Source organism: Amblyomma mixtum, chromosome 2 (genome assembly GCF_055824585.1).
Source record: "Amblyomma mixtum isolate Tamu chromosome 2, ASM5582458v1, whole genome shotgun sequence".
In the NCBI taxonomy this organism is placed as follows: Eukaryota; Metazoa; Arthropoda; class Arachnida; order Ixodida; family Ixodidae; genus Amblyomma; species Amblyomma mixtum.
This window is the reverse complement of record NC_143013.1, coordinates 119623038-119767216: the sequence shown is the minus strand read 5'-3', so window position 1 is coordinate 119767216 and position 144179 is coordinate 119623038. Positions and strand designations below refer to the sequence as shown.

General features: G+C 45.6%; 1 protein-coding gene and 1 non-coding gene across 4 annotated transcripts; one reads left to right on the top strand and one right to left on the bottom strand.

Annotated features, from left to right (window-relative positions):
* Positions 1-24309: 24309 nt before the first annotated feature.
* Positions 24310-24381, bottom strand: TRNAT-CGU (transfer RNA threonine (anticodon CGU)). The gene has a single exon. It is a non-coding gene; the product is annotated as a tRNA-Thr (tRNA).
* Positions 24382-24880: 499 nt separating this feature from the next.
* Positions 24881-141635, top strand: LOC149360726 (glutamate receptor ionotropic, kainate 2-like). Of its 3 annotated transcripts, none has more exons than XM_089572499.1 (15): positions 24881-25017; positions 75706-75824; positions 92057-92308; positions 97077-97255; positions 98028-98081; positions 102811-102984; positions 104277-104432; positions 112404-112508; positions 115560-115676; positions 120055-120258; positions 124209-124570; positions 127311-127509; positions 133952-134177; positions 138614-138876; positions 140645-141635. In XM_089572499.1, the coding sequence occupies exons 3-15, from the start codon at positions 92128-92130 to the stop codon at positions 140855-140857; spliced, it is 2433 nt and encodes an 810-aa protein (XP_089428625.1). In that variant the 5' UTR covers positions 24881-25017; positions 75706-75824; positions 92057-92127; the 3' UTR covers positions 140858-141635. The 3 variants fall into 3 exon arrangements, with proteins under 3 accessions (XP_089428625.1, XP_089428624.1, XP_089428623.1); XM_089572498.1 differs by having other exon boundaries at positions 75706-75861; XM_089572497.1 differs by lacking the exon at positions 24881-25017 and adding an exon at positions 52962-53657 and having other exon boundaries at positions 75706-75861.
* The last annotated feature ends 2544 nt before the right edge of the window (positions 141636-144179 follow it).

Here is a 144179-nt window from a genome sequence, read left to right as displayed (position 1 = left end):
TAGGCCCATGCAGAACTATGATTCTTTTGGCATATTCCGCATCAAGCAGCACTGTGTGTAAGGTTCTCTAGCATCTCGTATTTATGGTTTCTAGACCCTTCTAATGGCAAGCACCATTTGATAGTCGCGTGGCTCCAGACACTTGAAGCCACAAACTATAAAACACTGTTTAGATAAATGACAACATATTGACGCCAGGTGTCCCCGGGCGGCGCCGAAAGGACGAAGAAGTGAGGAACTCGCGTGCTCTCTGAGCTGGAACTCTGCTTCTCTGTTGGCGGCTTGCGTCTAGCCTGTGTGATTAAGGACCCATCTGTGACATTTGTGGTGGAGTGCGCTGGGTACATCGCCCTGGAATATGTCGCACACTCCTCCTAACACCGAGGACCCCAGACCTCTCCCTATCGACACGCCAGTGCATCGGGTCTGTCGCGGCAATCTAGGACTGCCCCCTGAGCATAGGCTGTTGGAGACTACCTCGGCACCTGGCCGGCTGCCTCCTGAGCTCAGGCCATTTGACACTACCTCGGCGCCTGCCCCTCAACCAGTCATGCAAGGCGCCGCGTACTACACCCTCCAAAACCCACGGCTACCAAAATCCTTTCACGGGACTCAGCTGGAGGACGTGGAAGATTGGCTCCTCCAGTTTGAACGGGTCGCCGCATTTAACCAGTGGGATGACGCCGCCAAACTGAGGAACGTTTTCTTCAGCTTGGAGGACGGTGCTCGGACGTGGTACGAAAACCGTGAGGACGCTCTTTTATCATGGCATGAGTTCCGACGTCAATTGCTCGCCACGTATGTCAGCGCTGATCGTCGGGAGCGAGCTGAACGTGCCCTACAGTCCCGCATGCAGATGCCCAATGAAACGGTTACCATGTACGTCGAAGACATGACGCGTCTCTTCCGGCGGGCTGACCCAGCCATGTCGGAAGCCAAAAAGCTGCGCCACCTAGTGCGTGGTGTGAAAGAACAGCGTTTCACCGGCCTCGTGCGCAGCTCCCCAAGCACTGTTGCCGAGTTTCTAGCAGAGGCTGTCACGATGGAGCAGGTTCTCCGGCAGCGTTCCACCGCGTACGACCGGCCAGTCCTTGCTGCTTCTATTACGGAGCCTTTCCCGGCGTTCAACACCAATACCGACTTCCTCCGTGACATGATCCGCACTGTCGTTCGTGAGGAGCTGCAGAAGATCTGTGGTACGTCGCAGACCACGGCCAGCTCTTTTATGGGCGTTATCCGCGACGAGGTGCAGCAGGCTGTCAGGCCACAGTTACTACGCGGCGAACCACAGCCAGTACAGCCAGATTACTACCGCCCGACGTACGCTGAAGCTCTGCGACGCCCTGCCCCGACTCCAGCGGCATTTACACAGCCTATCCAGACGGACTACTGCCGCCCGACGTATGCTGACGCTTTACGACGCCCTCCCCCAAATGCAACGGCGTTTGTTCAAGCCCATCACGACGTCCCGCTACCCTCCGTGCAGCCAGTGCAGCACATCCCGAGTGACCGACGATCCCTGCGCAGAGCGGACGTCTGGCGTGGCCCAGACCGACGACGTTTGTGTTTCCATTGTGGGGAGCCCGGTCACCTGTTCCGGCGGTGCCCATATCGTGAACTTGGCCTGCAGGGTTTTTCCCCCGATGCGCCAAGACCCCGATTTGGTCAACGGCCCCCTGCGATTGAAGAGTACGTGACGCAGCAACCCCTGTGGTCCACGGCGCGCCGTCAGTCCCGATCGCCGTCCCCTCGCCGGTCATCATTTTCACCGAATCCGCAGAACTATTCGCGAGCGACAGCGGACCGCTCGCCCAGTCCTCGCCAGGAAAACTGAAGACAGCGACCTCCGGGGGCGTGGTCGCTGGATATCGATGCTGTAAGGACCCCCTGACGACGCCGACATTCGATGATAGAGCTTTGTCGACGTCGACGACAGCAGGTGACCTAAAGGAGCGATTCTCACTCGACATACCCGTGCTTCTCGACGGTCACAGCATTAGCGCGTTGGTGGACACAGGAGCAGAGTTTTCAATTATTAGTGGCAAATTGGCAGCGCTTCTGATTTCATTTGCAACCAGTCAGCACTTAAACATTGTCCTTGGTGGTGACCTAAACATTAATATGTTATCGGTTGATGCATCCCAAATGAGTTTAGATTTATTGCTTAGAACACATGGACTTCTGAATGCAATCAAAATGCCAACGCGTGTTACGGTCACGTCTTCATCGCTGATAGATTTGTTTATCACTAACCATGACCCTAGTATGATCACATCTGGAGTAATAATTTCTGACATCAGCGATCACTTGCCAATATTTATGTGTGTTAAAAACATGTCTAAAAAGAAACGTAGTTCAACATATTCTTTCCAACTTATATCTGAAAAAACACTGTCCACATTTAGAAACTCAGTAGAAAAGAACAACTGGAGGCCTGTCCTTTTAGAAAATGACGCCAATAATGCTTACGAGGCATTCTTAAGCATTCTGAAGCCGATTTACGAGGCCTGTTTCCCAATATTAACAAAAAAACAAAGGCGTCACAGTCGCAAACCATGGGTCACACCGGAGTTGGTGGCAAAGATAAACACAAAGAACATCCTATACCATAAGTTTATTAAATCGAGAGCTGAATGTGATCTGACAGCGTTTAAAAAATATCGAAACCGCTTGAATACTGAGCTCAAGAAAGCCAGAAACGCCTATTACACAAATCAATTCACGTCAACTTGTGGTCGTGTCGACATTATGTGGACGCGGCTAAACGCAATTTTGGGGAGAAATAGCAAATCAGGTGAATTCAATATGCTAAATATTAATACTGTCAGTATAACTGGAAAAGAATTAGCAGATACGTTTAATACGCACTTGGTTTGTGCTTCTAGAAATCAAGTACCCCATAACAATCTCAGTGATGTTGTTCATATAAGCGACACTGTGTTTCTCAAACCGGTTGAAGAAGCAGATGTAACGGCAGCCTTCCACGAAGTAAACAATAGCACATCCATTGATATTAATGGCCTCCAGATAAAACCTATACGGTATATTTTTGACCCTATTTTACCATACATCACGCATATCTTAAACCTTTGTGTCAGTACCGCTGTATTTCCTCGTAAAATGCGGATTGCACGTGTAACAGTTATCTTTAAAAAGGGTGATAAAAACCAGCTCGGAAATTACAGGCCAATATCCATCTTACCCGTGTTTTCTAAGCTATTAGAAAAAGTAATACTTAGAAACTTTTTGCAGTTTGAAGAAAAACACAAATTATAACAGCGGCTCAGTATGGCTTCCGTAAGCACCGCTCTACTGAACTTGCACTATTAGATCAACGAGAATATATATTGAACGAACTCGAACATAATAGGATAGTCATTGGTATTTTTCTTGATTTTTCGAAGGCATTCGACTTATTGAACCATACAATACTTCTTCGTAAACCTGAGCGTTGTGGCTTCCGCGGCCATGCACTATCGCTTGTGCAGTCATACCTCATGGATCGCAAACAGGCAGTAGCAATAAATGGTCTCCTCTCAGATATGCAATCTGTAGGCTGTGGCGTTCCACAAGGTAGCATTTTGGGTCCATTTCTGTTTAATCTCTACATCAATAACATTGTACATGCAACTCCATTCGTTAAATTTATCATCTATGCTGATGACACCAGTATTTTTCTTGCCGGAGATAATGCAGCTGAACTCACAGATACTGCAAACAATGCACTGAAGCAAATAGAAAACTGGAGTAGCAGAAATGCGTTGCTGATTAACACAGCAAAGACTAAAGTCGTCGTTTTCAGAGGTAGAAACAAGAAGGTCTAACATTATGTATAGCGCGAAAAACTAAGACAGGGGAAGAAACACGCAAACAAACAAGCGCTGACTATCAACTGAAAATTTTATTAGGAAACTCGTGGTTATAAAGCCTTCAACCCTGCACGCGCAGGCGCACAAAGCCTGAAACAACAAAACAACAAAAAAAAAACAGCAAAACCGAAACAGCAAACCAAACCACACGTGTGCATTAGCCTCATTGCACTGCCGCAGTACTATCAATATATTCCAGTTCTACCTGGTGTAACGCCACCGAAGGTTTAGCAACGCATGGAATGCGCGATGTGGCGATCAGATACGCCTCTACTATTTCCCGGCACTTCTGATCCCTGTGCCTGAAGACAATGTCAGCACTCCCCAAGTCCGGAGTACACACGCTGTCATTTTTCTTACTGCAGTCACGGCAGTGCAGAGCGAGATTAGAAGAAGCGGCAGACGCCCCCAGCGACCTCTCGTGTCCTCTCAGGCGAACGTTGAGGCACCTTCCAGTCTGCCCATAATAAATTTTTCCACATAATACGGGTATTCTGTACACAACGCCCATGTTGCACGGCACGTATCTGTTGGCGTGTCTGACAGCGCATGCTCCTGCAATGGGCCTCGACTCTTCCATCCTTCTCCTGACCGCGGCACAAATCTTGCCAACCTTATTTTCAGCAGTAAAAACCACTTGAATGCCAAACCTGCCTGCGACTTTCTTCAGACGATGGGAGACCCCATGCAGATATGGAATGGGAACAACCTTTCTGTGGTCGGAACTTTCCTGGGCTTTTTGGCAACCCCCTTTGATCTTCACCAAGAGCCTCTCCGCCAGACGCGCGAGGCTCTGTACCGGAAAGCCAGCCTCTTTGAGCCTAGAAACCTGTGCGCAGAAGCTTTCCTCTACCAAGTGTGGGCAGGACTTCTTCAACGATGACCCAAGGCATGACATTGCTATGCCATCTTTAACAAGCCTCGATTGACCAGACTCGTGGCTGAGAAGGGGTTTCTGCGATCGTGGTGCATATTTCCAACACACGTGATCTTCCGTAAAGAACATATTGATGTCTAGAAACTGTATATGTCGACTATCTGGCAACTCAGAGGTAAATTTCAAGCCTTGTCCCTTTTCCTTAAAAAGTTTTAACACGTCTACCGAGGTTCTCATGTCACTCCCTTCTCTAATGAACACCAGGTAGTCGTCCACATACCGGAACACTTTGGTTGCTAGAAGCTTGATATCTTCTTCGAGGGCCCTGTCCACCATCCCAAGGAATATGTCGCTGAGGATTGGGGCAACTCTGGAACCTATACACACCCCCGACCGTTGAACGAAGCACCGATCGTCCCACTTCACGAAGGTCGAAGCCAGATAAAAGGAAAGCAGTTCAAGAAAACTGTCAACAGCGACACCACTGGCATTCACAAACGCAACCTCATCGTTGTCCTCAGTTATGCACTGTTTCACTGCCTTCAACAGGCTGTCATGAGGAAGCGAGTAGAAGAAGTCCTCCACGTCAATGCTCAGCGCAGAGGAGGTCCCTGGATTCTGCTGCGCAAGGAACTCAATAACGCTACTAGAACCTGGGATTAGGAACGGGTCCACAATCTTCAGAGACCTCAGTTGCTTCTGTAAAAATCCCGACACCTCATACTGCCATGTTGACTTTTCGGAGACGATAGCGCGGAACGGAATGCTTGGCTTGTGCGACTTAGCAGTGAAAAACAAGTCCAGCTGACATCCCTCGGCTGCCTTGACTCTTGCGCACAACCCCTTTAAATTGCATTCATTCAGAAGAGCGAGTGCTTGCCTTTTGACCGTAGCCTTGTTCACCTTTACTTCTCTGAAGTTCTTTTCCACCGCCTCGGAAGCTTTCTGGTTGAACAAGCCTTGTGGAACTACAACGAAAAAACCTTCCTTGTCGGAGACCAAAGGAATCAATCCACTGGCGGCCAGATAATCAACGAGAGGCCTCAGAGTGGCCTGGCCCCGTCTGCGTTGCTTCTGGCCTATCACAACCTTTGAACACTCTAGAGCACAGCGGGCCCTGTCACCCTCTGGAGCGAGGCGAGAGATGTGGTGAGCAATCGCCAACCGGTCTAGAGGCTTAGTCGTTGGTTCAAGGCAAAACTTCGGCCCCAACTCCAGTGTTCTTCGGTGCTTCGGATCTAACTCCGTTTCTCCGAGAACTAGCAGCTTCCCCGTAGGAGGTACCCTTCTTGCTGGTTTCGGCAACGTTGGGAGGACAGTCTTCCAGAGGAATTCAGTCAGCGAATCGGCAGTCTTAGTCCACTCGGTCAACACACGACGATGGCGTAGACCCTCGTGGGATTCACAGTAGGTCCGCAGGTGCTCTTTCCACAAGCGGGTGTGCCTCCACCACTCAGACGCCAAAATTCGGCAGAACCTTGTCGTATGTCCAGGAGATGGTTGGAGCCACCCACACAAAGCTTGTACATCCGCAGGACAGCTGCGGTGCCTGGCATGCCAGGAGGCAGTTCTTGCTCGACACACGGAAACCGCAATTAGTGCGGTTAACATTGCTGGAAAGCTTCTGCGCACAGGTTTCTAGGCTCAAAGAGGCTGGCTTTCCGGTACAGAGCCTCGCGCGTCTGGCGGAGAGGCTCTTGGTGAAGATCAAAGGGGGTTGCCAAAAAGCCCAGGAAAGTTCCGACCACAGAAAGGTTGTTCCCATTCCATATCTGCATGGGGTCTCCCATCGTCTGAAGAAAGTCGCAGGCAGGTTTGGCATTCAAGTGGTTTTTACTGCTGAAAATAAGGTTGGCAAGATTTGTGCCGCGGTCAGGAGAAGGATGGAAGAGTCGAGGCCCATTGCAGGAGCATGCGCTGTCAGACACGCCAACAGATACGTGCCGTGCAACATGGGCGTTGTGTACAGAATACCCGTATCATGTGGGAAAATTTATTATGGGCAGACTGGAAGGTGCCTCAACGTTCGCCTGAGAGAACACGAGAGGTCGCTGGGGGCGTCTGCCGCTTCTTCTAATCTCGCTCTGCACTGCCGTGACTGCAGTAAGAAAAATGACAGCGTGTGTACTCCGGACTTGGGGAGTGCTGACGTTGTCTTCAGGCACAGGGATCAGAAGTGCCGGGAAATAGTAGAGGCGTATCTGATCGCCACATCGCGCATTCCATGCGTTGCTAAACCTTCGGTGGCGTTACACCAGGTAGAACTGGAATATATTGATAGTACTGCGGCAGTGCAATGAGGCTAATGCACACGTGTGGTTTGGTTTGCTGTTTCGGTTTTGCTGTTTTTGTTGTTTTGTTGTTTCAGGCTTTGTGCGCCTGCGCGTGCAGGGTTGAAGCCTTTATAACCACGAGTTTCCTAATAAAATTTTCAGTTGATAGTCAGCGCTTGTTTGTTTGCGTGTTTCTTCCCCTGTCTTAGTTTTTCGCGCTATACATAATGTTGAACCTTCACCAACTCGCCCAGTTTTCTGTTCTACTTAAGAAGGTCTGTCTCACTGAGGATATATTCCTTCAGTCCGTACCCTTAGAAGTTGTGCCTTCATTTAAAACATTAGGTATAATATTTAATGAAAGAATGTCATGGGATGATCATGTTAGCTTTGTAATAAATAAATGTTCACGTGTTATTGGTCTTCTTTACAAGAACCGTGAGATACTGCCGCGAAATGTAATGCTAATGCTATATAATTCATTGATACAATCTCATTTCAGCTATTGCCATTTAACCTGGGGTGCAACAACAGCAGGCAATCTTCAGAAACTACACTTGTTACAGAAAAAATTTCTAAGAATTGTTGAAAATGTTTCGCATACCTACCATACGGCCGCACTTTTCTTAAAGTATTACTTACTTCCAATTACTAAGCTTTATGACTATCGTCTGAGCAAGTGTGTGAAAAACGAGGTGTTGAAGAATATATCTTTTCTATCCAAATTAGCTGGTTTAGAAAAACGAGATGCAATGTACAACACAAGAAATATAGCAAAATGGAACGTAAAAACATACAGAACTTTCTATGGTAATCAAACATTAGAAAATAAACTACCACGACTTCTTAACAAACTCGCACAAAACGATACTGATCTCCAAAACACAACACGCCACAAACTGTTCGAGTATTTTTTACACTACACCTAACCTTTTTTTTTCTGTGATTTGTTTACCTAATTCTTTCTTTCACCATCATTGTAAGTTTTCTTTCCAGCCAGGACAATGCTGTTGATTTTATGCTGACTACTGTAACCTGATAACAGCTCTGCTATATGTATTTTTTTTCCTTTGTTATCTGTATTTCTTGTATTTTCTTTTTTTGTGTGTGTGTGTGTGTGAAAAAAAAACACTGCATTGCTGTCAAAGTGGGGGCCCGTGGCCTTGTCAAGCTGTCAAACGGCAGCTTTTACTACGGGTTCCCGCCATCATCTGTACCATGGTGGCAAAATAAAATTTGAATTTGAATTTGAAAGTCACGACTCCCTGCTCTGGCATGCAGATCCGGACGGCGGGGGGCCATATCATTACTCCGCTTGGACAGTGCACGGCTAGGGTCCAGATCATCGATTCGACGTTCGTAGTGAGCTGCCTGGTGCTCCGCGACTGTTCTCGTGACCTGATTTTGGGCGTAGATTTTCTCCGTGAGAATGGTGCCGTTATCGACCTGCGGAACAGAACCGTTACGTTTTCTAGAGCGAAAGCCGACGACACCTCCGATGTTCGTCAACGCAGCTCCGCCCTTCGTATTTCCACTGAGAGTGTTTTGATCCCGCCGCGCGCCAGTGTTTTTGCAAGAGTTGAATGCGATGATAGGCTACGTGATGGACCTGCAGTCGCCGAGGGCAACCTTTCCTTGCTACTGACACACGGCATTTGCTCGGCCCGAAGCCTTGTCCACCTCCATAACGGTCGGTCGGAGCTCCTGATTACTAATTTTACCAACGAACCTCGTCGCCTTTTCCGAGCTACTGCCATAGCGTGGGCCGACCAATTGGCAGATGTTACTGAGTGTTTTGCGTCCGAGGGCATGGTACAACCGGAGACGTCCCTGGATCGCATCGATATTAGCTCCGGGCTATCAGCGACTCAACAGCGCGACCTACGCGCCCTACTGCTTCAATACCAAACCTGCTTCGCATCCTCCTCGAAAGTGCGGCAAACGGCGGTCACAAAGCATCGAATCATCACTTCCGATGATGCTCGCCCCATACGACAGCAGCCGTACCGCATTTCCCCGAAGGAACGCGACGCCATCCAAACGCAGGTGAAGGAGATGCTTACAGACGGCATAATTCAGCCTTCTAAGAGCCCGTGGTCGTCGCCTGTTGTCCTGGTAAAGAAGAAGGATGGGACTTTGCGCTTTTGCGTCGATTACCGTAAGCTGAACGCCATAACGAAAAAGGACGTCTACCCGCTGCCTCGCATCGACGACTCACTCGACAGACTTCGCCGCGCCAAGTATTTTTCATCGATCGACCTAAAGAGCGGATATTGGCAGATTGAGGTTGATGAACGTGACCGCGAAAAAACTGCCTTCATCACACCCGACGGCCTATATGAATTTAAGGTGTTGCCCTTCGGCCTTTGTTCAGCGCTTGCGACGTTTCAGCGCATGATGGACACTGTCCTGGCTGGCCTCAAATGGCAAACCTGTTTAGTTTATTTAGATGACGTGGTGGTGTTTTCAGAAACCTTCGACCAACACCTTGAACGACTGCGGACCGTGCTGGATGTCCTGCGGTTGGCCGACTTGACACTTAAACCCGAGAAGTGCCACTTTGGCTACAAAGAGCTCAAGTTTCTTGGCCATGTTGTGAGCGCCGACGGTGTAAAACCCGACCCCGAGAAAACTGCCGCCGTAGATGAGTTTCCCCGTCCTACTACAAAGAAAGCGCACAAGCGCTTCTTGGGTTTGTGCGCCTACTACCGCCGTTTTATCGCAGACTTCTCCAACATCGCTGAACCTTTGACCCGCTTAATGCGTGAAGATACACCGTTCGTCTGGACTGCCGCGCAAGAGGCTGCTTTCACAGAGCTGCGACGACGGCTGCACACTATCCCTGTGCTTGCTCACTTTGATGAGGAGGCTGCTACCGAGATACACACCGACGCTAGCAATATTGGGCTTGGTGCCGTCCTCGTTCAGCATCAAGAAGGCGTGGAACGTGTGATCGCGTATGCGAGTCGCACACTCTCGCGCACCGAAATCAACTATTCCACCTCAGAAAAGGAGTGCGTCGCCGTCATCTGGGCCACGATGAAATTTCGGCCCTATATCTACGGTCGCCCTTTCAAAGTCGTCACAGACCACCATAACTTGTGCTGGCTGACCAATCTCCGGGACCCATCAGGCCGCCTGGCACTCTGGAGCCTTCGCCTTCAGGAATTTGATTATACAATTGTCTATAAGTCCGCACGTAAACACGAAGATGCCGACACACTCTCGCGCGCACCCGTTGAGCAAGCTGATGACAGCGCAGAGGACGACCATCGTTTCCTAGGTGTGGTCAGCAGTTCGGACTTGGTGGCAAGGCAGCGTGCTGACGCTGACCTGCGGTCTGTCACGGATAACCTAGAGGGCCATGCTTCCAACGTACCTCGACCCTTTTCCCGCCACCTGTGCTCTTTTTGTATTCGCAATGGCGTACTCTACAAGAAAAACTCACGTAACGGTGACCGGACCTACCTCCTAGTCGTGCCATCAGACCTCCGCGACGACATCCTTTCAGCGTGTCATGATGAGCCCACATCTGGCCACTTGGGATTTGCACGCACGCTCGCCCGAGTGCGTCAGGCCTATTATTGGTCTAAACTTGCAGCGACCATCCATCGCTACGTCAGAGGTTGCCGTGAGTGCCAGCGTCGTAAGTCGCCACCGCTAAAGCCTGCAGGTTTGCTCCATCCAATTGAACAACCTCGCACACCTTTTGACCAAGTCGGCATTGATCTTCTGGGCCCATTTCCTGTATCAGCATCTGGCAATAAGTGGATTATAGTTGCGACTGATTATTTGACGCGCTATGCAGAAATCAAGGCGGTGCCGCGCAGTACATCCTCGGAAATCGCGCATTTCTTCATACACCACATCGTTTTACGACACGGCGCCCCATCTTCCGTAATCACCGACAGAGGCACTGCGTTTACTGCACAGCTCTTGCACGAGGTGTTCCAGCTGAGTCACACGACCCACCGCAAGACTACTGCATACCACCCGCAGTCAAACGGGCTCACGGAGCGCCTCAACAAAACCTTAGCGGACATGCTCGCCATGTACGTCGATGTACAGCACAAGACCTGGGACGAGATCCTCCCATACGTGACGTTTGCCTATAACACGGAGCTTCAGGAAACGACTCGCTTTACGCCGTTTCGCCTCGTCTACGGGCGTGACGTACAGACAATGCTCGACGCCATGCTTCCGTGCGCCCCTGACGACCAGGAGCTCACGTCGGACGCTGACGAGTTTACCCGGCACGCAGAGGAAGCCCGGCAACTGGCCCGTATGCACATCCGACGGCAGCAGGCCACGGATGCACAACGCTACAACCAACGACATCGACACGTAGAGTACCACCCCGACGACAAAGTGTGGGTATGGACCCCAGTACGTCGCCCAGGCCTGTCGGAGAAGCTCCTGAGCCGCTACTTTGGACCGTACACAGTGTTGCGCCGTATCACGGATGTGACGTATGAAGTCCTCCCCGATGGCACTCTACCGAGTTCGCGCCGTCGACCTCAGCCTGAGGTCGTGCACGTACTGCGCATGAAGCCTTACTGTACACAGTAAGGGACGTAGCCTCTTCCGCGTGTTCTTTTTATTAGTGCCTGCAGCCGTTGAGCGGCATGTGACCGTTTGTTCACTTGCTTACTTCCTCCCGTGCACTCAATGTGCGCCCACGTTTTTGCTTTCTTTTTTGGGGAGGGGGAATAATGCCGCCAGGTGTCCCCGGACGGCGCCGAAAGGACGAAGAAGGGAGGAACTCGCGTGCTCTCGGAGCTGGGACTCTGCTTCTCTGTTGGCGGCTTGCGCCTAGCCTGTGTGATTAAGGACCCATCTGTGACAATATTTATTAATGTTGAAGCATCGTGTATGCCTGCAATAAATAAGTTCAATTCCTTCACTTCACGACCAGCTTCGGGCTGTCCAGGAGGTCCGCGCGGCGGCGGAGAGCTTCGGGCTCTCTGTGCCTACGTGGGAGCTGCCCTCTACACCCGGCGCCTAGCCGAGTGTCCTTCAGCACCCTACTATGGGAAATAAAGTTTTACCACCACCATTCCTGTGTGAGTGAAGACTGAACTCATTTGTCAGATGCTTTGAATTGACAATGTTTCTATCAATTTCTAAATACATGGCCTCCTGTTAAGGCGTTCTTTGTTTCTACTTTTGTACGCGACAAGCGAATTGTTTGCTTCGAGGTAGACCAAAGTGTTTTCAAAGGGTTGGTAACCGTTCCCTTTGCTCTGCTAAAGCATGTGTATTGTACAAAAAGTTGCGCGACAGCCTTAAAAAAAACGGCTTCTAATGTTCGCACCTTGCTTAAGGTCCGAAATCATTTCTGCTGTGTTTTTGTTTTATTTTACAGCAGATATTGCGCTCGGAAGTTTGGAACTGTGTGCCCTTTTGATAAAGTTTATAGTGCCTATTTCTCTCCGTTAGGTGCCTAAAATTCAATTTTAGCCGCCTATTTATGGCGCCTAAAACGTGCTTTTTAGTGCCTAAAAATCCGGCCTCTAGTCATCACCTAGCCCAGTCTTCGTAGTTGAACAGCCCGAAGCGTTGAAACGCACTCTGGCATATAGGTTTCAGGCGGGATGCGTGCTATTTCCTTCATTTCGGCCGTTGTATGAAGCTGGCTTCGAATAGCATCCGAGATATCTGTGAATAATGTTTTGGTTGGGCTTGCTAGATATTGGCGGAGATTACTGCATTGTATAAAGAATGCCGCCAAGCATTGACCCTTTCATCAATGGTCAACGCCAGGTAAAACTTTGCGTCTTTGCGTAACGACACATTTAAGCACCTGTTGAGCAAATCAAACACATTTTTTTTTTTGCAAATGACTTCAGGGTGCGTTATGAAAATATCTAAAGCATAGAAAAACAGTTTCGCATGTTGATAATGCCATTGAGCACGGCATCCAATAGTAGAGAGAATGAGAAATCTGTTATGGGAGTGAGCGTAAGGTGTTGATTTCCGGTGTATACAGTTGTGCAAGCTATCTCATTTATACTAGCTAATATATGCTTGGAATGGCAAATATTATTTTAGATACGTTGGCCCCGGCACCGGCCATGGGCGCTGCGAGCGGCGGGTTTCATTTTTCTTCTGAACTGGTGCTTTACAGTAACGGCAGAGTTGTCAGATAAGTGTCGTCTTGAGTTTGTAGGAGGAATTTCCGCAAGCGTGTGAACTTCATGAGTCACGTTTCTAACGAAAAGAGATGACGAATGAAGGGGATGCTCAACCAAATGGGTGAGGTGCGTTTCCAGATTCAGCGCAGCCGCTCATAGGAAAGTCGTCTGCTACCGCTACTTCCGATTCCAAGTTTCTCTGCCTGCTCTTTTGCTTCACGGCAGTCGCTGTGCAAATTCGCTTCTTACACTAATTTATTTCCACTGCAACACCGCTGATTGTATTGCACCATCGCAAGACCAACTCGACGCCGACTCTGTTCTGCTTCGTAAGGTTTTTTCGCATGTTGTACGGCCAAAATAATCTAATCAGTAGGAGGCTTTCTATGCGTATGCAGTGCAATGTGTGTGTTGAGACGCGCTGTGCGCACAGTTGCATGTATGGACAGTCTGTTATAGCCCACTGGCAGCTTTTACATGCTGTGAAGAAAATACATCCATCGTTCGCTAAACTGCGCAAGCTCAGCCCTTCGTTGCCTTCGTAGTGCAGCGAAAAACATAATATATATAATGACCACGTGGTCAACTGCACACACAACCAACTGCCATGCATACGCAGAACAGCCAGCCTGCGCTGGCATATTATAACCACGAAAAAACATTCGTACCTTTTGTTATTGTCAGTTTCTGAGCTCAGGACGCGCTCATACGCAGCACGCGCTGATCTTACGGTGATGCTGTGCAATACGCAATGTCGAAGCACAAATAGGTTTGCGAACAAACGATGCAAGAATGCACGGCAATTGCTTTGCAGAAAGCAGTGCGTGGGAGAAATTTGGAACCGGAAGTAGCTGGCAGGCAATTTTCCCATGGTTCTTTGAGTTCACTTCGGAAACGCACCTAACCTATGAGTGTTTGTCAGGAACGGTTGCGAATAGCTTAAAGTGTGGTGCTCGAGTCCAACAGTATACCAGAAGATGGACATTATACGTGCATAATGTGAATATACGTCTTGTAGAGCTTTCTCAAACGATTTTAACCTCTGGTCTCCGGTGAATGTTCGGCTTTGGCGTGTTCATGCTTCTGAGGTTTTTGTAGAGTGGTTGCCTAGTTGAATAATCTGATGCTGAAAAACACGGGCCATTACAAGGCCCTTAAGTATTTATCAAATGTGGCATGCCTTCGAAGGTGCCTCCGCAACTTTGTCGTCAGTCTTTAGCTACGTGGGAAACCATATATTAAAGAAGAGCAAAATTCGCTCGTCAGTGAATATAAAAAGAAAGATAACACACTTGTACAGATTTCGGCCAGTGCTTTGAAACAAAAGGGATTCCTTTGGAGCCTTGTATTTTCGTATCTACAAAACACCACGAGCTCTGAATCCCTATAGGAGAAGTTATAAATGTGCGGGAGACTTTTGTCTTCATCTCTTTGCATCTTTACTATATAAAATGTGTTGCAAGTGCCCTACTGTTGTTCTTGAAGTGCACCTTTTTCACCTGTACAAGTTTTCTAAAAGCTCATTCGACATTAAATCAGTCAGCCTTTCCGGGTAACCTTCCTTCATTGGATTAAAATAATCGCACATGGTGTCACTGTGGTGAACATTCTCCCAGCTTATTCTTGGTGAAAAACGTTTTGCTGCTGTGGCTGCTATCAATGTTAGCAATATAAAATCACAACATAAGAAAAATTTCAAAAAGTAAAATTCTTCACGCATGGCTGTGCAATTTTTTAATGAATCAAATTCAGTGAGAACTTATGTATAATTACTGCAAAATAACTGATTTTGCTCAATTATGCCGCACCGAAAAAGTTTAAAGGCCTAGTATTCTTCCCATTCTTTTTACCTTTTTTTATGTGGACATTTCAGCTATTTCCTCACATTATGCAAAACGCAATGCAGCCAACAAAAATGTTTCTAAACATAACATATCAAATGAGCATGAGAAAAAAAATTCTAACCTCAGGAAAAGTTCCTCTTTGTTGCTTCATCAGCAATTATTTCTATACTGAGGGAGTTCACGTAAATGTATTCAAAGCAGTAGATTGCACAGTGCCCTTAAATACCGTTTATTTCATCAAGTTCAGACTGAATATTTTTAGTTATAAACTTAGAAATAATTTTCCAACTTAAGCACTCACGCCATCTCCGGCGATCCTACGTGCTTCACGTTCACTACTACGCACGCAGTCGCTGGAGCTGGAAAACTCTTTGTGTGAAATTGAACATGGTCGAGCGCAGTGCATGAGTCATTCGGCGCGGAGTGACCGTCTGGTTAGAACTGCTTTATACAAAATTTTTGCAATGTACCGTCATAAATTGTCGTCATAAAGCTGATGATGCTTGCGTCAGTTTGAATTTCTTGATGTACACAGAGACCGAAGTCTATGGGCGCAGAGACCTGTGACAGATCGTCGAGCAGCAAGGTCCTTCATTTTCTAATAAAGCAATATTTTTCTAACACGGCTAAAAACGCAAATGATTCACTGAGGACTTCATTTACTCCACGTTGGTTGGATTTATGATGTGATTATCCCGTTTAAGAGGGGCAGCAGGGGCTGGCTTCAGTCGTCTCCTTATAGTCGTTTAATTTTTTTCTTCTCAAAATGCCAGGATATGGGTACCCTGAAGCCGAATTTTCTTACTTTCTTAAATAAAGGAAGGAAAATTGGCTTGCCCATAAATAAGTGACTCCCTGGCTTTTACGCTAGCAATCCTGCAAGCACTTCTTACCTCGTTTTGCCGTAGATAGGTTCGGCGTTTTGTTTGCTACCCTTTTATTCCATGCCCCGGCGAAGGGTAATGGGGCCGCTTAATTGGGTTCGCTTCTGTACCTGGCTCAACACGGCGAGATTCCAATCAAATATCCTCGCTTTTCCACCTGCTATCAATAAATTATCCTCCTCTGATGATTGCGTACCCTGAGTTGGCATTCAGTGAAGGTTTAATCTAGCTCAAAGGAGTAGAGCACTGTCTTCTCAGTTAATATTAATCACTCTAGATCCAATTTCATGCTTACTTTTTTGCTCAGTTTTTATAAGAAGCTTTCTTCGGATGGTATTTTTCCAGAAATCTCTCCGCGTCTCGGACGCTTAGCTACCGCCATTGTAGACATCCCCTTAAATAGTGTTCGTGTCATATGCACTTGTTTATTTTCTAGTTTGTTTTCTACAGTACAATGAAGAGATTTTGTTCGCATCATTCATAAACTCTTACTGCCGGTCTTGTGCGTCCAAAACCCCCACACCATTCTCGGAACTAGTTTGGCTCTATGCTGCCCTTGCTTCAAATGAGGTCGAACTTATATCCTCTTTACTGCGCAATTTTGCACACTCTAGCAAATAATAAAAAAAGCATGGCAAGAAGCAGCGCCCACAGGGTATCGTCTTCACATCTTTGACTTCGCGTGAATGGCTTCGTAGATTACCGAAAGGCGTTGTTATAACCCAAGAAGGACTGTTATATGAGAAAGAATGAGAGCATTTTTCGCTTGTCAGCACCATCACAAAACTACTCAAAATATTACTGAAATGAAGAGAGATAAGTTGAGAGAGCCAGGCATTAAATTTCACATCGTCGGAAGCAAGCGCTAAGCAGTTGTGCCGCTGCAAAAGCATATATTTCTTATTCTTCTAATCTTCTTTATTGAGATTAACAGTTAGTTAATGTGCGCGAAGAAAAGTGATTAAGACATCTAGCCTGCTGTAGCGGTACTAATTTTGAAGAATTAAATAAATAAACACGAGTTGTTATCTTGGACGCTGTTATGGACAAATTCAGTAATACTGAATTGAATGTTGGAAGGGAGAAATAATACAATAATATATTTCTCATCAGCGTGCCTCACGCGTACAGTCTCCTGGCATGAAAACTGGCGAAGGCTTTATGCAAGTAAGTTTCGTATCGACTCACATAGATGTTTACCTTGTCCAAGTGGTTCTCAAAAGTCGTACTCATAAGAATCGGGGAATAGATGCAAAATCTAAGTGCAAATAAATGCAGGCTTTGTCGATTTTGATCTCCTTCCTGCATGTCTGGTTTGCAGTTTATAATTTAGCGGCCAAGTTTTGAAGTTCTCTATTAAAAAAAAATTGGACTTTATAGGAGCCAATTTACTCCTATTGAAAAACTGAGTTCAACGCAGGCTCTGTCTTTTCAATTCTAGAAATTGGCACGTCTAGAATTCGTGACCCTTGACACTTCGTTCATTTTGTAGTTGTAGCCCAATTTGTGTGATGACCAGCTCAAAAACCAGTATTCGTGCAGAAAATTATGCGCGCTGTTGTTCCTTTTCAGACGGAGGTACACGCATTGCAACATGGAATTATATTTGGTCAAAATAGTTCTCTCTTATTTCCGTTGCTTGATAGTGTGTCGTTTTCAGGGGTTGTCCTTATCCATTCAATATGTTGCTTTTTGCTCTAACGGCGAAGCAACTAAAACTTATTTAGATTTTTGCCACCCTGTCCTCCTCACGATTGTTGTTTTACGAATGTAAAACGACCGCCCTCCCTTCCAAAAAAAGATGTATGCTCTGCTTCACTATCGACGCTGTCAGAATTGCAGCAACATATGCTCGACGGAAGATAGTAAAGGTTTCGGCGAAAGACTTGCCTTCGTTTCGTTCAGTGCGGTCACCCTTGGTCAGAATATTATAGAGGCCCACGGCTCCAGCCGAGAAGGCCTGGCTTCGATGAGAGAAAGCCGTGGGTTTCATGTGGTTACTGGTTTAGAGAGGAGCATATGTGCTGTTTTAAAAAACTCTTTAGGTACGGGTGTTCCATATGCGGTGCAGTGAGGCGCCTACGCTTGGTCAACCTGGTTCAAGTATTTCATTCGTGGAGCAGTTGTCTTCATATATTCGACAACACATTTACCGCTAACCGAACTGACTCCTAACAGCACCAGGCACACATTGCGAGCATGAAAAACTGCGGAAATCGTCCAGCAGATGGAGTCAATACATTCCTTTGGCAGATAGAAAGCACCGCAAAGCTGCTGTGTAAAAATCTGCGTCCAACTGAAATGCACAATTTATCCACCAAAAACAATACTACCCTAAACATTCACGAGGTTTCCAGGAAGTGTAAAGTAATTTTCATAAAATAAATATTTTTTACCTACCTAACATAAATCTCAATGCAAAAATTCAGGGGGCACTTTGACTCTATAAAGTGCGTAGAGGTGGAAGCGTTTTCCGCACCACTTTTACTGCCTCTGTGACACTGGTGACGTCACCACTGGAAGACGTCACACATAATTAATGACAAAATATAATGAATGGCAAATTATTGATGAATCAATAAATACTAATTAACTGCAAAGCATGTTTCTCGAAAGCTGCATTTAAGCTTCTTGTGGGAACGTAGGAGGCGTCCATTTGCTACCTAGCTAGTTCGCTGCAGTGAGTGTTAACAGGCAAACGAGCTAAAGACAGAGACATACAAAGGTTTCATCTTAAAAATCTAGGCTGGAAAACTGAAGTCACGAAAATGGACCATTTCGAATAAAAACATCTTTTTTTTATTTACAGTAATGGGCAGCTACTGGGCAACTTTAATGAACATACAGTACTGTCATATGCAGAGGAACGTTCAGCGCTATAATAAAAACAGTGCTTCATCCACATGGCAATAAGCTACTTACATCAATCAGAATTTCTCATCAACAACAAAAACATTCATCACAAAAGCCCAACCATTTAAAACATTTCGTACACGCCGTATTGGCGTTGCGCAGCAACTCGCAGCGTTCACGGAAAAGGGACTTCTTCTTCTGTGACGGCGGTCCACAGTGATATATTATTAGTGTGTTCTACTACAAGAGCCCATTTGAAACTAGCTAGAGAAAGCGGAACTGAAGTGTTTACTTTTTCTGTGCAAGTAAATTTATTCCGCGTTGTCTGAGTCGATATCTTATCTTCGAGTTCGCTACAGCCTTTGAACAACTCGTAATTGCGGCGCCAAGTAATGATCAACACCATTCAGACAATTACGTTAGCGGCAGATTACTGACCATGTCAGGAAGGTTTTCTCAACATTTAGCAAAATTTTGAACATAAGCTCTTCGTATGCAGGCTAAAACCGAATTCGCTCCGTGGAGACTAAATCCGCCAAATGAGAAAAAATTGTCTGTGACTTAGCTAAGGTTAAGACTGGATATCTCGAAGCGAAAAGTTGGGGCGATGCTCGTGGTTTAGCTTAAGTTTATACTTACGGTTGCACTGAGGGTACAGCTTTCTGGCTTTTCCGTAATGTATTGTCTTAGGTATACAAAGTTTGTACAGAGGCGGAAGAGGAGACGCGCGTGTAGTGACACGGTGCTGTCTAAAAGGTTGCTTTAGAGACATGTATACTGTGGTGTGCATTCCTTTCTGGTGTACACCAAGATATGAGAGACAGGCATTTGCTTTCCTTAAAAGCAATTTTCATTTCATTTCATTTTCCTTAAAGGGACAATAAGGAGAGCTCTATTAATATTTTTTTGTAGCAAAATCTGATAGTTCGGCATTTCATGGCTGTGTTGCCACTTGGCCGGCAGTGAAAGATACATTTATTTCTCAGAAATTTGGATTTGAAGTTGAAAAACTTTTCCCGCCGCTGATTCAAACTTGGGAATCTCTTATGACGGCACAGGACTAAGTGACGTGAAACATGACGTGCACATGACGTAACGCAGACTCCGTTATTTTTGTGGCTAGCGGTGCGGCCCAGCAGCAGCCGAAATGAAAGCAACCGCCGGCCGCATGTTGAAGGCATCTATCGGCTATTGCAGCCGTTGCTACCGTCGCTTCGTTTACGTTTGCATTGGCGTTTTGCCAGCGTTACGATGGATCCCGTTATCGAAGCCGTCAACGATGTTCTCGAAAATAGACACATTTAGCATACCGTGTACCTTGGTACCGTTAGCGGCATACCGGGAGCCCGCCTACCCCCGGTGAGCAGGCGCTGATTGGTCCCGATGCTGCAGGCGCACGCGTAGCTGCAGGGTACGTGGCGCCATCTGGCGACGTCAAGCAGATTTTGCGCATGGATTAGCTGCGCGCGGGCTCCCGGAACTCAGGTACCGGTGACGGGAACACGGTGCACGGTATGCTAAAACTGTCTAATACCTTCGACCTCCACTTCAGCGACCTCAGCCCCAGAGAGCGTCAAGTAGTTGGAAGTTGACTGGTACAACCCGGAACGTTTCGCCGGGCGAGCGTACGAAGACTCAAGATGCTCTTTACACTGCGAACTGGCTTGTACGATCACCGAAAATCGTGCCATCATAGTTTTTCATCGACCGTGGCGATCATCTGACCAACCTTAACAGGCTCCTTCAAAAGTTAACTAGCATTTGGAGCGGCACTTGGAGTTCATCTGCTCTCCCGCGCTTATAAATCGAGGCGCGTCAAAAACGAAACCACGCGGGCATGCAGAGCGCATGACGCAAAGCGCCATGATATACCGAAACTCATCTGGCCGCCTGTGGTGCCGCTAAGTATTGATTTTCTTCGCTTACAACATTCAGGTTGTCTTTTGTCGGTCTTTTTTGTACGATAAAAGCGCACTATTGGTTTCAGAACAAAGTTACTTCAGTATTCAACATGTATTCACCCGCGCAACCTTCGTTTGTCAGCCTCAGTGATTCGTGACTTCTCGTGTCCCATTGTTGCTAGAACCATTGGCTCTAGTAACACGGTTTTGTCCTATGACATCATCACGCTTGTACTTGCGAGTCTGGCCTGTGGCGGCGATACCTGTATTTTGGTTCTTGTTCTTTTCTACGTTACAAGAGTTTTGTACCCCGCCGCGGTGGCTGAGCGGTTATAGTGCTCGGCTGCTGGCCCGAAAGACGCGGGTTCGATCCGGGCCGCGGCGGCTGAATTTCTTTGGAGGAGAAATTCTAGAGGCGCGTGTACTGTGCGATGTCAGTGCACGTTAAAGAACCCCAGGTGGTCGAAATTTCCGGAGCCCTCCACTACGGCGTCTCTCATAGCCTTAGTCGCTTTGGGACGTTAAACCCCATAAACCAAACCAAACCAAACCAAGAGTTTTGTTGTCAGTATGAGTGATGTTTTTATAATCAGGAGCGGGTAATTTTTCGATACAAGCCAACTTCAATTTCTCCTCTGTGTCCCTTTAAGGCCCTTACGGCGCGGTTCGGGTATCCACCGAGATATGAGAGAGACAGGCGTCGTTTTCTTTCCTTAAAACCAATTTTCTTTTCATTTTCCCTCCTTTAGGGCTCTGTTCAGGTGTCCACCGAGAAATGAGAGTTTCCTGGCGCACTATTTGTCTTTCATTTATTTTTTATTTGTGACATTTTATTTCTGTCAGGTCTTTTTTATATTTGTTTGTGTCAGCGGCGGCGACAGCGGCCACCTGCGTCGTGCGTGACGTCACTCGGTTTCCAGCATGCGCAGAAGTGGCAAATCTGGGCTCCGGCTCACGCGAAGCGCGGTGTTGACTAGCCTAGGCAGGCTTTTCACTTCAATATTGTAGACAATGACGGTATCCCGCAAACCTTATTACGGCTAGTTACACATGTATGCTAGCAGACAAGGAAGGGCTGCTGTCTTCGGTCATGGTCCGTGTGATAAAAACGTGGTTCTGAAAAGCAGGTCAATTAGAATTGTTGTCTTTTACTATTATAATGGCCTACATCTTGCTTGACTTAGGAACCATTTTGTGGCTGTGCATGCTTACCGTAAGAAAACGTTTGAAAAAGAAGCAACCACAATGAAGTTAACATATCCTCGGATTCATTATATTTTATCTTTGTCCTTCCCCAAGGGATGGCATTCCTAGCAATTCAGTTTATTAGGAAAACACATCTAAAGTGATTTTGTGAGCCTGTGCAGAAATATTTCTTCAGCATTGAAAACATCGATGGCTGTGATAATGGTAAATTTCATATTGGGACAGGGTGAAAGCCAGCAAATATGGATTTTTCAAGAAAATTGAAGCAGTGCTCAAGTTCTCTGGAATGATGAGCGCTAGAACCCCACATGGAAACAACTGAGAAATTCAACTACAGAACAAAATTACAATATTGTCAATAAATGAACCAAATATTATGAAAGGAATGAAGTTGAAGCCAATAACTCGTTCGAATTTTCATCTCCAGTTTACATTTTTTTGGCTATTCTTCCTGTTATCTAAGGTAAATCTCGCAGCGCAGCAAAATCACAGCTATGACGGCGCTTAGGAAAAAATGTGATGAAAGTTGGGCGTAGTAGTCTGTCGCTCAAGGTACAGTGAAGTGCAAACGCAGCAATGCCTGAGTGGTGTGACATCGCTGCGCGTAAAATAACAACCTCGGTCGTCGAAAATAAGTCGAAGCCCTCCTCTGCCGCATACCTCACAGCCCACATGTGAAAGCGAGTTGTGAACTGCGTTACACAAATATATACAATGGTTAATATTCTGATGTGCTTGGGGGGCTGAAATGTTTTTGTATGTCCTGTGATCAGTTCGAATCATACAGGATGCATCGGTAAGCTTACTACACAGTACTTGTCTTGCGTAATTTTATTTGCGGACCAATAAGTAGGTAACGGAAAAGAAAGTTGTGTGCGTGCAAGAGCTGTGTAGATGCCAATAACGGTTGCATAGTTGTGCAATCCCGCCATGCGTGAGATTAATAATTAAGGGCAGATACCAGTTCAGAGCTTTTCGCGAAGCAGTTAGTTTTATTTTAGTCAAACCTATACCGATAACACGCTGTAGCACGCTAGAATAAAGCAACCTGCAACGTTAGCTGCCAACGTTCGCACTTTCTAGAAGACTCTAAGTTGCAGTTTTCCTGGTGACAACTCGAATACATAAAGAAGTGCTGAAGCGATTGTCTGCATCCCGCTTAGGAAACTAACGAACTCGAGTCGGCCATCATTCTAAGACAGTTCGACTCTGAAATACCAGTTTGGTGTGAGAAGCCAGCCAGAATTAGCTTGTAAGTAGTCAGTCAGTTTATGTATTATACACAGGAAACCAAAGATAAATAAAAACCCTCCCATGTGGCGCCAATAATGAACCATGCCACCTCTCTAACTTAGACTAGATATGCTGGAATTCCCAAGCCTACTGATTTCCGGCAACAATGAGTGCAAAAACCGTTACGAAAATTGATTCATGCACAACTTGCCGAACAACAAACTGAATATCCCCGAATGTTGTGCCTTAAAGTTTTTGAGTTCTGTGACCAATGATCTTGCACACTGAGTGACAGACCCATATGCAAAACCTAAAATACCGGTTTGTTCCCCGAAAACATTAAGCCTAAGAGCGCGCAGCAGAAAGGGTATGGCGCCTCGGTTAAAAAGTTACCGTGCTCATACAAGCACATTGCCCTGATTTGATCGTTATGAGGAAACCAAATGCGCAGCAACTGTCGTACTTGCAGAGCAAAGCTGCGCCGAGCGTGCAGAGAAATTATTATAGATGAGGTGAAAGGAGACAGAGTCACCAATGTGGACGACTCCGTATTAATTTCCACCAACTAATGCCCTTTAACGATCATTGTGAAAGAAGCCAACAGCCGCAGAAACCAAGGGGCACAGGGGATTTTTTTTTAAATTACTTTATTTATTTTGTGGTGTTGATCAATTTAGAATATTACTGAACATGTCATCGCTTAAAGCTAATTTATTAGAAAAGCAGAAGAAAAAACAACCACTGCCGCCAGTGGGATCCGAACCCACGACCTCCGAATTACGCGTCCGGTGCTTTACCTCTGAGCTACGGCGACGGCTGTCAAATCTTCAGCTTTCGGGGGTATTTATGTTTACAAGTAACCTAACCTTGAGAGTGTTCATCAGCGCCACCCACGTTCATAAGCGGCGGACGTAGAACGTCCTGAGTTACCGCAGGTGTGACGTAGAACGTCGTCGAACGGAGAGGGTGGAAGCTGCGTGAGAACCCTCTTATGCTTCCTATGGCGTCAAGGCTGCCAGAACCGAGGCCCTCGCTAAGCAATTAAGCAAACAAGGGAAGGGGAATGTGGGGCTCGTTATAAATATGAAAGAAGCCAACAGCCACAGAAACCAAGGGGCACAGGGGATTTTTTAATTAATTTATTTATTTTGTGTTGTTGATCCCTTTAGAATATTACTGAATATGTTATCGCTTAAAGCTAATTGATTAGAAAAGCAGAAGAAAGAACAACCACATGTCGCCGGTGGGATCCGAACCCACGACCTCCGAATTACGCGTCCGGTGCTCTACCACTGAGCTACGGCGGCGGCTGTCAAATCTTCTGCTTTCGGGGGTATTTATGTTTACAAGTAACCTAACCTTGAGAGTGTTCATCAGCGCCACCCACGTTCATAAGCGGTGGCCGTAGAACCTCCTGAGTTACTGAGTTACCGCAGGTGTGACGTAGAACGTCATCGAACGGAGAGGGTGTAAGCTGCGTGAGAACCGTATTATGCTTCCTATGGCGTCAAGGCTGCCAGAACCGAGGCCCTCGCTAAGCAATTAAGCAAAGCAATGAAGCAAGCAAACCACAAGAGTAATTTCGCAATGTGCCCCCTGCGATTCGGCCGCCACTCGCAACGCTGGCGCAATCATTAACCTCAGGCTTAAACGAATCAACTCACAAAAAAAAAAAGTGAAACCCGTCGCTCCTCCAACAAGACAATGCGGCGCTAATTTGAGCTCAGCGTGATACAAATGACGAGGCCCAGGGCAGCCCAGCCACTCAAGCCAAGTACCACTTGTGTCTTCGTCTCGGAGTCTGCTGCCAGTTCGCAGTCGTTGCAGAGCCGAGAATGACGCCGCTCCCCGCAGGCACCGGCCCCAAATGCCTCGGCGTCTCAACCTGGCCGCTGCAAGTACTGTGTTCAACGCCACTATAGCCGCGCCCTAGCAGTGCTTCTGTGAGTCTCCTTTTCCTCACTCCTCTCAGGAGCTTATGTGATCCTTACAAAGTATCAACTCACGAAGAACCCCCGTGACAAGCAAAGCAGCGTTGCAGTAGGCTTGCGCTGCGGAAGTGGTGCAGTACTGAACGGCATTCTGCACAGAGCCATACAGGTCTAATAGGGAAGCACACCGTAAGCACCACAGTACTGAACGGCATTCTGCACATAGCCATACAGGTCTAATAGGGAAGCACACCGTAAGCACCACCTTGTTAAAAATATTGTGGATGTACTGGGGCGCTGCGAAAGATGATTAGTCGCTCCCTATAGTCACGGTCTTGTTTTAAAATCAGAGCAAACCAGGGAGTGGTGCCAACTGGTCCCATCGACACCATGTCGCCTCTCTCAGCTCTAGAACACAAGTGCGTTTGATCCCGTGCTGACCTCGCCTGCGAATGTACAAAGAGATCACAAACTTCAAAAACGGCACCAGGGCCATCGAATCACTCGACATACACGCCGTTTCGCTCGTAATTCGAATGCAAGAGAAAGAAAATCGTGCAAGTCAAAGGTAGGTGTAAGCAGCTAAAGCAGACTTTGCATTTATAGCGTGCCATTGAGGTCCGGCCGCAGATGACGACGACAGCACCAGCACGCCTGCCAAGCACGCGCAGACTGGATTTCATGGCTTCTCTGCTGAATGCCGACGGTGTGCTTTCCCGTTCCCGCCCGGCTGAGCGGGTCCTGCCAAGTATATTTGTGGAGACCCGACAACGATTTGCGTCTGCGATTCATCTCCCCAGAGTCATTGTGAAGCTTGCAGCACTGAAGATATAAGAAAGAATTTCCGTAACGCATATCGGGGAAATTCGCATCTCTGTGTCCACTCGCTTCGAGGATGGCGTACTTATATAAAGCAAAAAGTGACACCAGAAACGCCAGAACAGAAGGCAAGTCAAACAAGCTCGTCACGGCAGTGTACATAAGGGTTTGTTCATGCAGGGCTCATTCATATTCAGGAAGGGTCTTGGGACAGTTAATGCTGCATCTTTGCTGTGTGAATAAAACTGGCGCTAAATAAAATGCGAACCCAGCAAAAAAAAAGTGGCTGCTAATATCATATATGCTTGCTTCTGGAATCGTCGCCGCAAATTCCTCACGAGAAAATAGCTACGGGATTCTCCCCAAATTATCTTTTCTCGAACCACTGAGAAACAGTTGCCATTTCTGACATTTAACTTTATCTATTCGCAAAAGTCCCTCTGCCTGCTGCACCGGCTTGTGCCAGGCAGGTATATCAAGCAATCCGCAATTCCTATTCAAATTTTCAATAAAAATATATCTGGACTTGAAGTCTAATAAGCCTGCGGGATAGCACAGCAGGAAACGAAACCTTGCAGCATAGGTCTGGGCGCTACTTTGTGAAGGCACAATGAAGATCGCTCCTGTTTTGAAGACAAACTGCAATGCGCGCAAAAATTTCGCGACGAAAGTTAGGGTATAAAGGGAACGATGAGGGAGACTCCCATGCCCACCCAAAGCTTTTTTACTAGGTAACTTCGAGAAAACATTGCGAGAGAAAAACAATTATAGAAAAACCGACGAATAACCAGTTAACTGTTCACTTTCCCGTGCCAACTCGCGCGTCACGACGTAAATCGCTGCCTTTCCCGTTTCCACAGCACGACACAGTTGAAATTAAGTGTCACGGAATTTTACCTTTGGTCAGTTCACGATCACTGACTCCAATGTGGGGCGTTAGACGCACCAAGCAGCGCCTGTAGTCCTTTTCTCTTTCGAACTTGTAGCTTAACAAAACTCGCTGTGCGGCTTCCGCATTTAAGCACATTACGGAGGCGAAGCTGGCACATGAAAACCGCAACGCCGTTCGTGTAGTGTTCATGGCAGCCTCGAGGGAAATTACCGCAAAACTTGCCCGCTACCGTCCTCCCTCCCCCTCTTTCGTGCTTTCCTTGTCTACCGCTCACCAGTCTCGCTTCCCTTTCTCCCGATCCCTTTTCCTTCCTTCCAGTCTACATGCCAGGGCCGCAACAACTGGCGCGCTGCAAGAGCAAGCGCGAGCCAAAGCGGTGGCAGGCGAGCCAGTTGCAGTCAGCGCCGTCGGAGATGTATAGACCTGCTATCCTTAAGGGAAACGCGCTTGGGCGGCCAACCGCGTGTGGGGTCTGCCTCATTTGCACTGAATGAGTCTGGCCGCCGCGGTAGCTGGTGCTGCTGCTAGTGGCGCCACCATAAATGCAGCGCTACTGGAACCTTCTTCCGTACTTGCTTCCTTTGTTTCAAGCCCGCACACTTTTCCCTCTCACCCGCTTCGACTTCTCCCCCCCCCCCCCCGCCCCCCCGCTCTGTCAGGGAGCAGTTTTCCGCCATTTCTTCTTCCCTTCCTTCTTTCTTACTGCCAGAAAGAGTTCGTTGTCCAGAGCAAAGCACTTCCTACCGAACACTTCCCTCTCTTAGTCAATAGTCTTCTCTCTCTCTCGAAAATTCACTTGTTCACTGTTGTTTGCCGAGGAAAGCGAAGGGCAGAAAAGGAAGGAGGATTCATTTGTTTGCCTGTCCGTGCTGCGAACCCCGACCGTTAAACGGAAACATTCCGGAGAACGGAGAACACGCAGAGAGATTTGGATCTGGCTAGTTGCTTCTTTGCGGGTTCTTCGTATAGCGAAACTGGAATATACGAGCAGATGCTCGCGCCGTTGGGTCTGCCGCGTGGAATTTCTGGCGCGTAAAGTTCGTGCATGAGAGCGCTCTGTAACTTAACCGCAGTGTTCGCTAACAAGAGAAGCACTTCAGTAGAATTTGCGGAATGAGGAAAAGAAGAGGAAAACAAAACTGGGGTCATTTAATTAACTAAGGACGACACACGTAAGAGTAATTTCTGTGAAGGTCTCCGTTAACTTTGTGGATGTTAGACAATGCAAACCTGAGTAAAGTAAATCAGTGAAAAGCTTTCTGCACAGCAGACACACACGAAGATATTTTTCATATAATATCAATGAAGGAACCCGGAAACAAATACTAGCGCAACAAGCTATGTATTGCATCATGCTTTCTTCTTATGACGAATTGAGATTTATTCCGCACATACGTGACTTCACTTACACAAGCAGTTAGAAACGTTGAGCATCACTGCTTACGTCAGTGTTAAAAATTCTCCAGCCTTGGCTTCTGAGCCATCTTCGAAAGCTTCGCAAAATTTCTCTCTGTGTTATGAACGCTGGAAGAGCAATCACTTCTTTACATACGCCCTACCTAATCCTTGTACGTTCAACGCGATATTTCTTCTTTACTGATGGAAGCAACAAAAAAGGGAGGACGTTCTATCCCTTCGCCCCTGATTTACTTAAATGAGTACAAAGATTGTTTCTTTAAAGTCTCATTTCCATGAAACACAAGATGAAATTATAAATAGCGACAATAAGGTCCACTTGCTAATATGCGGTGGCATTTTTCACACTTGCGGCCCGTCTGTGATGATTGAAAACGACAAAAACGATGGCGCGCAAAAGATATCAAGGACGCCATTGAATGTTGTTGTTGTTGACCTCAGTAGACATGGAACATACCCATGCGGGGGATTGACCATTGTTGTGCATGTTGCAACCTGATCTTGCTTTAACTCCTCGCTTGAGCGACCTGTAAATTTTGTAAATTATTCAGCTCTACTCGATACTATATTTCAAATAAAATTTTGGTGCGGTCTATATTATATTATGGCAGAGTTTGTTATATATCGTGAGTTGACGACGTCAGGTTAGCAGTAATAGAGGGTAAGGATAACTTACGCATTACTGTTGTTGCTTGTGAAAATTGGAGGGGGCACTGAAGCACCACCTTAATGGTATTAAGCGATAGCCTTAATGAGCTAACGATCATATATACGGTATTTGTCATCCTGTACGTGAGATTCATAGATCCCTGGGAATCCTCATAGAGATCATGGCGCAGTGGAGCAACGGTTAAGCGATGCGCCACTCCCCTGTGATTGCAGGTTCCGCCATCGGTGCGTCTTGTGCGGCCCAGGTTGCTTGCTATTCCTGAGCGACCAATCATTCATTCAACTGCTACATGCCGTGGTGGGCAGTTTGCGCACTGTCCGATGGGCAGGTTGTGATGACGCCACAATGTCGCGTCATCTAGGTGGCCCACCTATGTTGCTTCTTTGAGATTTTTCGCTCAAAACGCCGACGACGACGATGCCGGATTTCCCGCGAAATAGGAGCCTTAACGCGCGTTAATATTTGTCCGCCGAACGACAAGGATAGAAGATCATTAGATGATTTTGATGCAGCGAGTCGGCACTCAGGACAGACTTCCTCATATAATGACTCGCTACCACTGTTGTGTAACCCTGCACGCGCCCGATGTCATTAAAGTTTTGGTTAAGAAAGAAGTTGCAAAGGCAAAAAAAAATTGTGCAAACATACAGATAGATTCAACGTTAAAAGAACCTGCGGTCACTAGAAGCGTTCGAAGTGCCAATGACAAGCATGTATTTATTATGCGATTTCCGTCTTTTCTTGATGTAAAATATACCGAAAAAAAAACACTAAAGACGGACAGAAGGACACAGAGAAGGGCTAACTCGCAACTGAGGTTTATTGCTGACTGCACGCAATTTATGCATGGCACCATGAAAAATATGAAACAAACAGGTCCCCTCGGAGGACGAGTCAAAGGTTCGAAACATATGCAGTACGTATCACCCATCGCTTGCGGAAGAGAAATTACGTAAAGACACTTTATCAATAGCCTTGCGTGGCGGAGACAAAAATTTAAAATCGCAATCTGCCATGGGAACAAAGGGCTGGCTGATACACTTAGTTGGACAGATACGTATGTGGTGAGATTCCATAATTTCATGGTCTAGCTGCTCGCGGCGTCTAAAAAGGATCGTTGTTCTAGCAAATAAAGCTGTGCACTTTTTCTTTTTTTCCCTTCTTTTCTTCTTCTTGGTTTCTACATGCGCGCTCAGAGAGATTGCCCTCTCTGTCGTCGAGTGAATTTCGATGTTCTGTTAGCCTCACATTCAGGCAGCGCCACGTTTGCCCTATATACACCGCTCCGCATGACAGCGGCTAGGCAAACATCGAAATCCAGATCAGTGTATCTGCCAGCCCTCTGTTACCATGGCAGATTGGGAATTTAATTTTTAAGTCTCCGCCACACGAAGTTATTTATGAAGTGACTTTACGCTAATTTATCTTCTTCAAGCGATGAGTGACATGTGTTGCATGTGTTTCTTTTTAACCTTCGACTCAGCCCCCGAGGGGACCCGTTTGTTTCATGTTTTTTACGGTCTCACGCATAAATTGCGTGCAGTCAGCAGTAAACCTCAGTTCGGAGTTAGTGCTTGACTGCGTCGTCCAGCCCTTCTTTCGTGTTCCTTTTGCGCTATATTTTACATCATGACGGTTCACCAACTCGCCCGGCTCTCGGCTGTACTTCGTCTCATTTCCATCTGCATGCATGACTTCTTTTGCGTTTTCGATTTTAACGCAGGCGCATGATTTCATCTCGGGAGCAGCCAAAACGTTTTGTTGTCTATGGCTCCATCTATCTGAACAGGCGCTATCACCTACAGTGCCAAAACACATTGCCGGAGATGAAGAGCCGAAGATGAAGTGGCGCCGGCATGTACTAATGGGCAAATTTCGAGGCGAAAGCCTTCAATGGCTCATACTGTCGTCCGGTAACAAAGCGTGTCACACGCGTTTAACTCGGGAACTAAAAAAGATAAGAGAAACCCAATTATTGCTTCAGATAGAGGAGGAAAAAGTGAACCTAGAAGCGAAGATTGGTGACTGTAGGTTAATTAGTTAATTAAATATATGCAAAAAGGACGAAATTGCGTCGAATTAGCGCGGACGTCGATATACCCACGGGAAATGTGTGGCGTCACATCCACCGGAAGCCATCCCGGCATAGTGACAATTGGCACGCAATGGTCGGAAAGACGTCGGATTTGTGTCAAATTAGATGGAGAAATGTGTAATTAAGCGTAATTAACACTAAAGATCCCCGAAAGATGTACGATTTGGGTATCGATACAGCCACGGGAATGGTGTGACGTCACATTCACCGGAAGTCGTCACGGCATAGTGTCCTCGGCTTACGCCTCTCAACACTTTAGTTGTCAAAGTGTCCGCGCAGTTTTTTGAGCTCTATTATGACAACGCTCTCCGTCGAATACCATGGCGACGCTAGTAAATTAATATGGTAGCGGTCGTATGTTTTTCACCAGCTCCACATTCATGTGGAGCAGGAAGGTGGATGCCAAAGAAATGCTTGTACATTAACAGAGTGCAGCGAGCTGTACTACGGAAAATCATAGTTGTCACATGAAGACTCAATAAGTGAGCAGATTAAGTCACGCACCGACCTCGAGTTGATAATATTTTTGATTATCTTATTTTTTATTAATACGGCGGTCTGTCACAAGTCATTAGCAAGGTGGGCATACAATATGCAAGTAAACACACGATGGAAACAACAAACACGCTCTTGAGATGTTAAAATAAAATTGTAAATCAATTATACAAAAGAATAAATCAAGAAACAGGAATGCAAAATACGCGATACAAACGCAACAACAATATAATGTGGTGGAAAAGATGTAACGAAACCAAAGGAGAGCTTCAAACATTTTAGTGACGGTTGCGATACTGCATCATTACTGAGGTTATTCCAGTGTGTCAGCGTTCTGGGGAAATAGGAATATTTATAGCAGTTAATTCTTGCGTTTAATGGTGCCTCTGAAAAATCGCACCGTTGCCTTGTGTTATATCCAGCTGAGTTCGATAAAATGTTGGAGGTGTTAATACTGTATTCGCCTTTGATCAACTGAAAAAGAATTTCAAACTGCAGATGCGGTTTCTACGAGAAACTGGAAGCAAACCACTTTGATTAAGTAGATTACTGATAGATGTTAGACTATATGAGTTGTAAATAGACCGTGCTGCTGTCTTCTGAACTCGCTCTAATTTAGCAGTGTTGGTGTTAGTGAAGGAATACTAGATTATATGACATATTCTAACTTTGGTCGAATAATGGTGTTGTATCGGGGCAAACGTACACTGGGGGGGGGGGGGGGGGGGAGGCAGTTGCGGTGACGTTATGAACGTGTTGCGTCAAGGATGGGTTATTGGAAATACGAAGCCCTAGGTATTTGTTGCTATTTACTTCAGAAAATAATTATTATTAGAAGTCAGCTAAATAGGAGAGGCTGCGTTTTCTGCGTATGCGCATGAACACTGTTTTGATGTAATTAACACACATTTGCCATCTGTCACACCAAAATAATACCTTCGGAAAATCCTTATTTATGTTGACTTGATCCCCGGTAGTAGTTATTCTTTCATACAACACAGAATTGTCAGCGTACAGTATGATTTAAACCGAGACATTGGATACTATGTCATTGGTAAAAATCAAGAAAGGAGCGGCCCAAGAACGAACTCCTGGGGAATGTCAGAATCAACAGAAACGATAGAAGAATTATTTGATGCCGCAAACCGGGCAGTTTTTGAGGTAAGCTGAAATACTTGCAAGTAGTGTGTCATTTTTATAAGATTACCTAGTTTGCAAAGAATTTTATGATAGGAAACTTTGTCGAATGATTTTTAAAATCCATAAATATAGCATCAGTCTGCATTCCTTCGTTTATTGCCTCTGCCAAATCACGTAGGGTTTCAACTAGCTTAGTGTTAGTAGAATATTCTCATCTAAAGCCATGCTGTTCATTAGTTAGAAAGTTATTTCGCTCAAGAACATCAGCATTAGGCTTATGAATAATATGTTCTAAATTTTGCATGCTGTTGAGGTTACTCATATCGAACGGTAATTTAGAATAGATGTTCTATCTCCACTTTTATGAATTGGCTTGATTCTGGCTATTTTGCAGTAAATCCTGTAATGAGCGCTCACGTAATGCCCAGCTGGACAAAAGGCATAAATAATTGGAACACCGGTCTGAATAACGCTTCAGGAAAGCGTTGTGAATATCATCTGGCCCATGAGATTTCTCGACATTAATCTTGAATAATAAATTGAGAACACCGGCTTCGGAAAACACAACATCTAAAAGTGAAGGTAAATTTGTGGTATTTTAGAAAGGGAGCCGTCGTCCTGCGCGAATACCGGCTTGAGATAATCGTTACAAGCCGTGCACACCAAAGAATCGTCACGCTCACACATGCCATTCACTGTAGTTGTATCGTTCGAACGTGGTCTAGGTGTTATTTGCCTACAGAATCTCCCTGGGGAGGTTTTGATGTATGAGGGTAGTCACGTAGAATAGCATATTTCCTTGTCGCGGACAATCTGTTCATTTAATTTTTTTCTGGTTGTTGATGAATGCTTGTTCGAGAACAGTTTCCCACACTTAATCTTCTTTTCATTCGTTTTAGTTTTCCTTGTGAGCGCAACGCCTCTCGTGTGATCCACGGGTTACATCTTGAAGTCTTTTTAGCAATTTTCGGAGCAAAACGTTCAATGCACTCAAAAGCGATATTTTTGCAAAAGAGCCATAAGTCATTCGCATTGCAGTTAGAATTTCTGAAGTTGTCATAATGAAAGTCTAGCATATCAATAATTGATTCATCATGAGCGCGGGCGAAGTTATGAGAGAAATGAACAGTGCCTTCGTGGTCGAAATTTCCACTAAACAAGGTCAGTATGACAGCTTGGTGATCAGAAATTCCAGTCGTTATATTGCATTCCACTCTTTCTTTAATAATACCCTTTAGAAAAAATAAATCGAGAAGTGACCCTGCGCCATTGTGAACTCCTGTTAAGTCTAAGTACTTGTAATAGACAAATGCAATGGACATATCAAGCATTGATTGTTCAAAAATATTAGTAGAATAGGAGAAGGTAGTCGAATCTATGCTTGGTAGGGTAAAATCTCCGGGGAGTATTAGCCTATCATTCAGTCTCACACAGCACTGCAAGTACTCTTTAAAGTTTCTTAGGATCTCAACGGAGGAGTTAGCTGGCCACTAAACAACTTCGAGAATATAAACAACATTATAATAATAAAATTTTAAAAAATATGCCCTCTACACCATCTGTATCAGGCATTTTGAAGATCTTTAATGAAGACTTGAATGATGTTGCTACTCCACCGCCTGTTCCATCTCGGTCTTTACAATGCACTCGGTAGTTTTCTGGGAGATATTCGCTATAAAATATGTTGCAACTTTCCCAAGTTCTGGTAGGCAGCTAATTTTATGTCATGAGCAAGAAGAAAACCCTCAAGTTGAGCAGTTTTGTTTACAATGTTTCAACAGTTGGCATTTATTAGTGTGAGCACTTCCTTCGCAACTGTACTAGGTCATTCACTCTTCTTAGCAATAGTATAGCCCTCATCCTTCTCTTTATCCTATCCAAACATTGCACCATCAAAAACTAGTTTATCATTTACCAGTTTTACTTCAGCGCTGTTAGCCTCCTCGTCGAATAGATTTCCCACAGCTTTTCTCTAATGTCATGAATTTGGCTGGAAAAGCCTTCTGTCACTGAAAAATCGGTACATTTCAGCTTTGAGCATGCCTGTAGTACTTTAAGTTTATCTCTGTAGTTCTGAAATTTCGGTATTACAGGCCAGCTCTAGTCCTTTCATGTTCCTTCTCACTCTGTGGCACCTTTCCACACTATTATTTTTTACGTCTAATTTCTCTTCAAACAGTCCTTTCTTAACCATATTCTGTCGGCTAACGCTATTTATTTGTCCTTCTCCTCAATACCGTAAACACGAAAGTGATTTCTACGGCTTCTGTTTTCTAAGTCATCAACCGTTTGGAGCATGTATGACTTCTCTTTTTCAATTTCAGTTACAGTTGATTTTAGGTTACTGATCACAGTGTTCAATATGGCAAGTCAAAATAACTTCCCTTCTAGGTCGGTAACACGCTCAGTTAGACCGCCAAATTTACTTTCGAGAACAGTCTGCTGCGTTCTTAATCTCTGAATAGAGGCAGTCCTAATAGACTGGCCAGAAAGAAGCTGAAGCAGCATTTCTTCCTGTGTGGGGCCTAGATTAGGTTCAATATGAACGCATACTAATAAATTCCTTGGAAGTGCACAGACATCAGAACAAAAGTTCTCAATGCACAGTGGGCAAGGCAGCAAAACCAAAAAGCGGTTATCGCTGCGAAAGCATTTAGTATTCATGCTTGCAAAAACCTCGACAACAAAACAGAACGGGTTGGCGAACATCCCGTGAAGGTGATAGCAATAACAACTGGACAAGAGATGTTATGTGAAGGCAAGATAAACGATGGTCCTTTAGGGGGACCGAGGAACCGAGGAACGCCAAGCCTAGCAGTGGACGGGAAAGAGTGGTGGGGCATGGGGCTGGAACGTTTGTTGGATAAGAGCTTTTTCTACATTGCTTTCGTCATTGCTTTGTTGAAAACGTCGGTGCCTTCCTTCTTCAATTTTTCTTTCTACATCTTTGACGTTGACAATTCCTGGCATGTGGCCATTCCCCTCTCTCGATTTTTCTGGTCCTCCCCATGTGCATCTAATCACCAGCGTTTCTCATTTTAACCCTGCCGGCTCGAACAGAAAGCGTTCAAGAGAGAAAATGTTTAATTCAACTTTTTTGACAAATTTGCGAAACAAAAACATGGTCGAAGAGGTAACCATATGTATAGCTTTTTATTAACAACCACGGTTACAAGTGGTAAAAAATAAACGAGCAAAGAAACGTGGCACTGCTCGTGAAGTCGTCAAACAAGGAGTCATCGCGTATTCGTGCATATTTTTTGTTCAGTAACAAACAACAGGAATATGCAAACCACTGAATACGTTAATCACGACAAACGAGTCAAACTTTATATAGCGAGCGAATTTTGCGTTTCATCACAATTCCTTTCCACCTTATTCTCGAGTCGTACAGCAGAGCACCTTAGGCTTTAAAAAAGAGGCTAGGGTAAGCATTCATGGTTATTAAGCTGCAGATTCATGAGGTTTGCCCTGGAAAGAAAGGTACCGAAAATGATAAAAGTTCTCTGTATTGTGGACGAGACCACTTCACCCACCTGAGGTTCATTGCTATGCGTAGACGGCCGTCTTGGGATTCCGCCTTCATATAAAACGCGTGGTTCAATTTGCCCCTCCGCTGCAGGCCTCCGGAAGCCAGCTCAGCTATTACAGTGTATGAACTCGTGCAGGAAGGAGCGCGTTGGTTCAAGCATGGCATAAAATTACTCGTACCTTTTTCTCTCTTTTGCGGTATAAAATGGCAAGTTAAGGCCCGTCCGTGTGTTGCCCAACTGAACTGAAAATGAAATGATCTTAGCGTACTCCTATGTTTTCCAGAATAAACTGCATACGCCCTTTCCGGCCTTTCTTCCAGCTCTATATTCTTTAATATTATGTGAAACGCACAACTGAAGCAGTCATCTGATTACACTGGCGCACAAACATGATGATATGCATTCAAGTACGACTAGTGCAGCATGCCACAGGATAACACCATTAGTTAATTCTTATCACCGAATGACATAACAATGGCCTTTTTTTCGTAATATTTTGTGGACTTTATTACAATAAGAAAATTATTCACGACGTGATTAACTCCACTCACTGTGAAAAAATCATAAGCACGGCTTTGGTAAAAGTTTTCAAACCACGCGGTTTTCATTTGAGCCGTCCACTCTGGGGCTTTCAGCATTTTCGGTGTTTGAACATATACCCTTATAATTAAGGGCTCGAGATTTCTGCCCCCCTGCGGTCAGGCAGAGCATCTAGAGACCCTGAACTTCCCAACACTATCGTTATAAATCTGTTTCTGGCATAACATTCGTGATTTTTACGATAAAGGGGAGCCGCTACAATCGATCAAACATGGCGGTGCTACAGAGGACAGCTTCTGGTCTTAACCAAGGTAGAAGCACTCGTGCTGTAGAATTTCACGATAAACCCGCGCTGGTCAGTCGATACTGGAAGGCTCGCGTGAGCCGAATTGCTTGTTTTCTTGACTTTTTAAACGAATAGACTACATATAAGGGAGAAATCGCTGTGTGACAATTCAAACAGTCTCGTTGAGAAAGCGGGGAGCTAGACAAACGATATGCTATAAATATTGTTTCAAATCTACGACATCGCCGATGAAGAATGCTGCATAACAGGAAAGTAAGAAAATCACGAGCGCAATTTTTAACAATAAGCATTAAAAGTACGCAAGGTGGAGTGAATGTAAGTTTTACCTCATAAAGCTTGACCCTTTTTCCTTTTAATATGACAGTACTACTTCAGGAGCTCTAACCGGCTCATCGAGTTTGTTTGAAGCTTGAACTTGTGTGTGACCTTGGCCATACCATAATAAATGTAATAAATAAATAAATACTGCCGTGACTGGCATTCGAGACCTCGGAGCGCGCTCGCACGCGAACATATCAACTTCGCTGGCCACTGCACGAGTGTGCTATCCTATTTCCGCAGACGGTCACGCCTCTTGTTAAGCTGCAACACACTCTCGCGCTGTGCATTGAACATCATTGTCGTCTTCAACTTATACAACTATCGAACTAATATACACTCTTGCGCTGTGCATTGCACATCATCGTCTTCATTAGTAATAATCGAAGCAAAATCGTCCCCAGACATGCCGACCAACCCGTAAAGCGAAAACAACAATGCTAAACACATGCATTCACACACCTCCCCTGTTTAACTACGTTAAAACCCTGCCACTTTTTTTTTGCTCTCCAATCTTTTTATGCACGTGCTAATTATAAATATAAATTTCTAATCATTGGCACAAGTGGAAAGCGAGACAACATAGGTCGCCTTTTCCGGTGTGCACTTTTCAGTGTCCAATTTGCCGCGCCTTGTGCTCCTAGTTTTTTGGAACGCATTGAATGAATGACGGGATTGCGGGTATAATTTCACACATAGGTGTAAAACAGACAGCACAAACAGCAGACGCTGATCAGCCCTCGCCACGCAAGGGCGAGGGCTGATCAGCGTTCTAGGTTTTCCTTTGTTTTCGTTTCTAGGTTATTATATTTTTTTGCGGAAACAGCTCATAAACTTACCACGTTTAAAAAGAAACCTTGATATTTTGTTGCCTGATTAGCGACGAAAGAACAAACGGCACAATGATGCATGGGGCACCATAGAACATTGAGTAGAAGCTGCTTGTTTATTTATTCGAAAACAGTACAAACTAATTGAGAAACCAATAAGCGCGGGCCCCGCGTAAATAGCGATTCTGTGATGAAGTGAGCAAGGTTGAGCTGTTAGAAGGCAGCAACTTTTTGCTTGCGTAGGAAACATAGCGTAAGGGGAGCCACGCTTTTGTGGAAACTGAAACATGAAGCATGTCGGACAAGCTTCTGTAAAGTGCGCCGATACTAATCAAGATGTACACATTGCGCATTGAACGGCGAGGGCTGCCGGTCCCACTTATGTACCCCGCAGAAGTTCGCGCCATTCAATGTGAGGTGCCATTACCAACCAAATGCCCATCGGTGCAGGACCCCCCTCCCTTTTCCTCCATGCGTATGTTTCTTGCTGTAGCGTAAAGAAGTTTTTCGTTGGCATTATCAGCTAATTACGTTTAGTTCTGAGCACTGGCATATTGTCTCGAGCTGAAGCTTATTTATGACAGGCTTTTCAATGGTCAGTGCTTGGCGGCAAGAAACCTTGAAACGAAGTAGAAAACAAACAAAAGCACATTATCCAACTTAATGTAGAAAGAATTTATCAGAATAAAATTCAATTAGCAGTGCCTTTACACGCACAATAAGTTAATTTCGAATCTATTAAGTTATGTGGCATAGATTCTTTTAAATTGCGAGCGACTTTAGCGTTACCCTTCATTTAGCAGTGCCTTTACATGCGTAAGAAGTTCATTTTGAATCTATTAAGTGATGTGGCATAGACTTTGTTAACTTGCTTGCTACTTTAGCCTTGCTGTCCTTTATTTTGGCTGACAGTGGAACTATTCAGCTAACCGCTTATATGAACAAAAAATATTGACTGACAATCAGTTTCATCAGTTGCCGGAAGCGGGAAAAGGATAGTGAGCCAGTTGAACTCGGAGTCCAATACTTTATTGATTAGCACCATCACTTCCTTATTAAGGCTCCTAGGAAAGGTACTTAGGCTAGAGTGGTAAAAGACAAGAACCATTTGTTTAATACAAAGTGAAAGCAAGAAAATATTCTTGCCGGTGCTTTCCATGTATTGGGTGCTCAATAAAGAACGCCTGCAAGGGATATGTCAATTTTGAATAGCTAAATTAGTCATCGGCACATAGAACGTGTTCCGCGCCGTCACAGCAGAGTATTTTGAAATTGTCACTGGAAATTAATAATCAGTTTGATTATCCATCTTCATAAAGAATCGAAACTCTCACACTGTAACCAAATTTGTGGGACTTGTTCATTGTAACGACATGCGCTTATTTTTTTGTAATGCCTGTTATTGAAAAAAACTAAATTCTACAACCAGTGTCGTACTGCTAGCCCCTGTACCGTTCAGGCGCAAATTTTTCCTTCTCTCCAGGTATTAATATTTCAGCGCAATTTTAACTCCGCTGTAGCCTAATTTGCAAGGTTTTGTGTGTATGATCGTGCAACATCTCTGAACATTTTGAAAAAGAAGCATGTTTTCCGTGATTTCTCGCAAATCACGAAGGCGAAGCCAACTTGCAACTTCCTGGACTTGTAACTGCCTTTCAGCGGGCACCCGCCGTGATGGCTCAGTGGTTAAGGCGCTCGTCTACCGAACAGGAGCACCTGGGTTCGAAATCGTCCACGGCGACCGCGTTTCAATGGAGGCGGAACGCAATATTAGGAGAAAACCCCATGGTTGAGAAAATTTGTTTTGAAGGTATAGTTACAGGTAAGCTTCCACCCTAGCGCAGCCATACGGTTACAAAGTAAGGCTATACAGCTTCCTCAACAACTTCGTAAAATTCGTCCTGACCCAGTATTCCAACCGGAGTCCACTGCCTAACCGGAACAGGCAGTTTTTCTTTCTAATAATATTTTAGTTGCGAGACAGCACTGCAACTTCTTTTTCTTCTCCCTCAGTAAAAATAGGCAGCGCTTGTGTTGTGCACTTCTTCGTCCATCTTCTCTGTTCACGCTGTGTATTTGTTTTAAAAAGGATTGTTGTTGATCGAATGTTTTTTTAGGGGAATCCACCCAACGTAGAGTACATAAGTTGTGAGGGAGCAGATCCACGTCACCACACACCGGTGCGCTTTCATTCGGCTTCTCCGTAGGTAGAGCGACTGCTCCACTTAGGCGGTGGTCTTTAGTTTGAACACCGGAGCAGGTCGATTTTGTCAACTACAAATATCTTCAAAATAGCTTTCTTTCGCAGCTGCATGGCAGCGCTTGGGGGTTAGCGAGTACATGCCGATCGGACTCCTCCTGTACTGTTGCGGTGAACATGTAACAGTACAAACAAAGTAGGTACTGTAGATGCGGAAGATGAGAGCTTAGGTTTGCCTAGCCCAGCTTTAAGTAGTTAGGACAGTCGACGTAAAAGCTTAGGCAGCATTTTCTCGCACAAACACTTCCTTGGTATTCAGCACCTTACCTTGGCCAATCCCCCTGCGTGGGTATGTGCCTTGTTTACTGACGAGAACAGGAAATGACGACCTCGAGGAAAAAATGGAAGCGAGTCGAAATTGCGAAACAGAACTGAGGTGGGTAACGACGCCTTTATAAAAGGATTCGATGAAACCTTCTTAACTATGGTTTCATTGCAAGGCCAGCAAAGAGAACTAAATTCACTCTCATTGCTCATTATCCAAATGTGTAATGCCTTTTTGCGACCGTCCTGAGCGCGCCATGTTTCTTGATTTAGCCCTTTAGGACGGAGGAGTGCGGCGCTTCGCCTATTTTCTTTAAGCAATGAACAGTGCCATTTAACGTTTTCCACTTCGTCGCCCAACGTTTCCAAGAGCGCGCATCCAAGGTTACCTGGCTATCACACTCTTAATGACGCAGTTTAAATTGGATTCGTTTAAAAATAAACAATGTAAGCAGTCTCCGATTTGCTCAAAACATAGTAACTGGCTAGCGGGCTCTGCATACTCGAAAATTGCAGCGCAGCATTAACAAGCACGAGACGAGGACGCAAACACAAGAGCTGAATAACAACTGTGTTTTATTGCTCTGAGCCAGCCTATATAAGAACTAGGTACAAAACAACAAAACAGAACCAACACATCACCTCACGCATTCGTGGCACGATTATCGGAATTTTCTCCCGTTCCTCCAATCTTTCGTCCTATCATTGGCGTTCAGAAATTACATTTCTATTTCACTAAGGCGCACAGAGGGGTTGCTGACACACTTATCTGCGCATTTTGATATCGCCAGAGTCTCTGCTATCAACCTTGTGGTGGTGTCCCGACACTTGCGAAGAATAACTGTTCTTCCAAGGGCAGGGGTGCAGCCCTCGCACTGGCTACAGTGTAAGGCGAGTTCCACCGAGTTTGGGTCCCTTAGATTCCTTTTGTGCTCTTGTAGCCTTGTGTTCAGGCATCTCCCTGTTTGGCCTATATAGATGTTGCCGCACGACAGAGGAATTGAATATACGACATCTTTTTCGCAAACGACGAGACGCGGACGATGCCTCGTCACGCAGTCGGGCTAACGTTCGCTGTCAGAATTTACTCCTTTGCACAGCTGATGCAGTTTCTTCGGGGCCGAGAAGAAAATATCAACCCCCGCTCTGTTTCCTATCCTTTTCAGTTTGCCAAACAGGGAGATGCCTGAACACAAGGCTACAAGAGCACAAAAGGATCCTAAGGGACCCAAACTCAGGGGAACTCGCCTTACACTGTAGCCAGTGCGAGGGCTGCACCCCTGCCCTTGAAAGAACGGTTATTCTTCGCAAGTGTCCGGACACCACCACAAGGTTGATAGCAGAGACTCTGGCGATATCAAAATGCGCAGATAAGTGTGTCAGCAACCCCTCTGTGCGCCTTAGTGAAATAGAAATGTAATTTCTGAACGCCAATGATAGGACGAAAGATTGGAGGAACGGGAGACAATTCCGATAATCGTGCCACGAATGCGTGAGGTGATGTGTTGGTTCTGTTTTGTTGTTTTGTACGTAGTTCTTATATAGGCTGGCTCAGAGCAATAAAACACAGTTATTAGTCAGCGCTTGTGTTTGCGTCCTCGTCTCGTACTTGTTACTGCTGCGCTGCAATTTTCCAGTCTCTGATTCACGCGAAGGAAGTGTTCTATTATGAGAATTTCAATACCTGTACTATTTCGTCTCTACAAACGCTCCGACCAAAAAGCAAAAAAAACTACCGAAACCAATCTTCGCAGTTTTACTCGTTTGAGAAAACCCCAGCTATAGCAGACACGCAACCCAAAACATAAATAAATATTCATGACTTTGTTTCTTCAGACGCACCATGGATACTGCTTTTAAAACATCTGAAGTATACTCCATCCTACAATAAAGATTTAAAAGAACAACACAGCCCCGTCTAGGTACGCCGAAAGAGTGCACAAGACAGAACAGCGTAAGCTACACAGGGACAAGAATATAGATGAGACACACACAGCGCTGTGTGTGTCTCGTCTACTTTCTTGTCCCTGTGTAGCTTGCGCTCTTCTGCCTTGTGAGGAACCAGCTAGCCCGAGATATGTTATTCACGAAAGAGTGCAATAATGGCTCGGACCCCAGAAGGGGCCCGGCCTGGGCTTTAAGGTAGGCCCGAGTCTGTGCAGTGTTCTAGCTTTAGCTACCCGCAAACAATATTGTATGGTTCATTTCAATACAAGCGCACAAAGGGAGTTTGAATTAATCGCAATAGACCATAAAAGAGGTGAAGGATAGAGGACAATATATATAGTAGATTTCACCAGGGAGGCAAGCACTTTACAACAAAGGATGATATTATAACCAAACTCTGTTACACTTGTGGTAGCCCGTTAGAACAGTTGCATCATAATTTGTGCGACAAGGCTTCAAATATAAACTTATCGGGCACTCATGTCATTCGGTAATTTAAGCAACATACGACAAATGATCACTGAACTTTTACTAGTTCATGAGTGACATGACAGTGGATCTAAGAGCAAAATTGAGACCTGGGGTTCCTTTTAGTTGATCTCCAGCGAAAATAGAACCAAGTGGACACAATTAACGCGATTCAGTGTGCACTCTTTTCAATGAAGAAGAAGGTCCTAAAGTGGGCTTAGAGCCCGTAATTAAAAGCATGCTGAGAACTGCTGCTCAAAATTTCAGTTTCTAGTAAATTTCGATCGTTAAGCGTTTCAGCTTTCTTTAGACGATCACTCGGCATCAAAAGAAGAATTTATTACCAAGAAATTTGCAGTTAAAAGAGGAAAGTTTTCCCGCAGCCAAATCCAATCTCATTACATTGGTGATGACTTAGAGTGCAATAAAGACTCTGTTCTGCGATAGAACGTAGATGACAGTGTGTTCTAGGCTTACAGATCAGCTTTCCAAAAACACTTCGCATCTTCGCAGTAGACTTGTGAAAACGGTTTGCGGCGCCTATATCTGTAATCTGTTTTTGTGCTTTAAAACCTTATCATTTCATTTTTAGTGTGAGAGTGGCCTGTGTGGCCTTCAAACAGGGTAGAAATCGACATAAGCCAATATCAATTTGTGCTCAGTGTAACTTTAAAGATGCTCGATAAACAATCAGGGGGGCACATCAGTTCAAAGCTGTCCTCTTTATCGGCCCCTTTCATTGAAACGACGAACTTTTAAATACATTTAGCAGCATCCTCCGGGGCAATTATAATGGCTCTGTCCGTTCGGAAAATTTTCATCTTCTATTTCCGAGTGATATTAACGATAACGTCCGCCTGTTATGGATTACATTTGAAGTGACGACTTGCTTTCGTCGGCCACTTATTAATCTGTTCTGCCTACAAATTCACAGGCTCCAAACAAAATTCATGTTTATTGTTCACTTCTTGAAGGTGGGCTTGCTATTACCGGTTTTTCCGTCAACGGTGTTAGGCCTTCTCCACACAATGCACTGATCCAGGTTGAAATGCGTCAGCAAGCAGCGAATTTCTGCCAACTCCGGCCTCTTTGTTTCGATCGCGGTAGAAAACAAAGCATCTCCGTCTGCTTCCTTTCTTCCAAAATCTGTAAACATCGGCAGCGCAGCGCGAATTGGCCCGGCGGCAATTTCGCAGAATGCCGTTGAAAAGCAGCCCCAAGTCTGAATCGGGTCGCCGACAGTGCGAAGCACTACGTGCCTACAACCCTGCGCATAGTTGGGTGGAGCAGCTACATGCTTTTTACGAGCGCGTCAAAGCGGAAAATTGGCGGCGCTGCTGTCGACAAATCAAGCAACTTTGTTTTTATCCTTGAGAACAAAAGAAACGCCATAATCAGCACGAAGTCACAAAGGGCTGAAATGCAGGTGCAAAACAAAGGGAAGCAAGGAGGAGAGGGAATCGCTACAAAACCTGAGCGGTTCAGGGAAAAACAAATAGAAGAAAGCCCTTTCTTGCCCTCTCTCCTTCCACGTCGTTGTTTTCGCGCTAACCTCCTTGTTTTGATTGCCTCGCCCTTCCCATCTATCTCTACCCCGCTTCCCTGCCTTGAGCGTCCTTTCAATCTGTCGTCTGAGCAGCTATTTGCGTGCGAAGGGAAAACACTGTGGCGGGAAGATGGGCGGTATGGAGGAAGCTGCTCGGTCGTATAGGAACGAGCGGCGGCTCTTTATGGGTGGTGCTTATTTTTGGCGCGGACGCCATCCCAGGGAAAAGGCCAGTGAGAAGGAAACAAAAATCGAAAAAGGAACAACAGGACGAAAACACAAGAGACGCAGAGCCCGTCACTGAGTCTTCTGCTGAAGCCACTGAAGTCCCCCTGCATTTTCCTCTCCCTCTCTTTCTAACTTCCCCCTTCCTAAGCCGGCGTCTGCTGCTTTCATTCCAGTCCCAAGGAAGCTCTTTAAAAGGCAGCGCGACTCTGTTGTTTTATAAGATCTAAGTGGATTGCCTGCCTCATGCAGCCATCTAAAAGCACGCTGCACTTTTCTCTTGTCCATATAAAAAAAGAGAAAAGGTGAAAATGTATCGCGCTATTCAAATTTTTTGTTGAAAATGCCGCGCAAGGCGCTCCAACGGCGAAAAAAGGGATAGTTTCGGCCGCTCAACCAGTATAAATTGTTTCTTCCCGGCGATGCCTTTCTAATGCAAATGGCCGGACTTAAACACCGCGGTCATTATTCCTGCTGTTTTGCTTTGAGTACGCGAGCACTGATTTCGGTCTCAAGAGCGCTGAGAATTAGCCGTGTTTATCGGCATCCACTTCCGCTTTTCTCGTTTTTTTTCTGAGACCACGCGAGCGTAGAGTGGCTGAAATCAACACTCTCGGAAGAATACAGGAAATGACCCATTGTTGTTGGGGGATGTCACTAGAGTGGGTGGACGAAAAGGGCTTCCAAGCATAAAACTAGTTTAGTTCGAGCCTATTCCTCCCGACGGCCTCCCTTTTTAATCAAAGCTGCCGCTGATAACATCCCCGTCTACTTCTTGACATAGCAACGTTAAAGATATGAGCGAATTATAAACACCGTGGGAGAACAGTGAACAAGCCATGCCCAATATTTGCAATGCACAGCACGCGACATAATGTAATATGCTTTACAACACACAAAGTCAGTAAAAATAAAGATAAAATAAGAAAAAGCCCTGCGTAAACGAGATCGATGTTCTTAACAGGCAGGCTGGGTCCTCAAAAACTGCCGTGCAGGGTGACGGGTTGCGTGGCTCACACATTAGTGCAAAGCGCCCTGAAATATGTGGATCGCATAAAAGGCGCTGCAGAGTGCTGAGATGCAGTTATCAGGTACTAGGCTTAACTAAACGCAGTGAACGCTAATAATGCTGCTAGCTTTTATTTTGAGGTCAGCTTGAACATAGAACGACACGTGTGGGACCATACACAAGGCATTCGTGGTGTACTGCTTGATTCCAGATTGATTTTCGATTAAATTATTCCGTATTTTTGAGCGGCACGTGTTCACAGGGACCCGATTGGTGTCTGAAAAAGAAAAACAATTCCTTTATAGGTGCGTTTAAATAACGCAAAAGTCAGCGGCATGAAGTATTGCGTACTGCAAATTTGTGTAGTGGGCGGTGAACGCTGTCAACAGTTAAACCGCAAATACACAGCGGATTATATGCGCTGCAAGTTCCGCGTGGAACGCACACCGTGTAAGCGATTTTCAATCGCGAAATGTGGACCAGAATTTCAAGATTTCTATGCAGAAACACTTAGATTTAACGCTCATGGAAAGGAGGATGACGTGCTCTCAGCTTTTATAACTGGGCTCAAACCGGAGTCATAGGCTCGCAAAATTTCAAATGTGTTTTAGGAGAGAGCTTATTGTTTGCCACAAAACAGGAACACCGTACGGCCGTAGACAAAGTTACCTGAAATAACAAGTCGATTATCAAAAGCTACCGACGGCGCAGGGCGGCTACGAGATCAACCAAAAACGGCGTGAACTCAAGCACCAGAGACCATGCAAGCCCATGTGGATCAGCTATGTAGTTGAGAAGAGGCAAGGGGAGCGCCTCCCTTTCACTTTGTTGTGTCATCCCCACGATCCGTGTCTGCGCTCGTGTCCTGTCTTTACCTTTTCTGTGTCTCGTTTTTTCGCGTTACCTTTTTCAAAGATGCAACTGCTCCTACTAGCCTAGTTTAGCTTACTTGTACAATCGCAGTTTTTTCTACTACGCTTCCTTGGTGACTCAGGGTCATAAAATTCGAAGGGAGGCGCTCTCTGTCGTCGTTAAGTTGAGTTCTAGTCAACGTGCCATCATATCAGACCGCCTACTCATTTGTGTTGTGATTTGGCCAGCCACTGCATGGGTGTCACATTGTAGGCTTAAAGCGCTAAATTTTAAACTTCTGATGTGTGGAACAAGAATGCCTATTTCAAAAATCGCGCGTTCCATGGGAAATGTCCCCGACCTTTAAAGCGACCACCCCAAATTCTTCTGAAAAAAAAAATGAACTAGTTGGCGATTGGATGAATGGGATTTCAACGAATTTTGCTCACGTCAGCTCTCTTTCATGTTGCTGTGGGGGAAAAATTGGGTGGAGTTACACATTTTAAACCAATTATGAAACTGCATTAAATCACAATATTATGTAAGAATAATTCACCTGCATTGTTCTTTCATCTGACATCATTAACTTTTAACTTGTCACTGCTCCAAAACTGAAACTAATGAATCAAATTTTTATTTCCCTTCTAAATTCACCTTTCTTCACAATTTTTGTTCTCGCATACAGTATGATGAATGCGGAAAACATTACAACTATAATATTTACTATCCACTAATTTACTGACCTTGAGCAGTATGCGTCGTTAACGACCAGGCACATCTCTCTTGTAGACACTTTACAGGGTGTTTTTTTAATCGTTCACAGGTTTTCAAAAAGAAGACGCTGATAGTATCGTGAATTCCGCCTTCACGAAATGTATATTCGGCTCGGTGGACACAAGATACGAAAATAGCGGTCAGAGTTAATTGTTATTTACCAAATCTCGGCTATTATTTCTAACTCTTCATTTTACGCTGCATATTGAAACCGCAGTTTTGGAGACTGTAATGATTCAATGTAAATACCATTTGCAGCATGTCCCTAAGTGCAACAGTTCTTGAAATATTCCAGATCTTAGGATCTGATTCGGCAACTGAACGCTCATAGTGCACCAGAAATCCCGCCCACGATACTACGTAAGAGATTGACGAAATGATGATGACAACCGACGGCACCAAGGCTATACCTGCGACTGTGGCAGGCAGGCGCTCGTGAAGAGCGCATAGTCACTGATTCCACGAGCAGCACGCGCTCTTATTTCCTCATTGGCATTGAACTTGGAGGCAGGTTTCCTGTCATCGGCGGCTTCGAAAAAGCAGCACGGCGATAACGCGCAAAATTTCCCTTTCCGCTTTGGCTCGGCCAAGAAAGGAACGGTGTGCAAGTTGCTTGCTAGTGCTTTATGCTTTTTCATCCAAATTTCAAAGGAAATGAACTGATGACTGTTGCCCCGTCATATATCGGTGGTTAGGTTTTATGCATCAGTAATGCTCAAAGGGCTTGCCTTCAACCGCCACGCATGCCATGAATCTCTCCATCATGGACTGCAGCGCTCGTTTCACTACCTTCGGTGTTATATTCGCACATGCCTTGATGATTCTTTGTTTGAACTCTCCCACGTCTTCGGGTTAAGGTGCGTAGACTTCGTTCTTGACGTAATCCCGAAGAAAGAAGTCTAATGGGGGGTTAAGTCAGGTGACCTAGGTGGCCAGAACACGATTCCACCGCGCCCTGTCCACTGACCGGGAAAGTTGCTGTTGAGCCAATGCCTTGCACGCGACGAGAAGTGCGCAGGCGCCTCGCCGTGCTGAAACCACGAGCCGAGGACTTAATGTGATCTCTGATATGAAATCACTGACAGCAACACTTGAATGCAGATGTCTGCGCTGTATGTGTGTACGTGTTTTCTGTCTCTGCCCGTGTTTTTTTTTTTCGCGCAGTTTAATCATGAACGACAAGCACCAACTAGCCCGCCAGAAAACCCTTTTTGAACACTTGAATGCTCGCTGTGTATGACTTCGCCGTTAGATTTTCTTCCAGAAAGTGCGGCCCCACTGCTCGATTTGAGTAAATGCCACACAAGACATTCACTGACTACTGGACATGGTGGTGGTGTTCCCGGAGCCAGTGCGGGTTCTGATCAGACTAGTAGTGGGCGTTGTGTACATGGTCTTCCTCATTGCAGACGCAGCGGTGGCTCAGTGGTTATGGCGCTCGGCTGCTGACCCGAAAGACGTGGGTTAGATCCCGGCCGCGGCGGTTGAATTTCTTTGGAGGAGAAATTCTAGAGGCCCGTGTGCTGTGCGATGTCAGTGCACGTTAAAGAACCCCAGGTGGTCGAAATTTCCGGAGCCCTCCACTACGGCGTCTCTCATAGCCTTAGTCGCTGTGGGAAGTTAAACCCCGTAAACCAAAACCAAAATTCCTCATTGCGGCAAAAGTGGGCCTCGTCCGTCTACGGAAATTTCCTAGAAAATTTCCTCGAATCTCTGTCACATTTGGTCACGGCCCAGTTGCTAAATTCATACCGCTTTTTATAATCGTCTTCACTGAGATCCTGATGCAGCGATATGTGGTGAGGATAAAACCTATGCTTCTGGAGCACTCTCTTTACTGAATAGCGGAAAGGTCCAACGACCTCGACGATTTGACGGATGCTGACTTCGGGGTATGCAGGAACGTAGGGGAGAATATTCATCCGTAATTCTTCGCTCCCGATAACTCCCTTTGCCTTCCTTGGAGATCCTGTGGTCCGGAACAGTTGGTGCATTCTAGCGAACATCTTATCTAACGCAACCGGACGGCCAGGTTTCTCGGAGGCGTAGAGTCTTGAGGCAAGGCGAGCGTTGCCATTCGTTTTTACACAGCTAACAACCATCTGCACCTTGTCGGTCAACGAGTATCGCGGTTGCAGCTGCCCTGCCAATCCAACGCTCATTCGGAGTTCGTGCTATCAGGGACTAAAGTGGTATACTCCACGCGGCGGGAGCCGAGGCAACGGAAAACTGCGTTGCAACGCCATCTACAGGCGCCATCGCGGACCCAGATAGCCAATCTGTGACCTTTATTATCAGCAGACATGTCGCTTGGCTCGTTTGAATGTTTCCAATATACGCTGCTTTTACGACAAGTTAGCCACACGCGCGCGGGCATTTGATCGCATCATGACGGTGCGAGCGCCGGCTCTCAAGCCATACCTCGAACATGCGTTGAAGGAAGGAAGGGAAAACTTTATTTACACTAATGGTTTTCCTGCGGTTTGGGGGCATCTTCAGAGACGTCTTGGTTCTGCCCCCAGGAGCCATCTCTGTCGAAGTCGTCCGCCTCTAATCAGTGGTCGGTTGCCCTCAGTCCAGGGCTCCGCTGGCCACATGTGTTGAAAAAAAAGACACAAAATGATAAATAATGGCCACCAGATTGCTACTGCTGCCCCTCCGCTCGGCATTTTGGCGAGCAAAAGCACTAAACATTGAAACGAGTCAAACAAGATGCCTGCTAATCATAAAGGTAACAGATTGGCTGTCTGGGTCCGACATGCCGCCTGCAGATGGCGTTGAAAGGCAGTTTTTCGTTGCTCCGGCTGCGGTCACGTGGAGTATACCACTTTTCTCCCCGACAGTAAGTATAGTGTTGCAGCAGCTTTGTTTGTTCTGTTAACAGAATCGACAGCCTGCAGAGGACCAGTCGAAATTCCGGTGAAACATAATAAATCGCACGGCGATAACCCGCCGGGCTTTAATTGACCGAGCCAGAGCAAATAGGGAAAGCTTTTGCGTTTTCGCCGAGCTGCTTTTTCGAAGCCGCTGATGGCAGGAAACGCGCCTCCAAGTTCAATGCCAATGACGAAAAAAAGAGCGCGTGCTGCTCACGGAAGCAGTAACTATACGCTATTCTCGAGCGCCTGTCTGCCGCAGCCATGGGGCCGTCGGTCGTCGTCATCATCATTTTGTCAATCTTTTACGTAGTATCATGGGCGGGATTTCTGGCGCACTCTAAGAGTTCAGTTCCGAAATCAAATCCGAAAAGGCTGTAAATTTAATCGCGAATATCTGAATATCGGTTGCACTTAGGGACATGCTGCAAAATGTATTAGCTTTGAATCTTCACAGTCTTCAATACTCTATTGCAATGTGCAGCGTAAAGTGTAGAGTTAAAAATAATTAACAAAATTTGGCTAATGCATCAATTAACTTTGACCGCTATTTCTTTATTTTGCGTCCGCCGAGCCGAATATACTCCTGTGAAGGCAGTAATCACGATACTACAAGCGCCTTCTTTTTGCAAATATGTAAACGGTTAAAAAACTCCCTGTAAATGCTCTTCTTTTGCATTACGGCGTGTAAACGAAGATGGAAATGTACAGCGCAGATACAGACGGGGACACACGGAAGACACATAGAACACACGAGCGCTGACTTGCAATGGTTTATTTTGAACCTCGGACCACTATATATAGCTGAAAAACCGGGCAAACATCAAGCATGAGCAGTAGGTGACACAGTCATATGTTGACGCAAGTATAACAGCTCCTTACCTGTAAGAGCAATAGATTGTTTGGCAACGCTGGACCCACCGACCCGGTCTATCATTTCAGCCCCTATTTCTCACGAGTCAGCTGGCAACGGCTGTTGGCAATAACGCAGCTATCTTGGTAAGCGGGCTTGCACAGGACCGCTTTATGTGAACCGCTATCATTTTCGTCTTCACCGGTTTCTTTCATTTCCTAAAGTGTGCCCCCAGAAACCCTCCTCGCTGTTCAGACACATTGTTGCAATATTCTCGGAGGCGGTCGTTAAAACACCTGCCGCTGTGTCCTACATAGCTCTTCCCACATTTCAAAGGGATGCTGTAGAGAATAGAACGTGTATATTCTACGAACTTTGTTCGGTGCTTATTCTTGCAGTTCGGATTCTTTGAATCACTGGGCCTGAACAGTATGCACAATTTTTGCAGCTTATCGGGGGCAGCAAAAGCAACTTTCACTTTCCCCCATTCGCCGATCTTTTTTAGGCGATGAGACAGGCCATCAATGTACGGGATCGCAGCAATCTGTTTTGTTAAAGGCAGTAGTGACGTAGTACGTGCCTCTTTTGAGCACAGGTACTTAACAAGAGTTTCAGCGACACTGATCAAGACATGAGTAGGATTCCCCGCGCCTCTCAGGCGAAGGATCTGTTCACTGAAGCTAGCAGCCATTAGGTGAGGTCTAGATTTACAAAGCGCATTTTACAAGCATAACCGCACAATGCCCCTGTTCACCAGTTTGGAATGCGCGGAGCCAAATGGAAGCAGTGGCTTGTTAGCACGCGGCTCGTACTTCCAGGAGATCTCGCTACTGCGCTAAATAAAATTCAAAGTTCTGCGGCTCTCTACGCAGATATAAGCATTTCTGAAAGTGCGCGGAAATCTGTTCTGTAAGCAGTGAAAACACTTCTGGCGCACACAAGAGGAAGGGGGGAGTGGGTACACACATTGTGAAATGCGGGCAAATTTCGCAACTATATAAGGTGCAAAGCACTTTGCCTTATATGTACGCTGTACCACGGCTTGCCAGTACCTTTGGAGCTTTGCTCACCGTTTTTCAGATGAGCGGGAAAATAGAGAGGGTATCTATGTGTGCTTCATGTACTACTGTCGCGTACAGATTGCAGACGACGTTTTCGCGTTCCAGATTCTGGCTAGCGTTGTGTGACGTAAATGGAAATTCTTGCTGACCTTAGCCTCATGCCCATAAGCCGCATTTATTTGAGTATAATGCTCCCTATATTCTCTTTTCTAAATAAGTCGTCATAATAGCAACTGTTAAAGCACAGTTGACGTTACTGTCCGCGACTGTACATTGTTTTGAAAGAGTCTGAACGTACGAGTAACCTTGAAAATGACAGCCAACAGTATTTCAACGTAGTAATTGTTTTGTCTTGCTACTAGATATTTGATGCAGGAACAACAGATCATAAAGTTGAAGATAATAAGAACGCACTTGGGATATTACTGATCACCACGACAGTGCAGTGCCCGCCCCTAAAGGTGACAACTAAAAGCGTTTCTGCTGCATCACCTTAAGTTTTCTTCTGAGCTATCCCGTTTAAGCAGCCCCGTCCGCACTTCGTTTCACCACGCGGTACGGAAAGCCAAAGTGAGAGAAAGCCGGACACAAAGCGTTGCGTTGGATCGCGACCGTGCCGAGCCAGATGGGTGAAGAAGCCGCAGCGTCGCCCGCTCAAAATAGACGCGAGTGCGAGCACGAGCTGACGGCACCGTGCCGCTCCGCACGCACTCTCGACACCGTGGCAAGCTTCGCGCGCTTTTTATCCCTCCGCTGCCTCTCGACTCGCTGTCATTTTGGCAGTGCGTCCCTTGCATCACGCTTCCGGCCGGCGCGCGTCCCAGCCGCGACCAGAGAGAGGGAGAGAAGAGAGACATCCGCAGTTTCCTTACCGCCCGGAGCCGAAAACGCAACCCTCAGGGGCCTCCTCTGCCTGTGGGCGAAATAGCAACACAGAGCCGCTGTCCCGCATGCCGCCTCGCTGAGACGGCCACTGGCAGTACGCGTTAGGCCTAGCGTCGCCGTGGTCTGCACGCATCGTTCGCGGTAGCTGTTCCACCGCACATCAGGCAAGCTCCGGCATCTGCTAAATCGGCTAGCTGTAATCATATTCTTCGAAGCACGTCACACCAGCGGCCACAAGGTTGCGGAACTCTCTTTTGGGAGGCAGTGCAGGTCTTCTCGACTTGGTGGACAAGAAGACGAAGAAAGCATTGTGTTTCAAACGAAAGACGCAACGTGGCACCCTCGAGAGCACGAAAGTTGTACTCCATGCAGCGCAGAGTGACTGGACCGGCTGTGCGGTGACGGCCAAGCTCCTCTAGTGCAAGCCAGCCTTTCGAGTGGAGTGTATGTGTGATGGTTGGCTGATGACCGTATGATATGGCGACCGTCCGCTCGCAACGTGCCTGCTTAGTGATTGCCCTGGCCCTTTTGTGGGTAGCGGCTCTTGTTCGTGGTCTGCCAGATGTCGTTCGAATAGGTAAGACGTAGAAAAATACATTTTCTCTCAAATCCGGAAGTTGGTAGCAACCATGACGCTTATGTATGTGTCAGCGATTATGTCATGTTCACGCCTTTATGCCAGCCACAAAAAATACATATATTCCCTTGAAAATGACAGAAAAATAGCAGGCTTCCTGTGCCTGCCCACAGTTCTTATCGTACGTTTGGCTGGGCATATAAACGACATAGTATTACACTAGCTGCGGCGTCTCTAATCTCGCATATTGACGTTTTATATTTCTCCGAGCGGATTACTAGTCTAAAAATGCATTCATGTTGCAGTTGGCAATTTTTTATTTCTATGCGCTCCACCTAAGCAATCTCTTAACTCTAGCTTTATTTAATGGCGAAAAAATGTGCAACCTTCAGCAGTAAAGAACAGAAACAACGCTAACGCTTTTAGGAAACGCCTGCTGTTTGTTTTTTAAAGAAGCGTTCAAAGTTTGTTTCTTCAGCGCTAGCGCCGTCTGTCTCTGCAAGACTGTTTCCGAGAAGCGAATGGTGGCCACCCCGACACATTTATGGCCTGGCACCAATTGTTAACTTTAAATGCGTGTCGAAATGCTATTATGTCGAAGCGCTCGACGTGGGCCGCCAAAAAACGAAACTACTTGATCATATTCCTGCTCATAAGCTTACAACTTAAATCAGGTTAGCTTTTCAACATGAACTCTTGTTGCTATGCAAAGAGTGATGAATTCCTCGCCTCCTGTACCGAGAAATAAAACTGTGCTTCAAGTACTTCAGCAGAGAAACCGGAACCAGAATCTTATTGCTCCTTAATTCAGTTCACAGGGTGATATACTTTGTCTTCGTGCAAAAATCTCTTTACCTTGGTCCGTGGCATATAGCATGAGGTCCACTAGTAGCGTTATCTTCCCGAACATATCTGCACTTATTATAGCGTACTCGGAGATGTTGCGTGCAGGTTATTTGAGATAATATGCACTCACTTCAATTACCAATACGTCGGGGAGGCGCGGTTTGAAGTATTCCGAAGAAATATTTTCACGTGGCCAAGTGGGCGCGTGATTCAAAATGGCGGAGATGTCAGCAGTCTAGGAAAGGGAGCTGCATAGAGGCACCCTATTTTTTCTTTTTACCGGATGGCACATTGCGGCAAAAACATCTCGCACAGGCATAAGGAAGGTCGTCTGAAATCGACAATTACTTGTTTATTCAGGGAAAATAGCCGAATGTTTACTTCTTTTATGTTATCGTTTTTTGCCATGCTGTGATTAAATCAAAGCAGATAGCAGTCAAAAAGTATTTATTGAATGCGTTGCGCGTTCTCATTTTTGACTCACTCTTTTAGTCTTGATGCCCTTCACTACCTGTCCTAATTTGCTTTGGTTTTCTGTATATTAATTTTTAGGCACGCCGTTGTGCTCTGGCAGTCTGAGTCAGTAACCATACTTAGCAGTTAATCCCCAGAGTTACTAAGCAAAGCAATCTAATCAGTAAATCGCAGATTACGAAGGTATTGTCCATTAACTCTTGTACCAAACCGTTCCCAATGCAGTCCACTGAATACGTCAAGCAAAAATTCTATCAATAGCATTGGCGAGATCGCGTCCTCCTGCCTGCCACCATCCCGTATCAGAATTACAGTGCTGATTTTATGGACCACTGTGGTGGTTGTGTAGTTGTTATAGATATTTTGCAGTATTTTTACACAAGGTTCATCTGCACCCAGATTCCATAATGCCTTCATTCTTTCTTCAGTTTCGATTGAGTCAAATGCCTTATCGCAATTTATGAAGCGTGTATATAAGGTTTGTTTATATTCTTGGCATTTCTCTGTCATCTGATTAACATTGTGAATATCGTCTATAGTACAGTAGCCGTTACGAAAGCCTGCCTGATCACTTCGTTGTTTTTGAAGTCCAGGTTTGTTCGGACACGATTAGAGATTACCGTACTAAATACCTCCTAGATAATGGACAGTAAGCTGATTGTTTTGAAATTATTCAAGTAATTGACATGCACGTTCTAATGAATGAATGTGATATTAGCGTTCCTGGAGCTTCTGGTACCCTTGAGTTTTTAAGGCATTGGGCATACAGGGCGGCTACTTCTTGTAGGACTACCTACCCCCGCCTATCAACGGATGCGCTGGTACCATATCCGCACCAGCTGCTTTCCTCTTTTGCATTGTCCCTCGTTATAATATACGTATGTAAAGAAAATACAAAGAGAACTTACGTTTTGTGAGACAAAGTTAAAGCCCCTGCACAAAAATAAGAGGATATCCTTTACTTAGTTCTAGAGGAGTATTGCTTCAACGGGTGGTCTTAAACCTCTTTCAGCTCTTAGTATTCATGCCGTAACTCAGTTTGAGGATGTGTTTTTAACAGTACCTTTAGAATCGAGAGTACAGAACACGCTACTCAGCATGCATTTACTCGACATCATGCATTAGGCGCTATCCACGCTGACGATGCCCTGATCCAGGCCTCTTTCCGGTTTTAAATTGCTTCCGTAATGTTTAAGCTGGTGGAGACCAAATGATAAGAACGTATTCAAAGGGTATGATTCGTTTGATTCGATATGATTCGATATGGACTTAAGGAGATTCCTTAAGGCAAGTTGAATATACTGCACTATGACATGATGTCTGAGGAGCCATTCGACGTTTTCATCAACATAGAGTGTCTTGAATGTCCGCTTGTCCCCATTATTGTGACGTCACCAAAAAAAGCGGTTGTTCCCAGGAAGAACCACAGTTTGCCGGCGATGCCGACCTCACCAAAATGTGGTAGCCCAGGTTGGCAGGTCGATTCGATGACAAGCTGTAGTGCACAGCGTACACTGACCGAAACCGAAAATTCTTGTACAAGATCATTCCTTGTCAATTGCTGAAGTTGCTACCTGGTTATTTTCATGATTACTAGGCCCGTAGGTCTAGTATAAGGCAAAAAAAAAACAGACACCCAAAAACTTTCTGTCTGTCCCTCTTTAATGACCTTTTTCGCAGTGTACAAGGCACGCAGGTCTTACATGGACGCGAAGTGCCGCATAAAGATTTACAGTTTTTCCGCCGAAGTAATTGTAACAGACGAGAAGAAAATATAATTTTCGAACAGTTTTCTTTCTGCTCAGGCAGCCAGTTCAAATTTGATTATATACCATTAAAAAAAAATCGGCAGTTTGTGACCCGGAAAAAAAGAAGCGCTTATAGTAATTCGTTATTTTTTGCGGCAACAAAGGACCCAAAAAAACCAGAAATATGGACATTTTTGCTCAGTAACCTGATTTGTACCCGTGTTTCAACTAAAATAAATCGCCTGATTTTTACCCCTAATTCTGAAAAAAAAAACAAAGCCCGAAAGCGAAGGCCCATAAATAAGATTTGTCTGGAGGTAGTCTGTCGCCTAAACAATAATCTTTAAGCAAAGTTTAATTATTCTGTTTGCTCAGCATTGAATTTAAGTGATTCTGTAGACATCGAAAAACAAAGGAATTTAAGTGTATGGCGAATTTTCCTCCCACGACATCTTTTTTCGCTGAATTGAGGGAAATGATCACAGCTCTGCAGCGCTCGGGCTGCAACACAACGTGCATGAAAACTTGAGGCCAGTACTACACCCACATGCCTACGTGTTTTTTTTTTTTTTCAATACCGAAGGCTATAGTTGGGCACTGGTAGGAAATAACACGGTTCTCACAATCGACGGCTAAAGAGTGCGCATAAGAATGACCTCTGATGTTCACTTTAAGCCAACAGGTCCCATTAGAAAGCAAACAGCTTACAAAGCATGCTTGGTGTGCTCTCTTTCTTTTCTGTCTGACAATCTTGGCTGTCTGACAGCGAAGTTCATTTTGCTAAACTGATTTTATGCGAATTTTCTCGGTGTGCTGAATAGAGGCGATTGTAGTTGTCTGAAAAATTGTATTGTGAAATACCATGCAGTCGACCCTCATATTAGTAATGCTTCATTTACGCCTTTGTGACGAATATAATTCAGTCGAAAGCTTTGTAGTCAAGGGCGCAAAGTTGCGCCGAAGAAAAGCCGATTTCTTCCGCTGTTTCGCCGATCACCTTCAGAAAGAAGCGTGGGAGGAATAGCATTACGCGGTGTCTTGCTGCTGCTTAGGCGCGACAGAAAGCGGCTGTCCCAATCTCCGTTCAGTAATGGCAGCGTTACCAAGACTGACGAAATATCCACAGCCGTAGAATCCCTGCTTTAGTGTTCTAGTGACTACGAAGTAAGAAATGGCCAAGTGTTCCACGATACGAGTTCGACTGCGAAAGAGAGCAAGAGACGTCTGTCTTTCTTTGACGCTTTATTGTTCGCCAAACAATGGACGGCAACGAGCACGATATAACGACCTCCTTCAGCAGCTCAGGAACGGGGTAACGACTTCATTTCCTGATTGTCTTGGCGAAACGTGTCCACTACGACGAGGACTTCAGAACTAACAAAGGTTTTCTTTATATGCTTTGAGGGAAATCGACCATTCAAAATTAGTGGACTGCCTTCTCACGAGCTCCCGAAGTTTTAAAAAACAATACCTCACTATAGCAACCATCAAAAGGAACTCAATCCAGAAATTAGGTGCTCTTGCGCATTTGTCTTTAACCTCTAGTTCACGTAGTACCTTAAAGCGGCAATGTTCAGTCGTTACATTGAACACCGAAGCTGCCAGCGTGTCGTCGACTGTGCAAATAAATAAAACAATTCGCAGGCCGGGGCATCGAGCGCTGTCCCATTCTCTGGGCGTCATTTTAATTATCATTATGCTGCTTTTTTTTATGGCGCAAGGGCGGGTATGGCAAAAGAGCGCCATGGTATAAAATATTTTCTTCTGCGCAAGGAGGTGTTGAAGATCCGTTTCTCAAGGACTTCGCCCAGCATAAGCCGCGAACCAGGCTGGGGAGAGCTTGCAGTCCTCGTATCACCGGTGGGTACCCGGCGGTACCTTGGAATTGAACCTCGAAGCTTCTGCATGCATCGTCATCTAATTCACACGTTGGATATAAATCAATGGCAAATCGTGAAACCGAGTTAGAAGCTATTTGGGAGCACGCCATGCTTGTACAGGTAAATGCATACGTTAATTGTAAAGGGTATAGTACATATTATGGCTGCTTATTAAAACAAACAGCCTCTGACATCTGTATAGAGATCGCAGCAAACACCTTTTGCTCAAACTCACTCAGTTGGGCCATAGAATCAAGCATAACGAAATGTAAAATGGTGATACATAAGTTAGAGGCTGTTCTGTGCCGATATTCACTGCAATCTAACTTGTACCGACCCATTACAATAAAAATTTATATTACTTGCAAATAAGCCGCTGAGTTCTCACTCAGAGTGCGACCTGTAGAAATTGTCATCGTAAAGCTGTGATCGATAGGACCATAATGCTTTATGTATCATGCTCAGGGGCATGAAATGTAGAGTACAGGTCATGACGGCACATCTTCAGAGTTCTTTTCGTAAGTGGTCTTCTTTCGAGACCGCTAATTGCACGATATCGTACGCAGGCGTCTTGTGGTTGGGCCGAGAAATTTCTCAGTTGAAATCTCTATCCAATATTTTAGAGAACTACGCCGCCAAATGGTTACTGGTGCAATCACTTCGTAATATATGGTCGTTATTCAGCCGAAGGAAACCAAAAGATGAACACATCCTTATCGAAGAACCCAGTATGAATTCTTATGTGTTAAATACGAGCTATATGTGCCTTAAATGTGTCTCGTATGACTTTGAATGTAGCCCATATGAGTCATATGTGTCAAGATATATGCCTCGTATGAACGCATATATCGTTAATACGAGTTCATATGTGTCACAGATTTGTCTTGGGTGAACTCATATTGGCAGCACATGAGCTGTATGTGTCGAGATATGTGCCTCGTATCAAAGCGTGTGCGTTATACGAGTTCATACATCTTACGAATGGGTCTCGCATCAACTCCTACGGGCTGCATACGAGTTCATACGCGTCACGAATGTCTCGGATGAACACATATGTACTGCAAACTAGTTCACACGCACCGCCAATGTCTTGTATGGACTTATGTAGCATACCTGAACTAACACGCTACACTGGTGCGCATAAAGGAGCTCCGATGTACATCGTATCAACTTACATTAACCTCGTGCGAAACAGATCGGTCATGAGAGCCTCGCACACGTTTGCACGTACTTCGTGAAACATACGGAAAAGAAGCGACGAACGAGCGACGAACAAGCGACGAACAAGCGACTAACAAGCCAGTTAAATCAACATTTCACCTCACATCTTGCCGTCGAATACCTTAGTGAAAGGATAACCTAAATCTTGTCATACAAAAATAACCCTCCGCTTCCTTGTGGCACTCGTGGCGTAGTGTTAAGTGTAGCGAGCTATGGATGATCAGGTCGGTCGGTACAATCCTGTTGGGGCGCCTGTTTGTTTTTTTCGCCCTTCAACGCTTTGTTTTACTTTCTTCAGTTCCCTAGCTTTCATAGCAGCTCTTCTATCATTGACTCCTTTTCAATTCCAGCCCAGCCTTTTCTTTCCCAATCTTGTAGACGTGACATACGTGGGCACGAATGATATATGTAGACACATATGACACATATTCATAATCTCGTATGAACCAGAAGCATATGACCCACATACACGAGACACGAGGTTTTCCGATAGGGATGTCTTTTGTCATCAGGCGAACTAAGGCTGTTGCTTTGCAGTCTCCTTTTTTTAGGGTGCATCCCTTGCCCGTACCCATTTGTCGCATGCACTTTTATCAGATAAATTTTCGAAACGTGTTAGTGAGAACTCCGTTAAATATTGTGACAGCTGAAGATGTGTTTTCTGTACCATAGAACCAGAAATCTTGTTTCCGCTTCTGAACAAGTAATGATTATGCGTGATGCGAGAACAGTAAAAATAAAACTACGGTTCCACTACTCGTTCTCAGACTTGTACGTCAATAAAAAGTTATTTATTGATATTGCGTGCCTGACGCTTCAGCTGCTATAAATATTCTTTAAGCCTATTCTGTAGTTGACGTAAATATCTGTGCCCTAAGGCGAATCAAAGCCTCACGTTGCAGACTTGCCTGTTGCTCGGAATTTCAGGGGTTTCGTGTTAACCTTGTGCTAACCTTAACTAAGCAAACTGAGCGAATGTTCCCGTTAAAGGCGTTTTGTGTACGTAGTCATTCGTGTCTGGCCGCCAAGCATGACCGGGGGCAGGAGGACAAGGACATCACACGGGGCTGCATCTTACTGTGCATAATCCTTATCGCATGGAAGCTAGTACTTATTTTCCTTAATATCAGTTGTGTGATCATTAATGAATATTTATTTTCTTTTTAAAAAAGGACCTGTGTCTTGATCTCAACAAAGAATAATGATTGCACAAGTAAAACTTCGCTGCTAAGTAACGAACACCGAAAATGCATACGTGTCCAGCTTCCTTCTAAGCAGGATTCAGACTGGAAGCCTTTAACTCGCTGGGCTGGTTAACTTACTCAGCTTATTTTATTCTAAATCACTGTTATGAGAAACAACTGTGAATTTTTTATTGTGGTCTCAGATGTTGCCTAAAACAGCGCCCTAAAACTAGTACGTTTGGATTTCGTCAATCGTTTCACACTATGAGGAAACTTTGGTGCAACCAGATTTTTTACATTTAAGTAAAAAAAGAAAGCGTTTAAAATAATTTTTTGTAACAATGAATAAAACAAATATCGAATATTTCGTTCGTTTTTGTGCACATTTCTCGGGTTTTAATTCATAGGTACGGCCATGATACGCAGAGTTTACAACAGTGTAACGTCGCCCAATATTTGAACTTTGTGAACATTGTAATTCTTCAGTCGTGGCAGAGGACGAAGTTTAGTAAATGAACAGCTATTGAACGCGAAACACAAATGATAGAATTATTAATGTTTGAAGCAAGGGGAAAAGCTTTCAACTGTAGTCGGCATTTGTACAAAAGAACATGTTCAGTGGTTTCTATGAAGACATGAAACTAGGCTTTATTAGCAACCGTTGTTCTTTCACACGCGAGAAGCCTTCAATGTCTGGCAACCAAAGTCGTAGCGGTGAGCGTCGCTATATGTTCGTTCACCAGGATATTGATTCCTAATTAATTTTTCTGTTGTTGATCAGTTGCTTGATAGTGTTAGCCATTACTGAAATAACTAAAGGAAGAAAATACTAGAATTGAACGAATCAAAAGAACTGAAAAAAAAGCAAAGCAAGCAATACATAAAAAGCTTAAGTGCACGAAGGAAAAGGCCTTGCATACGAGATATAAAGTGTAATCAAAAGAGGGAAGAGCATCATTACTATATCCGATGATAAAAACTATATACCGGTACCTTTGTTATTGTCGACCATACGAGAACAGCAAACTAGCGAAAGTCCTGAAAAATGTAACAGACAACTAAATATACGGTGTCTTTTGAAAATCCATGCAAAAGTAAGACTGCGAATGATTTTTTCTTTTGCCAAAAAAAAAAAGAGTACCTCTTCGACACAAAGTATTCCAGATTTCTCTTACTCTCGACTTAACTTTTGAATTCCTCATCCCTGCTGCATCTTCCTCGAAGCGCTCTGCTTAGGACCAAACTTTCAGACTCCCGAACAGAGCGGCCGAATGGTTGCAGTGCCAGGGAGGCCGCATGCATCTTAGACGCCCTACGTGCCACCGCAAAGGCGCGAAGAAGTCGGCGCGGGCCACGCGTTCAGCCCGTGAAATATTGACTGCATTCGTCTGGCGCGGTGCGCCTCCTGGAAAACACGAACACTGCACCTCAGAAGGCGACAGCCAGAGTAAACACAGAGAGGCGACCGCGAGCCTCATGTTTCATCTTCGCCGTTAAGAAGGAGGGGAAGAAAAACTTCGCTGACAGGTTTCAGCGGTCGCCCTTCCTTCTGCGGAGAACTGGATCGTCCTCGCAGGGATCCATCACCCGCAGTCATGAATTGGCCGCAGTGCTACGTTGGCGGATTTGTGAGTGCCCTCCGGGCTTTACTTGACGCGAGCATGTAGTCACTCTTCTGTAGTGGACCCAGGCGCCGAGGAGTCGTGGAAATGCGCCCGTATTTTTGCTTTGCGAGCCTCTGAATGCTTAAAAAAGTGGTCGAGCACGTACGTGTTCTTTTTTTTTAACTAGAACTTGAGTGCCTCACTATGCATTCCTCGCTCTTCACAAAGAGGATGGAGTTGGCGGACTGATCAACGGTGGGCAGTATGGTAAACTGTTTGCTAACGATTTCGCGATGAATTTGCGCCACCTCGAAGCTTTCGAGAACTGACTGAAATCTCACTAGCACGGAATATTAGACGAAAAGACGCCACCTTTGCTGAACTACTATCCGAGAAAATTATGCTTAGGAGCCGAATTACACAAGCCTGAGTTGTCCTTGTGGCTATATTATTGATATGCGTTCCTACCCTCGCACACAAACTTGAGATTAATGCCTGACTTACGTATTAGGGAAGAACTGGAAAGAGTGGGAAAACTCTCATTTGAAAAGAATCTGATATGTAATTGCTACCTATAGATAGGCTTACGACTTTTCAATTTTCAGTTTACGCGGAGTCCTCGAAAGGAAAAATTAGAGTACACAAATTCTTATTCCAATGCACTCGCCCTGCATGCAGCAGTTGAAGATTGAAATAGCGGTATGGGACACTGATTAATGCACTCAAAAATATCTGTTAGTTCACATCAGAGTCACCGTGGTCTATGTTAAATGTGCGGCACAACTCCTGTGGTTTTCTTCATTTTTAATTCCGGCTGGGGTAGCATGAACGCGATGTCTGTTCCCCGCGCGGTAGTTACGTTTTTGTGCAACCAAATTTGAAGTTTCTTTTTTGCTATTTTTTTCGCAAGAGCTTCATACTTCTTTCAAATCCTTCTCGCTTTCAGTTGCCTCTACTGCGCAGTTAACTTATACTCTAATCCTTCACTTTTATATGCTTTACAAACCAACTACATCAAGATATTGAGTATTGAACCAATACGGGGATGTTTCTAAAATCTTGGCCCCTTCCTGGAAAAAAAAAAACTTCTATAGTCACCTTGGTGAATTAAATTCGCACATTAATTTCAGGAAACTAAAATACAATCGGTAACTTGAACTAACCCAAGGTACAGAAGCCGAGCTAGTTGCTTTTAATGGGGCGGAACGTAATACGAAGAATCTACAATGTGCAGAAACTTTTAGCAGCGCGCTTTGTTCCATGCCGGCCGCTCAGGTGGATCTTCGCCACCTCTTGCGAATGTTCGCAGGAACATAGGACTCAAGAACATGATGATTAGTGGAAGTTTTGCCTTAGGGCTCCAAGGGAGGAACACCTTTCTTTGTAGCTGCTAATGGACAACGCTAAGAGCCACAGCCTGCTCAGGTTTTATGCGAAGCATATTACTAGAGGTACACTACAGCCCTTCGCCATGGTTACGCGCCGTGCACACCACGTGGTACAGTGACGTCACACCACGTGACATACCACGTGACACATGACGTCACGACAGAGGAAGACGGAGGTATACTACAGCCCTTCGCCGTGGTTACACGCCGTGCACACCACGTGGTACAGTGACGTCACACCACGTGGCATACCACGTGACACATGACGTCACGACAGAGGAAGACGGAGGTACACTACAGCCCTTCGCCGTGGTTACACGCCGTGCACACCACGTGCTACAGTGACGTCACACCACGTGACATACCACGTGACACATGACGTCACGACAGATGAAGATGGGGGTCCACCTCGCGCCGTCAATGTGGTTGCACGCCGTGCAGAACACGTGGTGCAGTGACGTCACACCACGTGACATGCCACGTGACACATGACGTCACGACAGATCACCGTCACGCGCTGGGAGAGGGAGAACGATGCCATCGCACAGACACCGGAATGTCCTCGAGCGGCATTCCCGCGCATTTCGAACGCGCGTTCACACTCGGTGTAGGTGAAACGCTCGCTCCACCGGGCAGGCGGACGCAGCTTCCGTGGCAATCCAGGCGCCCACCCAACGCGCGTCTCGCGGTTAGTCGGCGTTCCGCTGTAGCCATGCCGTTGTCTTGCCCCACGACGAAGGCTTCTAGTGGTTGTATTAAAATGACCAAGTATTCAACCAAGGAAAGCCATGTATGACCAAGCCTAGCCACCAATATGCTTCGCATCTGACCAGGGTTAACCAAGTTAAGCCTCAGCCATTTTTTTGGAAGAGAATCGCCTCCACGATCAACAATAGCTTATTGACAGCTTCTTTTGCCGCATTTAAAATCTCCGAAATGAAAGAAACAATGAGCAGAATTTTGCCTTTTTTGGCAATGAATCTTAATATGAAGCGCCTACGATGCGGACAAAGTTTTAGCAGTGCGCTCTAATGGGAAATTTACAGTAATTAAAATTGTGCCAAACATAAACAGTTCTAACTAAAGGCCGGAAGCTGTCTCAGCATTGCTATTTTGTCAATGCATTCAGTGCCTCCCCGTTTGTTGTTTTCTTATCACGTGATTTTCAGCGAGACGACGAACCTTAAGAGGGAAACACTGGTCTGAGCAGAGGATGCTAGAAAAAAAAGCATATATTTGAATATTATTCAGTGCTATTCATCTGCTATTCATTTCTTAGGTCATGCGCATAGTTAAGCGGATTATATATTTCCTTCATAACGTGCCACGCGGCAGTAATGATTGTCCAGCAGTGCTATCCGCAGCTTTTAAGAGAGTACGTGCCTTCACATACAGGCTTCTGACTACAAGCTGCTTGTTACCCTAAGCGCACAAACCATGGTAAACACATCAACAAACTTCTCTGTTTCTACAACTTCAAGTACAGAGGGCAAAACGCATGTCTAGAACACGTTCTGAGCGTGTTTCTGGCTGAACACGGGACGACTAATGATAAGATTTGGTTAAAAGTGGTCTGAATGTAAGCATGTGCAGTTAAACTCATCGAATTTCATCGTCATTTTTTGCCTGCTTGCTCGCAGCGGCTTTGGGAGCTGCGGAACACACAGTTTGGTTGTTCTAGGCATGTGTTTTGCCCCCTGTACATAGTTCGTGACACCTACTTCCTTTTTTTTTGTCATTACGAGTTTCCCGTGCGCATACTTACTTCCTTTTTTTGTCATTACGAGTTTCCCTTGTGCACGTTGGCGTCTGTTTTATCCACCTGCATCGTACTGGAGGTGGCTAAATTTATTATTACTTTTCCATTGTCACCTTTCCATCCTTTTACGTACGATGTCCACTCGGTCATATACCCTCTTGCGGGTGTTGTCGCGCTATTCCTCTGAAGTGCTTCGTCCTTGTAGGCTGCCCTACAGTTTGTGGGCACGTGAAAAAAAACACACAAATGAATAAAGAAACAAATCGCTCGCCCTAAAAGGTACTTTAACAGTTCCTTTGCTACTTAAGCACAAGACCAAGGCGTGAGTGGTGCATTATCCATTTCCTCCCTTCATTTCATCGCCTCGCTGCCCTGTTACTGCACCTTAGCTAGACTGAGGAAAGTCTTCTCTTGCCAACACAATTTAACCTTCGCTTTAGGTTGTTCTGGAGTAAAGCACATCAGTAAGCCTATTTCAGGTGCTGGCCTACTAGAGAGAAAGGAATATGCTTACCTTCGAGCGCCAAAATCACAGCGTTGCAGCGAGAAAAATTCGCCACGAGGGCCATTCGAAAGTGCACTGCTTTGTACTCCACCTGTTTAGGTCATTGAGAACTTGTTTAGTGTTCTTATGCGTGAATGGATTATACCCTTACATTCTAATAATTGTCCGATACTTTCCGGGTTTCCCTGGTGCTCGAGTGCTTGGAACAACGTTGATAAAAAGAGAGAGAAGAAAAAAGGAAAAACTGGCCTCCATATCCGCTTCAAAGTAATTTCGGTTCACACGAGATTTGGTACGGGAGGCGGAAATTTCCGTTCACTTAAAAAATCTTGTTGGGAAAGGTACATAACATAAAAACTAAGTGAGAACAAATAGAAAGGTAAAGCCGCAAACTGGTTGGATGCACCACGTAGCCAGAATTTGAAAATAGATAAATGGATGTGGCAAGCAGAGGGGTTGAACAAACAGAATGGGAAGCTAGCGCAGCAAAAGGAACAGTCGCAAAACACAAAGTAGACGAAACAAGGATTTGCCGTTTCACATGGCTTTCTTTCCATAGACAGCAAGTGTAAAAGGCACGCGCATCCATCTGAAGAACGAAAAATTGTGAAGACTGAAGTGTGATGAGATCGTGTTTACGTTTCAGTTTTAACACTTTGAAGCCGGTGGAAGCTTGTGTGCTGAAATTTTTCTGTTCAACATTTTTTAATCCAGGGACGAGATGGTAACGCACTACTGCTTAACACCATATCGAGTATGTTTATCGACTACTGATTAAAGATATCTGCGTTACTGTTTTACATAAAGAAGAGGCCATTTCTGAATCCCATCTAGGCTCGACATTTAGGATCACAGTAAACTTAAACAAGAGCGGCTTCTTAGATCAGGTATTCTGTGTACGGTTCTGTCCCCATTGGTTTGTTCTCTGGTAACAATTTCGGCTCGAAAAACGTAGTGGACAACCGCGCGTGCGACAGGTCTGGGCAATTTCAAGCGCATATGCTCGACTCGATGTGAAGACAAGTCGGTGCAAAAGCGATGGCATTGTTTGAGTTTTATTTTATTGCGGCGCGTCAAATTATATGTACACAACCAAACGAATACATTCATTGAGCGAAAACAATCATGTAACAAGATGATTAGTAAAAGCGCGAAATTGTAGAAACACTGACGGATAAAGCCGATTGGCCGATTTGCAATTCTCCGTCACCGACACAGTCAAGGTCGAACACTCAATTACCTTTAAGCTGAGCAGTATGGAAGCGAATGCTGTAGAACACCACTCGTTAAAAACGTTTTATTCTCTACAAAATCTGCACTTCCAAAGTTGACATGTTAGAGGTCTGAGCGCATTGGAGCAAATTTGGGGTCCATACCGGCATCTAGACGGCGACCGCGTTACTTTTAACGTTTCTGTCACCTTAGCGAAAAGGCCGCCTGAAGCGCCGTCTACGGGAACCATGTGAACGACGTCAGTCCGCCACGTTGAGGAAAGGAAAGTGTAGTAAACAAGTCCGAAAGATTTCATGTATTCTCTGCATAGAGAAGTAGAAAACAATCTTACTTTTCTTTACCACTTTACAAAGCTTGTTTGTTTGTTTGTTTGTTTATCGGGGTTTAACGTCCCAAAGCGACTGAGGCTATGAAAGACGCCGTAGTGGAGGGCTCCGGAAATTTCGACCACCTGGGGTTCTTTAACGTGCACTGACATCGCACAGCACACGGGCCTCTAGAATTTCGCCTTCAAGAAATTCAGCCGCCGCGGCCGGGATCGAAGCCGCGTCTTACTTTACAAAGCTAAAAAAAAATGCCGCCACCGTTTCGGAGACGTTGAAGTAACGATCGTTAGGTGTTCGGTGGCTACTTTTCCATACCTTACGGCGAGCGGCCGCCTATCGCCTTGAGGTTGGATATTTTTGAGCAATTTGAGCTGAAAAAGTTTTTCGACCATTTGAAGGACCATTTTTGCTTACCTCATGGCGGTAGGTGCCCGGTCGCCATGAGGTATGAAATTGTGAGCTGCCGAGTGCTGACGACATGGCCGCCATGTTAAGCCTAGCCATAAGTAAATATTAACATAATTAGGCAATATTGATATCTAGGATGTTCTACACCGAGCCCGTTACGAATATTCATTAATTAGATCGTGACGTTATCGGTTAGTTAATTATAAGCAAGTAAATATAAGCATAACCATAACTAAACATTAACTTCATTAGTTAATTTTTTGTCTAACCTGTTCTACTCATATAGATGATTCCAAGTATCTAATTAGTTTTATGATACATCATTAATTACTGAATTAAAAGCGATTAAACATAGTCATGTGACTAAATTATCGCGTCCCAAAATCAGGGACGTCTCCAACCACCAATTCGATATACTAATGACGTCGCCAATCAATCATCAATTGGGTTGCTATATCGATTTACTATGGGGGCCGCCATCTTGAATTGCTGAAGGTAGGTGGTAGCGACCGCAAGAAATCGAGAAACGTGAATAATAAGAGCAAACGCTCTTAAAAACACATCTTTCGCATAGCTAGTACTTACGCTCGATACCAAATATCAGCTCACGGAGAGCAATTAGTATGTGTCGTGAGATTATTTTGCTAAGAACTGTGATGCTACGTGATTCAAAACGGTCAACATCAACACATAATTAACTCAAACTCCGCGCTGTTCAGCCGGTGACTTGTTCATGATGTGCAGGCGCAACACCGGCTTGTACGCGCGAGACGTACAGCCGGCCAAATCTCTAGCTACCTTGAGCGACGGCCGCTTTTTCCGCGTCCTGCGCTTTGCGTTGAAACAAACTTGAGGAACAAAAGAGCTACTACTGGGGCTAGTTGGAAATACATACTTGAAGGAATTGTTGAGCGCTAAAAAACCACGGAAAAAGGACGAACACACTTCGTCCCGTGTGTTCGTCCTTTTTCCGTGGTTTTTTAGCGCTCAACAATTCCTTCAAGAAACTTGAGGAAAGCTCAAAATAAAGCACGGGTTTAGTGAGCCTGTGCTTAGATTTGATATTTTCGCCAGTCTGCTAGGTCATGAGCTGCAGGAGCACGGAAAACACGGCAGTCGCTCACGCCAGCTAAAGAACTGGCCCGCTGTTCGCGCGGTAATCCCGTTTATGCACTTCGGCAAGATGAGAACACCTGTATCTATCTGCAGATACTTCAGAAATTCATCGGACAGTCTCCTTCTCAAAACGCGCCTTTGAAGAACGTGTTTTGCTTAACATGGAGACTGCTAAAGTTCCGACGTGCAGGTTGTATTTTCTGCATCGTATACACGAACAGCCTAGACTTTCCAGAAGATTTCCGTGCAGTCATCCTCACAAAAACAGATTGCACTCCATAAAGCCTCTTGGCCTCGGTGGTAAACCATGAAGCGGGAATACAGCGACAACTCAAGTGATCGCTTACCACATAGCCCTAAAAAGACACGGACACAAGGGAGACACACAGGACGGGCGCTACATCCTGTGTGTCTCCCTTGTGTCGGTGTCTTTTTAGGGCTATGTGGCAAGTGAACCGTCACCAACTCGCCCCAGCTTCCACTCTGTGAAGTGATCAGTCAGCGCTCGTCTATCTCAGCCTCCCTTCACCCGTGTTCCATTGGGGTCTGTTCCTCCGTCAGTCTTGCTCAACCATGAATGCCAATAAGTGTTTACCCTCTGCCGCCACAGTTCTAATCGTATTCCGCCAGCCAAGAAAAACCAAGCAAACCGCTGTCTGGCCTGATTTAATGCAGCCATGCACTCTCATCGACATGCCGTGCACGCGTGCAAATTCGTTGTAAGTCGAGTAGCTGCTATCTACAATTTCAAGTTCCACAAATTGCTACTAATAGGTTGGTTTATGGTTGGTTTATGGGGTTTAACGTCCCAAAGCAAGTAAGGCTATGAGAGACGCCGTAGTGGTGGGCTCCGGAAATTCCGACCACCTGGGGTTCTTTAACGTGCATTGACATCGCAAGTAAACGGGCCTCTAGAATTTCTCCTGCAAAGAAATTTTAGCCGCCGCGGCCGGGATCGAACCCGCGTCTTTTGGGTCAGCAGCCGAGCACCATAACCACTGAGCCACCGCGGCGGCGCTAGAAACAGAGCCGCAAATGTTTTTTTATTTGTCATTCAGGTCAATAGCAGCCCTTCAACAGGAGAAGGTATCTCAGTACAATTTCTTGAATCCACGCGTTAACCGTCCCCTATTTGTGTTAGCTTAAATAACAAGATCTATGACTCCCACTTGCAGCTACGCTTTCGAAAATCATGCTCAAATTATTCAATTCTACTATCGACACTACTTTTCATCGCCTTCATAGACATTATCTGTGTGGCCCATTACGTAAACCACTAACCCATAGTGCCGTATTCCAGAAGCTCCGACACCACTATTGTTAGTAGCAGCACAAATAATGGACGTATAGAACGCGCCGGTTTTGTTGTTGAATTTGGCCCAAAATTATGGACCGCAATTTGGCGGCGAGGCCACTGCAAAAACTCGAGTGAAAATGATAGTCCGGTGTGGCTGGTAACATTTGTGGCAAACAAAGGCGGCAACAGCAAGTGCTATAGCCAAACAAAATATCCGGAACCGGACCTGGCCATTGCATGAACTCCCTATATATGCTTGCGGCAAAAAAAGAAACAAGATTTAGCCAAGCACATCTAACACTATGTGACAGGCACAGTCGGTGTGATAACAATAAGTTTTTCTTTCCGTTTTTTGTTATGGTTTATTGAGATGTTTCATGGAATTTCCACCCCGTTAGTAACTTATTAACGGTCTTTCTTCTGTTCGATCACTTGATTATACTAGAAGGAGGATTCATGTGTCTTTGAAAAATTTTCTGTTCTGACCGCTCAGATATTATTATAGTTCCCACAAGAGAACCGCACTGGTGAAACTTTTTTTTCGATGCTTCACAAGTAATACTAGTGCCTGGCTAATGGTCTAGCCAAATACACTATCTTTCATTCATGCATCGCCCTCTTCTCCTTCCTCCCGTCCCAATGTCGCAGGAGCATGTAAGCAATAGTTGCTTTCAACTACTGCCCAGAAAAAAAAAGACTCTTGACGGAAGACAAACATTGATCAGGATAGCGTCCCTTCTCATTCGGCACAATGTTAGGCGTTGGTCGCGGAAACGGCGACGTCAAACGACAACTCATGTAATCCGCTTGCATCGGGCGGACAATTACTCCTCGACAGACTAGGAACCGAAAACCGCCACGCTAATTACTGTCGCTGCCACCCGGCTGAATAAAGTTGCCCCCCTATAGCTTGCGCCGCGCACAGAACAATCCAAGACGCATCTAACGACGAGCATCATTTCATTGCGCACTGAGCGAGAGTGACTGAGACAGCGCGGCTCCTTCGCTCGTAGGATATACCGGAAGGTCCGCATTGATGAACGGTTCCTCGAAATGTCGCGGCGCTAGCGCAAAGGAAGACGTAGACAAAAGGTCGCCGGGAAACGCAAAGGGGAACAGCAGCGCCACTCCGTTACTGTCTCGATTGGGACTGCCTCGGCGCCACCACGCTTGGCAGTCATTTGTTCCCAGCGGCGCCTAGCTTCCAAATTTCCGGAACCTGATTATCGGCTTCGCTTGGCTCAGCTCTGCTGCTGGCTCCCAGCGGTTCCGGCTTGGCTCGGATCGGCACGGCCTGGCCCGGAAAGCGGGCGGGCGCTGAACCACTCGCCCCGTTGGTCTGCGCTCGCCTCTCGCTGTTTTTGGTTTCATCGCCGCTGGCTCGTTCTCTCAGAGGTCCAAAGCTTCGTAAGCGGCAGCATACGAACACGAGGCGCAGGAAGAAAGCGCGCGAAATTTCTCAGCTAGCGCCGAGTTTTGCCCTCCGACACACTCTCGGAGGGGTTATCGCGCGTTGTTTGTGGCCCTGCGTGTTTCTTGGCGAAAGAATCGCCGATGCCGCCGCTTCCGCGGTTCTCACACCCCTCGGGATGCATACAAATATACACGACGGCCCGCGTATTAGCTCCACAAACCGTGCTAAGGGTCTCGGGCTTGATTTATGGCCGACGCACGCTGCCGCGCCCGAGTCTCATTGTCTGGCGCGGCAAGGAGCGTCGGAGGAAAAGTTCCCCTTCCGCCGCTGAGGCACTTTGTTACGCTCTCCCCACGAACATTTCCTGCGCGTGGCATGTGCGATTCCAGGTTCCTTTTTATCCTTAGCGCTTCCTTACGAGTCACAGTATGGAAAACGTTGGTTTCTCATGCCTGTTCGAGTGGTGCATTGGTCTTGCAAAAAGTGAGAATGAGCACGCGAATGCTTTTCGCCGGGCCTTGACCATACAAGCAGCTTATTTGTTTCTTCGTCGCTAAGATGCAATGGCACAAACGCATAAGCCAGTGGGCCAGTAAACGACCGTAGTGGCGTGGTTCCGGCTGCTGTTACGCGTTTTATGTTGGGTTTGACTGTTACGGCTGAAGATACCAGGTAGTCTTCGGGTAAGCGAAGTTAAAGGCGTTATGCAACCAGCCACCACTATCTGCAGGAAACTCTTTTTGGATTTATTTCAAACTCAGAGGACGTTTAATACGCCGAAGCGTTTGTTGATTTTCGTTTCGGTCGATCTTGAGAAAACTTCACCGGTTGAAATGAAAGAAAAATATGTGTGCAATGCGACGGAGATAGTGTGTGTTCTGTGCGTGTTCGTGCTTTCGTATGTGTATGTGTCTATGTGCGCGCCCGTTACGTGCATCTCTAAGAGGGAGGGGCGCGGGTAAGCACCAGTTGCTTTATTCTTTACTAATTCTGCTTCTTTGATTTGTGCATGTATGCTTAATTGAAAAATCACTCATCGAAACGAGGAGGGCATTAAAGCCTATTCTTCTAAAAAAGAAGCACCACGAAAAACGGAATTCCTTGTTTTTCAAGCTACTTTCATTCACAGTCTTCAGTCACTAATTCGTCCCTCAACGTGCAATGTAACGATAACTTACACGCTACTTTACAAGGCATGCTCTCCGTATAATTTTCCCTGGGGCCAAATTAATGATAAACATCGTATTTGAGCCTTTAAACCTCAAGGTTCCTTCAAAGCTTCTCAAATGCTTCATTAAAGTTTCTCAAATGACTGCTGTTAGTATATCTACGACCATGGGCAGTAGCTTCGCTTTCAACTGTCTCCCGTGTCACCCGTGTCTCGTGCCCTATGCGGTTCTTTGAACTGGACACTGAACACGCAGGCACTGATTGCCCTGTAGGCATTCGGCGCGCGCTTGGCCGGCGGTTACTTGCGGCTTCAATGCCCTCTTTTCATTACTTTTTGTAGCGAAAGCTACATTGGCCACGAACTTGCGATTTCGCTGTGGCGGTGCTCCGAGGAGGCACAGAGACCGGCCTTGAGCCGTTGCCTAGCAACCGCCGCAGCTGGCGGACGTCGCGCGCTCGCCGCACCATCTTGCATGACGTCACCCCGCGCGCCTCGCTGCGGAGCCGCCGCCATTTGGTATGATGTCACACCGCTTGCCTCGTCGTTGCGGTCGCTTTCGCTACGTATATACTGGCATAGCCGAGCTAAGCCACTGCAAATTTTTTGAGTCCAAGTTCTCTTTCTTGGACGTTGTGGCGAGGGCTGAGAGGTGCTCCTCGTTCTCCGCGCTCCCTAAAAGCACGACCACTTCAACTTCGAGAAGATTACGGCGCCTCCTCGTTCACTGTAAACGAGTGGGGCGGTCAAATTCGTTTTTGTATCGGAGACTAATTTCCATTGCCCTAATGCATATATTGACGGTAGCACCGCACTTGTTCGTAATAAACAAGCGTTCCTTATATCTACGGCCGTTATAAGTGGGTCCACTTTATTCGTACATGGGCGCCTTCTTGTGTACATATGCAAAGCGTGCACTGGCATCAGTCGTTTCATTTTAGTTATTCAGGTTGCTGTTGCCCGGTTTCATGCAGTGCACTCGTAAATTTACGTTAAATTTAGTAGAGTTCTTCGAAAACCTGCTTCGTAGTTTTGCTTATTTTGAAAAATAGACCTGTCGAAAAAGCTTGTTGTTACATGTCTGTAGGTATGGATAATTTAGACTCTTGACAGTTAGGACGCGAAGAAAAGGAGGTTTGGTTTTGTTTATGGGGTTTAACGTCCCCAAGCGATGCAGGCTATGAGAGACGCAAGAAAAGGAGGATACAGATAAATATAATATTAACTGACTGCGTCACGTTTCACTGCATGTTGCCTATGAATTTTTCTTTCTGTTCGTCTCTTTTCTCATTCTCTAGAATGCCTTGTGATAGAGCACTTTATAATAAAAAAAGTGTGCTCAATATTTTTACCTGAAAAATGCACTTTCTGGCTACCCAAACTTCGTAATTTTTAGAAAAATGATTTCGCCCTTTTCCACAAATAACATTTATGCCATTGCAGCGAAGCGTTGTACTTTTGTTTACTTTTCTTTTTTTGTTGTTTTCAAAGCTATAAAGCCGCGTGCCGGTGGCTTTCAGCATGAACAAAGAAAAGTACAAAGCTCCACGGCACTATCCTAAGTGAACAGTTCCTTGCCTATCAGAAAAATAAGGCAAAAGGCAAGGCAGTCGCTGCTGAGCATTGCATTACCCATTAGGCCGTTTGGCTTGCCATCCCCAAGTGTACTCACATCGACGGTGCATCCGCAAAAATGTAGATTGCTAAAAAATCGTACACGCAATGGCCAGCAGCTCGCAGGTAACGTCGTGCTAGAGTCAGTAACGCTGTCGCTGCCCAGACAGCGCACAGCAAGCACGTCGCCAACGATCAGAGCGCGGCTTCTCAAAGCCGGACCAACGGCATGCTTGCGGCATGGCTCAGCGCAAATGCGCTGAGCCATGTTTTGAAACCTGGTACTCTACTCCGAGAGCCCGTGATGATGGGCTCTGGCCTGCTCTGGACACTTCTCGCCATGGTTATGAGTCATCCGTACCCATCTATACGTTTCCTAAAAAAATAGCATACCCTTCATTTATTCACAGAATACACCACAATACATGTCTCTAAAGCACCCTTCTAGGACAACACCGTATTCACTATACTCGCCTTTGTTCATCCAAAACTATCCAGCTGGCGTGGCGGATTGGTTAGCGTGCCCGTCCGCACTCCGAAGGCCCTCTTTCGATTCTCTAACTCGACCAATTTTCTACCCGGTTTGATTTATCAATGTTTCTGGGATTTTTCGCTCACGGCCAGCGCCGCCGACGCCGACACCGGCTATTCTGCGACACGGGGTCTTTAACGCTATCGTGTTAGAACGCCTGTTAGTCCAGCAACATCAGGTGCGGTAGCAGCTTTTTCCTTGCATTCAATCCGCACCGCTTGTGGCCTTCGAACAAGTCTTATCAGCTATGTGACGTTTGATTGTGAATTTTGTCTGTTCTCTTGTCGCTCGCAAGCTGTCAACGCGCCTTTGACTCTCCCTCTCTCTGCAGGCGGGATATTCGAGAGCGACAACCAGCAAGCGCAAGTCAGTTTCCGTTATGCCTTGGACAAGATCAACAAGGACATCACCATCCTGCCCAGGACGGAGCTGATGCCCGTCATACACGAGGTGAAGCCCAAGGACAGCTTCTCTGCTTCCAAAGCTAGTAAGCATCGCCCCAAGCGCTCCACACAGACTCGAGAGACTCGACCTCAATTGTACTGGCCTCTAAGACCATACGGCTGCTAGAACAATGGCAGTACGGCATTTGCCTACGTAATAGCTCACCTTTTCATGACATAATCAGTGAGGACTGAAATCCCACCGTCCAAAGAATTCACTGAATCGGCGAACAGTGCTATTGTTTTGAAAAAGCGCGCAGAAACACTAATGTGCGAACAAAATATTTACCGTTTTAAGTTATTTACTTTAACCTTGTAAAGTTAAGAGGGTTCTCTGCTGGCAATGCCCGACTTTACCTGGCTCGTTTTTTTAAATATGACCAATTTATGATGGAAATTTATAATTGGCTAAAGCCAATAATATCTTGGAACCATTGTGTACATTGATAAATGATGGTTTTTTCTGCTGAACACTAAATTTTACAAGAGGTAACAGTACTAGTGCCTACTTAGTTAGGTTCGGTTTATTCTATGGAAAACATGATTTAGATTTAGATTTTGAGTAATAACAGCAAAGATATACTACGACTACATAATGTAACGTGGCGGCCAGCCGAAGAATGAGGCGTGGTGAACTATGAACGAGAGATGATTTAATGGCCGCTGGCCTAGCGCGAGCGCTCCGTCCCGCGCCACTGCCAGCTTCGTCTTCGTCACACTACCCGGGGCCTCCGAGCGATCGTCCCGATCGGTGACGAACAGACGGCGAAATGGCGATGGTCTTGAGTGGGGGGTTGAACACGATGTAGACGATGGTGCAGTGCTGGCCGCCACGATGAGAAAGATGAGAGAATAAGTCCCGGTCCACGAAGCATCCGGGCCGGAGGGTGCCAGGAGCTGACGGCCGAGGTCAGTGGGGGCACCGGCCGGCAGGGGCAGGGGGGCGGTGTCTTCACGTGTGGGTCTTGGGTCGGTCGGGTCTCGGGTCGGTGGGGTCTTGTGGTCCGGGCGGGGGACGGGGCTGGGGTGAGCGGCGAGGTCGGTTCGGCTCCGGCGGGCTGGGGCACGGCCGGGCGGCGCGGACCAGGCACTCAAGGCCGACGTCCACGGCAGGCGCAGGACACCGAAGCTCCGGGACCAGGATGGCGATGAAGGGACCTCAGCGCCTCACACCAAATGTAACGTGGCGGCCAGACGAAGAATGAGGCGTGGTGAACCATGAACGAAAGATGATTTAATGGCTGCTGGCCTAGCGCGAGCGCTCCGTCCCGCACCACTGCCAGCTTCGTCTTCGTCACAATATGACTAAAACTGAGCTCTCCCTATTCTGTCGTGTCAAGCAACTGTATTCCTCGCAGTATTTCATTAAAAATATAATTAAAAAAATCATTTCTGCAGAACTCTGCGGGGTGATTGAAATGTGAGAAATGTGAAATCCATTCTGCGTCTAATTAGTGCTACGGCGCAGCAGAATAGAACAATTTTGCTTTTGAAAAAGGCCTTCTTAATAGAGAAACGCTCATCCTGGTCTAGCGCTCGAACTTAGGACTACTGCCTTCTTAGAGAAGTCGCACAGTCAACTTACAAGGGAATAAATTTATCACTACCCAGAGAAATGCAGCCAAAAAATGGTGTCGTGTTCACTCATCCACGTTCAGGCTCATTCTTAATAAGGGAGTAATTACTCATTGACATCCACCTGAGCGCAGCCATACGGCTACAGGGGAAAGCTATACAGCTTTCTCAGAAACTTCGTAGTTAAAGAAAAATTCGTCCTTGTCCGGGGCTCAAACCCGGGACCACCGCTTCACCGGAGCAGTCGCTCTACCAATTGAGCTAACCGGGACGGCAAGCTTATTGTAGGGCGAGAGCGAATTGATCAGTAACTCGAAGTGGGAAGAGGGTTGGTCAAATGTTTTGGGGAATCCCCTAAGGTGGGGTAGATTTGTAATAAGGGAGTAATTACTCATTGACATCCACCCGAGCGCAGCCAACCGGCTACAAGGGAAAGCTATACAGCTTTCTCAGGAACTTCGTAGTTGAAGAAAAATTCGTCCTGGTCCGGGGTTCGTACCCGGGACCACCGCTTCACCGGAGCACTCGGCTGCGCTCGGGTGGATGTCAATTAGTAATTACTCCCTTATTACAAATGTACTCCACCTTGGGGGATTCCCCTATACATTTGACCAACACTGTTCCTGCTTCGAGTTATTGATCAATTCGCTCTCGCCCTACCATAAGCTTGCCGTCCCGGTTAGCTCAATTGGCAGAGCGACTGCTCCGGTGAAGCGGTGGTCGCGGGTTCGAACGACGGACCAGGACGAATTTTTCTTTACCTACGAAGTTTCTGAGACAGCTGTATAGCTTTCCCTTGTAGCCGTGTGGCTGCGCTCGGGTGGATGTCAATGAGTAATTACTCCCTTATTACAAATCTACTCCACTTTGGAAGATTCCCCTAAACAATTGACCAAGGCTCATTCTTGCAGAAGTGCTAGTGGCGGAAACGGGCAGTAGCTGCGGGGGGCGCCGGCAACCCAATATGGGAAAGTGCGCTGCCACGATGTGACCCCGCGTCGCACGTTCTTTTCGTTGTCTGCAAGCCCAGCGGCGGCGTAGGCAGCAGGAGTCGTCTGCTTTTGCTGTAGGAGCTTGTTTGGTTGCCTATGTTCGTAGATAAAGGGATGTAGCATTACAATCAATACTTCGGAACTAAAAAGGAGCTGCAGGGTAGTTTTCATGGTCATGCACCCCGCTACATTTGACCAAAAACCAGAGCAGAATAAGTTGAAAATTAAAACACGTCTGACGGTAGCTTGCAATGGCAGTGTTTGCTTTGGAATTCACTTTTTTAAGGCTTGGTTTTTTAATATGACTGAGAAAAAATGCAGCCTCATCGGCTCATTCAAGAGCTCAGTGTTGATAGTATGTTCTATCACAGTTCCATGATCATGCAACCCAGTATAATAAGCTGCAACACACCGCGAGAACCACACTGAAAAAAGCCTGTGAGAATTAGGCCTAAGCAGGGGTTGTAACGGCGTGCCGGCACTAACATATGCAGGTTAGGTGTGATTACAACTGTAGAAACTTCACAGTAGCAATTCAATTATGTAGATTAGTACGGCCGAAAACGGCGACTAGCCGATATCTTGTACCACGGCAGGCGCCCGTGAATGAGCAGAAGTGAGTAGAGATCAGCGACGATGGTAACCAAGGGGTCGTCACCACTGATCTCCACTAGGGGAGCTGGATGCCGCATCGGGCGCCTGAAAGTGAAGCCACAGGAGGTAAGCGGCCTTGTCCCGGAAGTCAGCCTTTGGCAGTGCATGAAATCGGACCTCAGCACGGTTTTTCAGTTCCAGTTTTGTTTTTCCCATTTAGCATTTCGTCTTTTCGTCGTTCTCGTCTTTTTACATGCCAATGCCTATCTGTTGCGCCGTCAACTGAGCGAGGAGACCAGCGAAGTCTTCCGGAAAGACGTTTCAAAAATAAGGGTCCATTGCATCGCAATGGGACCACACTAGCAGACGACAGAACGTCGCGACACGCAGCAAGTATGGAGCCTCGTCTACTCGGCTCGGTGTCGTTTCGTTTGCCTAGCCTCGCCAACTCTGCTCTTTACTGTGATGCTTGTTCCCACGGTCAAGCCCAAGTTATGCTCTCAATGGGGGATAAATATAAGAAACAATAGGCTGAAACATTCACCAGGCAGCTTACTTTGCAGCGACCATTTTACCGAACTATGTTTAGACCGAACCGGAGCGAGGGCTATGTTACTATCTGGTGAGGTGTCGAAGGTGTTCGGTTGGTTCACATTAGCGCCTCCAAAAGGTATAGTACTGCTTTTTCGACGGAGCATGTCATGTACTGTTTCGTATTGGAGCAAGTTAAGCCTGAACGAGCTTTAATTCGTGGTGCTTGGTGCAGTTGACTTTTAACAGCGCTTCTCACGCGCACTGCAGCATTCGTCTTTCTTGTCAGTCGTTCCTCTCGCGCTGTGCCTCTTCTTTGCTGCACGAAAATTTAGTTTTAAGATGACCTAGCCTCATCGTCATTCCACTACTTCTCCTTTACGCTCGGAAGACAACAACCAGGCAAGAACATAGTGTTTAATGCACGTACCCCTTTGCCGTGGCAGGGTGAGACCTGCATGCCTGTTTTCTTCGCTTTCGTAGAAATGACAGGGTTCTGCACACAATGCTCACATTTCTCGCGTTCAGCTTGCTTGTTCCTTTCATATAACAGCAGACATTACACGAAAACAGCGGAAAAAACTGAGAACGAAAGGGTGAAACACGCGACGTTTTGCCTTGAAATACACAGCAGACACCCGACTTCCGGCACAAGCCGTCCAACTTCCGGTGGCTTTACTCTCGCTCGTCTCGGAAAGCGGGAATGCGGCATCCAGCCACCTAGTGGAGATCAGTGGTCGTCACTCACCGACATTATGAGACGAGTGAGCAGAAGCAGACGAGACGCTAGGTGGCACTGCGGATGGCACAAAATGTGTTGTCTTTTTTACTCCTCTGGGGACTGGGGGGCATTGATACAAAGAAAATCCATTTAATAATGGGAATGATAAGGTGAAGAATCTCCCTATCTGCTTCATTATTGAGTTCAGAGAGGAAAATAGGTCATTTAGCACATTTGATTCCGCATATAGAGTTCAAAGGATGAAATCAAATATTTAAACTCCCATTTCACTTGATTCTTGTTTGCAGTGCAGTAGTCCACCGATCTGCAGCACTAAAAATTATTTTAATTTCCGCCGAACTTTCAATATGAAGGAAAGCACTTACTCATCAAAAATAAGTTGGATTGCTCACTCATTTTAATATGAAATTCAATTGAGCTTGGCTGCTTGTTTTCATCCGATGGCTTACTATTACTAGATGAGCGCCAATTCTTCTGCCACGTCGCCGCACACAACCCAAGTACATGAAGTTGCCATCTTACACTAAATCAAGGTGGGAGCTTAAGAGCAGGCCACAATAAAGTGTCCAGGCCAGTGAAGACTTCTGCAATCTTAAAGCAGCATTATTGCAAATATTATTTGGAAGAGAGTTTGTGGAAAACGTAGCACGGACTCTGGGTGGGCTTTAGGTGGGTTCCTTGCTACGGAATATTCTCGCAGTTGTCGCAGCCAGTGCGATGTAATTAACCGCTGAAAGAACTGGAATGTAACTTTTAGCGCTTGGCGTACGGATCAAGGAGGTGTATGATTGTGGCTATCGCGGTACAGTAACCCCAGATGCAACAAAGGGCGAGAGAAAAACTGCAGTCTGGTGAAAAAATTTGCTACTAGAGGGCTTGAAGAACTTGTCCGCGTGGCTTGCTAGATTTCTTCATGTAGCCCCAGTCGAAGAAAAGTTGTATTGTTTAAACGTAAGTTAGCGGACCGGGAATTGATCTCTTACCACTTAGCCAAGATTTTACAGTAAAGATTTCCATTTTGCGTACTCTAGAACTTTTCAGGCAAACGCAAATTTTTAACGCAGCCCTCCCGCGCTCACATCGACTATATTCGCGTTTTTGGAATTTGCGGAAGTGGTACAGTTAATTAACCTGCGCTGATTGCACGGCGCCACCAGCCCGGAATATCACAGCCGAGTTTGCCATCCCAGATCAGAAGAGTGCCGGTTTGCTCTGGCTACTACCGAGGAATAAAATTCACCGTCTGCGAATCGCCACTTTGCACGAGCAGCTCAATTCAACGGGAGATAATTTTGTCGGCTGCGTCCTCTGAATTTGCTATGGTGTGTGCTGAATGTCAGCTAACAGAAACGATAGGACGTCTATTTGGCTCGATGCGTAATGTCGCACATGACGTGCGTGAATTCGCTCTCTTCTAAGAGCTGACAGCCCTTCTCCACGAGGAGCCTGCCCTGTAAAACTTTGGGTCCCTGTTCAAGAAACGCTGGTTGTGACCATTGTTGCCATGAATATGCTTCTGCTGCTGCATCGCTGGTGCGCGGCAAAAAAAAAGAAACGCACAGAGTCCCTTTCTTCTGATCGCGTACTAGATCTATAGAAATATCCAGCAGTTGGTACTGCCGTCCCACCAAAGAACCTGCTGCGATCGGTAGATAGAACTCAAAAGACGAACATCTTACCGAAAATGGTGCAAGTTTTTACGGCGTGTCATTATCTTGGCACAGATGTTAAAGCAACGAATGATACGAGCTACGAGCCAGTCAGGAATGCCGCCGTTCTTGTTAAGTCTAATTCGACGGAAGAGAGTCATTGGTCATCAGCTGGAATAAGCTTGGTAAAAGAGCTTACGACACCAAATTTTCGGCTGTGTGTTTTCTCCTTTGTAATCATGAACAATTCTTTACTAAGCATGATTACTATAGGGCATGGCATTTCCTTTCGCCTGGTGGACATAGTGAACATCTTACAGTGGACATAACTAGGCTAAGGATCCTGTTACGTAATTTGTAATAGAGTTTCTACTCTCAAGCTGCGTCTGTTTAAAGAGCTGAAAGGTGTTTATGACGTCGTTTTTGACGTAAAGTTCCGTATGGCATAACGCGGCCAATATAATCTGCTTCTTCCTTTTCATTCCCTTCAACTGCAAAGTCAGCCTGCTCCAAGACATGGTATAACAAACGAACAGGCAGCTATATACCATTGTTTCTTTTATTTTTGCGTCGCGGGACCTCACGACCAATTTGACCCCATAGCCATCATTCGGCTGTTTCGACCAAAACCGAAACAACATAACAATAAAAATTCAATTACACTTTTTTATTCGGCACTGGCTAATTCCACGCGTTCATGAACGTTTCTCAACGTCTTCCGCATCTTTACTACTGAAAAACACACGAGCAAAATTTTGTGGCGGTGCCCTCAACCGACTCCACTCCTTCTGTCACAGCCCCTGAAACCTGAGTACGCCTCATAGCTTCCGCAAACTTGACTAAAATAATAGGACAGAGAAAAAATACAAGTACAAACAGTGATATCGCAGTGGCTGGCCCGAAGCGGAGCGACGCGTGAGACAAAGGATCCAGGAAAAGCGAAGGAATCCCAGGCAGTTCGGCGATTTTATCTGGGTGCCTTTGATGAGAACGAGCTGTAAGGCTTCCCAAAGCACTGTATTGTGTGGGTCATTAACCGCATTCTTCGGTAGGTGTCGTATCAGGCGTCATTTGGGTTTTAACGTCGCCGTGCTACGTGGTTGCGAATAAAGCCGAGGGGGAAATTCGGCCCTGCATAGCCCTGCTGCATATCTGTCATGGTAGCGTATGTTAAAGAGCTCCAGAAGTTATGGCTCAAAAATAGACGACCTCCATCGTGCGCCATGTTGTCGCTGTATTGTTAGGATCATGGATATAGGCTACGATGTACTACGGCCATTAAAGGTTCGTCGTACTGTATAGCTTGTGAAATGGGACAAGGCAAGCACTTGCATTCTGCATCGACATGTTGGTGCTGTGAGCTGCAGTCACAATTTACTGGCGAGGCCCTAGGTACTTTCTTGGGAAGATTTCAGGTCACATTCTCTGAACGGTGCATCAAATAGTATCCTCCATTTTTTTTCCCCAAACAAAGTGCTCTCACGAGAAGCTGTTCCGGCACCGTGACGAATCGGGTAATTGCTTTACAAGGCAAACTGACATAAAAAAATGACATTTTTAACTGAGCCTTCCTCTAACGTAAAACTTATCTTCCAAATGAACGAGCATGAATCGGGCGATACGAGTAGGATCCAACAAAAAAGATAGGAAGTGGTGAGGCCCGCTTATGCTGGGAGCCCCATATACCACTCGAATTACGTAACAATGCTATTTTTGTAGAAGCATGAAAGAAGCGCCCCAGCTCAGTCATTCTTCTTTAGCAAACCGGCTACTGCAATTAAAAACGCAGAAGTGAATAAAAGCATCCGCAAAAAATTGACAGCGCCCAGGGATATTTTACTTGGCGTATAACCTTTTCGCAAAAGCAGTAGTGGGGACAATCAATCTCTTTGCGCTTGTAGGAAGCAGGAACAGAAAGACTTGGTTTTTAGAAGTCTTCATGGTGTTGGTGCAATTTCCTATGCACCGTTTTGAAATATGCAGCACCTGAACTGTTTTGAGCTCCTTTATGCTTGAAAGACTGCGAAGCCGCGAGGTCGAATGCATGGCACGAAACGATTTTTCGCCTAAGACGGAACGAATCTAATGCGAGCGCATGAAAGTTTTTACGGAAAATTTTTGCGTTTGTTTTGTGGCAGTAGCTATCGAAAAGGATTCTTCAGCAGGAAGAAACCATGGGGTAATACAGTTTTGTAGAAGCGAAAAATTTTAATCACCTCTTAATAGATGAAAGAACGGTTTGACTGCTAGTGCTGCTGAACTCAATATGCATTCATTTCCACAGCTTCGCTGAATGCCATGGCCGAATCTCTTGTGCAGGTTGCATAACCGTGGTTAGTAATGCGAATGCGAATAGTAGTGTAAGTCCAAGTAATTTTTCTCTCTATAGGCGCAGAAAAACACTAAAGAAAGGGTCGATCAGTTGCTCTGACAGAAAAGGAATGTGCGAGTGTTTTTATTGCAATTGCCAATATATTTCAATATTTCGATTTAATTACTGTTGTCTGTCGCCAACCACGCTTGGCAAGTGGAGGCTTCAACAGACGGCTACGCCGTTACCGACGCCGCAACATTTTCACCTTCATGGCCTTGTTAATGCTTTCGCTTTAAGAGATGCTTCTGATGCTCTCACTGAATGACTTAGCATTATGTCTGCGAAGTGATCAATATACGGCTTGCAAAAATATTATTAGAAAGAGAACAAGCAATAAAACAGGCATTCCTTGCAGTGGTCTCCCCCAAACAGCCGCCGTTCTTGGCACTCCTTTAAAATGTTTTCTAACCTCGCTGTAAAAGGAAGAAGAAAGAAACTAGATTGTGAAATGGCCCTGCCGAAAACAGCAACCATATCTGCATTTCCAACCGCCCCAAAGCGTAATTAGCGGTCTCACTTTCTCCTTTCAACATAAAAGATGTTATGCTCATTTAAAAGTGGCCTCAGTGACTCTTCGTTCTTGAGCTGTTGCAATAAAATCTTGCTTGATCTTTTACCAGCGCAACAAAAACGTGCGCGACCTGGCAACGTGCGCTAACAACTCATTTTTTTTTGTCATGGGAAGCTCCACACGATCTGCCGCCGTTTAAAGCTGTTCAGGAACACTTGTGTATCTGTGAAGATCCTCTGGCAGGGTATCTAACATGTGCAAATTTCTGAGTGGACGATGCAGCGAACAGTTCTAACGTAAAAAGGCAGGAAGAGAAATATTGCGGCGCTGACAGTGCGTTAGCATTACGTCTTGTTGCTTTTATTTGCTTATCTTCTACTTCGTAACTTGTTCGAATCTTTTATTAAGTATTTTCATGAATTTCTCTGTTCATTACAACTTATTTGCTCTACATTAACTGCGTAGCTATTTTTCTATGCTTTTTACTGAATCCTGAGTAGATGTAATTTTGGGCGATTCATTCCTAGTCATTTTTATTTTTGCGGAGTCACTTGCCGAGTCACGGAGTCATTTTCAATATGACAGTCATTATCTTAAGTTCTGGTCGTGGCAGGCACCTTCGGCCCCCTCTCTCTTCTTGGAATTGGAGAGGGGCATTTCAATGTCTTTCAATTTCACTGTGGCAGGTGACAAATGTGCACGACACTACGCCACCTGAAACTGGACACCTTTAATCACGTTGGAGTTCTCAACGCTAACGCGTTAAAAACTGCGAGGTAAATAACCCTACGTAACGGGAATTCACTCATTTAGGCGCCGCGGGGGAAGGGAGGGATTCAGGAAAATAGGTTGCGCTGATGGGAATAGGGGGAGTGGATTTGTTTTCATTGTTCGAGGTCGCTGACTAATGCTCGTGATATCGACATGCAGTTTCCGGATGTCTGAAAGTAGCGGGCGCGCATTCAAAACGCAAACATGGCCCGTCCTGTAGCATGCTAGGAGAAACGTTGTTGTATCTGTTTCGCGAGACTTTATGGGAACCTGGGCTACTTCAGTCATCAGACGTGGCTGCGGCCTACTGCCTCCCACCTGTATCAGGGTCATCACAACAGCTCGGCTACTACTCGGTTGTTTTTTGCCAAGGTATTGGGACCCATGGACACATAGGCGAGACCAATTTGGAAACTTCCAGAAAGAGGGATGGGCTTGATTATCGCAGGTCAACTACGCTGTAAACCGATGCAGGATCATTTAACAGCGGACGCTGTAAAAAGCTTGGCGTCAAGAAAAAAAAAGTTAGGTCGCAATGTTAAATGTCAATCAGGAGTAGTGTGTTGCTTGGCCAAAACATGAAGTTCCCAAAGAAAATGTCATATGGGCAGTTAGAGTAACACGGAGGAAATGAAGAAATCCAGAACATAGCCGCAGGAATTAGAAAGCCAGACAGGAATCAGATTAGGGAATTAACCGGCACTGGGTGGTTAGAAAACCAGACAGGAATCAGGGGCGCTATGCCGGAAGGCCCGAGTTTGGCGCTCGCCCGAGTTTCATCCGAGTTTGCGATGACGGCAGTCAGTGAACGAAGATAGCGCAGAACGTGCGCAGGCAGCGGACAATAAAATGTAGAGATAAAGCCACGTAAAGGCGATACAAGCGCACCCTGCGCGCCTGTTTCACACTTCAAACACAATACACTGCGCAATACCAGGCCGCAGCGCTACCTGAAGTTATCAGCGCCATATCACCAATCGCGAAATCGTGACTTCTCTGCTATCTATCTGCACACTCGCCGCTAGCTGTTTGACACGCCTTTTCGGGCGCGTCAAAGGCGTGTCTTCTCTTTCAGCTCTATCTGTCTCTCCATTTCCGAAGACGAACAGTGCGCACTAGGTGCACTCTTGTATCAACCCTTTCTCTTCTCTCGAATACGTTAAAAGGCAACAGATAATATTATGAACATTTTGTTCATTTCGAAATGTATTTTAAAATCTCAATCCAATGAAGCGTTGTTGAAAAGCATAGCTTTAGGAAATTAACAAAGATTTGACACTTTCTGCCGCTAGAGGCGATAGTGAGGCAATTGCTTGCAGCGTGGCTTGCATACGAACTAGAGCGGCAGCCCACCGTGTCGAAAACGAGAGAGCTCCTGCGCTGACACGCCGCCGGTAGCGCTGCCTTCGACTGGAAAGACTGGGCAACTACTACACGCTGAATCTGTCTTATTTTTCGGCCATTGCGATAATATATTTTATGGTGTCGTATATCAAAATATAACAGTCATGCATCTTCTGGCTTGCATAATAAACAAAAGCAAAAAACTGAACTTCACTGCACCCCCGCGTCACTGCTGCTCTCTGCAGTGACCTCAGGTGGAGCTCTCCGCTGCTACGGCCGCTGCCGCACCCCGCTATGGCCAACCATTGCTTTTAGTACGCTCTTGTCGAATCTCAGCGGTAGAAATTGGCCGTGCGAGCGGCTGTGATGCGGTGTGAGAAAAAAAAAATTGCTGTTTGGCTGTATTCAATGATTCATTACGTATGCCTGTTGTGTGTGACGCCTCTTTAGTGCACTGCGAATGCGAAGAGCGTGCTACCCTGCGACACAACTCATCCTATGTCATCAGACGCTGACTAAAAGCTGTGAAGGGGGTGGCGCGCGTATCTGCGTAGTATTTGTTAACGTCGCGCACTTCAAGGTTTTGCGGACTGGTTTGGTCACTAACGTCGATCGCCGTTGTATACCGCAGGGACATCGCATTAATATCATTCGGGCAGGTGAGGGATCCTGTTTGTAATAATGGAATCGGACTTATAACAGAGAAAGGAGTTACGGTTGTGAAGTACGCAGTGCTTGCGTGCTAGAAATTACAAACACTTTATTGCACTGGGTCTGGAGCAGCGATCGTTTGTCGATCCCAGATGTGTTTGACACATTGATGCTGAGCTTTATCACCGATGAAAGGACGGCCAAGCCAAACACCTTTGATGCGATATTGTTGGAGTAGGACGTGCTCCAAGCACCGGTTCGTCGTCGCGCTCCGTGTTTGACGCCTTGCAAGCAGGTGTGACGCGCCTTCAGCGTTGTGGTGTGTCTTACGTGGTTGCAACAGGCTATAGTGTTGTGCAATCTTGGTATGCGAGCGAAGAAATCGGCGGCTTTCGCCACGTTGCGTGTCCTTCGCAGAGGTCCTTAGATTTATCAGCGATGACGTCCGTTTTGCCTGTTATATTTCGATGGTCAACATCGTCGATGTCTGTCAGCAATCAGCACAGCCGCGCAGCATACCTGTATCCGGCAGGGAGGTTGGGAGTGGCCCACCCATAGTGCGTACGCCTATAATTTATGTACGGCACGCCGGGGGCGTGACCAATGGTTTTGATGGACAGGTGAACTCGGAGCTAAACTCGTGAACGGTGAAGTGCCCCGAATTCATGTCGGGACTGTCATGGCGGCAGCAGCAGCAGCAGCAGCCTGGGTAATCGCTTCCTCTGACGGCAAATGTCAGTACGGCCGGCTGGACCCGTTTACTGCCTTGGCCGACGACGAATTCTAGCGACATTTTCGCCTCTCCAAAAAATCGGTACGATGGTTGTGTAAATAGTTAGGCGACGACCTACGCCTGCGGAGAGTGCGTACCGGGCTTCATTCGCTTTCGGTCGAAGAGCAAGTCCTCTGCGCCCTGCGGTTCTTCGCGACCGGGAGCTTCCAGGGGAGCGTCGGCGCAGACCGCTTTATTGGACGCCAATAAAGCACTGTGAGCCGCTGTGTGAGGGACATCTACGACGCGCTTATCGACGCGGCTGTGCAGAAGCGGTGGCTCGCTTTGCCCACGACTGCGGCCGAGCGTGCGTATGTTGAAGAGCGTTTCCTTCTGCGCGGCGGCATCACAGACGTCGTGGGATGCGTTCACGGGACCTACATTGGCGTAAAGGCCCCTTCGAAGTCCAGCCCTGACATGGTGAAGGCCAACTATTTCACGAGGAAGGCAAATTATGCATTGAACATTGCAATCAGTAAAAAATAATTGTTCTCGCCAAGTCCTTTGGGCTACTCTACAGCACAGTGCCAAAGTCGGTCCCAGACTCTTTTGGCGAATACTGGATCAGCCGCTAACCGGTTCCACAGAACAATTCATAACATGCCAGGTACCTTAAGAGAGGCCCACAAAAAAAAAAAGGGGGCTCCTCAGCAACGGCGAAATCGAAAGTTGCAGATGGCCACTTGTTAATCGGGCCACTGCAGAGCACTCACCACTGTGCTAATTAATTAAATCTGACGAATGAATGTCATCTTTCGCACACACCTCTCACTTGCATCTAAAAAGTATAGTCACAATGCTGCAGAATCGGGAAGATAACCGCCACTGCTGACCAAAAGCCGGCGCGAGCTCATTGACAACGAATTTCGGACAGTTCACATTAACGCGGTATGCATGAAGTGAACAGATGCATGCAGTTCATTTCAGAACACGGCATAATATTCAAGCGATTCTGAACCAAACGAGTTTTCTCATTCAAGTCACGCGAAATTCAACTTGCGATGAAAAAAATGTGAGGTAAAAAAGTTTCACCATGTGGGATTTGAACCTACGCGCTCCCATTGCCTGTCGACTCTCCGGAGCGACGCGTTAGACTACACGGCCACAGAACAGCGCGGAGTGATACACCTCTCTTTATTTTTTTTTTGCGGACTATTTCCGTAGCGTTGCACATGTACCTCGTCGCCATTGGCGGTCAGCTGACGACGGGCCGGTCAGCTGACGATGGGCGTTGGTAGCGTTCCCTCGCGGTACAAAGCAAAATTTAATAATGCATAAATCACTCCAAAGCGCTTTAAATCCAAATCTTGCACACAATAAAATGCTTATAAAGGTGTATTAAGTGCATTATAAAATTCAACAAACCTCGTTTGTCTAATTGCATACGCAGTGCACTTGGTGGAGCGACACACAAATGAAAAGTGCACCGGCGGTTGGCTCACGTGACCCGTTCTTTGTAGACCGCCCAAGAAGCCGATGAGGTGGCGCCGATGTGATGGTAAAGCACGGAATATATCCGGATAACCCAATGAAGTTTGAGGCGTGACGAGGGTGGGATTTTGTCTTGCTACCATTAGTTCACTCATCCGAGGGCGTCGCCAGAGCTCGGGAAGATTCCGAGTTTCAGCAAACTCGGGCCTTCCAGCATAGCGCCCCAGATTAGGGAATTAGCCCGCACTCGGCGGGATTCTGCGGTGGTGTCTGACGCAATGTAGTGCAAACTAGAGGCCGTGGGGTCAGGCTTTGGTGTTATTGTAGTGATGTCATTCCAGCGGATGCTGCTGATCATGACACAATGAATTTGTTGTATTTTGCATGCCCACCCGATTTCATCACAATGGTGAACCCCAGTAAACAGAACCGGAGCAGTATGTAAGTTTCACTGGCGCGCTCAAATGCCATATTCAAGTGCTTATAACTTTCGAAATGAGTAAAAGTGTCGGCAAAAGATTTCGCTACTTACCAGTATGGCAAGTGATGACTTTTCCGCTACGCCGATTTCTCTAGTAAACACTGCATCAATATGTCACGCAATGCGAAACCCGTCCTGTTTCAGAACCGGAACTAAATTCCTTTATTGCTGTCAAAAATACTGCTACAATCATATTTCATAAAATTGAGTGCATAAACAAACACAGATTTCGAAATGAGCTTATGACACTTCAACTACAGCACCGCTTTGTTTTACTCGAGCTTACTGCGGATACAAGAGGAAAAGAGAAATACGGGCAACATAAGAACATGTTACATTAAGTGGCAAGAGGCGTGAGGTATTCACGTGTAGCCATGGGCAGTTGTGGTGATATGTTCGCATTCTTTCCTTCTTCCCTCATGCCTGTTGTATTTGGGGCCAATTTATTTCTTAACAGCTAACTTACATCGATACGAGGCCTCGGTTGGGCGTCTTCAGTGCTTCAGTTACAAGCAATTAATCAAATGCATTTTATGCATGTCTTTGAGACTCTTGGTGTCGTTACTTGAGAATTATTCTGCGGACAGGAAAATGGAAATAGGTGATCGCTAAGACATACATGACGGTAGCCAACAGTCACTGAAACCAAGGAGCATAGGGGATGCCATTTTTTTTTAATTTGAAGATTTCATCAATGCGAGAATAATGAACGCAGAAGAAAAAAAACAACCACATGCAGACGGTGGGATCCGAACCCGCGACCTCCGAATTTCGCATCCGGTGCTCTTCCAAATGAGCTACGGCGACAGCTGTCCAGTCTTCTGCTAGGACAGCCGTGGGCATTTCGATGGGCAAAAATAAATTGGCAGTGGTTTAGCTCTGGTTAAACCTGGAGGATTGCGAAAGTGACGAGGAGAGAGAGAGAGGCGATGGAGTGCGCGCGGCAGCGGCGCGCACCTGCTGTCCTTCTCCGGTTTTCGCGCATGCGCATTCACGCGTGACACCGGCGTGCGTAGTCGGGCCGGCGCGGCTCCTCGCGCGGCGGTGGCGGCGAACTCTGACGTCATGCGCCAAGCACCTCTCTGGTTTCGCGCATGTGCTCCATCGGCCACCCAGGCTCACAGCGAAATGCTCGGCTGGGTAGCGTAGTGTAGCTCTCGCTACAAAACCACCTGGACGCTATACATCCCGGTCTGACACTGCGAACATTCAAATTCACTCGTTTCTTAATATTTCTTTTCTTATTTTTCAAGAATGGGCCCCTCCTGCCTCTTACTTAAAATCATATTTTTCATGATACCGAGCCGCTCTCCAATGTAGTTTCCTTCTCAAATCAGCCTCTACTAAACAGAGCTCTTATCATTCATTGGAGTACTGAGCTTTGGGTAAGAAAGTTTTAGTAGGTGGAACACTAGTAGCCCTTCCGTGCTGCATTGCAATTTTTTTGTAATTCCGATTTAAATACTGAATACATCGCATATGTATTTAACTAAACACGCCATCGGAAATGTCGTTGCATGTTTTTGAAGCGATGATGGGCCGAGTGATTTCTTCCGCAGACTGTGCAAGAAATCATAAATACGATTCTTATGACCTCTGCAAAACATTTTACTCGCGTTGATACGTACAGCTAGACCTGAATAATATCTCTTTTGTGGCAAACGTGCACAACTTTTTCCACGGCCCAGACAGAACATAGCAGCAGCAAAACATTCACTATATACTGCTTAAGAGAGAGTTCTTCCTTGTTTCTTTTTATTATTGTCTTTTTTGCATATGAGATATAATTAGAAATTGACGCTTTTTTTCTTCACATTCCAGTCTGCACGTCTTTCAAGCAAAGGGTGTCGGCTATTATCGGCCCCACATCACCGGCGGTCACTTCGCTAGCCATGTCTGCATGCACCAACCTGAACGTACCACATCTGCAGACAAGCTGGCAACCCACGTCCAACCGAAACCCGTACACACTCAACGTCTTCCCTGATCCCGACCTCTACGGAAAGGCCTTCGTCGATATCATTCTTAACAAGAAATGGAAGTCATTCACAATTCTCTACGAGGACCAGCAAAGTGAGTCACGCCTGGGGCTCCTTCAGCTTTTCTGTTTCTAAAGCGGCAACTTTAAGCTCTGTAATTCAGTTTCTATAATATGCACGATAATAGTTTTAATCTTACTTCAATGCTTGAGGTCTAGAAAAAACCAATCGTGTGCATTTTTTTTTTAGCAAGCTTCATGCAGCAAACTTTCATAGAAGCTGAAGACAGGAAGCTTTCATAAGTAGTATCCAAGTATATAAGCATGTGCTTTGCATGAAATTAAGTGGCGTATTTAGAATTCGCGCACAAATGCGCATTTCCCTTGGAGATGTCATAATTGTGAAATTTTAATCACAATGCTTTCCTTAGGACCTCTTACCCTCTTAACTACGAAGAACATGTGTGTTTGCCCTTATGATCAAAAAGAGCACTTTTTTGTTGTATTTTGCATAACTTATCATTTTAAATTCTCAACTTTCTAATGCCTTGCTAAAGATGGTAGATACGCGAAAAACGCCACAATATTTAATGAGAAGCAAGTTTAAGGTAACGGGGGTTGAAAGATAGTAATCACGTAAATCTGGATAAGAGGGTTGCTTGCATTTAGAATTGGCTGGATTTGTTGGTTTGTAAGCCTGTAAAATGAGTGTATACTTTGTGGTAGAGTATTCCTATATTCTTCATCTAGAGAACTTGGGAAAGGGCGTTTCACTGTTTAGTTGATACAGAATCCATTCAGCGGAAACTTAAAAATGCGCTAATACAACAGAACAAGCACCGATAGGCACATATTGCTACATCATAATAAGTGGCAGAATGCTGGACAGTGGAAGCGCGAGGAAGTTAAGCTGATGGTGAGCGGAGAAAACTGGAACCATGGGTATCAAGATACCGCTGGAATTCGGCATTTGCAAGACCAGTAGCCCAATTTTATTCACGAATTCAAGAGCGCAATGTACCCATAAACAACTTACTTGCGTATTCGGCACGAAGTGTGCGGATTTTTAACACTTCAACAGGTGGAAAGAAGGGGTACATTTGAAAATCGAATCAAATGCAAATTGTGTAGTAATAGTTTCTGACATAACACGAATAGAAATGTGGCAGAACTGAATCGAATACGAACTGAATATTTTTACGAATGTTCGCTTCTTGTACGATCACTCGTACAAAACAAATATTCGTGCGGAAGAGCCTAGTGCTGACGGCGGCGTTTCGGTACGGTGGTGTAGCTTATGGTATTCCAGTTTTTACGGAGTTGTAGCTATAGCTGCTGTAATACGCATAATTGATCTCTACTAGCGGTTGCGCAACACGAGATCAGTATAATAATTTCTTGGCCATCACGCTGCACTTCTAGGGAAATTACCCTATGTACTCATAATGATAGCAAATAATCACCACTTCATATCAACGCGTAACTGTGGCAACTTTTTCAAAAGCAGTCAAGTTTGAAGACATGCTCGATTCGTTTTGAACAACGTTGGACGTGCACTATACGATTCGATAGACGAATCGTAACTGTTGGATTCGCTTTTCCAGAATTTCGTATAATCTCACGCGCCCAGAAAATAGAAATCAGCAGTAATGGAGTAATTATTCAAAGCGTCCACCCAAGGGCAGCCAAAGGGCTGCAAATGAAAGCGATAGAGTTTACGCAGTCAGTTCCTAGTTAAAGAAAAATTCATCCTGAAACGGTGTTCAAAACCCGTAACGATCGGCTATCCATAGCAGCCGCTCTACCAGCAGAGATAAATACACTCAGCTAAGCCTTTCCCGACTTCAATCTATTCATCGATTTGCTGTCGCACTACCATCTGCTAGCCGACCTTGTAAGGTTAGCTTGTAGAGCAACTGCACCAGGCGGGTGGTGGTCCAGGGATCAACCAGACCTATTTTTATTTAGCTGCGATTTTTTTTTGTTATGCTGCACAGCTTGCCTTCTTAGCCGTGCGGCTCTGTTTGGCTGGACGGTAATGAGTACTGTCTCCCTTGTTACTAGTATACTCCACCTTAGGGAATTCTCTTAAAAACATTGCAGTAATGGAAAAGAAGTGAGCGCTGTAATCGTCAAAAAACTCTGCAGCTTAGTGCGACTGCTTGGATGTGCTGTACTACTTTATATTTGAAGCAAGATTATTTGGAAGAAAGAAGGAAACGGAAAGCTTGTATGAAATGTAACTGAGAGGTCATTACATCACGGAAGCCAACCGTCACAGAAACACAGTCTGCTTCCGTCATGGATGTCACAACAAGTCCCTCTTTTCCCTTCCGTTGAGAGGTAATTAGGCTTGCACCCATCTTATTCGTGGCTGTTCCTGCCTTCTAGGGAACGAAAGAACAATGAGGGCGATTCGGGCGCGAGATTCTGCTTTTCCATGTACCACTGCATGAGATAACTCCTAAGCTTCAGCAAATATTGAGATTATGAGAGCATATTTCGCCTTCTGATCGGTGCTTACATTTTTATGTACTGAGGGAGTGTCACAATTTTTCCACTTTAATCTAGCATATCTTCATTGCGCCTCCGTCAAACTTTCGTCGCAGGCAGAACCATGTTATTTTGCTGCAAAATCCTATAAAGTAAACAGCTGCTTCTACCGAATACTGGCGCTGTTAATTTCGCAATGGTCGAGGACAGAACTGCAATTATCATAGTAAATTGAACGGCAACTGAACTGCACTCTGAACCATGAACCTGTAAAGCGGAATATTCATCACCTGCTTCCCTTCGCAAACGTTCTTGAATGTCCCGTATATCTTGAGGAGCGTTTCCTGTAGCCGTCTTGAGTAAAACCCTTTTGTCAAGCATCTCGTACCGAAATTTTAGCACCACAGAACTATTGAAACTGTTTGGCAACTATAGTGTCACAAATAAAGAGACCACTTTTTTCTGGCTTCACTGCTCTGCAACGACGCTCTTCGTTGCCGTGGAGGAAGAGCCTCGTACCGTTCTCTAGGGGATGGAGTCATTGGCAGCCCAACTCTGGACGGTCATATCACTTTTTTTTCAAGCTTAAGCGATCGATATCAAAAACCCGAAAGTTCCACTGTCTTCGATTTTTGAATAGTGTTGACGTCTAGCACAGCAGCACAACTCTTTGCGCATTCACTTTCAGTGGTTTCGTTCCTATAGCGTATTTATTAAGGTAACGAACTCGAAATTTTCTTCGGTGCCTCTTTCTTTTCAATACAATAAAAAATTTTAGCTTCTCTTACAACCACCAAGAGGAAACAAATGTCATTTATGACATTTCAATGCATGTCGACATCTTTAACAATCGAAGATAATGTACTGCTAGTGCCCTGGGGGACATGCAGAGTGAAACGCGGTCGCGTTCGAACGGAAGCAGCAAGGACCAGTTAAAGTATCATTCGTTGCCGCTGTTCATGCCCAGCAATTCTGGAAAAACGCATTTTTCAAATGAAAACCGTCCAGAAACGCAATTTTTTTCATATAATGTAAGATTTCACTATAACAATCAATACATATGCAGATCAACCGACTGCACTGTTGTATTTTTTTTGTATTAACGGATTTTCTATTGTGAAAAGCGTTCTCGAATGCTTTTCTGTGGCAGTCTTAAAAGTTCAATGAGATCGTTGGAAACAATTTAAAATAAACATTTCGCTACATATCCAAATAGTGGACCAATACCTTCAATAATTCCATAACCGCACCTTACAACATTGTAACATCCAAAATTTTTGTCAAGAAAGCTGGACTTGATTGAATCTTTTGCTGCAGTATTGTGTTTTGCAAGGCGCTCAAGATGTTCTGCCTGAATGACTCATTCAATTACTAGCTTGAAGAATGCGCCCCGTAATAGGCATCGCTCATATTTCAGCGAGCTTCGGCTGAGATACGTAAGTTGCTGTTACGGCTTAGGGCACATGCGGGAGAAGCACGCATTTCGAAACTGATAATGTGCTTTAGACTCCGGGCTGTTTATGAAATGACACTGAACTTCGGAGTGACGCATTGCATGCGTCATAGATGCCTGTTGGCCTGTTGTATCTACGTTTATATTTGCCGCATGGCCCAGGGAAATCTCGGAGTGACCTAAGAGATCATAAACTTTGACACTGAATTCGGCAGCACTCTTAATTGTCGAGAATAAGTGTTCTTTTCGTCGTCCTGGATTCTAATATCAAAAGAAAAAAGTTGTCTGTGGTTTAGCTCTGGTTAAACCTGGAGGACTGCGAAAGTGACATCTGTGCGTAGCCATATATTGTTGCCTGAGTTACATTGCCCATAGTGTCGCTGTTGCGCGTGCTCTTGCTAGGCCATACTGCGCATGCGTGAGGAGCAAGTGACGTCACTACGCACAGCTGGCGCGCCGGCGGCCCCGGCACGCTAGCTGTGCGCCGCTACTGCGCATCGGAGAGGAGAGAGAGGCGACGGAGAGCGTGTGGCAGCGGCGGCCCTGGCACGCTAGCTATGCGCCGATACTGCGCATGTGCAACTGCGAGCGCGGCGGCGGCACCTCAGAGTCACCCACGCAGCGATAGCGGCGGCGCGCCAGCTGTGCGTCATGTGACGTCACTGCTCCTCACGCATGCGCAGTATGGCCTTTCCTCGGCTTCGCGAAATGGCTCTGCGACTAACGTAGTGTTGCTTACTCAACAAGAAGGTCTGATTTGCTTCTTTCATACAGAGCGTATGTTTAAGAGTAGATTTACATACTTACTTGACATACGCTTGCCGGATTAACAATTAAAGTACAGACAAAAACATGACCCCTGATTTGATGCACCTGCTACAACAGTGTCCTAACTGTTAGTGTGTCCAAATTTACAGGTTTGATCTTGTTAAAAGACGTCCTGAACAGTTCCTTCGCTCAAAACCACGCTGTGTCCTTGGTTCAAGTGAATCCAAAGCTCTCGTTCATGAAAATTATGAAAGATATTGGAGTGACGAAACAATACAACATAATCTTGGACATTAAGACGGAGTCCCTGCCGGCGTTATTACGCGAGGTGAGATGTGTTTTTGCTTACAACTTGTATTTCCGCAAACACTATCGTTTGCGAGAAAATCTAGGTGAACAGATTTGACTTGCGTATGAATATGCTGACATTACAAAACTTTCCTTAGCAAAAAGAAGTGTTGACCTAACTACGCGCAATTCATTCCTTGATCAGCCGTAGAGTTCCTGTCTTAAATTCGTTAAAATATATGGTACGTTTACCTGAGGAGGACATTCGTACCGCTAAGGTATCATAGTTGAGTTCTTTTGGATAGAACGCCAGCGATAATTTTAGAATTCTAGCCTGGAAAAGGCTAAGAAGAAGCCGTAACATCTTTTGTGTTTTATTGTTAGAAAGCTCCTTGGCAATAAAAGTGAAAAGCACCTTACGAAATAATAATAAAAAATGACGAGTCAGGTTACAATTCGGAAAAAAAAAGATATGAGGTAAGTGAGGTGGGTACTAGCACTTTGGATCGAACTAGATGTAGAGTAATGTGGTGTTCACTACATCTGATGTGTAGTCGGAAGGTTTTGAAGGGCCCAGTGCATTAGTTAGCACTCATAGGTATTTCAAGAGCGCATGGTTAGATTGCAGCTTTATTTAAAACGTTATATTTGTGCCCGAGTAAACGCTATAAACTAGGCGGCTAGGCTCACAGGCCAAAGCAGAGCAGCTGAAAACAAAAACTGTGAATATTTCCTTTTGTAGAGTTCCCTGCGGACTGCGTGTGGTGCGCCAAATATACTACCTAAATTGTTGGTTTCTGTTGGTTTTTCAGGCTCGAGAAGTAAACATGATGACATATTACCACAACTACATCATTACATCACTGGTAAGTGTTAACTTGCCCAAGTTTCCTTGCTTTAATTGCAATAAAACGCAAAAGTGATGTCAAAGGCAGCGCGTCCAGTTGTTAGGGAAGTAATTACTCGTGAGAAGAAGGCTATTTTCACACACCAAAGGCGATAACTCCTATGCTTCCCGCGTTTATGAACCAGGCACTTTGATCGGTAAAATCCTGGAAAGTTACTTACAGTCACGTCGCCTCTGTAAGTAAGAAAATAATTCAGGCTTCATCAGTAAGCATGCACTTGAAGAAACAAAAGCTACAGAGTGGAACCTATAGCTGACTGCATGACTAATAGAGGAGTTGCCTTTTTTAAGCCTTCTGTAAAGGAATGAATCGCAATCCGATGCTTTGATGAGTAGTTTTTAACTCGTAAGCTTGAAACATCCTTTTGTAAGCATTTTCACACTGGTTATTGCAAAAACTTGGAAGCGAGAACATAATTCGAATTTCTCTTTTACTCTTGTTGAAGCTGGCGTTGCCTACTCAGCGCTTGTTGCCAGCGCTGTTTCGCTACAACTGTTTAACTCGTCTTAGTATTGCATTTGAGAAATATAGCCGAATATACATGTATAAGACCTACATAAGATGCAGCTCAGCAGTCCTGTAAATATCTGTCACGGAGCATTGAGATCTCTTGTGGGTTCAGTGCTTAGGCATGGCATGCCAATCTGTAGTTCTTGCGCGCAATCCTGAATCTATCGTGTGGAAAAAATTGCATGCAGGTCACCCGCTTTTTTATTACATGGAACGGGCTGGAAAACATCAGACAACTATGTGTGCATTACAACTGCCTGATTGCACTCTCTTCAATATCTCTTGGTCCTCTTGATTCTAACCAGGAACTTCCTTTCCTCTAAATTGAAGAAACCTAAGAGAAAACTGAGTGCTGACGAGAGTGCCACCATATGCACTTCTCAGGATATACATGAAATATGGCAAGAATTGCCGGCACTTTTATGTTCTATTTTATTTCAACTAACTTTATTCTGATATACTCACCGCGTGTTCCATCAAGCAAGCAAAATTAAGTATCAGTTCATAGCTATGTAAGCATGGGGACTATTTCCTTAATCCTCTCTTAGCTTAAGGTATCAAGTATTTCCAACTTTTATCATTACCTTAATATATTTCCTTAAGTACAAACTTGTTTGTCTTGTCTTTTTACATTGTTGCATGGTTTGATGTGGCTGCGTATAAACGTGCAAAATTTTGAGGTGCAATATATCCCCTCCATTTCCCGGGCACTTACAAATCGCCTCTCTAGTGTGATTTCTTTCAATAGCTTGCCCACAAGGAGTGCTTTTGTATTCCGACATTCTGTATGGTGATGTTTTCTTCTACCATTGCAACCTGTGTACCCAAAGTGTGAGGCAGGTTATGCCGCGAAGAGTTGGTGGGTCTTGCTCCCTTACTTTCCCACAGGTGCATTGCGAACTCTCTCGCTGCGTTCTAGTTTTTGTAACTGTGTCGCCCTTGACATACTTGTTTAAGTCTTTGTATTGTTTATTGCGCTGCTCATTATGCTCTTTGTAATTCGTGGTCCTTTGTAATCACGTTATGTACTTCTCTTTGAGAAGTAAAAAAAAAGGTGATTTTCTTTAGCGTTGCTGTCTTCCCAATTCGGCAGTTTTCTTTCGTTACCTTGACACTACCTTTCACTTCTACCCCCGAAACACATGTAGCTACACCCCCCCCCCCCCGTACTCGTCAGTGATGGTATTGTGCTTATTCCTTTTACTTCCTTCACCTTCTCCTTATTTTGTATCGGTGGTTAAGGAGTCTGTGTTTCAGTGTGCTTGCGTTTTCATTGTATCTAGCCTCGATATTCTATCTTCTTCCAGCTGCGTATAGCACTGACCAATGTTTATGATTTTCCTTTGTGTGTCCTTTCTAGCTCATTGTTTTCAATGGTGTCTTTCTTAAGGTTTTCTTAGATTCTACTTAGCGTCTGTGGGGAGCGGGTCTCTGTAAGATGCAGTTCTCCACCTCGACATATTCGTGCTAACAGATGCTCGAAACAACTGAGTGCCCAACCGACAAGCTTTCGATGCTTGTCAACACAGTCGAAGTCAGTATAGTCTAAACCCGAAAAAATTAATGTATTTCGAACAAGTTCTTAATTTAGTTACAAAGAACATCTTAACCTTCAAGCACAAGCATACGCTTGTAAGTTCCTTCACACTAATTTGGCCGCAATTTTTTATGAGTGTTAATGACACTGTTGATAAATGCGTCCCCAACATCCAAACAGATCACTCTCTCCAGTATGACCGAAAAAGCGTACCGTCGTCATGCCGCCTATGCACCGCTTCGACTACGTCCCCAGATTGTAGATTATTAGTAAATGCAGGCAGCCCAGTCCAAATAACAGTTGTGCGACCATTGCTTGCCAAAGAAAACTAGAAGCTTCGGGGGACCTAACAGTCATGACGACAAAACAGAGGGAATGCTCGAAGGATGCAAAAAGAGAGTTCGATTACAGCTGAATTTAGTAGCCGATCATCTGACAAGTGCGTACTAAAGAGGCTAGTGTGCATTTTAACTGGGTCTGGGTGCAACCAGAGCATTAGAAACTTATTGTGTTTCGAATGAATAGTAAGTCTAGCTGTGACCAGCAGATGACTTTAGACATAATGGTTAACCAAGAAACCAAGCAGTCGAAACATATTTTAGTTAATTAATTCCTCCTCCTTTCTCTCAGTATGCTTTTTATACCTTAACATTGTGCCGATAAAAGGGCACACGTGCTTCGTTCATTCGATGGCGTAACTCAAGAAGGCGACAGGCATTATTCTTTCTCCCTAATCAATTCTAGCTTCCGCACCAAAAAAGGCTCTTCCTCTTTTTTTTTTTGAAGGAAATTAATGATAACATAGTTAACAAGTATTTATTTTTTCTCCTTTATGTATCGCACAATAATCCTAAACTTCTGCCTCGTCCAAGTTATTGACGTAGCTCCAATCTGCGCTAAACACGATCGTCATAAAGTACAGCTTTTGTCAAAAATACATCGCCTAAGGCGTCTGTTTCTGACCCATAAAATTATGCTTGTTTTGATTTGCCAATTTTCAAAATCTCGTGAGGCAAAATCTATAAGCCTATCTTCTCGGGAGCTTGTGATCTCAGCTGGTATTGTGCCCCGCCGCGGTGGCTCAGTGGTTACGACGCTCGGCTGCTGGCCCGAAAGACGCGGGTTCGATCCCGGTCGCGGCGGCTGAATTTCGATGGAGGCGAAATTCTAGAGGCCCGTGTACTGTGCGATGTCAGTGCACGTTAAAGAACCCCAGGTGGTCGAAATTTCCGGAGCCCTTCACTACGGCGTCTCTCATAGCCTGAGTCGCTTTGGGACGTTAAACACCAATAAACCAAACCAAACCATCAGCTGTTATTGCAAGAGTACGACTACGCGCACAGTCTTTATTTTAGAACATGCTTTCATCGATACTGGCTCCGCACTAGACTATTTAAAAGAGTAATGAAATAAAATGAACATTTATGCCTTCTGACCTCTCAAGGCTGTAAGGCTGTAAGCTTCAAATTCGCAATTTCGTAAGGGCATTCAGTGGTTTCAATTGAAGATTGCATCATGTATAAAGAACTTCCTTCTGTGAAACAGAAAAAATAAATACTACGATTAAAGGTAATATCGACCCGAAAGGTTTATTCAAAATGATTGCCGACCCTCAGTAGAACAACGCCAACGTTTATTCAAACTGGGAAGAACAATGTAGTTCCATGCCCTCAGGTACAGTACTTCTCGAGTGGTCAGGACAGCTATGCGTTGGATAATCGCTTAAAAAAATTGCACGAAATCTCAGCTTCCTGAGCTTCTTGCAACATATTAGTACCCAAACTGTTATTCTGTTAAATTCGATTTAATCATTTTGTATGCCATCATGTGGTACAATTTTTGCAATATACAAAAAGGAGCGGATCTTTAGCTGAAGGATAGCTTCGGGTGCGTTCTGATATATATGGACCAGTACGGCGGACATTTGCACGCACGACCACAAAAGGATATTGCAGATTTTATGCATGTACAAAAACGAGCTAAAAATTAAACCAACTAACCGTTCATACCGTAGCCAACATTCTATAAATAACTTATATGCAAAGCGAACAGGCACGATTTTAAAGAATTACCTATGATATACATGTAACTGCAAGAACAATATACACAAAATAATCTACATCACGCACAAGTTGATCAAAATAGGCAGTACCACAAAACATGCCATCATATGTATTTTATATGGTCAGCATATTTGATATGTCAGCATATTCACTTTACACATCATAGACTGAACTTCGTTCCGTATAAGCTGCATGCACATGACTTTTTATGCTTAATGCGATAACAGCATGTCAAGATAGCTTTCCACTCTTTAGAAACCCGCCTTTGTATTACATTTCGCGTTAAAATGTACGAAAGCTCGAAAATAAAAAAAAATAATAATTCTTATGTGTTCCTGAAAGCCTGAAGTGTCACATTATAAACATTGAGGTATAACATATTCAAGGAATGCTTAGTAGCTGCTCGCTTAGACCTCAAAAATTGCAGCGCTACAATCTTCGGGACGTATTTACAGTAGAAATCTCAAAATTCTTAACCTACGATTCAAGGTTTATTTTTCTTTGAATTGGTCGGTTTTTAAGCGCGGCGTCTAAAACGAAGCTATTCTAACTTCCTTTAACTATTTCTGCATTGCAGGACCTGCACACTCTAGACCTTTCTGAGTTCTCTGACCTTCAAGCAAACATCACAGCATTTCGACTTGTGGACCCTGAGCGACAGGAAGTCATGCACGTCGTCCGAGACTTCAAGATTGGCAGAGCGCTTGCAAAGTACGGCGCCAATAATCATTCCAACGGACACCTCATCGATGTAAGGAAATTCTGCATTTCTACTCTGCTGCACACAAACACTACTAATTTCAACCTTCTTTGCGTATGATTAGTCCCGCGATGAGAGAGAGCTATTGTTATTTGACCCATCATGAGAAAACTCCTACAAACGCTCTACTGGTTTTCAAACTGGAGCATTAATGTTATTTGATGACTAACACCCACTGACACAAGATTAAGGTGGAAAATTAGCCAAATGTATCTTATTCTCACGCGGTTAATAAAAATTGGATGCTTATCGATGCGCCTGTCCAATGGGCATGCTTGAGCATGGCTGGATTACACGACTCCCGTTGGCGCTTCTTGGATGCAACGTTGCCACGATACTTTTGTCCGGGCTGGCTCTTTGCCGCTTTCCGTGGCCGTTGTTTGTCGGCTGGTCAAGCACAACGAAGGTCCGCCGCATGTGCCTCGACATTCGTCGAATCAACTGCTTACATCACATAAAAAAACTAGCGAAACAGGCCTTTAAAGCACGCAGTATAACTATCATTTAACGGCGAACGAGCACGGAAGATCGCGTGACGCAATCCTTTTATCCAAACACGCACAGGCACTGCGCTTCCATCCTCGTCTCGCGGCGTTCCCCGTCGTTCACACATTCGGGAACCGCCTCCGCCTTTGTCGTGACTTTCCCTCCCTCGCCGCACATCCGGCTTACGTTCTGGTCACTTTCTTGCCGTTTACTTCCGTAATCTTTTCCCCCCTCGGCGGCTACAGTCAATGCACACCTTTTTCTGATATGCCGCCTCTAATGCTGCCGTAATAATAAACCGGGGGGTAAGGCTTCACGTTTCATTCGGGCGTAAATATAGAATTAACAAACTGAGTGGTGAACTGCAAGCTGGACAGACTCCAACGGATTTCACAGGAACAATACGAAGCTACGGAAGTCGTCTCCACGTTCAGAGCAGATCCCAAGCTGCAGTAATACGTTTTGAGCGCCTTTACTTGTTATCATATGCCTGTTTTATTTTAAGCCTGCGTCTTCTTTACTTTTCGTAGCCTATGGGTGTTCGCTATCTTGTTTTATGTTAGATTTCATTCATTCTGGGTTAGCCTTACTGTCGTTTTTCGTTGTGCCGTTAATTGCAAATCTTACTACTTAAAGGAGGCGGCGCTTTCCACTCATGACGTTGTAACTTCTTCAGCCATCTTTTTTCAACCCTGAGAAAACAGTAGTGGCTCTCTGAAACAACACGCACTCCGTACATTCGCTGGAAACAAAACAAGGTAAAGCGAAGACCACTCAACAAGCCCGTTTTCTCGCAGACAGACACTGCGCTCTTGTACGACGCAGTGCTGCTTCTCGCCACCGGACTGCACAACGCCGATCGCGTCATGCACAACCTCGACCTGCAGTCTCTCAACTGCGACCAGCCCAAGCCTTGGAAGCATGGGTCGTCCCTGCTGGAGTCCATGAAAATGGTGAGCATGCGCACATGACCCGGGACTAGTATTGAGGAGTAAATAACGCGAATTATGTGCTTCGCTTATATCTTTTTTAAAAAAATCTTGTGGCCTCATAAGTATTTTCTAAGGGCTTTATAAATACGGAGCTTTGAGGAGTGCTCATTAATATACACATATGAAAAAAATTACAGCATAAATTTTGAAACATAGCTGTAAAGCCTCCGTTTTGTTCTTTTTCTTTCTCAACATTTTTTGACGTCATTTGAGTTGTGTAATGCAGCCTCAAAGCGATCACAGAAATCATACACCATCTTTTAGTAGTATTCCTACCTGATGTGAAAAAGGAATGCATTTATTTGAGAATCCCCAACAAGTTCTAAAGATTCATAACGGACACTAAAGCGCTAAAAGAAAAACACACGTGAGGAAGGCCACACAAGACAAGCGCTTGTCCTGTGTGGCCTTTATTATGTGTGGTTTTCTTTTCGCGCTTTAGTATATATTACGAATCTATACACCGTTTACAGAGAGCAGTTTTCTCTGTCCACGACAGATGGCGCCATTAGGAGGTTCGCCACTCCTTGCCTTCAAAGCTGGCGTCAGCAGCATCACCGCGCATTGCGAAACGCTGTTGCGCAGCGTGTGCACGAACGTCAAATGACTCTTAAAAAACCCAGCTGTGATACGGATGTCGTGCGTATTGTTGAATAAATTTAGCTGTTTGTTGAATTAATATCTAGATCTATTATCCCTGTGGTGTAGAGTCGGAAAAATGGACGCGCTTGTTACATAACGGAAACCGCGAAACAATTACCTCCGTTTTTGGAGGAGCTGTTTTACGAGCTCATGCTGCTTCCAAGCCGAACAGAACGTTAATGTGTTTTTCCACGAAAAAATAAACATATCACAAACGCCGCGTGCGTGCCAGTTTATTTCAACGCCAGCAGCACCTGCGGGAATGGCAGAACGAGCGTACCTGTGCCTGTAACCTTTCTCACCATCACCATCGAGAATGATCGGTACGTTTTAGACCTTTGCGATAAGTGCTTCCTCAGCGTCGTCACAGTGCTCACTAACGCTTGCACGGTGGAAGCAGCAAGTGAGCATTTGCAAAAGTCCTAAAAGGAGGCGCTTCAACGTGCAATTCTGTCGCCCAGTGCAAAAGCTCTACAGAAGTGCGCTAATGAACAGGACAGCGGTGAAATTTATCATTACAGGACTTCGAATATTCCAGCTTATTCCGGCTGCTTAGATTTGCGGGTGCTGAACTCTGAGCAGTTTTCAGTTTTACTTATCAAGAGAGCACGGTCGAACGTCGCTGAGCTTCTGAAGGGGTCCTTGAAAAAGATCCATACTCTTCCTTTGGGAGCCGGAATGTTAACGGAGGATACAGTAAATATCTGGGCAATCGGCCGGCGATCGCACGTACGCGTACGTTCGGCTGTAAGACGCGTGCACAGTGCTGAGCAGCGAACGTTCTTGACAGCTGTGAACACATATTCCTCCATTCGGCAAAAATATCGAGCCCTAAAAAGCACGCTTTCAGGCATTGTCCCGTTTTTAATCTGTAGTTCGACAACAAGTTATGCGGTCCACAAATATCGTTACGTGGTGAATTGATTGAATAAATATGAACGCGCAGGTAGCTGACCGCGGTATGTTGACACATTAGACCCGATGCCGGCAGTCTGATGGAGACGAGTAAATCAGCTGGTTGAAGCGAACATTTTCCAGCACCAACACGTTCTATGCGCACTCACAAGAAAATTTTGTGGCGTCCGGCAGCTCGTTATCCAAAACCAGAGCCGGAGAAGCGTCTTGCAGCCGGACACCAGCGGGCCGGCAGCCGTCGAAACGAGAAGGCCCGAAGGCCAGCGATGGCGGAATGGTCATGTGACCAAATATGGCGGCGCCCATGCTCCCGCGCTGTAAAGCGTCTATACCAACATGCCCAACTTTTTGCCCTCATTAAGTTCTAAACAAAAAGCCGATGCAGTTCCGACTTGCGAAGCGCTGCCACTGCCAGAGTGAAGTAATGGGGGCGAGTGCAATTGTGTTCCTAATAGAACTCCGAGCAGGTTTCCCACAGCAAGACGTATTCTGTGCTTTGGTGTCGAGGGTGTCTCGATTACAGCGCCGCCCGACCGGATTCGAGACACCTCAGTGAAAGTAGGGTCCGAAGTGACATCACGAAGTTAGGTACTGATACTTGGGCCTTCACACGTTCGCCCTATGCCGTCCTTTCTTCTCGTTTTTTTTTTATTGCGAACCCTTCAACCCTCTCTTCGCGGGACAGCAGCGCGCCAATCGATTTCCAACTGCCCTTTCACCGTCCATGAGTACGCGGTAGAAACAGTGCTACGCTTCGTGACTGGCTTAGTTTCAGGGGCACTTTGCGAGCACTGTACCGACGGCGGAGCTTGTGGTACGTAGAGTGTGAGGAGATTTCAGAGCGATAGCAATGTTGCAAGGAGTAAGAATGCCTCAAAAGTATAGAGAAATGCACAGTTACCTGCCTTATTTTAGCTCAACCATTCGGCTTCTTTGGATATTTGTTTAAATTTTAGAAGCTTTTCATTTCATCAGAGAACTACTGTTTCATATCATTAACAATTCAAAACATTCGGAATCGTCATTGTCTGGAGTCTTCCTAACGAAGGCGCCTAGAAACACAACGCATACTTCCGTCTAGCATCAGACACTTAAGCTCTGTCAACATGCAGCTCGGGCCCTCTGCGTGTTCTGCCCCTTGCGTGCAATTCTTTTTTTTATAACGTTATTTTATGCCTCGTAGCATGCAAAGAGTTGGGAAGGTTGAAAAAACAGAATGTGTATTCAATGAAGGAGAAAAGGTGGTCCGATCTAATGAAATGAAGGCAAGGAGGGTATTGATTCGCGCGGGAAGAGCAACGTAAATCTCTTAAGTCCCAGCGATGGGTGGCAGCACATCCCATCACAGGGCAGTGGCGCATCGCTTAAACGCTGCACCACTGTGCCACTAGTAGTATGAAAACTCCACAGGGATGTATGAATGCAAAGTATTAAATTACCAGTTACACCAACATGGGCATTAAACCAATAATGCTATTATCTCATGCCTTTAAGGAGGAGGTTATGTGTCCCCTCTAGGTTTTATTATGTCAAAAAGGAAAATCCCGTTGGCGAGCGAATGGAAGCACCCATAAGCTCCACGCATGATCCTCTGTTCTGGTGATGTACTGTGACTGACTGCATGCAACATTTGTCCAGTGTACCTTATAAGCAGGAATATAGAAATATTTTTAATAAATTTTTCCTTGCCTTGTTTTATGCCTGCTAAAATTATGGGACGCTACAAAGCGGGCCAAAGAACAATGTGACAAGAAAAATGGCTGGTCAAGAAATAAGTTTTAAAATTTTGCAGTCGTCTGATAGCGAAGTTATGCTGTAATACGTAGAGGATAAACACCCTAATACGAGCAAACTTTGCTGCAGAACGCAGAATCCTTGTCTGAAACAACCAGAGCCGTGTGTTTAAGCTGCCATTTCTGTATCTGTGACTGTGGAGTGGTGGCTTCGGAGCCTGAACACGCCATCTCTCTCGATGACGTCTCAATACAGCCCATGGTTGATGTCGCATTTTTTCCTTTAATACTTGGCATATCGTCAATGTTCGTGTTTTTAGTCATAATTCTAACACAACTGGCAACTTTTATCGTTCAAAATTCAAAGCAGGAAACAAGTTCCCTTCATTTTAAGAAATTTGCTAGGCACGTCTTGCAACCAAAATCCTCCACAGATGGCGCCAGATGCACCAGCGATGTTTTGAAGGTACTTCGAAGAGTGCAACACGAAATGCATCGAGACGCATGGTCGTGCGCCGGAACTATATGGCGTTAATACGCAGTTATGAAAGGTCCACCCTGCAGCCTTCTTTTCATTGCAAAGATAAGATGCCGCCGAGAAGAGAGAACGCTTGCTTTGAAACCGGCTGCATGCGACGACATGAACAGTCGTATTAATTTGGAAACAAACGCTCAAGTGCACTGCCGACTTTTAGGCTACTCGAGCACGGCACACTACGCTTATTAACGGAAAACAATTATATGGTTCATCGACAACGAAGCTCGGCGGCGTTGACAAGCAGCACTGGTCAGAAAACCCTCAGTGACGTCACCATCATCCGTCAAGACGTCAGCAGTAGTCGGCAAGAGAGTGAAGTCAGCAGCGAAAAATTACAAAATTTCTTTTAAGGTGCGCGGTATTTAACGATGCTTCTTTGCTTGTAAGTCGAGCACGCAACTCAAAGGCCACAAAGGGGCGCATTTTCTTCGCGAATAAAGGTCAACATAGAGTGTACGTTTCCTCATGATTGTGTGCTAATGAGTAAGAGGGTCATTCGAAATTAAAGAGTCTTTAATGAACCTCACAACAGCGCTCATGATGAGACAATGTTTTCACATTCAAAGCACATGAGCAGACTCAAGTGCAATGCGTAATTTTTTGGAACTTAGGATAGAAAAATATATCTACGTTCGCCAAGCTCTGAGTTTGCTGTGCATATCTTATATTAATTTAATGAGATCGCACTCGACTCTGCATCTCAGGAGGGGACCTCACTTTGAAGTCAGTAACAAACTCGACTGGAAGGGTGACACTGCGTACAGAATAATCAATGCTAAGGTAATACTTCCATTTCGTTTTTTTTTTGTTTTTTCGATATTACCAGCATGCCTGACTGTACGCTTTTATTAGACAGTGATCAGCACTAAGCTCGTGTACCTCGCATCAGCGAGATATCTTATTCATGATGGCTTTATAAGCTCATTAGAAATGACACTGAATAAATATGTTCATTTTCTGCCTGGAAGCTAAAGCAAAATCTGCATCTACCATGACATCCGGTCGATACGCTTACCATGGTTGACACTCAGACAAATTAAATGCATCTGTGCCTCATTTTCCGAACCGATTAGAGCCCGTTGTCAAGGCAGAAATTCTATTACGCATTACCAGCGCTTTTTGCCAGAGTAATTTCTCCCAAGCTCTTCTGAACTGTGGAATAGCCTTTCCCGTGCAGACTGCAATTTGTTGGGACTACAACAATTTGAAGAGTGCAGCAGTTAGCATTGCGTTTCTAGGATCTTTTGTCTTTTGCTCAGTTTCATGTCATCCCTCGCTGCCTTTGTAATTCTTCTCTTTAGCCACTGCCCGCTTCATGCTGAGTGCCCCCGAGGGTGTACTCAATAAATAAATGCTGGAGATTTCATTCGTTGCCCCAATTTCGTATTCTTACGACAGCACTGCTGCCTCTGGGGAAAAAGCGGCCGAACCCCGACTATGGTTGCATGTTAATTCGCTTCTTTCACCTTCCCTCGGGCAAGAAGCATGTAAACGCCCTTTCTCTCTCCTTTCTATCTTTCATTTTCTTCTGCCTTTTCTGTTGAAGACTTTTCGGCACTTATGCACTTCATTTATTTCTTAATTCCGTGTTTGTTTCTGTTATTCGGATACTTCTTCTATGTCTACATGCGGTGAGGTTCAATCTATATCCAAGCACCAGCATGTATGAAACGCATTGGTGTACCATAAAGGCACAAATCTCCCTGCATTTGAATTCTTTACAACAACTGGCCAGAGGTGCAATGATCGCAAAACGGCAAAAAAACTGTAGGGGACACTTCAGCGCCAGCTTAACGGCAGTATGCGAAAGTGTAATGGATTCATTTTTATATAGACTGAAGGACATTCTGCACTTCACATTCAAGCAGTCCCTGGGAGTCCTCAAACTCCTCCTGGCGCAGTCTTGCAGCGGTTAAGCGATGTGATGACAGGTTCTTTCAGTGGTGGGCCTTGTGTGTCCAGGTTTCTCTTCCCTAGCGACTGATCATTAATTTAACTGCTGCCTGGCACGGTGGGCAGTTCGTTCGCTATCCCGTGAGCAGTGCGTGACAACGACGCAATGTCACGGGACCTAAGCAGCCTTCCTGCCTCCTAGGTTGCTCTCTGGGGACTACCTTCCAGAGCCACGCCAGTGATTTTTCGCTCACAACCTCGACACCGACAAAGCCGACACCCCATTTTATGGTGAAAGGAGCCTTTAACATCTTTCCTGTTAAAATGAGGTGATTCCTGTATTTAGTGTCCTCGGTGACGACCTCTTCTTGGATCCTAGGCAACCGTCACAGGCAGTCAGTTTTCCTTGTCGATACGCAAAGGAATATTTCCAACAGATAAACTCCTACACTACGTTTGAGAAAGAGAACAAGTGATGGAAAACATTCTGTACTTACCGCGCTCGTTCAAAGTAAAAAAAAAAAAGTTGGAGGCTTATCAAGGTTAAGCCCCAGTGGATGCGAAGCAGCCTTCGTTTTGCATTCTTATTATTAACGACCTTAGCGTTTGGAGGCATCTTGACCGCATACACGCCCGGCGCAAAGACGCTGGCGCGGTTGCGGGCACAGAGACTGACGCGACCGCGGGCGCGCGCCGCTTCATCCCTGGCGTGACGTCACATATCACGTGATGCAGCGATGATGGCGCCGCCGCCGCGTCGCGCGCGACGGCGCGACCCGAAGCGTTGAGGCCTCCGCCGGGCGACGTCCGACGGCGCGATATGAGGCCCCATCTGCAGCCGGTGTGACGTCATCACGTGACGCCACATCATGTGATCTCACTTCAAGGTCAATGGTGGCCACCGCCGGGCGTCGCGTGAAGGCCCGAAACCTACGTTAATATGCTTCGCATAAAATTCGAGTGGACACTTAAGCTCCGCCTGAAGGGCATGACGCGGTCATTCTCTACACTCATAGATCCCAAGGACTCATCATACCACTGCTGCCACCTAGTGTACTCTTCCCAACACACCAATCAATATTTTTACTACCAGCCTGCTACTGTGTGGAGTTTGCTAACTGTCCGGTGGTCAGGTTGTGCTGACGCCACAAGGTCACGTGACCAAGGCGGTCCACCTGCTTCTCCGGAGATTTCTGGCCACGTAGTAAGATAGTGTCAGGGGCAGAATCGCGCCGCAATGACAACGTCACGCGCTCGGCGTACCTCTGCGCTTTCCACCTCCGCTCCCTTATGATTGGCAAAATTTCAGGGAGTAGTCGGAAAAGTAAAAAAATTATTAAACATATCGAGTCAGAAAACATGAGAATGGAAAACATATAAGATATGTTGTGTGCATTATTATGAAAGAAATTTGTGCTAAAAGCTACAGAACTATCTGTGCAAAACTTTCCGGTCAGAAAAAAAAATCAGTTGCTTTCACGCAGCACTTTGGGCTACCCCGCACTCCAGTGCCAAAGAGGACGGTGGGCTGTCGTGCAGTTAACTGCGTCCGCTACACAACTCGTAGCATGAAGTTGTTGAGAAAATGTCCTATACCTTCAAACAGGGTTTGACAGCCGTGAATCTCCTCGACAATGACAGAAACCAAGGATAACGAGAAATGATACATGTGCAAAAAAAAAAAGAGGAATGGACATCACGTTTTCGCTCAAAGCTATTCCTTGTTCCTGCTATGAATAATAATACTGTCATTTCCGAGCACAGTCAACGCGAGAAGAAGCTGCCACATTAAGAGACATGCTTCCGCAGTAGCTCAGTGTTGAGAGGTCTCGTACGAAGTTTTGGTAATTCTCTCTTAAGATTCTGACAAAAAACCCGATTCCGATACGAAAATGGACTCATTTTTCTATATACTGAATGGCATTATATGTCCATAAGAGGCCCAGACTTTTCATAATTGGGCAGCTCTCCCCATAATTCCAATTGAACGATTTGAATAGACGTGGTATGGAACGGGCTAAAATAAACGTGCGATGTGCCAAAGCCAACCAAAGTCATTCTATTCAGTGTCCTTCTGGGCTCGGTGAAGAGTGATCGCAGGTAATGCATCGCAGCAGTGTTGTCCAGTTTCGATCTCTTTATTTGAGGTGTGGCAAACATTATTTCACTGATGCATGATGTCTAATTGCATCCTCCGCTTATTCTCAACAGACGACGATCAAAGGCCTGACAGGCGACGTACGCTTGGAGCAACGAGGTATTCGAGAGGACTTCTATATGGACGTTATTGAACTGAAGTCCAGGGGTCTGACAAAGGTGAGTAGTGCCCTGCTGAATGCTATAAAAATCACTTCACTGCGCTTTTTTCCAAATGAATATTTATGTAACCTGCATATTTAAAGGACAGGGAAAGAAAAAAGAGGCGCTCGTTATTGCATGCATGACAGAAGCCAACAGTCATGGAAACCAAGGAGCATAGAGGATGTTTTTTTTGTATAATATACTAGTTCTTAAACCTCACTAGAACGGGAATTCTTGTCATCAACTAAGGTATTTAAAAAATGTATAAAAATATTTGGAAGAGAATCTTGTATAGTTTTGTGGCCTATACTCGCTATAATATATGTTTTTGACTATAGTCTTTGTTTCCATGAAAACGTCCTGCGGCATAAAATTTGTCACTGATGTATATTGCCACGTATCATTGCAGTGTTTGTTCGTTCAGGCTCAAGGCAGTCCAGCGGTCAGGAAGACACCAGAAATACTTGCAAACGAAGCTCTTTATTTGGGCTGACTTGCGCCCGCAAAAGAACTGAATCACTCGGTGGCGGCGTAAGCAACAAGCGTGTTCGTCAATCGTCGATCTACGAATGCCCGCCGCTCGCGGCATCGCTCAATTTAAAGCCGGGAAGGAAACTTCCAGATAACAGGTCAAGATCATCTACGGTAATCTGGAAAAACCTAGATGCAGCTTTTCATGGCTGCGAATAGTCGAGATTAGTCTGGTCGCTTCTCGCGTCACGAACAAAAGTGATAACGACCCTCTCCTGCTGCCTTGAGCCTGAACGAACAAACACTGCAATGATACGTGGCATTTGTCACGTTGTAGTGACGGCAGTCCAGCGGTCAGGAAGACACCAGAAATTCTTGCAAACGAAGCTCTTTATTTGGGCTGACTTGCGCCCGCAAAAGAACTGAATCCCTCGGTGGCGGCGTAAGCAACAAGCGTGTTCGTCAATCGTCAATCTACGAATGCCCGCCGCTCGCGGCATCGCTCAATTTAAAGCCGGGAAGGAAACTTCCAGATAACAGGTCAAGATCATCTACGGTAATCTGGAAAAACCTAGATGCAGCCTTTCATGGCTGCGAATAGTCGAGATTAGTCTGGTCGCTTCTCGCGTCACGAACAAAAGTGATAACGACCCTTTCCTGCTGCCTTGAGCCTGAACGAACAAACACTGCAATGATACGTGGCATTATGCATTACTGTCTTCACTCTAACAGGTATATGTACTGCCGCTATATTTGTATCTTCTGATTGAGGTATCATGGGATGTATTCAATTCATGCTTGTTTGTGTCATATTGCTGTTATCTAATTTGGTGTCATTGACGTACTCAATTCATGCTTCTTTGTGTCATATTGTTGTTATATTATCTGGTGTCATTGTCCTGCATAGGCGCTAAAGATGTGTGTTTTTGCCGCCTGTATCAGGGAGCCAAGGCCTAGTCAGGCCTACGCCTTTTGCTTTGGCTTCCCGTTTCATTTTGAAAGACAATCAACACCAAACCGAACCAATAACAGATAACTGATTAGAAAGCAGAAGAAAAAGAACACGCCGCCCGTGGGATCCGAACCCACGACCTCCCAAATTCACGTCCGAGGCTCTCCCAAATGAGTTACGGTGACAGCTGTCCGATGTTCTCCATTCGGGGGTGTGTATATGTAGTGTAACCGAACCATGAGAGTGTTCACTAGCGCCATCGTCGTCTATAGTGGCGGACGTAGTACGTCCTGTAGTACTGCGAGTGCCACGTAAAACATGTTCGAACGGTGAGGGCGGAAGCTGTGCGAGAACCCTCTTACGATACCTATGGCATCAAGACTGCCGAAATCGAGGCCTTCGTTAGGCTAGTTAGTAGAAAAGAGAAGAGAAAATAGGTGCTCGATATTGCACACACGATGGAAGCCAACCATCGCAGAAACCAAGGGCAATTATAATTGTAAATATAGTAGTAAATTTATTAATCGATTATTGATTAGAAAGCCGAAGAAAAAACAGTATGCCTCCGGTGAGATGCGAACCCCCCCGCCCCAACGCATACAAGGAATCCTTTTCACTATCGTGCACTGCTGTTTTTGCCGTTTGTTCTTTTGCGAAGTGTTGCCATTACTACGAACTTGTAGACGTTGTTCAGATAAGTCTAGTCACTTTATATAAATGTTTTGCTTGAAGACAAAATCTGCCTCCAGGTAAGAGAAAGGCAGTGAAGCGGCGTAGGTCTCCAGTATAATTTTTGCGAAAGTGAGCAAATAGCGAAGCAAATGTCGGTACAAGAAATGTGTCGTGCGATATTCCGGGTTAAGTTTTAGACATTATACTCTACATTTACTCTAGCAGAGAGACCTTACTGCGGTGATCGCTTATAGAACAGAGCAGGTGTGAGTATGAGGAAGAGAACGGAGATGGCTTTTAATGTCCTCCTGAGACTCAAACTACAAGCTCTCGCATGTTCTGCAAGTGTCATAGAACGGGCTTGTAGGGGTGGAGTTTTTACATGCCAATATATCGATGAAATTAGGGAAGGCTGCCAATCAATTTGAATTTCCTGCGGTAATTTAGTGTGTCCAGAAATATCAGTGCACTGCCATTCGGAAGCAATATGTTATGATTTTCTAGCCATGGATAAAAATGCATCCGCCGGCACCTAATCCGCCTACTAATCTTTTTTTTTTTTTTGGCAGGTCTTTACACATTTAACAACTTCCAAAATACTTTTCCCGGGACTCCCTGTGTCTAAATATATGTTTTTTTTCACCTTTGATCCGCAGACCGCAGTAAAATCTCAGAAAAAAGCACTGTGTCTTATTACTTTCAAAAAACGGCCGCTTCTTGCGCAAATTAGGCGAGGGAATTCGCGCAGCGTTTCGTACTGACTAGACTTCTCGGTGCTTGAAACTACGGGCGGTGAAACATTTCTTGGAAAACGTCGCATTCACAGATAAATGTCATTAAGTCGTAGTCAAGAGAGCTCGATGTGCATGAAAGAAGTTTTTAAACAAAACGCGAAGGAAATGCTTGTAGCTGCTAGCTAAGTACCATGCAGTATTGTTACGTGCAATCTTCATTTTCTTCTCTACTTCAAGGTTGGCACTTGGCACCCTGTCAACGGCCTCTCATACTTCGCCAATTACACCCTGATTGCTGAAAAAGAGTTCTCGGACAAGCTGGAAGGCTTGACCCTGCGCGTTACAACAGTTGAGGTGAGCATAGGCAAAGTTGCCACTTCTTCCCACATGTTCTAAGACCCACCGGTGGTGCGCATATTTCCCTCTATTTCGGTGCTGTATTTCGCTTACGTAAATAGAATATGGCACCGAAAGAGAGAGAAGTGTCACGAGTGTCCACAAAATCTATCGAAAACTTTACGGCCGCAAACGCTGCATGCGATGCCATCGCAGGAACAAACCGAAAAGGGAGGACTGGGGCAAAGATTAAAGTGTACTGACAGCAAGATCAACATAGTTCTCTGAACTACGCGGGGCACTGCCGAACGCATTTTTAGGATTTACCTGCTGTGAAGTAAAATAAGGCTTTTAAATGACATGCATCAGGCCTTCAAGGAAATCTCGGAAAGATGCGTTAACAAGCTTTGATCGTCTGTTTGACAGGAGTGTATCAGAAACGAGTGTAACGCCGACTGCTCTGTCGAATGGCTGTAAAAGTTCGGTTAACTTAATAACATTACTGGCTCACTGAATAATGTTATTTTTATTCTTATGTTTCTGTTCACTACCGGGACGCATATCACAGTGCACGAAAAAAAGGTTCAGAAAAATACTATAAGGTATACACCAGAAGGTATACGTCGAAGGTATACGCCACCGCGTCCCCATAGAAGTTACATACGAAAACAAATGAAAACCTGAAAACATTTTTCTCTCCAATTGTTTCGGACATTCAATTTTTCAATTTTGTCTTCATTTTAACTCGGTCCATCGTCCTTTATAAATCGCCTTCCCATTCCTCCTCTGAAGTGTAGCAGAGCGGTACCTTCTACAGAATAACCTCTTCCCTCCTCATCCTCTCTTCCGTCTACGTGAATTCACGGAACACTTATCATGTTACCACCGTATTCGAGAGCTAAGCCTATTCGCACGGAGTAGAGCAGAATGCACCTTCCAAACCTATTTTCTCCAGCCTCCGTGGTCTCAACGGCATCGCTAGGGTGGTACTCTGAAGCGGCCGTTGCAATTTTCCTCCCGCCGGCTCAAGAAGACTGACGTGTCCCGGCAGCGTGCGTTTATTGTCGTTCGTCGTCGCCGCACTGATCGCGTAATTCTTGATCACGACGCCTGTAATGTATTTTGCCGTATAGCATTCAGGGAGCCACCCTTTATTACGGCTCAGGCGTTGACAGTGCGTCAATTCGTAACAAGACATTATAAGGCCGCATTGCCGTTGTCAAGCAGCGGCAGGCAATCATCGCGCATCTTCTTACTTGGTGTAGTCGTTAAGTGCTATTCCTCATGGCTTTCCTAAGCCACGTACTCAGCTGATTGTACCGAGTTTTACGTCAATTGCTGTAAAGTTCACTGAAACATACTTACTAGCGCTAAAAAACACAAGGGAAAGCGAAAAGATACCGACGGGAATTACGCTATACATCAACTGCAGTTTTTGAGACATGTAGGTGAAAGATGCACTGTGCGTATCCACATATGCTCGAGAAACGATGAGTGGTTTCTCGAGCATGCGCGGATGCGCGCAGTGCACCTTTCACCTACATGTCTCATAAACTGCAGTTGATGTATAGCGTAATTCACGTCGGTATCTTTTCGCTATCTCTTGTGTTTTAGCGCTGGTGACCATGTTTAAGACAGTGAATCAAAGCTACCAGCTAGCCCGTCTTTCTTCTTTTAATCTTGCTCTGATGTCTGCCGCTGAAAAAATGTATATATATCGAAAAAATTGATTTCTCATGAATTCTCAACATCGATCTCCCATGTTAATAGGCCTGCATGGTTTTCCTGACTATCCAATATTTTCGCACATATTTTTCTACAACATAGTGCAACGCCAACCGCCTACTCGCGCTCCGTTATTTCGCTTGAAGATCACATACATTCTTAAATTTTAACGGAAATTGAAAACAACTGCGTCTAAATTTGTTTTCAAGAGAAATTGTGTCTGTAGTCTTTTTCTGTACGCGATATTTGTCCGCAGTAAAATGATGCGTATGGCTGAGTAAAGTGTCGTTAAAAATTGTCCGCCCCTTTACTTTGATATCCCCGTTAAGAAGTGAACAGCGGGGTAGCATAGAGTCAGTGGGAAACGGTAATAATGAAGGTATTTCTATCGCGGTTTTCGTTTCGCAACCCTAGCGAAAGCCGCGACGTTTTCAACGTTTACAGCGCGATAAACTTCACAAATTTTACGCGGAAATCGACCGAGGGAAACCGCAAAGCACCACCAGATTCAAATTCAAAAAGCCGATCACTTCACTAACCTTCCTGCCGGAACTGCCCCTCGACATTCATAGCTGATACCTTCGTAAACGTTCGGCAGATCGTAAACGCCTTTACAGAAACCTCCAAAAAGTACGAACTTTCAAACACGCTTGCAAACGCCTGTATGGTATAACGTTCCGGCCAGCGCACCATGAAAGTTGCGATTGCCGCCCGTCAGGTTTAAACGTATTCAATCGGTGCATTTTAATGCGAAATCCTTACTAATCCCAAGACGAGAAAAGCCGGCGGCGTGTGTGTACTCACAGATAGTGCAGAAAATCACGGCGATGGCTTTGAAGAATTGGGTGACGTCATCAAGCGGCTGTATGAGCCACACAGCAAGCCGAAGACCGCCACTTCAGACAATCCTGTACATATTAATCGCTGGCCGATATTTTCTTGTTGCGCCAGTTTTCCCAAATTTCGTACGAAAATTGTGACGCAACAGTTTATCGTTCACCGTTCAGGATGGCATCATACGGTTTCTCCTTGCAAATAGCTTCCACGTGCTAGTCAAGTTTAAAGTTAGCTTGTGGCAGGGATTCGAACCGACGACATATGCACTTTAAATTCTATGTCTACTTAGACTTTCGTATCAAAATTATGACGCAACCATTTGTTGTAGAACATTCCGGGTGATGTCATACGCGCACGTATATGTGTGGGCGTCCCAAACAACCTAACGTCTACGTCTTACGTCCACAACATGCAAACTCGGCCGACCGCGTCACCACGCAGCGATAGAGTACGGACGTTTGCGGTCTGCTGCGCAACCAATAATCAAGCACATGAACTTGCAGAAAACCACTTTAATGCGTGTCCTAACCTTGCACGTAAACAATGTGCGCAAGGGAAGTTATGCTTTCACATTCCCTCACGTCAAGATTCCTAAGGATCTCTGCTGATTTTTTTTTTTTTGGAACTCACTTGTCAACTTTATAAAATCTGAATATTCCTTTTACCTAAGAGGCCCCGTCGTGAGTCATTGTATGGGGGACTGGAATGAAAGTAGCGGTAATAGGAGACATGAAATGTGGGGAATGCTAAAGTAAATGCAAGCACAGAAATTTTCATTCCATTTAAGCGGTTGCTTTTGTAACGGTTGCCAACCGTTCGTTTCGTGTCTCCCACTTCTATAGAAGGGCAGCAGGACGGCTCAGACAGGTGAGTTACTGATACGAGCAGAAAATTGTCGCTAGTGTTGAAATCATCAAAGCAACCTAAAAAAAAGATCCACACAAAAAGAAAGGATGCAAAGCTAACAAGAGTACAGAGATTATTGACCGTTTGATGGCCAAAGTAAATCAGCCGAATGCGTTTTTCTCGGTCTCAGAAGGCTCCCACGGGAAAGGCTCCTGTTATTTTCACCTGAAAACTTCCTTGCCACCGAGTGCATTGCCCCTCAATATATTTACTTGTGTACTCTAAAAGAAACCATTCCTCAACTCTGATTGACCAACGCCCGTTATCTCGATTAATTTTTTTTTTGGCGCCAGCCTTTTGATAGTGGCATGCCTTAACTCCATAGTTCAGAACGATTTTGAAGCTTGCGAAACACCGGAGAGCTTAGCCTCTAGAGGCTTAGGTATTCATTTAGTGTGCCCTGGAGGGTCAATGGGCGGCCATTTTATATTCTTCTTTCTAAAGAGCACTAATCACGCTGCTTAGAAGTCTCATATTATGGAACAAACGACAAAGGGTCATTGCCGCTGGTTAAGGATAAGCAAAGATTTGTGTTCCACGTTGGCAGTGCAAAACTAAAAGGCCAGCCAGAAGATAAAAAAATAAAGTCACTTCGCCTGGCGAATAGCAGTGCCCCTTTTATCTTTGCAATCATCTCTCTGGTAAACTCGATAATAAAACGATATTACCGCCAGTCCGCCTGCGCTTAGCCCCTCTTTTCTGCTGTGCATTGTGTGGGATCCTCACTTTGGTCCAAACAGACTTTTATGCCCGCTTCGCGCCGAATGACCCCACGAGCCTCCCGGGGATTGGGCTACGTATTGTTTGTATTCACTAGACGACCGACGTACCGGGCAGCTAACGAAGCTCCATGGGGAGCGGGCAGGATTATCGAGGGCAGTGATTTGGGAGGAGCTGCGTCTGTGGTTCTGTCTCCTCGTCCGTGCAGAGCCGGCCGTATACAATGTTGTACCCCGAAGGCAGCAACAAGACGGGGAATGACCGCTTCTACGGCTACTGCATTGACCTCATCAAGATGCTGGCTGAAGAAGTAGGCTTCAAGTACGAGTTCTACCTCACCGCAGACGGTGCCTACGGCAGTCCGCAGGCGAACAACGAGTGGAACGGCATGATCAAGGAACTGCTCGACAGGGTATGCGCTGGTGCTTTGACACAGACTCTCAACTCCATGCAATCATTATTACGAGAGCACAGGGATTTAAACTAATAATAATTAACTAGAAAAGATCTAAACTAATTCCGCATGACTCATGTTTTTCAACTGTTGTCATACAGTGAACGCATCCACATAAAATCAGTAGGGGTGTGCGAATATCAAATTCTTCGAATACGAATCGAATACAAATACTTGGCTCCGAATATCGAATCGAATATCGAATAATCAAGGACAGGCGCATTTAACCACTACAAAACATTTATTTGAGCATCCAAGAACGTAACAGTTCAACTATCGATGATTAAATGAACACAAAAGGTGTGTGTGGCTGCACAAAAAGTATCAGTCTCGAACATTATTCTTAGAAGAGTGGAAATATCAGAGAAGATGGCTGGTACACAGCATTGATTAAGGCTAGCTTGCCATCAGCACGAACGCGCGTTGCTGGGATGAACATAAAAGGTTGTCGTGAAGGAAAACCCGCTGCTCCACATGGTCAGGCAGAAGTAGTTCCCTTCTAGCTGAAACGACTCCTCCAGCCACAGAAAATGCCCTCTCACTTGGCACTGAACTGGCACGTATTGCGAGGTACTTCGTGCACAGCTCTGACTACACCAGCTTCGCAGGTATAGCCACAAAGAAGCTCACCAGCGCAGTCAGCTACGGCATGGCCCTTGAGGTCCATGCGCATTGCTCTGGGCGCCGCCTTGTTGTTATGTCTTTGTCGATAGGGCTTGCGGACCGAAATAAACGCCGGTGCTCACAATGAATATTCGGCTAGATACGAATATTCGCGTCGGGTCGAATATTCGAGACAACACGAATACTTGGATTTCGAATCGAATACGAATACTAAAAATATAATATTCGAATTATATTCGAAAATTTCGAATATTCGCACACCCCTAAAAATCAGACATTTTACGTAATACCAGTTGTATCTCGTCGCAAGTCTGCAAGTCTTTGTCATATAAAACTTACCACATTTACCAGGTCCATGGTAACCTGCTCGTTCCACATTGGTGTGCACTACCGCGCTTGGACCACACGCATAAAGATGCTGCAAGTCCATGTAATAGTGATGCATTAATGTTTGTTATTTATTCACCTTGCACTTTATAAAGCTATGACACCCTTCCCAGTTAGTTGCGGTGGTTACTACCTTCTACTTTTCCGGAACGATGTCCACAATGTAACAAACTAACATGACCTAATGCTGCTCTACTTAGACATGAATGGTTTATTCAGTTTTTTTTCGTGTGTAACCCATAACTAACTGTTAGTAGTTATTTTCAAAACATTATGTACTTAAATACTGTTAACAGTTCCCGTTTAGAGTGCTGTATGTCTTGAGCGTGAGAATAATTGACATCGCATGAAAATCATTTGTTGCTTCTACAATTTCGCAAGCTTGAAAGGTTCGCTGCTAGAGAGATATAGCATACCGGAGACTTACTGGAGGCGACGTATACCGGTTTTACGTATGGGAGCAGCTCATGCGCAGTGGCCAGTCAGTGGCCGTGTAGGATCATTGCGTGTGTGGAACAGGCGCGCGTAAAACCGGTAAACGTCTCCGCTAGTAAGTCTCCGGTAAGCTAAATCTCTCTATTGAGGGTGGCTCACGGATACGAGGAGTACAATATTGCTAGCGTGGGCTCGGAATAAAAACACAACGCTATTTCTTCCACTCGGAGAAATCGAAAGGAACGAACTGCGTATGGGTGTTTTATTCAACATAAACTCGCTCTTGGATAAGCGCGCCGCACCTGTTTAGCCCTTCACTGATTTTGCCTCGAAACATAAAATGTAAGGTCAACTGCGCTTCATCTGTACACCTCCTGTATCTGATTTGGACGCATCTTGTCAGTAAAGCACACACAAAACAAAATTAATAAAATAGCGGTTCAACAAAATGCATCCGGCAATCGAACATCTGCAGTTTACGTTTAAAGCGGCGCCGGTACTGATCCGACAGCCACTCTTGTTTTAGCCGGTCGTTAGCTGCTTGAAACAGGGACAGAATTTTCAAGCAGGCAGAAAGCCGACCTCAGAGGTGGTAGGGAGACTGTACATGAATGAGCGAAAAAAGCTGGGCGAGTTGGTACTTATTCATTATTCACAACAGTGCAGGGAACACGGACAAAAGGGTAGAACCGACAAAGCAAGCGCTGACATCAACTGAAATTTATTACGGGCAGGGAAGAGTGTATATACAACTTCGAAAAAACAAACGTAAACGGAGCCGGCATACAAGTCATGAACTAATCCGCACGTGTCCAACAGCAAAAACAAAAAATCTTTTTTTTGTTCTCGTTTCTGTTTCTTTTTGTTTTTTGGATTTTGTTGGTAGACACGTGCGCATTAGTTCACGCCTTGTATGCCGGTTGCCTTTATGTTTGTTTTTTGAAGATGTATATATAGTTCCACTCTCGTAATAAATTTCAGTTGAAGTCAGCGCTTGTATTGTCTATTCTCCCCTTTTATCTGTGTTTCCTGCGCTGTTGTGAATGAGGAGACTGTACATGCGCCTCAAGGCCCCCTCTGCGCGAATCGCTGTTGTTACCAGCCACACCGAGTAGCCGGTAAGCAGTTCCCGCTTTTTCCGATAGAATGAACATGGTAGCCTATGGTTCAATGGCACCGCTGTAGCCGTGTAAACCAGCCGCTGTAGGCAGGTGGGGGTTATGCACTGCAAAGGCAGACTTTTATTCTTTTACGGAGGTCAATAAACCGAGCTCGCTTCGCCAGTAACAGCCTCTAGCATCACTAAATGAAAATGCAGTGCTTAGAGGGACACAATAGGTACTGCAGCATGGAACAAAAGCTTGCGCTGTTAGCCGGATATTTGTGATGGAAATAGACGAACTTGCAGACTGCGCAGTTTTGTACTCAGCCGAGAATCGAATGCAGTGCACGCATCCTTAATCCATCCAGCAGAACATTCCAGGGCGCCTTTCCCAATGAAAGCCGGCGAGAAAAAAAAGTGCCAGCGATCTCTGTCTTTTGTACAGCAAGTGTCTCACCCGCAGGCCGCCGTTACGATTACTGTTACGCTGAAGTCGCCAGGAAGACATAAGGCCAGTAACGATAAAGCACCAGCTGACATTAAATAACATCCGTAAATTCGTTTGAAGGAGTTGTATCTGTGGTAGTTTCTTTATTTCTTAAGGCAACTCGCGTGAAATTGATATAGTTAAAAACTGTGATGTGAACTTTCCTTAATTTTATATTAGGCACATATAGGTTTTTCTGACATTCAAGATGTACGAAATAAAGAGAGCATATAATGCAGGAACTTTCCACATTAACCGAGCTACTATAACCTTTAAAAACAGCTCACCAATGTTAAAAAATCAGAGTTGCGTTAGAGGCAAATTGTTAAGGAGGAAAAATATAGGAACAGACGGAGGAAATGACGGGGAAATTACCTGATTATCTTGTTCCATCGACGTCATTTACGCTTGCTGTTTACGTTCTGCCTCCTGCGCTAGTTTTTCTCTTGTTACTTTCATATTTTTTACGGCCAATTCTTGCAGAACAGCGTACAGAAACGTTTACGTTACCCGCCGCGGTGGCTCAGTGGTAAGGCGCTCGTCTACCGAGCCGGAGTACACGGGTTCGAACCCAACCGCGGCGGCCGCGTTTCGATGGAGGCGAAACGCAAGAGGCGCCCGTATGCTGTGCGATGACAGTGCACGTTAAAAAACCCCCAAGTGGTCGAAACTATTCCGGAGACCTCCACTACGGCATCTATTTTTTTCTTTCACTGCTACCTTCCTCCCTTCTCTTACGGCGCGGTTCAGGTGTCCGCTGGTATATGTCCGCCGATATATGAGACAGATACTGCGCCATTTCCTTTCCTCAAAAACCAATTTACCAATTTAAACGTGCACGTTTCCATTCGTCCACGCATTGTCTTATTACAGAAAGCGGACGCGGCCATCGTGGACCTCACCATCACGTACGAGCGTGAGCAGGCGGTGGACTTCACGATCCCCTTCATGAGCACCGGCATCAGCATCCTGTTCAAGAAGCCCGACAAGAGCGACCCGTCGCTCTTCTCCTTCCTCCACCCGTTCTCGGTGGATGTGTGGTTGTACGTGCTTACCGTCTACCTGGGCGTCTCGCTGCTCATCTTCATCATGGGACGGTTCACGCCCTACGAGTGGGTCTCGCCCCACCCCTGCGTGCCCGAGGAGGGAGACCTGCAGAACCAGTTCAACCTGCCAAACAGCTTTTGGTTCACCACCGGCGCCATCATGCAACAGGGGTCCGAGATCACGCCCATGTGAGTGCGACGCCTGGTTGAAAAACATTTATAATACAATAAATATTTACAGAGAGGTGATTGGGGTAGGCCCTATTGGCCCTTTCCCCTAACAACGATTCCCCACGGAAAGCCGGAGAAGTGGAAATGGCCTCCCCTTCGATTGCAAATATCGGGTGTCCCAAAACTGACTGATGAATTTTGAAAATCAATAAAAAAAAAGACGGAATGAGATAGAATTGTATTGTTTGCGGCCGTACGCTTAGGAAATCTTGGAATTTTACCCCTCCAAAATTCAAATTTAGTTGCAATTCCACCAACACGTGGCGCTGCAGGCGATTTGGAACAGGTATAGATAAAACGGAGCATATTTCAGCTCGTCATTCCGTAGTTCGCCGTCAAGCTGATAGCGTGTGCTATTGAGATTGCAATTCCGCTGTACTGAAATGGTTTATTCCGTTGAACAGCGGGTATTTATTGTGTTAGAGTTCCACCGCCTGGAACACTGTTTTGTTGAAACGAGGCGCAGTTTCCAAAGAAAATACCCGCCACCTGTTGGTGGAAATGTAAACTAAATTTGAATTTTGAAGAGGTAAAATTCCCTGATTTCCTAACCGTAAGGCCGCAAACAATAGAATTCTATCTCATTCAGTCTTCTTATTATTGATTTTCAAAATCCATCAGTCATTTTTGGGACACCCGTTATATACTTTCCTGCACGGCAAAATGAATGCCTGAGATATAAATGGTCTCCTTTTTTATTCTATTAAGCTATAAATATTTTAATGCGTGATGGTCTATTGTTGGCTCGTATAGCAACGCCGGACGGTGGCGGTTGTATTTACACCGTTTGAGGTGAACAAGGGCAATCATCGCGGCAGTGTTGCAACATGAATACGATAACACTGTAAGCGAGATTTCTGAGAAATTATTGCGTACATGTCATACTGATCTTCTGCAGCGATCACGATGCAGAATGGCCACTCAGAGTATACTTTTAAAATCTAAGAAAGATACCTCATTAGGCAGGTCACTATGTATTGCTTAAATATACCATAAATATGTTGCTTTTCCGTACATCGCAGGAGCTCTTAAAAAAATCAAGCGACAAGAATGGCTTGAAGGAGAATGATGCCAACAAAAGTTATGATGATGATTGAATTGCGGGGTTCATATCACCAGGGCGGGGCAAGTAGAAAACGAAATACGCCAAAACGAAGGTGCTCCCTTTACAGCTCCACATATATTAAAAACGCATAGCTTTTGGAGTCTCGAAATAATCGTTGCAGTTCGGAGATAGGCTGCTATCGTAAACAAGGCAACCTTTAAGAAGTTTAACCTGCTTGTATCCCGACCTGGAGATGCAGATGCGCTTGCTATATGCAGTTTTGAAATTGTGTGAACCTTGATTTCGCCTATTAATGCTAAGTTTCTTATTACGAAAGCACTATTGGCGTCCTAACCTAGAAAAAGCTCGTGTTGGTGAAGCCTGAAGTTATTCACTTGATGCGGCAAAAGGCAGGACATAAACGAGGCTGAATTTTCGGCGTGTGCTATGCTGGTTTGCGGAGGAGTCTTTAATGAAAATGGCAATGATAAAGGCTTTTAGTTTGGAGGCATTTAGGATGAAGGCTTTCAAGGTAAATGTCTTCTGGGTAAAGATCTTTACGTCAAAGTCTTTAGAGTAAACGCCTTATTATAAACCTTTATGGCAATGGCCTTGTGTTAAGGGCCTTTAGCGTGAATGCCTTCACGTCAAATGCCTTCTTGGCAAAGACATTTACATTCAAGGCCTTTCGATGAAGGGCCTTTATGGTGAAGGCTTTTGTGGTAAAGCTAGTGAGGTTAAATGCGTTTATGTCAAGCCTTTATGCTGAAGGTTTTTAGTGTAGACTTCTTCAGGTCAAAAGAAACCGCAAGCAAGGACCTTAAGCGCCTAGCATACCTTTTTTAACACAAAAAGCTCAGCATCGAACCTGTAGCGAGCGTAAAAAATATTGAAACTTCAATACAAAACGTTTAAGCATTTTTTTGCCGTGCACAAAAATGTAGGCCAATGATATGTACCCTCGGGTTAGTATGCTACCACAGTTATGATATTCAGGTTTTTGTGCCGATGCACAGTTTCAATATAGATTCCGCGTTATCGCTAGCATATACCTCGGCACTCAGCTCTTACTTGAGTAATGTTCATCGCGCTCCAATGAGCGCGCTTTCTTACCGCCATGAAAAATCCGCAGATGATATTGCTGGAAGCGTGAAAAAGAGAGGTGTATTTGTGTGAGATGTATATTTGGGAAAATAGGACGAAGCTGTCCTCAGAGTCTATTTAATGTTTCTGTGCCTATCACCCGAATGATTTTCCCCGATGATTCACCTGCCATCTGCAAAATATATGTAGCGCCCGTGGGAAAGAGACTTGGAGTATAGTACTTGGGGTATAGTCCATGGGGTATAGTACCACTATTGAATAATCTTGAATCGAGGAATACCTAACTCAAACTACCCAGTCAAGTGCGGCGGACTTAAGAATGGTATTTTTCAATAAGTGCAACTACTGCAAACATATGGTGCCTTGGAGCCGAAGGATGTACTTTTCGTGCCCTCCCAACTGCCCTCATATTTTTTTTGTTATTGAGTTTAGGAAGTACTAGAGATACTGCATGTGGAGGAAATAACTTTTTAGTGCGCCTGAAAGAAATTGAGTCAGTTCTACATTGAAAGGCAGCCAGTATCAGAATTTTCTTGTTCTTTTTCGCAGCGCCCTGTCGACGCGCATCGCCTCAACCATGTGGTGGTTCTTTTCGCTGATCATGATCTCCTCCTACACGGCCAACCTGGCCGCCTTCCTCACGGCACAGCGCATGACGGCCCCCATCGAGAACGCCAACGACCTCGCCAAACAGACCAAGATCTCCTACGGGTGTCTCGAAGGTGGCTCTACGTACCGCTTCTTCAAGGTGAGCCGACTTCAGCTGCTTTTCTTATTCGCGTTCAAGAAAACTCTGGTAGGAATTGCTAAAAAACGATTCATCATTATCTATAGAAGAAAAAAAAAAACAGGCTGCACGCGTTTGATACTCCTTGATGCGTTATTCAGCGCAGCTCTCAAGATATATTTTCCTATAGCCTCGCACTAAGTCATTAGGCTAAAAAACCTAAACAAAATGTTTAGCGTCCGGCGCTGAGCAATCTTGAAAAATTGGCCTTTTGATTTAGGAGATCGCTTTTTTGGCATAGCATTGTCATGAGTGCAGTGCATCAGAATGCAGCTAGAAGTTTTTTAACCATTACTGTTCGCCTCCTTATTTAGTGAGACGAATGTAGACCATCGTAAGTAACATCTGTAACTGTGCTTGCAATTTGGAAAGTACCATTCTTGTCACTGCAGCGTGAGGAATTTCGGGGCCGCACACCAGCGAAAATGAAACCATGCGACCAGAAAAAGCGGCAGCAATGCCTTCGAGCTGGCATCACGCAGCGGTGCGTTTGTGACAGGCTAATTTCGGAGCGCTCGATTGGGAGCGGTGGGCAGACGGACAGCACGTGAAAGGTCGTCCCATGTGGGAAGCCTGCTGGTAGGAGCTGCTGGTATACGGACCAATGAATGACACGGACCTTTGGACTCCGATTCGTCGTACGACCGACACCCAGTTTCTACCCGACTATAGATAAGCTCTGATAATCCTGGCCTGCAGTTTCAGGCACGTAGTCGTGAGTTAGTTGAGGTTGTTGCAAGCTACAGGTGGGATTAACCTTGCGGATCCTGGCGCCAATTGCTCCCCCGTAGCGACACTTAAACTGTAAATAAGGTCCACAAAGCAGGCACTTACCTGAGACCTGGCTGATCTACATCGCTTGCCTACGTCGTGCTCTGGCATTAGCCAGGTTCGGGGCCGGTCGGCAGTGCGACATGTGCTCGAAACTGATATGTGGCAGATAGGTGGCATCATTGGCGTGTTTCTGCCGTAAAGAGCGTGACATCATTTCCTACGGCCTATCGTCGTTGATTGACGGGAAAGTTCTATAGGACTAATGAATAGAGAATTAACTGATCGTGAATAAATACGTCTCCACGTTTCACTTCTTCCATTTTAGTTCTTCATTTAAAACTTCATTTTTTCCTTCTGAGAGTTTGCGACTACTAATGGGTTCAGAAGTGCGGACGGGAATACATGTGCCACCAGGGGATTATATAAAAATGCGGCTGCAGGGAGTGAGCTGCACGATAAAGCTGATGTTTATTGGTTTATTGGGGTTTAACGTCCCAAAGCGATTCAGGCTATGAGGGACTCCGTAGTGAAGGGCTCCGGAAATTGCGACCACCTGGGGTTCTTTAACGTGCACTGACATCACACAGTATACGGGCATCTAGAATTTCACCTCCATCGATATTCAGCCGGCGCGGCCGGGATCGAACCCGCGTCTTTCGGGCCAGTAGCCGAGCGCCGTAACCAATGAGCCACCACAGAGGTGCAAAGGTCATGTTCATGAGCCGGCCTACGTAAGACAGGATTAGCCGGAGATTAATGGGAGATGCATTAGGCCGTCAGTGGATGTAGGCTGGATGACGATCACAATCAGTTGCACGAGACATTACTGCAAGACGAGCAACGTGGGCGTGGCCTTTGCACATCACAGCCGGCAGCCTCACACATTTTCTGGGTGTCCAGTGAGATTAGTATACAGTTGGACAGGAGAGCTAAGACTGCTTAAAATTGATCTGCGATACATGTTTCTATAGGATGCGGGGGGAAGGATGTGGGTATTAAGCGGCTGCTCTCATAGGATATTACCCACTCACATGACTAGCGGATGTCCTATGAAAGTGCCGACACCAAACTTATAGCGTTACGGGAGCGGGGTGATGGCTCAGGGACTGGTTGTTATTTTTAACTATTGTTGTTTTTAGCTATTAAGCGCCTGTTTCTGGGTTTCGCTGGCGGCCTGTGCTCCGGTGAGCATTTCTGCAGCAGTATTGTCAACGGAAACCCGTATTGCACTAGTGGCGTGTTTCTGCCACAATGTTCTCCTAGCCAAAACGTGCAGCACGCATCTCTCTGTCGCTACCGCCACATAGCTCGAAGTGTTAATATAGGCTTGAAAGTAGTATTAGCTGATGGAGAAGACGATATGCAATGCACAGCGAGAGAGTTTGTTGCAGTTTAACAGGAGGCGTGTTCGGCTGCGGCGATAACCTAGTGCTCTCGCGCAGGGGCTAGCCAAACTGATGTGTTCGCACCGCCGCAGTTTAGAATTCGAGTCGCGCATATTTATTTTATTTAGTTTTATTTGTTTATTTCACTCTGCCCAAACCCACAAACATCGCAAGACCATGCTCGGTGTTTACCTATAGGAATAGTGTTTTCGTCCTAATACAATGCGTAGTTCTGTTTCGTATAAAGCGCGAGATAGCTGCTTCCACTTTAGAACCAAAACTCGGCTAAGATTTTTCAAAGGCTCATTTCGGTTTACAAGCATCTTAAAGATAGCCTAGAGGGTAACATATCGCCAGATGCGAAGCAAATTATTTCCGATCTGTTGATTTCGTTCGGCTGAGCTGTAGAAGTAGACAGCAAATGCAACAGGCTTCCAGCGGTCATTTGCCATCTACTAAACGTACCGCTAGTCCACTCCTCCACAACTTTTACTGTTACCCACTCAGCGTCGTATGAAGAGCGTCAAAGAAAGGAATATTTTTTTTAAGAAGCGGCGCTTTTATGATGGTGTAAGAGAGGCATAAAACTCGAGTAGTTATTTCATTGCTTTGGATCTTACTAGACAGTCTATTTCAGGTTACCTTAACATTATGCTTCTATAACAGTTGCGCAGAGTTATTGAAAACACGACCTAAAAAACTTAGCATCTGCATTAGAAATGCTAGAAATGATTTTATACCACCAAGTGCTCTAAGCGGTCCGTTAGCTAATGATATTTAGTGGACGCCGTCTTCATTTTTCGCCAGCATAAAACAGAGTATAGGCCAGCTTTTTATTAATGTCCCATAAAGGGAATCAAAAATGGCTGAGCCTGGAGAATGCGAAGCATCATCGTGTCGCGTAATTTGGAGGCGCACAACCACAGCGACGGCGCGAGGTGGGCCCCCGTTTCTCCACTGCCGTGACGTCATCATGTCACGTGGTGTGACGTCATGTATCACGTGATTTGGAGGCGCACAACCACAGCGACGGCGCGAGGTGGGCCCCCGTTTCTCCACTATTGTGACGTCATCGTGTCACGTGGTGTGACGTCATGTATCACGTGATTTGGAGGCGCACAACCACGGTGAAGGGCTGAAGTGGTAGCTAAAGTAGTATGCTTCGCATAAAAGAACACGATAAATCCTACGCATGCAATGAGCCAGGAGAAGTGTGCAGAGTGGGGAGTAACGCCAGAAAATCCGACGGTGTCTTAAATCTGTAACGGCAACCAAAACCTCAGAAATCTAGTAATTTGTTATTACAGGTCGATTGCACTGTTCACACTCAGAAAGCTTGAGTAACTGCCCCCTTGCATCGACTCCGAATAGAAGTTGACTGGAGAGGGGGGGGGGGGGAGGGGGGGGGGCTTAAAGAGTACGCGAAATGGGGGCAGACTGTGCCATACAAGTCTGTTTCAAAATCCCTGAATTGTGTTGAAAGCTCTCATGTGAAAGAATGGGCGTTATGTTAGCGCCGGACGCCAGGAGTGCACACAAGGTCTCAGATTGGCGGTACATATCTTGGCAAGCAGTGCAGACATTGCTTTTGTGAGCTCCTCCTTTGTATTGCGAACATTCTACTCAGGGGCAAAATCGGTCTACGTGCGAGTGTGTGGCGGCCTTTTACATAAGAATGACTAAGGCAGATTACCTGAGCCGCATATTCGTCATCGTATTTAGCACTGATGAACTTTAATTTATTTCAGTTTGTTTATAAACATCGTCTTCCAGACACTTTGATCTCCTATAACGTTAAGTTTGTGTGTTTGTCCGTGTTTGTGTATATATATGAGTGAAAACAGCGCGAAAGAAGCCCGAAGGCGAAACGAAGAAGGGACAGGAAAGAGCGCTTCATTTCGCCTTCGGGCTTCTTTCGCGCTGTTTTCACGCATATCGCAATGAACCAACTAGCCCAGCAAAAAGTTCTGCTTGTGTATATATGCTGGGCGTCTACCGTCCACTAAAAAGTTCAGAGCAGCGCCAGTCTTTCTAGTATGATATGATTGTCTTCGTTGCAGGACAGCTACGGCCTTAAGTGTACGTTACGAACTAGCCCCAGCTTTGCTAATTTAGAGTTATCGTTCCGGCTAACATTGTTACTGTCTGCTCTCACGAAACAGCTTATGTTGCTTTTAGGTGGCCACATTTAACGGAGGCGGTGGTGATGCGCCTTTTAGAGAACTGAATCACGCCAAAACGCCAAAAGAATGCAACGCACCACAGACATTACGGCCGGCAGCTTCGTCCCACATAAGTTCTTGTGAGCCATGATTCTACGAGAGAAAAACAAATGAAGCCTTCGAGCATTTGGCCTCGTGCAGCCAAACCTGCGGTTCCTAATTAAATAACGAGACGTCGAAAGTAAAAAGAATCTGAAAAATACGTTCAAACCCGGAGCGGCTATAGTGCACTGCCGAGTGCCCGTTCCCCAGTGGACTAGACCTTCCGCTGGGTTCCACCTCTCCGTCCACTTGACCTCACTCAGCATTCATTTTGCTTTCCATCGGTGTGTGCGCCATCGACCGGCCGCCGGTATTAAATTAAATTTGCCCTCTCAGATCTGAATGGGTGGAAAAATTCACGCAATGAGACTTCATTCGCATGGCTGGCTGCCTTCATTGACAGCCAGCTATTAATGTGGACTGCAGAGACCCGTGCCTTCTCACGGGTGACGCTTCGAGAGCCTGAGTGAGAAAATGAGAACAGACGCTAAAGTAGTACAGGGAAGCGAAGTTTCGTGCCAACTGGAAACGAAGGAAAAGAGTTTCTATGAATACAGGTAATGCTTTCTCTAGCCATGATGCACGATATACATTTATTGTATAATACGGATAATTTCATAGTCGTCCCCTAGTCAGGGGAGCTGCATACCAAAAGTATCTTCTAATCATATGCAAACTTCATTGTTCCCTCTGCACCCAATGCGTTGTGCAAGCTTTCTTAGCGTCAGCTACCCCCGACTCTCCGCCGCCTACAACTGCAGACCCTAACTGCCCCCTCTCTCGTTGTAAAAATGCCGCAGATGTCATTCTTCTTCATTTGGGTAGAATATCGTCAACTTGCCTTCTTTAGCCAGCACATGCAATGGTATTTTCATTTGTTACCTTCAAACTATCTACCCTATGTATTTTGTTTCCACCCTGGTGACTCAGCATATATAGGATTTGGCTGCTGATCCGAATGCTGGGGAATCTAATGACGGCCTCCCCGGCCACATTTTGATAGAGGCATAATGCAAAAACGCTTGTGTGGTGTGCGTTGTCGGTGTGCGTTAACAAGCCTAGGTGGTCTAAATTCATCTAAATCCTTCCACTGCGGTGTCCTTATTAGATGTATCTCCGTAGTACGATAAAGCGCGCATACCACCACCACCAAAGCAAATTTTCTTCACTTTTCTACAGTGGTGACTGTTTTTGCCGGTTGGGGTTGTCTTCTCATCTCTAAAATGTTGCTCGATGGCAGGCTGATGTTTCTTTGCTCTTACCTGTGCACGCTACTTCGTGTCTTCTCGTTGCCTTGGACAACAGACAACTGCCTTTTGTCGCCTTTGTTTGTGTTTTTAGAGTCTGGACGGACTGCGGCAGCTGGTGAGTGCGCTAATGTTGAATGCCCGAGTTAAGGTACCGAGTCGTTAGCTCATTTAATGTGAAACCCCCAAACGCATTTGAAGATTTTAAGAGTGAGGCAACGCTTTTTACAGCGATAGAGATGTTATCACTCTCAAAATTTAACTGCTTTGCGAGCCCACGCATCATGACGCCATCCCAGATGGAACGGTGATCCGCGGCCCAGATGCGCAAAGCTTCTATCAGCGGCCACCACGGGACCCCAAGAGTCACTACGTAGGAAGGAACATAAGTGGGCGTAGCTTTGTATGGTTGGATCACATGCGCTCGTGTTGCTCGACCGCGTGAAAGTTTACTATACATTAGAGAAAGTTGAGGTAAGGCTTCTGTGGTTCTGATCTTTGACTCAGAGGACATGAGGCTATACCTAGATTTTTTCATCCCGTCTTCCTTTGTTCTTTCTTGCTCGCACTCATGTCGTTTTCTTTCAGCAACTTGTGTTATATTCGTTTTTATATATATTTGGTTTCGCACAATCTGGCCCTTACCTCTTTCAACACAGTAACTTTCACTCCGCGAGTAAGGCTAATAAACGAACGAGTAAATAATTACCATTACTCATAACCACTTTCGCAGAACTCAGACAACCCGTTAATCAAGCGCATGTGGACAACGATGAGCACGACCAGGCCCACTGCATTCCCCACCAGCAACAAGAAGGGCGTGGAGCGGGTGAAACGGGGCAACTACGCCTACCTCATGGAGGCCTCCTCCATCGAGTACGAGGTTGAACGTGACTGCAACCTCACCGCCATCGGGGGCCTATTGGACAACAAGGGATACGGCATTGCCACTCCACCCGGTAGGCGCTTCAAAAACGGAACGTACTGATGACATTTTTAGTGCGAAGCAAAGGGACGGGGTTTTAAGCTTACGAGATGCCGCACTAAATTTTGGCATGCGTTTTCCGGGAATCGCTTGCCTCTCCCTTCTGCGCGAGAAAGACTTCGCATCATCTTGAACATAGATTTGTAAACTACGTAAAATATTTTCCAAACAGATGTAAAGGCAGCTGTCTCGCTCACTGTAATTTCAATGCTTCCATTGTTTCGTGTTTACTAGACTGATCTGGCACTATTTCATGCATACTAGGTGTACCAGCCAACTTTAACCAGAGATTAAAATATACCGAGACGCAATAGAGGGCGGCAACTTCAACTACGTTCTTTATCGCTATATGTAAGAAGTAATATTTTTATTTGATTCAATTGAAAAAATGAGCATATTGAAAAAATTAACATTTTAGTGAGTGCATTTGTGATAAAATTGCTGTGCAAAATTGTGGAGCCCCCCAAAACAAATAGTTCAATTGTTTTTACTTTGAGGTGACGTATAGACAAGTTTTATCCGCGCTGAAAATATACCGCGTGAAATACGGAGAAATCGTACGTGGCCATGCATTCACGTACTGAGAATGCAGCAGCCTCAAATGCAGAATTCGTGAATGTAGCCACGTTCGAAGGTGCCACTAATGTGGCAGGCCAAAAACATTAAAGTGGACTCAGGCGGGAAAATTTAAAGCAACACCTCTGACGTGGTCTTGTCCGGAGCGGTAAAAAGCGGGCGCGTGCCTCTCGGTATCCGCAAATAGGGCAAAATCGTCGGTGGAGCGTTTCGTTGGTCTGGCTAGAGAAGAAATCACGCGCTTGCATTTAAGTCTGCTTAAGAGCGGAAAGGAAATGGTCCAGTATCTGTCTCACATCAAGGTGGATACTTGAGCCGCGATGTTAGGGAAGGGATAAAGAAGGATTCAAGTCTCCTTAAGAGAGGAAAGGAAATGGTCCAGTATCTGTGTGACATCAAGGTGGACACTTGAACCGCGCAGTTAGGGAAGGGATAAAGAATGATTTAAGTCTGCTTAAGAGTGGAAAGGAACTGGTCCAGTATCTGTCTCACATCAAGGTGGATGCTTGAACCGCGATGTTAGGGAAGGGATAAAGAAGGATTTGAGTCTGCTTAAGAGCAGAAAGGAAATGGTCCAGTATCTGTCTCGCATCAAGGTGGACACTTGAACCGAGCAGTTAGGGAAGGGATTAAGAAGGAAGTGAGACGATAAAGAAAGAAAGGTGACGTAGCGGAGGGCTCCGGAATAATTTCGACCACCTGAGAATTCTTAATGTGCACTGACACTGAGCTAGCGGGAGTCTTTTTCGTTTCGCCTCCATCAAAACGCCGTCGCTGCGGCCACCGCGGCCGGGCTCGAAATGGACGTTTTGTAGAGAAAAAAATTGGCAGTGGTATAGCCCTGGAGGATTGCGAAAGCAACGAGGAGAGAGAGAGAGAGGCAATGGAGAGCGCGCGGCAGCGGCGGTGGCCCCGGCACGCTAGCTATGCGCCGCTACTGCGCATGCGCAACTGGCGAGCGCGGCGGTGGCACCTCCGAGTCACCCGCGCAGCGACGGCGGCGGCGCGCCAGCTGTGCGCCGTGTAACGTCCTTGCTCCTCGCGCATGCGCAGTATGACCTTTCCTCAGCTCCGCGAAATGGCTCGGCGACTCGCGTAGTGTTGCTTTCGCAACAAAAAAGCTCTACTCCTCCCGAACAAAGCTGAAGGTCATGTGGCTACGAAATTTGACCTGCAAACCGGGATGAGCAGAGACTTGGCTCTGACGTCACGCCACCTCACTCGCCCTGCCTGGACACAGCTGCATGCGTTGAGCCGACGGCGTTCGCTCGCCTCTCAACTACCGAATCACGTGACTCGCTGCGCCTCGCCACAGCTGCGTATGCCGAGCCGACGGTACTCTCGCTACCAGAAATCGCTTGTCGCGGCGGTGGCTCAGTGGTTAAGGCGTTTGTGTACTGCCCCTGAGTACTCCGCTGCGAATCCGACCGCGGCGGCCGCGTTTCGAGAGAGGCGAAACGCAAAAGAGGGCTGTGTGCATTGTGATGTCAGGGCACCTTAAAGGTCCCCAGGTGGTCGAAATTATTCTGGAGACCTCCACTACAACACCTCCTTCTCTCTTTCTTCTTTCACTCCCACCTTGCTTCCTTCCCTCACGGCGCTGTTCGGGTGTCCGCCGAGATATGTGAGACAGTTACTGCGTCATTTCTTTTCTCAAAAACCAATTTTCATTTTTTTTCTTTTACTACATAAAAACGCTAGGCGTGAGCTCACCTTAACAGAGCTTTCGCTCGTCTTACTAGGCTCAGCAGGTTTTGACCACAAGTGATTTTTTTGGGTGCTCTGCAATTAAGCACTAATTTTCGCACTAATACTCTCCCGCCGCTGTGGCTCAGTGGTTACGGCACTCGGCTGCTGACCCGAAAGACGCGGGTTCGATCCCGACCATGGCGGCCGAATTTCGATGAAGGCGAAATTCTAGAGGCCCGTGTGCTGTTCGATGTCAGTGCACGTTAAAGAACCACAGGTGGTCGAAATTTCCGGAGCCCTTCACTACGGCGTCTCTCATAGCCTGAGTTGCTTTGGGACGTTAAACCCCAATAAACCAAACAAAAATACTCTGTATTAATAGATACAATGGTCAACAACATAGCTTAAGTCGCCTGCAATTGTATACTACGCCGCATATTTTTACCTTACCGAAATAGCAGGGGTATCTGATTAAGCGCACTTCATAGGCAGGCAGGAAAATACAACCGCAACACTGGACGGCAGAAAGTCACGTGGGTAGATGAGATTACAAAGTTTTTGAGAATAATGTGGCCGCTGCTTGACAGGTACAATGTTAATTCAAGATGAGTGCTAGTTTGCTCTCCAGTGGATGTAGTTAGTCTGATGATGTTGGCGATAGACGGCTTTGTTTGCCAGAACACCGATTGACAGGCTGCCCGGTCGGTCACATATGTTATAGTTATTATTAGTAACTGACCAAAACACTGCTGGGAAAACTTATAAACCCAATTTGTTTATTTCAAGTTCTAACGCCTGAAGTGGCAATGTACAATCAGTCTAAAGCGCATTGTTTCTAAGTGTGGTGTTTCACTGCTATAAGCAAAAGAATAACTGCATTTCTTTTACTACCGTGTTGTAGTTTCTACGGACTGATCTTCATTTCTTTTTCTGATTGTTCCACAATGCGAAAAAATATTAAATAAAATTTGTATTCCTGGCTGTCTGCTTGAATTCAACATAAAAGAAATTTAATGTCCGACAGTATCCGATGAAGGAAATTGGCAGTCTTGCGATATTGATTGTTTTTCCAATTACAAAGTAGTGCCTTAGAGCGTGTAAAAACACACGTTCTGGGTCCGCACTGTAAACAACCCCTGGTTTTCCAACGCAATAGAGCACTTTTACAAAGGTGGTTGGTACCGGAGCGACTGCAACTTTCTAATCATTCGCAGCCATTCCTGTGCACATGCGGGGTTTGTTCGTAATAGCGGACGCAGTGCTGTTAAACTTTTTTTTTTTTGAGTGAAAATCTCAAGTGATGTTTTTCTTTTTGTTCGAGTTGCCACATCGACAGTAGTCACACAAAAAGCGCTGCACAGGAGAGCACGTCTATTCAGTTTCAGAACTTCCGCTGTGCATTGGTTGAAGACATCAAATTTAATAATTCAAAATCACAGGTAGGGGGATAACAAACCTGATGTTTAGCTGGATTGGAATTTAATTTAGCGCAATTGGGATCACTGCATGACACAGTTGAAACTTGGTTCAGCGCAAAAGACGAACACAAACAAAGGAAACGACACACACGGAGTGCATGACACGTTGTGGGTTTACTGGACAAAAACTTCCGCTCGAAGAGAACGGTTGGTAGAATTAACTGACTAGGAATTACAGATACTCTAATCTACCACCACAAATTATAATCGATCCGTTTCATCACAATACACTGTCACAGAGATAGAGGAAACCTGGTTAGGTATAGGCAGTTAGCAAGTTATTTATTTATTTATACATACTGCAGCGCAATTATATGCGCTATGGCAGGAGTGGGAAAAATACAAAATAGAAAATACGCAACAAAGGTAACAAAATACAACAAAATGTACAAAGTGAGCACTACAATAAAGTTCAAATCACACACAAAGAAAGTATCAAAAGTATCAAGTATCAAAGTATCAAGTTTCTGGAGCGCATGTATTGTTGGATCTATGAAAAGTGAGCAGGCAAAAAGAGAGAGCATAACGTGCTGATATAGGACGTATAATCAAGCCAGTGCGTGAAAGAAAAACGAAAGAGCAAAAATGACCTTCATTGCTTGCACACCGCAGCCGAGAGCGTTTCGCTCAACAGTATTTGAAGCAGCTGTTCGGGTACGCGACACAGGCTCCCCCGTGCGGTCGGTACTCTCGTCGTACATCATCCGGCTGCAGGAGCGCGGAGACCTGGAGATGCTCAAGAGGCGCTGGTGGCGGGTGAAGGGCAAGGACGCCTGCCCTGTCGAGGGCGCGGCCTCGTCCACGAGCGAGATGGGGCTGTCCAACGTGGGCGGTGTGTTCCTGGCCTTGATATTTGGCTGCGGCGGGGCCCTCGTCATCGTCACTCTAGAGTTTTTCTGGAAAACAAAGAAGATACCGTACGGCGAGAGGGTGAGCTGAATGGACCTTTCCACTTTAAGATCATGCGCCGCTAAAAACTCATTCCCGATCATGCATGATTCCCTTAATTACAAAGCTGTTAATTGTTGGTCGAACATGTGAGTCGTGAAGAAATTCGCCCTTTTTTCTATCATCTACCTTGAGGAAGCCGTATTGGGCTTTACGCTGTCGAGCTGAGTCTTTATGCTGCGCATAATAGAGTTGTGAGAGTCTAGTATGTAACTTAGATCTGCGTTGACTTCGTTAATTCCCTTGGTCGCCACTTATACTGTGAATAGGCACGCAAAAGGAGGGCAAAATATTGGCAAGTTGGTAAACGTTCATGGTGGGTTCCAAAGCGCGACAAGACGGAGACGAAAGGAAAAGAACACACACGCAACAGGCATGCAAAAAGGAGCCGACGTTCAGCCAACAACTGTGTGCCAGGGCGATGATCGCCACCAAATTAGATACCTGCAGTTGTGACATGACACCGCGATGGACGTCCACAAAGTGCGCATTGGCTGAAGTCGTACGAAGGTTTTCTGGCCTGTTTAGCCCAGAGATGAGAAGAATACTTTCCAGAGGAGTAAACAGTCCCGACGAGTTCTCTTTCGTTCTGGTCTGGAAATGACAATGGGGGTCCTATATCACATCCTCGCCATTTGGTTGGGTCAACTCCCAGCCCCGCCACAATCAGTAACCCCATTCAATGGCAGAATTTTTGAAGTGCCATATCGCTGTGATGCGCTTTATAATATTTTCTGCCTCCGCGGGGGCTCAGTAGTTATGGTGCTAGGCTGCGGACCCGAAATACGAAATTCGACCCCGGCCGCGGCGGCCGAATTTAGATGCAGGCAAAATTCTAGAGGGCGGTGTACTGTGCGATGTCAGTGCACGGTAAAGAACCCTTTGTGGTCGAAATGATCAGAGCCCTCCATTACGGCGTCCCTCATAGCCTGAGCAACTTTGGGACTTTAAACCCCCACAAACCATATAATATTTTATTTTTTTCGTTGAATACAAGCATTTGAGAGTTTACCATTACGACGAAGTGAACAACTCATTATGCATCGGAGATCAGGTTTATGAGGGTTTAATGTCCAAAAGTGACTCAGGCTATGAGGGACGCCGTAGTGGAGGGCTCCGCAAATTTCGACCACCTGTGGTTCTTTAACGTGCACTGACATCGCACAGTGCACGGGCCTCTGGAATTTCCACGGAGGCGAAATCTTAAGTCTAGTCCCCAACCAGCCAACTGTTGGATATCTTCGCAAGGACGCTTGAAAGCCGCGGCTATATCGAAACTCAGAGAGCAATGGCAGAGGACCAATTGGATCCGAAATGGAAACTGAAAGGTTACTGAGTACGACCCCAGTACATTCTTTCGGAACATTACATATTGCTTGAGTGAAACACCTGGAGTTTCACCAGCAAAGTTTTGCCTGAACGTGAAACTTGAAGGCTTCAATCCCTTTAAAATCTGGCTATATATCCAGTACAGACGCAACCAATGACCAGTTTGCGTGCGCTTTATTTTTTGGTTTTGGCGATGCCAAATGGTTTGGCTTAGCTCGTTGTTGAATGTGTCCTAAAATCCTAAACTAAAATATGTGATTTAGGCTGCAACTGGTTGTATCCCAGCTCAATAGGTGTTCTCGTGAAAAACTTCACTACCACACAAGCGCGACATTCTGGCTAGTAGTGCAGTGACCGCATCTTTCCAGTCAATCTCCAAAATGCGTCATTCTGACATTCCCTTCATTCATTCTTCTCTCAGGATTCCGTCTGGATGGAACTATGGAAAGAACTGAAGGTGGTCCTATCCTGCAAGGGCTCCAAGGAGAATCCGCAAAAGACGCCCGATGACTCGCTTTCGAACAGCATAGGGCTCAGCTCACTTCACCACATTAACTACAGCACAACTAGCATAAACCCAGCCTCGAACATACTTTTGCCCAAGGCGGTCATACGGCCTGAAAATAAGATCTGAAAAGCCTACAAATGCAGTTTTCCTCTGAGACCTCATCGGAGCACCTTCCCAAGCATTGCCCGACATTCCTTAAAACAGTTTTTTTTGGTGCTGGACTTTCGCTTGCGCCGAAGTTTTAGGCACTCGTGGAGGAGCGAAATGTCCAGGCTGAGGAAAGGCACCAAAGAGTTGCCAAGAAAAAAATGCACCTTAAACAAAGACGTATAATCATACGTACTTTGCATGCTATGAAAATTACTATGAAAAAAACTGTAGTCGTAGGGTTGCCACGTCCTTAGTGTGCCAACCAAAAAGTAATTAATACTGTGGTAGGCTTGAGGGAAAAAAAAGTGGCCGTAATTTACGTGTCGTGGCCGTGCAACCAGAAGGAAGGGAAAGTACAATAAATGTTCCGGCAGCAACCAAGTCAGCCTAATGTGTTTTAGTCTCCTTTAAGATCACAAACTGCTTAATTAGGCATGAGGGTCTGAGCGTTACCTCAAGCTTTCTTCGAAATGAAGCGCAACAAAGAGCACCCTAAGAACATGCACAAAGGTCAACAGGCCAAAGGTGATAATTATATGTGATATGGAGTGCTGCGCAACGGAACGATGTGTCGACATATTCTAACTTCGCTGCGACAAATTGCTGAGGACTTGAGGCTAACATCCTGTTGTATTTTTTTTTAGAATGGGAAAACAACAAACGTCTTCTTCGGCAAAAATCGCAGAACTGGAGCGAAGAAAGCTAAATAAATGTTTTTGCCACGCTTGCGGTATTCATAAATGATTACATTCAACAGACCCGTTTTTTCTCAGTGAACATAGCGACTTTTTGTGGTGTAACAAAATAACTTTTCTTGTGCTTACGCCCTTGTGGGAAATTGAAAGCTTTCCAGTTACCATGGTGTTCACATACGCTTCCATACAGTTACACAACTATTTGCTTTATTTGTCTCACCCGGTACATCTCGTTGCCAATCCTGTCAGCATCGCTGAATGACGGCAGTTGAGACACATATTTCATCAATTAAATAATTCATTCCTTCATTCATTCTCATAATGAAGACTGAACAAACACGTCTGGTAGTCATGTGCGAATCTGGAGGTGCTCGCCTTCTGTTATGATCTCGGTGCTGCTTGCAAATGCAGACAATCGCAAACTTCGAAAGCAATTCATTATAGATAATAGGATGTGGTCATTAAGCCACGACGACAGTTGAAAAGAGTAAAAGAGTGGGAGTAACGAGAGAAATCCTGATGGCTGTGTCAGCAGCAGTGATAGTTTGTATCCGTAAGTAGATTCTTGAAACATTCTAAATAGTAACAGACTTATCGCTGATTCGCCAAGACATTCATGCCTTTGTTGAGGCCAGTCAGCAGTGAACAACTTGCGCTGCAGGATTGAACGCACGCACGCTTGAGGATCTCATTCAAGGGGGTCCAAAGTGAGCCTTAACTCGACTGTTGAATCATAAGTAATGTGAAATCAACTTTTTCAACTTCACGCAACTGGAGTTTGGTGATTACGTGAAAACCGGTGCTTCGCAGAGTGAAAAGTTACAGAGCACTGTTAGGGTAGATTTGTAGCGGACGCAAGCTTTTCCTTTACCGTAATCGCCCTTGCTAGTCGGTGTTCTATTATCTGTTGAGAAGAGTAAAGTGTTTGATGACGTCGTATAGCTTTATGCAAAGCCCATCAGCTACAAAACGTCGCATGTTTGTGGCACACGCATTTTCCTTTGTTTACCTTGACAGTGGCCATATTGGCCTCCTTATACTTAAGGAAAGTGAGCCTAATTGTTACTAGAAGAAAGATCATTCCTGTTGTTGGATTGTAATAGCGACATGAAAAAGAAAGAGAAAGAGAAAAACGGACGGAAAGACAGGGAGGTTAACCAGGCGATGCACAGTAGGCTACCCTACACTTGGGGATGAGAACAAAGGGGAAAAAGGAAAAAGAGCGGCAATGAAATGAGTTTTTCAAGTGTTCATCGACCACTATGTTAAGGGGACGGAGGCCCCGCACTAAGAGCTTAGATTATAGACGGGAATACAGCACCCAGTTCTTTAAGAATCTTAGGAGTGCTTTCACCACTTTCCATTGTGAGGAAGGTTGTGTCCAAGGCCCCAGAACCTTGGACTCGGTTAGAGGACGCGACATGAAGATAAATTCATTATTTGTGCCATCCTTGTGAACGAATGCATTGGTGGCCATGAAGCGAACGTGTTTTGACATAGTGGTTTTCAAACTGTGTTTACTGCGTGTTTCTATGAGATAACATTAAGAGAAAATTGAATTGAATTGAATTGGCTTTTTATTTGCAGGAAACAATACAGATGAATACCTGCGGGTGGCGTAAGGCTAAAGACTTGGAAGCCTGACGAGGCCTTAGCCCCCTCGCTGAATGACGGCGCTGAATGAATGAATGACTTTGTTGCAGAAGTCTCGTCAAGCAGTACAAATAAATATTTGTACTGCTTGACGAGACTTCTGCAACAAAGTACGCGCTTTTCCTATCATGATCTTTTGCTCGTAGCGATGCCAGTGCCACTGAGCTCGGGGGCTTGTGTGCGCACTATACGCATCCCGCTAAAGCTACCGCTACGTTCTTGTCATCGTAATCACCCGTCCTCCCATGTCGACGGGACCGAGAGGACGCAAGTTCAAGCGCGGCAGCGGCGCCCGCGTTTGAATGAAGGCGAAATGCCAAAGACGTACGTGCGCTGGGCGGAGTTAGCGAACATTAAAGAATCCCAGGTGGCCGAAATTTTATTGCGAAAGCAATACTACGCCAGGTGTCGCCTCTTCGCGGTACCGCAGCCTATACTCTTCACGGTCGATGGTCGGTCATGTGACTACTGACGTCATACCAGAGCGACAGATGTGGCACCAAGTCGGCTCTTCAGCTCGCCGCAGCTAGAACTTCGCGGCCGGTCAACCACCTGCGACCGAACAAAGGCGCGTCTAGATAATACGGCGTCTTCGTTAACTCCCATCTTAATCCCTTCCCTTAGGCGAGGTTCGGGTCTCCACCGAGATATGCGAGAGCGATACATTTCCATACCTCGAGCAAGGCGTAGAGCCGAATGGGCTATCACGTTCTGTGGACTCCCTGGCAGCGTTGCAAGCCGCTGTCGCGTTCCACTCTTGGAGGCGAAGCTTAACATCTTAACCACACATCAGTGACACAAGCAGCAACACTGCGCTTAAGGCTTTTCGCCTTACTACGCCAGGTGCACTAAGCAATACTACGCCAGGTGTTGCCTCTTCGCGGAACCGCAGCCTACCCTTCACGGCCGGTGGTCGGTCATGTGACTACTGACGTCATACCAGAGCGAGA

Excerpts from the sequence above, each read along its gene's own strand:
- LOC149360726 (XM_089572497.1), top strand. The coding sequence starts at position 53,558 with ATGGCGACCGTCCGCTCGCAACGTGCCTGCTTAGTGATTGCCCTGGCC. Across the intron at positions 127,510-133,951 it reads CTACGTACCGCTTCTTCAAG|AACTCAGACAACCCGTTAAT; the intron begins GTGAGCCGACTT and ends CCACTTTCGCAG. Across the intron at positions 138,877-140,644 it reads AGATACCGTACGGCGAGAGG|GATTCCGTCTGGATGGAACT; the intron begins GTGAGCTGAATG and ends TTCTTCTCTCAG.